Source organism: Meriones unguiculatus, chromosome 14 (genome assembly GCF_030254825.1).
Source record: "Meriones unguiculatus strain TT.TT164.6M chromosome 14, Bangor_MerUng_6.1, whole genome shotgun sequence".
Taxonomy (NCBI): Eukaryota; Metazoa; Chordata; class Mammalia; order Rodentia; family Muridae; genus Meriones; species Meriones unguiculatus.
In genome coordinates, this window is record NC_083361.1 from 62,174,746 (window position 1) to 62,318,924 (window position 144,179).

The 144,179-nt window shown below is 45.5% G+C and overlaps 1 protein-coding gene, 3 long non-coding RNA genes and 1 pseudogene across 4 annotated transcripts in view; 4 read left to right on the forward strand and 1 right to left on the reverse strand.

Moving 5' to 3' along the window:
* The window catches only part of LOC132647044 (uncharacterized), a 16,410-nt gene extending 9,033 nt beyond the window's left edge, over positions 1 to 7,377 (reverse strand). Inside the window, exons 1-3 of the long non-coding RNA XR_009585331.1 lie at positions 5,404 to 7,377; positions 4,547 to 4,653; positions 3,912 to 4,068 (exon numbers count right to left, since the gene is read on the reverse strand). This is a non-coding gene — a long non-coding RNA (uncharacterized LOC132647044). The remainder of the gene's footprint in view (positions 1 to 3,911; positions 4,069 to 4,546; positions 4,654 to 5,403) is intronic.
* An 18,369-nt stretch (positions 7,378 to 25,746) lies between these two features.
* On the forward strand, positions 25,747 to 25,847 carry LOC132647811 (U6 spliceosomal RNA; annotated as a pseudogene).
* A 5,073-nt stretch (positions 25,848 to 30,920) lies between these two features.
* On the forward strand, positions 30,921 to 71,349 carry Fam174b (family with sequence similarity 174 member B). Its single transcript, XM_021654571.2, has 3 exons — positions 30,921 to 31,744; positions 61,574 to 61,705; positions 69,401 to 71,349. Exons 1-3 carry the CDS (start codon positions 31,428 to 31,430, stop codon positions 69,402 to 69,404), a joined length of 453 nt encoding a protein of 150 aa, XP_021510246.1. The 5' UTR covers positions 30,921 to 31,427; the 3' UTR covers positions 69,405 to 71,349.
* LOC132647234 (uncharacterized) lies at positions 56,515 to 58,401 on the forward strand. The gene is made up of 3 exons (XR_009585582.1): positions 56,515 to 56,627; positions 57,451 to 57,567; positions 58,133 to 58,401. It is a non-coding gene; the product is annotated as an uncharacterized LOC132647234 (long non-coding RNA).
* Positions 71,350 to 79,954: 8,605 nt separating the features above from the next.
* On the forward strand, positions 79,955 to 98,206 carry LOC132647235 (uncharacterized). Its single transcript, XR_009585583.1, has 4 exons — positions 79,955 to 83,075; positions 94,943 to 95,048; positions 96,500 to 96,724; positions 98,104 to 98,206. It is a non-coding gene; the product is annotated as an uncharacterized LOC132647235 (long non-coding RNA).
* The last annotated feature ends 45,973 nt before the right edge of the window (positions 98,207 to 144,179 follow it).

A 144,179-nucleotide genomic window follows, 5' to 3' on the forward strand; every position in this document is an offset into this window, starting at 1 on the left:
CAGAGCTGGAAGGCACAGAGGGAGCAGGGCAGGGTGCTGGTAAAATGACTTAGACCAGATACTATGGCCACTGACTAACAAATCAGCCTCTGTCACTAGTGGCAAGATGGTCCTGGTACTCAAACATGTGTTCCACACTCTAAATCCGTGTTTCTAACCTCTGCAAGAGCAGGGTGGGGCCTAGACACTGCATGTCCCTAGCAGCACCCCTTAGTGCTCAGTTAGCATAATCAAGTGTGTCCAACCTTCAGCCTGTGGCCTGAGGCAGGAAAGTACAGTGATATCTTAGCAACCCTGGACCCCACTTGATTTGAACTACACACATGCTATTTTTCCCCACAAAGCCATTTGTTAACTAGAAATGTCCGCCTGGATTGAACTTATACTCTGTCTGCAAAGAAAACAACAGCTCCCAGGAACACCTAGAGACTTTTTAGTAACTGCCATTTTGTGAGCAGGCACATTCTGGAACAAATGCTGGCACTAGAGACATGTGCTGATGGGCACATGCAGCCTGGGCTGGGTTTAGGTGCATGAGAAGGCAACCTAAATATTGCTGGGTCACCTCTCAGCCATCTTACAACTGTGCATGAGGAGGCATGGATACGATTAAAATCAGATGCAAGGGGCTGGAGAGATGGCTCGGTGGTTAAGAGCACTGGCTGCTCTTCCAGGGGACTGGGGCTTGATTCCAAGCACTAACATAGCAGCTCACAACCACCTGTAACCCCACTTTCAGGGAATCATTTCTGGCCTCTATGGGAACCGGGAATATATGTCTGGTGCACAGACATACCAATAGGCAAACCATTCACACACATAAATAAAAACTAAAAAATTAAAAAAAAAATCAGGTGTGTCATGAGAGAGGACACGCACAGTGAGCAAAGGCTTCTATAACCTAAGCCTATCAATCAAAACAACCACCCCTAGCAACCAACCTCCTGGACCCACTGAAGGAAGCCAGGGTGCTCCTGAGCACATCTTTTCGGGGCCAGATGCTCCCTTGCAGTGTTTCCATGTTATACTCCCTCTGTGCTTCTGAATAAAATCCTTTGCTAGTTAACAATGGCGTTTCACCTTTGTAAATCCTTTGGCTAAGACACCAAGAACCTGGAAACACCAGTCTAGACAGAGACCACCAGGAACAGGTCCCATGTGGTCAACACTAGGTAAGATGTGGCCCCAAAACTGTAAACTGAAAACATCGTGAAGTGGGTGTGTATGAAACAGAACCATGCGGTCTTCAAGTGTGAACTCTGAAGATAATGTGGTGTTACAGTGTCATAGGGCTGGACAGACCTGCCAGATCGTCCAGAACTGAGAGCAGTAAGGAGAATTATTTTTATTATCTCATAATTAGGAACATGATAAAATTAGATATAAACTGTTTATGCTTATGGCTCTTTTGCGCCTATAAAAATCCAAAGCAAATTTCAGTGGGAAGCAAGGGGGAAGCACACGGGCACAGCATCTTAATAAACATTACTTTGATGGGATTTATGATGAGGCTGTGCTGACAGTTATCACTGCCACTGCCTTAATCATGAAAAGATGCAGCCTCGGGTCCAGCTCTATGTCTATGTCTGTATTTTGTATTAGAAAATACCCATGGGGATACTACTGATGACGGTGACTTCTACTTGGCGACTGGATGCATTGTAGGCTTGCTTGGGAAGGGAGTCTCAGTGAGGAATTGTGTGGGTTGGGTTGGCCTATGGGCATGGCTCTGAGGAATTTTCTTAATTGGGTTAACTGAGATGGGAAGATCCCTTCCCAATACAAGTGGGTACCATTTCATGGGCTGGACCCTGAACTCAATGAAAAGTCGAGAGTGGGGCTGAGCATGCATGAACTCATTGCTCTCTGCCCTTGACTGTGGATGTGATGTGACCAGCTGCCTCAAGTTCCCGCCATTTTGAGTCCCCTGCAACAATGGATGGCAACCTGAAACTATGAGGCAAGGAAGCCTTTTCTTATTAAGTTGCTTCTGTTAGGGGTATTTTATCATAGCGACAAGAAAAGAAGCCAGGGCATCACTTGTTCTCCGAAGAATGAAGCACAAACATTATTGATAACACCAAGGCTGTAGTTGTTAATGACCCAAGTTTGGACATTGAGCAATTCCTAATTATTGATTTTAATGAGGTGTCACTTGGTGAATCAGTAGAGTGCTCACATTCCCTTAAATATATTGCTCACATTATAGCCTTATTAAAAATCTACTTGAAATGGAGTCACTCTGCTTTCTGGAACGGGGAAAGGAAAATTCCCTAAATGTGTACTTACTACTCATCCTTAATGAGCTGCTAAAAATAGTTCTGTGTAGATTGGATGCACACAGCATCTGCAGCTAATTTGACACTAACCACCACTCACTGGTCATTTCAAGCGTGTTTTGCTTTCCTTCCCTTGTGCCTTGGTGGGGAGAGGCTTCCTTCCCTCTTGGTCCTATTTGTACCACTTCAGAATCTGTACACACACCCACCCACCATCTCACTTTTCCAGAAACAGATATGAGCAATCAGATCTTACAGGGGCTGAAGGATAGCCAGATAGTGTATGGCATCCACTGTCAGGTCCAATGGAAATGCCAGTTTCCCAAATCCCAAAGGCTATCCGAATATCCAGAAATAAACACAACCTGGATTATAAGAGGATTTCTGGTCATTAGAGAAAAGCCAGCATTCCTCAGTAATCTGTGAAATTGGTTCCCATCTCCCCAAAGGAGTCATTTCTCTTACTTCTGACAGAAGGGACATACGGCTACCTGTGGTGTCTATTAACATATCAAAGCTCTTACTGGCCTCCAGGCTTCCTCAGTATCACAAATATCTGTTGTATATTCCAAAGTGTACATTAGCATACTAGCCCTTCTCATTTCCTTCTCTGCCTAAACTCCCTCCAGCTCACCAGCGTCCCTCCCCCTACCTGCTAATTCTCCTTATAACCCTGCTATTCTTGCTGTTTCCCTTTGGCTCTCTCTCTCTTTGCTCCTGCTTCTCTCACCATGTTTTCTCCATCTTTTATTTTTCCCTGCTCTTTCCCCCTTTTCTCATAGATAGCTGGGTCCAGTCTCCTGGCTGTGTTTAGTCTACTTCTTTTTCTATTTGCTCTGAAGTCTTCCAGGTGCCTCTGGGTGTTCTCTCTCTCATATCCACAACAAAACACTTTCCCCTTGTCAGACAATGATGGTGCACTCCATTAATTCCAGCACTCGGGAGGCAGAGGCACACATATCTCTGAGTTCAAGGCCAGCCTGGTCTACAGAATTCCAGGAACACACATTATGTATGCAGTACACATGTGTTATGTACACAGGTGGTTATAAGCCCATGTGTGCACCTGCGTAGGCTAGTAGGACACTGGGTGTCTTCTTCTATAGTTCTCTATCTTTAATCCCTTGAGAAGCTCTCATTGAACTGGAGGCTTGACAGTTTTGCTAGGCTGCTTGGCCAGTCAGCTTATAGGACCTACCTGGCCCTGCCTTGCAGTGCTCCTGGGATTACAGGCACATGTAGCCATGCTCAGCTTTTGACATAGATACTGTGGATTCAAACTCAGGTCCGTGTGCTTGCACAGCTTAGTTCCTGAGGCTTAGTACATCGGCCATCTCCACAATTAGCGCCCTCCCCTCCATGGGGCATGGAACTCACTTCGTAGCCCAGGCTGGCCTTAATCCTTCTGCCTCAGCCTCATGAGTGCTGGGATTTATAGGCATGAGCCACCATACCTGGGCTTAAATATTAAAAAAATAGCTTATTAGCAAAGTGAACATGCAAATAAATTCTCGTGTGGAACTAAGGATCCCTGAGAACAGCAGGCGCTCATGCACCCTAAAGTGAGAAGGACTGACTAGAACACAGAATCATCTATTTCAGTAGAGATGATACACTGAAGTGACCTCTTACATTTCTCTACATTTAAACCTTGAAGCTCCCAAAGGGCCTGGATCAGTGAACTTGGGGTTAGGGCTGCTGGAGCTGCAGGTTTGGAGCAGGAATGGTTAAAGTGGAGAGGCACTCTTGCTCTCTCTCTCAGGTGCACTGAGAGTTCTCCAGTTCTTGCCTGGAAGATAAACAGAGGGAGATGAAGAGACTTAAACACTTTTAATGTTGACAACAGCTAGATTTGGGATAACTACTTGGAAAGACCACAATTAAGAGGTAAAGAGCAACAAACCCAGTGCCCAGAGGCAGACGTTCTCAACCTGGCTGCCCATTAGAGTCAGCAGGGGAGCTATTTAAGTGTGTTGATGCACAGCTCCATCAAGCAGGAGTTGAATTAATTGGTCTAGGGTTGGGCACCGGGGTTTGTAAAAGCCCCCCAGGGGATTCTAATATGTAACCTAGTCGGTCCACTCCTGCTCAAGAGACGCCTTTTTTCTGGTATAATGACATTTAAGAGACCTAAATTAATTTATTTATGGAAGAGAGAGGAGGGAAGGGACCCAACCTTTACTGAATGTTCTGTGCTAACTGTATAATGGATAGAAGCAACAGCTAAATTTTACTGAAAGCTTGTTAGATGCGAAGCATTATCTTACCTGCTGTACCTGTGTTTGATCCCCACCGTGGCTCTTCTCTACTGATTTACTTCCATTTTATAAAGGAGGAAACAGAGGCTTACCGACATCCGGAAGGTTGCCTTGAACTATTTTGGTGATAAATAAATAAACAAATGCATAAATGAAGATTGCCCAGGATCACAGAGCTGGGGGGAGGGGTGGTGAGCCGTGACCCCAGCCCTTCTGTAGCCTCACAGTCAGCAAATCCCTACTGAGTAAGCACTACATAGATGTGCTAACGCACAGCATCAGAGCTGCGAGGATGCCCGCGGCAGAGTTCTTGCTTGCCAGTCTTATCAGGAAGATGCTAATTCTCAAGAAACATGATGATAATATTAGACTATCCCATTTGCCTGAAATCAGGCATTTTAAAGATTTTTTTTCATTGTTTGAGAATTTCATTGGCGTAAATAATGTGTTTTGATCAAGCTCATTCCCCTGTTGCCTCTCCTCCAATTTCTCTCCTACCCTGACTACTTCCATGTTTTTTAAAAGTAATCATATATGTACATATATATGCATATATATATATATATAAAATTTAGCTTATGATCATTAATGTTTTGTCTGCATGTTTGTCTGTGTGAGGGCGTGAGAAACCCTGAAACTGGAGTTTCAAAGAGGTGGTGAGCTGCCATGGTGGGTGTTGGAAATTGAACCTGGGTCCTCTGGAAATGTAGCCAGTGCTCTTAACCACTGAGCTCTCCCTCGAGTTTTTTTTTCCTTAAACCCACTGAGTCCGCTTACTGCTGTCAGTATGTATGTTAGTATAGGATGATCTACTGCAGCATGGACAGCCTCCCGGGGGGCAACAACCTTGAAGAAAGCTGACTCACCTGCTTCTAGCAGCCGTTAATCGCCAATAGCTCTTCAGCGCCATGTGGGGCGTCCTTGTCTGCCTTCATCTTCCACGCTGGGATTTTGTCTGACTTGATCACGCACAAGTCTCTTGTGTGCTTCCACAACCACTGTGACTCGCCATGGCAAATGCCCTGTTGTGCTCAGAAAATACTGTAGCGCTGTAATCGTCTATTTCTGCTTCTCATGTTCTGACTCCTCTTCTGTGGTGACTTCTGAGCCTTGGGAGGACTATGTCTGACACAGATGTCCACTTCAGGGCTGGCATTCCACTGCTTCTTATTTGCTACATGTTGTGACCCAGTTGTGGGTCTCCGTGTTAATCACCATCTACTACAAAAAGTAGCTTCTCTGATGAGGACTGGAAGATGTGCTAATCTATGATCTCATTAGGAGCTGGTTTAATGCTACGTCCATTTAGGACATAAGAGTAGTAGATTCTTCCCTAGGGTCCATGATCTACCTAATCATGGCTTTTCATCCTTATTAACAGTGCAAGGCATGGCTTCCATTTTGTGGGAGAGCCAATCAGAAAGTGAGTGGTTAATCCTATAGCATTTAAGTGTGCTGATGCATGACTCCATCAAGGCAGATTTGGGTTAACTGGTCTGGGTTGGGCATCAGGGTTTGATATACTCATTATTGTACCAGTGGGTGTATCTTACAAAGCTGGTTGTTACTGTAGCCGATAGGGCTGCCAGCTGGATAAGGCTGATAATTACTTTGCTTCCCCAGTAGTGAGCATAGCACCTTTCAGCACTATGAAATTAGTCATAGTAAAAAAAAAAAAAATGACCCCTAATGACATACAGCTATACCCCTATAGCAGAGCATCACTCAACTCTCATCAGAGAAGCTTCTGCTTACACTAGTTGATAACTAACACAGAGATCTATAATCAGACAAGGTACAGAGAGTGACAGCCTCTGAAGCATTTAGCCCTAAGTGGGATGTCTTTATCAAGATCCTGCCCTCAAGGCTCAAGAATCTATGCAGAATAGGGGACAGAAAGATTGTATGAGCCAGAGGTGATGGGTGATTCCAAGGAAACTGTCTTCCAGACACAAAAGGACTGAAATACATGTTGTGGTGGTTTGAATAGGAATGGCACCCGTAGGCTCATAGAGTTGAAGGTTTGGTCACCAGGGAGTGGCACTATTCGGAGGTGTGGCCTTGTTGGAAGAAGTGTGTGGGTGTTGAGGTTTTAACTGCTCAAGCCAGGCCCAGTGTCTCTTTCTCTTCCTGCTGCCTGCCAATCCAGATGTAGAACTCTCAGCTACCTGTCCAGCAACATGATTCCTGACATGATAACAATGGACTAAACCTCTGAATATGAGCAAGCCCCAATTAAAAACACTTTCTTTTATGAGGGTTGCCACGGTCATGGCATCTCTTCACAGCAATGGAGACTGTGATAGTATGCACAAAACCTAAACAGGTTCAAATAGGACAAAATCCCAGCACTAAGAAGAGCAAGTGAACACAAAGTCCCACCCTTAACCAAGAAGCTATTTGTAATTGATTCCTTCTGTGAAGGGAAAGTCACTCTTCTCCATTGGGTATGACTGGGTATATCAACCACACAGTGGGTAGATCACATGCCCAAGAGTGGTTGGGCAACCTCCATGGGTGGTTTTGTGTATGTGTGTTTGTTTGTTTTGTTTTGGTATTTGTCTAACTGATTTTATTCTTTTGCTTTTAGTTTGTCTGTTTTAATTTTAATTTTTCTTTATTTTTTGAGAGAGAGAATATGAATTTAGGTGGGTAGGGAGATGGGGAGTTTCTGGGAGGGTGTGGGGTGAGAAAAGAATACGATCAAAATATATTGTATGAAATTTTTGAAGAATTAATAAGAATATTGTTAATTAAAAATGATTAATGAAAACCAACCAAACCAAACCAACAACAAAACAACAAAAACTCCAACAACAACCACAAAATGTCAACAACAGCAAAACTTCAACTGGGCAGAAGTGGTGAAGCATCCAGGTTGGTTCCTCAATGTTCTATGACTCCACATATGCAGCGCTTCAGAATAGAGGCTTATCATTAATGTTAGGGTTTGGGGTGCACGGGTAGAGGGGACAGAAAGCTGGGATCATACTAAGAAATTTGGAAGCTGTAGGCAAGGACTTCTGAATTCATAGGCTTTTCAGCAAGGGGGTACTATGTTTGATTTTGCATTTTAAAATATCACTCTGGCTATGATAGAGATTGTTTTAGTACTTTTTGTGCTGCTATAACAGAATATTGTAAACTGGCTACAATCCCCACTTCCCCCTCACAGTTCTTGCAGCTACCAAGTTCACAATCAAGTGCTGGTATATGGTGAGACCAGCTCTACCTTGTTTGAATGCTGGGTCCTCTCATGGCAGAAGAAGGGAGATTATGAGCCTGCTCCTAACACCAGATCCATTCATAAGGACACTTCCTTGTAACCTAACACTTCTGAAAGATGATACCTCCCAACTCTGTGGCATTAGGGATTGATTTTTCAGCACATGGCTTCTATGTAGTCACATTGTAGAGGTGATGTCACAATGCTGAATTATGATATTACAATGTTCCATTATTTCACCAGTTGAATTATGATATCACAATGCTTCCTTGTTTCATTATAATGCTTCATTGTGACATTTGAATGCTCCACGGTACCCTCAAAATGTTAAAGTATGCAATCACAGTGTTCAATTGTGACAACACAGTGATGAATTGATACCACATGGTTCCCAGGTGTCATAAACTACATTGTGACATCACAATGCTGAGCTGTGACAACACAATGTTCCCTCAAGACTTCATAATATACCATTATGTAATCACAGTGCTGCATTATGATGTCACAGTGTTTCATCGTGACATCATAATGCTAAATTGTGACATCACAATGTTCCCTTGTGCCATCATAATGAGGTATTTAGTACAATATTACATCACTATGTTGGCACTGTGAAGTCATAATGCTCCATTGTGTCTTCTCAGTTCTGAATTGTGACATCAAAATGCTGTAATATACCATCACAATACCTTATTGTGCTGTCAAAAATGCTCTATGTCCTACCACAATGCTCATTATGACATTACAAAATTTAGTTGTGTCATCACCATTGTGCCATTACTATGACCTCTGACACAAAATTCTGAATAGTACTTCTGTTTGTCATCATAATGCTGAAGTATGACGTCAGAGTGTAGTATTGTGACATCTCAGTGTTGTATTATGAGATCACTATGTTGCATTGTGAAATAATAATTGTGACATATCAATGCTCCACTGTACCATCACAATATTGAATGGTAACACCACAACGTTGCATTATGCTGTTTCAGTTCTTCATTGTTCCACCAGAATGTTGAATTGTTACGTGATGATACCACACTGTACCAGCACAGTACCCTCTTGTGTTACAACAATACCTTTTGTATCATCACACTACTCTACTGTGCTAGATGTAGGGAGCAGGGCAGAGTAAGAGAGTCTAGGCAGGAACTCCTGGGGACTGAGATAAAGCGCCAGAGGAAGCTATTCCAGAGCCCAGACACAGAGGTCATAGGAGAAGGTGGAAAGTCCAGAGACAGGTGTTCTAGCTATCGGGGGTGGGGGGGTGGGGGTGGGGTCGGAGGGTGGGAGGGTGGGTAATAGGGCAGGAGGGCTCCTGGCAACAAGCCACAGTATCTTCAGATGCTACCTAGAGGTTCAGAGAAGGAGTTGACAGAACTGTTGACAGCAAGGTAGAAGACATACAAAGTTGGGATGGGGATTTTTTTTTTTTTCTTAAAACAATCAAATTCATCTGACAGTGGAGAGAAAGGTGAGGTCCTCTATGGAATAAAGCGGAGAAGGAGAGGAGGTGGACAGACGTAGAGTGAAGGTGTAAATGGGTACTGGTCTTTAGCAGGGTGCATGCTCCCAAGGACAGAAGGGAGTAAGAAAAAAACTGCAGGAATGCGAAGCAGTGCTTTTTGGGTAGTGAGTGGCAAAACCACCTGCGGGACAGAAGGCACCAGCAGTGGGCTCCAGCCATGAGAGCCATACAGTGGGCAACGGGGGAAAGCTACTTACCTGCTATCTCATAGTCTTATGTTTTACACGTTCCCTCCATCCTTTCCAGGCCCAAAGCAAGAATCTGAGCAGTTGTGTAGTGTCTGTGCAGTCCTGTAGTGTAGTCTGGGTCTTGGCTGCAAGGCCGACGATGCTGTGTGGGAGCCACAGCTGAAACAGGGATGGAGATGTTTCTGTACCTGGGGTGACTCCCACGTGGAACCCGGGGCACAGGCAACAGCTGGTGCATTTACTTGGGCGGGTTGGGGTCCCGGTGGCTGTCAATGTTAATTAAACACCAAGCCATCTGGAGGATGAACTGACCTGCTCCTCACCCTCAGCCTTTCTGGGAGAAAGCAGGCTGCAGCCTAATTCTGCCCAGCTGGTCCTCGCCTCTCACTTGGAAACAACTTTGATGTGTATGAGAGAACTGCAGAGCTGTGAAAGGAGCCACGGACAGATGGTGTGCCCCCTGCTCAGAGGTCAGGCTCACCCTGTGCTGTGAACTTAAGGACTTTGTGCCCTGCTGAAGTCCCCTAAAGAGCGGCCCTGTGGGTGGCAGCCATTGCTGTGGCTCCATTGGCCAAGAGGACTCTTGTCAGCCAACTTATGTCATCACCAGCTGTCTGCAGCTCTCCTAGGAGACACTTGAGAAACGGAAAGAAATATTTTTCTTTGGCCACAGCTGGCTGTTTCCATAGTTTGACAATACTAACCAGATGTAACGTGGGCCAGTAGGACACAGGCAGGAGACTGGGGGCAGAGGGCTCCACAGCAAACTCCTGCCCAACCCTACCTGGTTGGGCCCTTGTATGCTAGTCCTTACAAATGGAACAAAAATGTGACTTGATGATGGCCTTCTAGGGTTGTAAGGCTGAATGACAAAGGGCTGTGCACAAATTTTGGTTCCCTTTTGTTTGGCTTTGTTTTGTTTTGAAACAGGGTTTTGCAGCCTGAGCAGGCTTAACTGCATGATCCTCCTGCCTCAGTCTCCCACATGCTGTGATTACAGGCATGTGCCATCATTCAGCTCAGGTTTTTTTTTTTTTTTTTAATTTTTACTATAATCCTTTGGAATCATTTTAGGAATAAATTAAATAATAAAGCAATTTAAAATGCAACAATACTGATTTTGTATGGGTCTAACAAGCCGTTTGACGGCTCTGAGAGATCTGTTGGTTTAAATAGTCCTGAGGACGGAGAGATGGCTGCTCGTTCACAGGTCCTGGGTTTGATTCCCAGCACCCATATGGTGGCTCACAATTGTCTATGACTCCAGTGTCAGGAGAGCCATGCCCTCTTCTGGCTTCTGCAGGCAGGAGCTTCTGAATGTACACGGTGGACAAATAATAATGCAAAATCGTCATGTATTTGCTGATAGGATTGAGCAGTATAACCTGGTGTTTCTTTTTCAAGGTGGTGTGGATAGAAGCCAGGCTATTAGGTACATTAGACAAGTACTCTCTCACTGAGCTATCACTCGGTTCTTTAGTTGTTTTGAGATACGGTCATGCTTGCTTGTATGCCCAGACTGGCCGAGGCTAGCTTCAAACAGAAGCTTCCTGCTTCCGCCCTCTTTCCCCAGTGATGATATTACAGACGGTGCTAACATACCTGGGCCAAACCCAATTTTCTGAAATGTTTCCATCATATAGAACAGTGATGTTACCATTCTCTTTCCTACCCTTGTCCCAGGAGCCCTCGTTCCCTCTGCTTTGTAGGGTGACAAGACGGTCCTGGTTTGCCTGAGGCTTTCTGATTTTCTATGGAAAGCTCCTTGTCCTGGGAAAAATCACCAATATAGATCTTGATATATTTTGACAAACACATTTCGGTACTTTACAAATCATCATGGGGAATCCTATGAAGATGTTTCCTATTTAAAAGCCAGTGCCTGTTACTGGCTGGGAAAAGAAAACCCATGAATATCATGGTAACTTCCGGTCCCCCGAGTTGTTCTTCCTGTGCCGGAGTACGATCTGGGAAAGGCTTGGGAAACAGACTCAAGGGAGCATCAACAACCCGTGGCCTCATTTCCCTTGGCTGTGGTGGACCAGAGACGCTGTTATCTTTTATTTATAATTTATTTGCATGGAGTTAAAAAAAAAAGCCATTTCTTTTTTGGGCTTAGCTTCCATAAATATGCCTAACTGCCATCACCTTCACGACCTCCATGTGCAAAGGTAACCGGTTTGGGAAAGCCCCGTTTTTGGAGAGAACGAAAGACAGCCTTATCAGGTGGTAAGGGGAGAAGGAGATTCGAAGCCTCTTCCAAGGTAAAAATAGCCCTGGAACCAGGCACATTTTCAATACAGGACTTTCACAGACTGCAAACGGGCACGTTATTATTTTATGAATAAGGCGCTGACATTTCTCTTAAACATTCTAGCTTTAGGCTATTTTACTTTAGTGAAGAAAAAGATGAATTATTTATAAAAACCGACATGAATATCATATGATAATCCTCTCGTTGCTAGCAGGGAGTAAAATGAGCTGCAGCTGGTACCCTGTCGGCTCCTCAGACCAGGAGATCATAGGCAAGGGCGGGCCCCACCCTCCCATCTGTGTCCTGTGCTTCAGCTGTGGTGAGTTCTGAGATGTGACTCATTCTTCTCTGGAAATGGAGGGCAGTCTGTTCTCCCCCACCTCATCACTAATTAAAAATTTATTTGTTTGTCTATGGAGTATGTGTGTGCGCACATGCACATGCGCCATCGCATTTGTATAGCGGTCACAGGACAACTGTGGAATTATAAAGGTGAAGCCTCCTTCCACCTTTATGCGGCTTCTGGGAATAGAACTTAGGTGTAGTAAGCACTTTTCTCTGCTGAACTCCCTTGCCTGCTGGATCTCATCACTATTTTTTTTTTCTCTCATCAAACTCCTTTTAATTTTCTCCTCTTCCTTCTTCTTCTTCTTTTTTTTTTTTTCCCCTTTTTGAGACAGGGACTCTTTTTAAAATTATTCTTTTTGTACATATTACACCCCCGATCACAGTTTCCCCTCCCTCTTCTCCTTCTAGTCCTCCACCCTCAGATCCTCTCCTCAATTGTTTCCGCTCAGAAAAGGGCGGGGCCTCCCAGGGATATCAACCAAACACGGCATGTCAGGTTGCAGCAAGATTAGGCACATCCCCTCATATTAATGCTGGGCAAGGCAACCCAGGAAAAGGGTCCCAAAGCAGACAACAGAGTTAGAGACAGCCCCTCCTCTCTCTGTTAGGAGTCCCACAAGAACACCAACATAGACAACCATAACATATACGCAGAAGACCTAGGTTAGACCCCTGCTGGCTCCCTGATTGTTGGTTCAGTCTCTCTGAGCCCCTATGAGCTGTGGAGAGTTGATTCTGTGGTTTTTCTTGTGGGAGAAAGGGACTCTTGATCCTCTTGCCCCCACCTGCTGTGGTGGTTTTAGTGAGAATGGCCCCTATAAGCTCATAGGCTTTGTCATCAGTTGGTGAACTGTTTGGAAGGATTAAGAGGTGTGTCCTTGTTGGAGGAGGTATGTTGCTGTGTTTGGGTTTTGATGTTTTCTACTTCAGGCTCAGGCTCTCTCTCCCTCCTTTTCTCTCTCTCTCTCCCTACTGCTTGAGGATCAGGATGTAAAATAAAACTCTCAGCTGCCTCTCTGGCACCATGCCTGCCTGCCTGCCTGCTGCCATGCCCCTTGCCATGATGATGATAATAATGGACTAAGCCTCTGAAACTGTAAGCAAGACTCCAATTGAATGCTTTGTCTTAAAGGGTAGCCTTGGCCATGGTGTTTCTTCAGAGCAATGGCAAAGAGTGGGTGATAGTCACTGGCTGTTCCTGTTCTGATTTAAAGTTGGTCTAGACCTCATCACCTAAGGAGTCCAATTCTGCACCTCATTTACTGCCTCCTGGAAGCGTGCCAGGCAGGATGCCAGCAGCTCCCTCCCTTGGATACCCAGCAAGCCTTGGAGGGTAGAGAAACAACTTACGATCAAATGCTATCTGCTGTTTCAATGATCTTTTTTCATTGCTCTGATAGCTTGTCAATAGTTAGCACTTGGAATGCAATTACCATTTCTTAAATAATGTGTTAAACATGCTGAAATATTAACTCAGTTAGCTCTTGAAATATTCTTATGACATAGGTCCTCTCAGTGTCCCTATTTTGTAGAAAACCGAGGCTTAAAGAGGTTCAATCCAGTGGCACATTGGAATTAAATCACTTCTATTGTGTTTATTGTGCTTACAGAAATACCTATATATCTCTTTATTTCTGTCCATTTATCTGGTCTGAATTAAATAGTTGCTAAAGAATTCAGTGCTGAAGTAGCTATTTCTTATTTTTAGTTAACACACACAGATACTTTTGAGCACCTGTTCAGTTGTGTGAGCCTTGGTGAACGAAGACCCTACCTCCCAATGGAAAGACAAAGGATTTGGATCTACCACTTTCCCCTCTTCTGGTAGGGAGCACGATGATGGGTCAGCCCATTGGATGTTGCAACCAAGGCCCCTGTATTTAAGCAAGTGATGCAGTTCTTGGGTGGTTCAGAAGTTATGTTCCCAGTGGAAGTGATGGTAATGGCAGCTACTATCTAATTACAGAACAGACAGTGTGGATACTGGACAGTGTCATCTCCCAACCAGAGTCTTCTGTGGGGTTGACTCAACAGTCAAACTTCTTGTTACAGCTCTTAGGGTAAAGGTGTCCTGGCAATTGGGATCCAAGGAATACCACAGAGTCACACTGTAAAACAAACCTTACACAAGAGATTTGTTGGGAAAAAAACAAACAAACATGCTGGTTCTGCTCAGGAGAGAAGCAGCAAAGAACTGGGGGAGAGGCAGTTCTTATATAAGTTTTTTTTTTTGGGGGGGGGAAGTGGAGTTTTTTATGGTGGAGATTAGTGGGATTTCAAGTCCTGAGTTTGGAGTGAGGGGATTAGTGTGTTTTTGAGCTCAGGGATGGGTGGGATTTCAAGCCACAGAACTGAGCTTGGGCTTTTTACCCTATAAGACTCAGTTCAGTATCTTGCCAGTTGGACTGAGGACTGTAGTCCATATAGTACCCAAGTCTCTTCTTGCCTCCTTTCCAGAAAAACCTTCTCTTCCCCCATTTTAGTTATCCTTCTGTTGCTGAAAAGAGATACCATGACCAAGGTAACTATTATAAGGAAGTCATTTAATTGGGAACTTCCTTATAGTTTCAGAGGGTTTCCATTATCATTATGGTAGGAGCATGGTGGCAGCAGGCAGGTAAGTGTGGTGCTAGAGAAGTAGCTGAGAGCTTAACATCCTAATCAGCAGGCAGAGAAAGGGAGGGAAGGAGGAAAGGAAGAAGGAGGGAGAGAGAGACAGAGACAGACAGAGAAAGACACAGAGAGAGATTGAGAGAAAGGGACATAGAGAAAGAGAGAGAGAGAGAGAGTGTGCATGCAACACAGAGAGAGAGACAGAGAGTGCCAGCCTGAGTTGGGCTTTTGAAACCTCAAGCTCAGTCCCAGCTATAAACTTCCTGCAAGAAGACCATACCTATAATCCTTCCCAAACAATTCATCAGTAGGGTACTAAGCATTTGAGCCAATGGCACTGGTGGGGTGGGGGGTGGGATTCTCATTCAAACCATCACTGATTTTTCTGAGGGTCCACCTACACCCTGCTCCCAGGAAGCTCTGTTTTAGTCAGCATGTTTTCCCTCACCAGGGTGTAGTTCAAGAGGCCAATCAGACTGGGATGTCTTCCATTCCAGCTGGAAAAAGAAGACTCTTCTCTTTCATCTACTGCTACGTATCTATTTCCTCTGAATAGAAACATTCCTTCCAAATCTCATCCCTAACTATTACCTGAAAAATTTCCTGGGAAGATATAACACACCCACACATCTACTCACCCCAGATACAGAATCCACAACAGATCAAACTATAGAATCCACCAAAGTCCAAGCTGGTGCACCATGAGTTTTATTGAGGTCACTTACAGGAATATGGGAGAGGGATTACTTACAGAAGCATAAATGACTCAAAGACCACTGCATAATCAAAGACCACCTCAGTATGGGTGCATAGCCTGCAGGCAGTTCAACAGGTTGGACAGTTTACTTTCCAAGTGACTCTGGTCTAAATCTTTCCCACACAATCAGATGGCTTCTGTTTCTTCCAGAAAGACAGTCAGGCCAGAGTCTTCTTTGCAGCTTTTTTTTTTTTCTCTGAGAATCTTTTTTCTTTTTTGGCAGCTTGGCTTATATGAGAGTCTTTGCAGTTTGGCTCTGCTTACTCTGGCAGAGAGGGGCCTAGTGAATCTGGTGTGTTTCAGGGACTTCCTGAACTATTTTGAGTTGTTCAGTTTTCTGCTTAAGGAGTTTCCCTGCAGTAAAATGTTTCAATCTCAGAGGAAACTGTTACACAATAACAGCTCTGTACCAGACCACCTGCTGTGGACCCCATTCCTTTGTGCCCTCTTCTCCAAAGAGTTACAAAGATCTTCTCCTCCAAGCTTTTTCCTCACTCATCCTTTTATCTCAGTCCCCAAGTCCAGCAGGTATTCCCTGGGAAACCATCAGCCAAGCTTGCCAGAAAAGGAGGCATGCCAGAGAAGCAAGAAGGAGAGCTTTAGGTTTTCACACTCCCTCCTCTCCTCCAAATCCAATCCCTAGCCTCATTCCCAGTTTTTTATCAGACTACCTGTTGTGGCCCCTCCTCACTCTCTGCCCCCATTCCCAGGGGACTAAGCCTATTCTGATAGAATACCCTGAGTTCTTCCCTCTTGTGGACCCCTTCTGCCCATTCAATCCATTTCTAAGTATCAGCTTCCAACACCTAAAAACACACTGTAGCAGGGACCACCCACATCTGGGGCCACATCTGGCAGGATCCCAGAAGCACTCCCTACCAAGCAACACACAGCCACAGCACCCTCCTAAGAACCAGAGAGGGCAACAGAAACCAAGACACAAAACACCTACCCAACAAAGACAAGACTAGATATCAGCACCTAGAATTACAATTTTCCCAAACCCAGGTGCCTAGATGCCAGTGGAAAAACACAAGAATAGCCAGAACAGTATGTCTCTGCCAGGGGAACAAAGGCCCTTGGGCTCATAGACAGCAGTAGGAAAACCAGGAATGTTAAACATGTAGGGTTGTTTCTTCAAAGGAAGAGATGTATATAACCTATTTTCCACCCAGGAGGCTAGGAGTGCAGGTGGTTAATAGCATACGTGACTTCTATGCCAGCTGTATGATCAGACCGTACCAGATCCTACCCAAAGATAACACATGTAGCCTATATTTAGAATCCATCTTCATGGGAGAAGTGATGTGTACTTTGAGAAGAGTTTTGATGTAATTATGCTTCACTGTGAACATGATTGTGTTATACCAGGAAAGTTCTTTTCCAAATTGTACTGTATTTAAATATGCCTAAAATAAACTGTCCAGTGTCAGAATCCAGAAGTTTGAATCAAGACTGGCTACTGAGCTGTGCTAAACTGAATTTCCTTCTTGACTCACAGGGGTTGTTACTCTGCTGGCTGTGGCATTTGCCAGGACCCCCAAATGTTTCCACTAGAGTCCAACGACCTTGCCACAGTAGACCCTGAGTATTGCAACCTAGGTGAAGCACAAGACAAGGACCTTAAAATAGCCTTTATGAATATGTAGAGGTACTTAAAGAGGAAATTAATAAATCCATTAAAGCAATCTGTGAAAACAGAAACAATGGAAGAACGTGAATAAAACAGATCAAGACATGAAAGCAGAAATAGTATTAATAAAGACAATCCAAACTGAGAAAAATCTGGAAATGAAAAACTTAGGAACCTGAACAGAAGGAACCTCAGAGGTCAGCTTCACCAACAGAATAGAAGAGACGGAAAAAAAGAATCTCAGGTATTGAAGATATGATAGAAGACATGGATACATTTGTCACAGAAAATGTTAAATCTAAAAAAAAAACCCCAAAAAAACCTGGCACAAAACCTCTAGAAAATCTGGGACATTATAAGAAGACCATGTCTAAAAATAATAGGAATAGAGAATAATAGGAATAGAGAAAGGAGAAAAAACAGAGGTCAAAGCCACAGAAATTATTTTCAACAAAATCATAGAAGAAAATTTTGTTTTTGTTTTTTCGAGACAGGGTGTCTCTGTGTAGCGTTGGCTGTCCTAGACTCTTCGTAGATCAGGTTATCCTAGAATTCATAGAGATCCACCTGCTTCTGCCTCTGAAGTGCTGGGATTAATGGAGTGCCACCATGCCTGGCTTAGAAGAAAATATTGTAATGGCTCAGCAGTTCAGACCACTGGCCACTCTTCCAGAGGACTTGGGTTCAATTCCTAGAAGAAAAATTTGTAACCTGAAGAAGGAGATGCCTATGAAGGTACAAGAAGCATAGAGAACACCAAGTAGACGCCAAGAAAAGAAGGTTCCCTGGGCACATGATAAAAACACTAAACACGCAGAACAAAGGAAAGCTGCATGGGAACAACACCAAGTAACATATAAAGCCAGACCTATTAGAATAAGAAATGACCCGAATGGAGACTTTCAAAGGCAGAAGGGCCTGGATAGATGCCCTAAAAACTCGAAGAGATCACAGATGCCAGGCCAGGCTACTATGCCTAGAAAAATTGTCAGTCATAATAGATAGAGAAAGAAAGACATTCCATGATAAAAACAAATTTAAGCAGTATTTATCTACAAATGCAATCCTTCAGAAGGCACTAGAATAGAAACTTAAACCTGAAGAAGATAACTACACTCAAGAAAACACAAGGAATAAATAATCCCAGACAAACAAATCAAAAGAGGGGGAAACACACACATACACACTCCATAACAACAAAATAACAGGAATCAACAAACACTTCTCATTGATAACTCTTAGTATCAATGGTCTCAATTCCCCATTAAAAAGACACAGACTAACAGTATGGATGTGAAAGCAGAATCCATCCTTCTGCTGCGTCCAAGTAACATCTAGAATAGACATCACCTCAGGGTAAAAGGATGGAAAAATATATTCCATGGAAATGGACCCAAGCAGCAAGCTGGCGTAGCTGTTTTAATATACGACAAAAAAAAAAAAAAAAAAAAAAAAAAAAAAAAAAGACTTCAAAGACTTCAACCCAAAGGTAACCAGAAGAGATAGGGAAGGATGATACATACTTATCAAAGGAAATACCCATCAAAAGGACATTGCAAGTCTAAACATCTATGCTCCAAACACACGGGCATGCAAGTTCCTACAGGAAACACTACTACAGCTTAAATTAAACATTGACCTTTACACAGTGACAGTGGATGACTATCCCACTTTCACCAAGAGACAGGTCATCCGGACAAAGACCAAACAGAGAAATCCTGGGGCTAACTGGCAACATAAACCAAATTAACCTAACAGATATTTACAGAACATTTCACCCAAACTAATGAATATACTTTCTTCTTAAGTAGCTCATGAAATGGTCTCCAAAATTGACCAGATATTCAGATGCGAAGCAAGTCTCAACAGATAAAAGAAAACTGAAATAACATCCTGCATCCTATCTGACCACCACAGGTTAAAGCTGGATATCAGCAACAGTAGAAACAACAGAATGTTTGCAAACTCACAGAAACTGAACAACTCACCACCGAGTGATAAACAAGTCAAGAGAGAGATTAGGAAAGAAATAAGAAACTTTCTAGAACTGAATGAAAATGGAAATATACATGTTTCAAACTGATGGGACACAGTGAAGGTAGTTGAAGAACAAGTTCACAGCACCAATTGTCTACATTGGATGTAGACAGCACACCCCAAAGCTCTTTAAGAGTGGTTCTCAACCTTTCTAATGCTGCAATCTTAATACAGTTTTTCATGTTGTGGTGACTCGAACCATAAAATTATTTTTGATGCTACTTCGATGTGGAGCTTTGCTGGATAAGGCTGAAGTCTTGCGTATCCAGATAGTTGAACTGTGCTTGGTCTATTCCGATGGACTCCCTTTTCTCAGAAGCATTCTCTACCTCCTGATCTGGGTACCCCAGGTCTTATAAGGATTATCACATAGCCCTCAGAGAAAGATCCTTGGTTCAGCAAGCACCTGGGAATTCCTGGAGAAACCTACCCTATGCTGATAAGGTGCACTGGGGACTTGACTTTCCAAATGTCCTTTGACTTTACCTGAAGATTTTCCCCCACCCAAAACATAACTAAGTACTATATTCTCCTTCTTGCAATGGGACAGTGCTACTACATGTAAATGAGGTACTGTCCCACTACATGTAAATCAAGTTTCCCTGACAGCATCAGACCAAACACATTCACCCCTGAGATCCCTCCCAAGGTTTATACATCCCTGATTTCAAAAGAACGTGCTGTATGCTGTGGGTGTGCTGCATGTTGTGTGATAGCATCACCTTTCAATCATAACCGCCCAAGATTTGTCATCTGTTCTGGAAAGGGGTGGGGGTGGGGCTTGAGGGCACAGCAGCTTACCAAGCAGGTGCAACACTTTGGTGTCGCCATAGGCTTTGGATCGCCCACGTTTCCATTGCTACTGGCAATCTCATTCTAAAAGAGCTGAACTGTGACACTCCATGGAAAGTGTTTCCACATCCTGGCCTGGCACAGCCCCTTGCCCTAACGTGCTCCAGCTACTTCTGAGAGAAACCGAACCCGGTCTCTCTGTTCTCTGCCAGGAAGCTGAGTTCCAGGTCCCCACTGAAATCCAGGCCCCAATAGAGAATGATACTTCATAACTGTAATTTTGCTACTGTTATGAATTACAATGTAAATACCTGTGTTTTCTGATGGTTTTAGGTGACCCCTGTGAAAGGCTCATTTGACCTCCAAAGGGGCAGTGACCCACAGGTTGAGAACCACTGTTCTAGAACCAATGTTCTAGAAGAAATCACACCCAAAAGGATTAGATGACAGGAAATCATCAAACTTAGGGCTGAAATCAACAAGATAGAAACAAGCAAGCAAACAAACAAAACAATAGAAAGAATCAATGAAACTCAGAGTTAATTCATTGAGAAACTCAATAACACTGACAAACCCTTAGCCAAATTAACTAAAAGGTGGAGGAGGCAGAATATCCAAATTAACAAAATTACACTGAAAGGGGGATGTAATAAAGACACTAAGGAAATCCAGAGAACTGTAAGATCATACTTTAAAAAAGTCTGTACTCCCCCAGATTGGAAAATCTAAAAGAGATGGATGATTTTCTTGATACATACGACCTACAAAAATTAAATCAAGATTGGATAAACAATTTAAACAGACCTATAACCCCTAATGAAATATAAGAGTTATTAAGGGTCTATCAACCAAAAAAACAAGAAAAAAAACAAAAAACCAAAAAAACAAAAACGTAGGGCCAGATGGTTTTAGTGCAGAATTCTACAAGACTTTCAAAGGAGACTTAATGCCAGTACTCCTCAAATTACCCCACAAAATAGAAACAAAAGGAACACTGGCCAATTCATTTATTAAGGCCACTGTTACCATGACACCCAGACCACATAAAGATCAAGCAAAGAAAGAGAATTACAAACCAATTTCCCTTATAAACACAGATGCAAAATTTTTCAATAAAATAACTGCAAACTGAATCTAAGACACACATCAAAAAGATCATCCCCTGTGATCAAGTAGGCTTCATCTCAGAGATGGATGGTTCAACATATATAAATCAATAAATGGAACCCACTATATAAACAAACTGAAAGAAAAAAAACTCACATGATTATACCATTTGATTTAAAAGACCTTTGACAAAATGTCATCCATTTCATGATAAAAGCCCTGGAGAAATCAGGGATATAAGGGGTATACTTCAACATGAAAAAGATAGTTTACAGCAAACCCATAGACAACATCTACTTAAATTTAGACAAACTCAAAGCAATTCCACTAAAATCAGGAACAAGACAAGATTTTCCAGTCTGTTCATGCTTATTCGATATAACACTGAAAGTCTTAGAGTAATAACATCACAGATCTCATCAGATCTAAACAGAATTCTCAAAAGAGGCAAATAAGTCCCACCTTAGCCTTTAAGACTCTTATGTTTCTTGGCTTTCATGATCCATAACTTTTGGAACCCATGCCTCCAGCCTTTGAGACCTGTCTCCCCAGAGGTTTATAGGAATTGTTAACAGTTAATATCCCGATACTTGCTAGCAGGCCCTCAGCTAGCATCCTGTTACCACAAAGAGCTCAAATTTCTGTTGCATTCATCACTCCCATGTGTGGTGACCTGTTCTCTCATTTAAACAGTTATTCCAGAATTTAATAAGGTTCTCCTTGTTATTTGTTCTTTATGGTCTGTCTCTTTCATCCTGGGAGACAAGAACTCTTTTTGGAGACAGCAAATCCACTGTCTCATCAATGACCGAGAAGTGAGGTCACTGTGGTGACTGAACATGACTACGTGGTTCTTGAGCCTTTGGAACTGGCTTCAGGGAGGATTTTGGAAGAGCCTGGAGTTGTGACTCTGGTGGAAGTTCAGAAGACCGGAATAGAAAGGCAGGCAGTAGAGGCTGTGCCTGTGAGGTTTCAACTGGAAATGTGGACTCTAGAGGGAACTGGACTACATGGTATTTATATCACACTCCGACAAGGCTCCTCTCTCATTTTGCTCAGTCCTGAGAATCCAGGCGAGACTGAATTCAGAAGCAATAGAGTAATTAAATTGCAGTAGTGCATCAGTTGTAGACCCATTAAATTGGTGGAGGGAATTTCAAGATGGCAGCATTCTGGGCCCAGTAGGGTTGGTTTTGGCTTCTTTGAATAAGGCATAGACTGAGAAGCAGGAAAAAGCTGTGCAGAAGTATTCAAAACCATGCAGTTCTCATGGACATAATGGAGTCAACTGAAACTTGTTGATGGAACAGTGAGGACATGAAAGAGGTTAGTGCCATTAAAGAAACACCACCACCATGCTAAGCGGTGGTGGCCTGCGCCTCTAATCTCAGCACTCTGGAGGCAGAGGTAGGTGGATCTCTCAGTTTGAGGCCAGCTGGGTCTACAGAGCTAGTTCCAGGACAGCCAGGGTTACACAAAGAAACCCTGTCTCAAATAACAACACCACCACAAACAAACAAACAGACCCCCCCCCCCCCAGCACTTCAAGCTCCAATTTCCATGATCTCAGAGCCAGCATCCACAGCATTCTTTCTATAGTGGCCTGCAGCCTCTAAACCAGAAACCAAGATAAATCTTCCTTCCCTTAAATTGTCAGATAACTGGTCACAGTGATGAGAAAAGTAACCAATATACTAGCGCAGGCTGGCCTTGAACTATCTATGTAGACCAGGCTGTCCTGCCTCTGTCTTCCAAGTGCTAGTTTACAAGTATGTGCCAGTTACTTGGCCTTTTATTGGTTTGCCTGAGTTACACAACAAGACTCTAAAAAACAAACCCAAAACCCAATAAGAATACTGATGCCCTCTAAGAGTTTTTTTTTTAAATGTGGGTTTATATATTAATATTGACTCTATTCTAGCTTATATCTATTGTAGAATGAACAATTCTTTCTATATTAACTAATGCAGGAAATTATTACAGCAGCAGTTCTCTTTAACTAGCTTGTTCCCCAGTGATTGACATAGAGAGACTATCATTTATTTTTAAGCTCTAGGCACTATACTGGGCAGTTTCTGACTATTCTAACCCTAGTACTCCTAAAACCCACATAAAAGCCAACCACTTGCCAATGTGATGATTCCATCAGCCTGTCCTCGTGGCACATCCATGTGCTCATTGTCCATCTTGCCTCATGACAACTCCTTTCTCCCCAGCTTCCTCAACTCCTGCCTTTTCTCTTCTCCTAGTTCTCCTGGTCTCTCCACCTACCTCTATTCTGCCCAGTCATAGGCATCTTTATTAGCCAATGTGGGATAAGCAGGAACATTCCTTATCATCACATGGTTATAGGAGATAGTTCAACATTCACAATAATGCCCATGGTAGGGTGCTGACCAGATCTCAAGGCGCTGAAATCAGCATCTGAAAATGCAGTACATGAGACCGTCCTCCAACAATCTATCATCTTACCATCTGGCAGACTGAGGCAAGAGAATTGCAATGAGTCTGAGTACAGCCCAGGCTACACAGACCCTCTCTCAACAACAACAGAATGATATCAAAGCAAAGAGGGAAAACAGGAAAAGAAATTAAAGCACAGAAGTCCTTAAAATGTTTATCAGCTCATTAAAACAGGTCCCTGTACTAATAGTTTGAATCTGAGAATGACCCCCATAGGTTCATATGCGGTCTCCAGTTGGTGGAACTGTTTGGGAAGGATTAGGAGGTGTGGCCTTGCTAGAGGAGATGTGTCGCTGAGAGGCTTCAAAAGCCCACACAATTCCAGCTCTCTCTGGCTCAGGCTTGTGCATCAGGTGTAAGTAAGTTCTCAGCTACTGCTCAGCGCCATGTCTGCTTACTTGTTCTCTGCTCCCATGATGCTAATCGATTCACACTCTGGAACTGTAAGCAAGACCCCAGTTAAATGCGCCCTTTTCTAAATTATCCTGGACATGTTGTCTCCTCCTGGTAGTAGAAAGGCAACTAACAGAAGTATTAACATCAATAACAAATTCTTCCAAAAAATAACTACTTTTCCAAACAAAAAAAACTACAGACAAGCATGGCTTTGTCTTGACATGCTGTTCTGCAAACATCGTCTTTGTTGTTTGGCTTCACAGAAAATGTCTGGATTCTTATGTTTGCTTTTAATTTAATTTGCATTTAGTCTGTTACTATTTGTTGTTCTGAAACATGACTAAAAAGAAATACAGACTTGTTGAGCTATATGGTCAGAAGAGGGACAAACATTTTTTATAGTCTTTTCAGATAGTTGTGGACATTCTTCTTTGATATTGTACAAAAGTGCATAAGTTTCTTAGCAGTTAGTTACAATGGAAAAAACCAACAAAGCACAGCATTTAAGTGTTTTATATTTTGACTTATTACAATCATCTGTCTTAGGCTGGGCATGGTAGTACATGGCTTTAATTTCAGCACTTGGGAGGCAGAAGCAGATGGATCTCTTAAGGCCAGCCTGGTCTGCATAGTGAGTTCCAGGGCTGGAGAGCCACATGGTGAGAACATTAAAAACAACAACAAAACAAACAAAAAATAAAAAACCAAAACCAAAAATCAAATACCACCACCACCAGACAAAAAACTAAAAGAAGAATAAAAATCAGTTGTATGGAATAGAAGACTTAGAAATAAACCCTCATGGTTATACTACAGCCACCCAGGTTTTGACAAATGGGTCAAAATCTTAACCTGGACAATAAGACAGGCTCTTAAGTACATGGTGCTGGGAAAACTGGGTATCCATCCGCAAAACAATGAGATGAAGTCTGCATACAAACCACCTCAAGGGCCAGAGAGATGGCTCAATTATTCAGAGTACTTATTGTTCTTGCAGAGGACCCAATTTGATTTCCAGTGCCTACACAGTGGCTCAAAGCCACCCACTGCCCCAGTGCCATGGGAATCCAATAGGCACATACATGGTGCACATACATGCAAGCAGGAAAGACATTCCTAAACAAAAAGTAAAATAAATCTAAATTTTTATTTTTTGAGGGTGTCTGGAAAGATGGCTCAGTAGTGATAAGCACCTACCCTTGTAGAGGACCTGGGCTCCATTTCCAGCACCCACACAATGTGGTTCACAGCCATCCATGTTGCAGGGGACCAGACGCCCTCTTCCGACCTTTGTGGATACCAAACATATGCATGATAGATGTAAACACACACACACAAAATGCTCACATATAAATAAAACAAATAGATCTAATAAAAGATGTAAAAAATCAACTCAAGACAGATCAAGGGCTTTATCACAAAGGCTGAAACACTGAAAGTGCTAGGAGAAATCATGCAGAAAACACTTCAAGATACAGACACAGGAAAAAGCTTTCCACTAATAAGTCTAATAGCGTAGTACATAAATCCAAAAATTGACAAATGAAATTGCATGAAATTAAAAGGCTTTTGCACAGCAAAGGAAACAATTGGCAGAGTGAAGAAAACCTGCTGGACGGGAGAAAATATTTGCTAGCTATGCTTCAGACAAGGGGCTAATGGCTAGAATATATAAAGCAAAACCAAAAACATCCCCAAATCTTTTTTATCGGTAAGTGCGATAATAAAGTGAACTGATATTTCTCAAAAAAGAAGAAACAGAAAGATCAATAAATGCTTAAAATGGTGTTTAACATCATTCTCTATCAAGGCAATGCAAATTTAAACTACCGTGAGACCCCATCTCACCCCTGAGAGAATGGTGGCATCAAGGAAGCAAGTGAATTGGAAAATTGGAAAACACAGGGAAGATTAGCATGGCCTCTGTGCAAAGACGACATGCAAATTCGTTCAGTTTCCCACATTTTTAGGCTCCTGAGAGTCCATGGTGGGGGGGTTATCTCTAGCTGAAACTTCTAGCAGTAGGGGTTATGGAATTTCACCTCCTGTAGCTGGGAGGGACCTCCAGTAGAGGGGGGGGATAACAACCCACCCAGAAAACCTCCCACCCAAAATTTATCCTGCCTATAAGATATGCAGGGATAAAGATGGAGCAGAGATTGAGGGAAGGCCAAACAATGACTGGCCCAACTTGAGACCCACCCAATGGCAGAGAGCCAGCGCATGTCACTATTAATGGCACTCTGCTATGCTTGCAGACATGAGCCTAGCATAATTGGCTTCATCTAGCAACTAATGGACACAGATACAGAGACCCACAGGTAGAGTTTGGAGAGTCTTGAGGAAGAGAGGGAGGAAGGATTGAAGGAGCTGGAGGGGTCAAGGACTCCACTAGAAGACTTGCAGAGTCAACTGACCTGGGCCCATGGGGGCTCACGGAGACTGAACCACCAATCAAACAGCATGCATGGACTGGACCTAGATCCCTTACACATAGGTAGCAGATGTACAGTTTAGTCATCACGTGGGTCCCCTAACAATGGGAACAGGAGCTGTCTCTGACTCTGTTGCCTACCTTTGGATCCCTTTCCCATAGCTGGGCTACCCTTCTGGCCTCAGTGGGAGATGATGCACTTAGTCCTGCTGTGACTTGATGTGCCAGGGTGGGTTGGTACCCTGTGGAGAAGGGGAAGGGAGAATGGGGGGGAGGGGCTTGTGAGGGTGGGACTAAGAGGAGAGGAGGGAGGGGGCTGAGGTCAGGCTGTAAGGTGACTAAATAAACAAATGAAAATGAAAAGCAAGCAAGTGACAAGAAACAGTGTTGAGGATATAGAGGAAGAGGAACCCTTGCTCATAGCTGGTGGGAGTGTAATCTTGTGCAATCAGCATGGAGGTTTCTCAAACAACACCAAATCAAACCCCAAATCAAAACCAACAACAATCACATCCAAACCTAAAAATAAAACTGTCATATGACCCAGCTATACCACTAGTGGGCACAGACCCAAAGGACTCTAGTTTTATTGCCCTCTAACACCCACGTTCACTGCTATGCTATTAATAAAAGTAGGAACTGGGACCAGCTTGAACATCAACTGATGAAGGGATAAAGAAAATATGGTACATATATGCAATGAAATTTGTTACAAGGATTTAAAAAATTATTAGTCTCTCTCATATTTCTGTGTGTGTGTGCATGCTACAACATGCATGCAAAGGGCAGAGAACAACTTTTGGGAGTTGATTCCCTCCTTCCACTGTAGGATTTGAGGATTGATTTTCGGTAATTTGGATGAGGCTGGCACCCATAGACTCATATATGTAATGTTTGGTTGGAAGACTGTCTAGGAAGGGTTAGGAGGTATGGTGTTCTTGGAGTAGGTGTGGCCTTGTTAGAGGTACGTCCCTGGGGCTTTGAGGTTTCAAAGGCCCATGCCAGGCCGGTCGCTCGCCATCTCTGGGTCAGAAGTAAGCTCTCAGCTACTGTTCCAGCGCCGTGCCTGCCTGCCACACCTCCTACGATGATTACAAACTAACGCCATGAAACTGTAACCAGGCTCACAGTTATATGCTTTCTTCTATAAGTTGCTTTGGGCACGCTTCCTCTTCACAGCAACGGAACAGTAACTGAGACACCGTTGGTCTGGGCTGGGAGTGATCAGTTGCAGAGCACTTTCTGAGCATGCTTATAAAAGCCTGGTTCCTTTCTAAGCGCATTTGTACTGGTCTGTTTTTCACTCCCAATGGAGTGAGGCATCGTCTGCCTCTCAGAAAAAGATTAGTTCGCTTAAATTAGATTTAAGCAGATCTTCCAAATTTTGATGTATTTCATTATAAAAAAGTCCATGATTTCACAACCTCCAAAGCATAAACTTTGGATGCCACAGTCTTGTAATTTGGTTCCTGCACAACAGAATTATACACTATAAACTATCCCAAAGGAACTAGAGTGACCGCTCAGCAGTTAAGAGCACTTGTTGCTCTTGCAGCGGATCTGAGTTCATTTTCCAGGATCCACATGGTGGTTTACTCCACTTCCAGGTTATACAGCACCGACTTCTGCCCTCCTGGGGTACCAAGCAAGTACATGGTGCGTGTACATACATGCAACTCAAACACTCAAAGACAAAGAAATTACAATCTAAAAACTGAAACATATGTAAAACGTAAGAGAATTCAGGCTCAGTGGTACACAACTGCAGTCCTAACCCTTAGGAGATATGGGTGGGAAAGTTGGAAGTTTGAAGCCAGTCTGTGCTACATAGAGATTTGTCCAGTGGGGTGGGGGGAGGGGGAGGAGGGAGAAGGGAAGGAGGCAGGGCTGGAGTAAGGGGAGATTTACACTTCTAGAATCTTTCTCACTCCTCAGAAAAGTTTTGAGGCACTGTGCGACTGTTAAACTCATGACATAAAGCAGCCTAGTGGACAGATTTTAAAAAATTTCTAGTGTTCCACTTGAAGTCTTGGGTCTATCAGCTGACGTCCTTGAAGCGATAGGCTCATTTTGTTCATTGTTGAGAGAGTGCCTGCCAAAGACCCACTCTGAGGCTTGTCAGTCACTTTTCGATGACAAATGCTGTTCCAAAGGAGGGGGGGGGTGGCCATTTGGTTTGCAGCTCCAAGAATTGCACACTTGCTTTTCCTCAAGTCCACTGCCAGGTCTCAGCGTGAGACAGAAGTGATCTATCAATTCTTCCTGTCTTATCGCATACAATGACAACACGCCCTGCTCTCCAGAGTCAAGGGGATTCTGCAGTGAGGTTGGCTCTGCATCAGAGTCTGCACAGAGTACGGCTTGGGGATGACACCCGGCATAAGCGGGACTTGCCTCGAGTCTTGCTGTCACCTTTGGTGACACCAGCACAACTGTCAATTCGGAGAAAAGGAAAGTCCCATCTCAGCATCATCCTAGGTTTATTTCTCAATCTGAAGGTTCCCTGAAAGGGTGCCAGGGAGCCCAGTGGTCCACAGACCATGCTTCTAGTGGATTGAATCCTGGAGGCAGCCTAACCTGTGTCCATTAACCCTTGTTCTGACCTCAACTAGAGTTGACCACTGTTGCTTGTTACCAATTTCCCATGTTAAAAAGCCCATTGTTCACAGCTATTTGAATCAAAATTCTTTAGGGGCTCTAATACGGGGGCCTTAATTAGGAAGAATGAAAGATTCTAAAGTTTTGCTTTACTAAAATAGTTTAACATTTATGCTTTCTATATTCTTGGTGTTAGTTAAGTCAGTATGAAATTATCACGTCTACAGCTCATAAATTGTGGCCGAAGGAGACCATGCTAATATTTATTTTCACTGTGTGTGTGTGTGTGTGTGTGTGCCTGCCTCTCTGTATGTGTACCACTTGTATGCAGTGCCTGGGGAAGCCACAAGAGGGCACTGGAGCACCTGGAACTAGGGTTAGTTGTGAGCCACCGGATGTGGGTGTGAGCAACTGGACCAAGGTCCACTGCCACTCCATTTGGATGTCCTCAGTGACCTGATCATGCTTGGGACTGTTACCCTTAGTTTAGATATTAAAAACCTGCTAGCAACCTGTTAAAATCCTTACTGGCCAAGGCCACCCAGTGGTCAACTTCCATCCTGCTTGAGAGGTTTTAACTTGGGAACACTTTTGTTCTACCACACAGGGACTTTCCTCTAACTAACAAATTACAAGGCAGCAGCCTCTGAAGCTTGTTTAAGAGAGGGCTGGGGAATTAGGGACCTTACCGCCAGATCTTAGGGAATTTCTGTGTATATTCTGACATGAAAAAAAAAAAAAGATTCCCCATCATTGGTAGTTTAGAGCTGGAAGACCTTAACCAGATGACTTTTTCCCCCCTCTTTCTTCTTTTGGGTGTGGGTCTCACTGTGTACCTCTGGCTGTCTGCTCAGTATATACAGCAGGATGGCCTCGAACCATCTGCGTTCTCAGTGCTGGGATTAAAGGTGTGTGCCATCACACACACACACACACACACACACACACACACACACACGATCTTTATCTCTCATCCCTGTAGCACACTTGCCCACACCCATTACACATAGTGCTTGGTGGGCAATGAGTTCTGGGAATCTCAATGTTCCTCCCCCCCCCCCCCATAAAAATTCATCACACTGTGTATGGCAGACAGCTGTTAGGCGGCCCCGATGCTCCTGGCTTCCTGTTACACCACTGTGCAGCCTCCTCCAGTGTGAATGAGAGCAGTGGTATGCTTCTAGCCAAGAGGTTCAGGAAAAAGTGTAGGATGCCACATCTGCAATTACGTTTTATAGAGCTACCTTTTGCCTTGCTGGCTGACTTTATTGCTAAGTAGGCTTGAGCGCTTTGAAGATGCAAAAAGCTCTGTTAGAAAGTCTCCACTGAGGGAACTCAGGACAGCTTCTGACAGACAGATGGCTGGGAATGGAGTCTCTGGTCTCAGAGGCAGTGAGGAGCTGAATCAGCCAGGAGAAGTCAACTGAGCCCCGAGACAGGTCCTCCCCCAGGAGAACCTTTGGAGATCTGGAGGGGAGAGGTGTTAGTTCGAACGTAAATTTAACAAGCCAGCTTGAAACCGGAAAACCCAGAGAGGCTGGGTCAGAGATAACATATGTGGTTGTTGGGATTTGTCGCGTTTTGGGGGTAATTTATTATGGAGGTTTGGCTATGCAGCTATAGACAATGAATGCATCGTTGTGTTTGTCTCCCTAGCAGGACCAGAAATGAGCTGTTCAAAGTCTCTTGGTCCTTGTTTAGATATCTACTTATTCTCTATGTTTAGGTATCACTCGGGAGCGCCTTCCAGATCATCCTGGGGTCTGTAACTGTTGCCCCAGGAACTCAGCACTGCGTCAGTTCCTGGGCTCCCAGCAGAAGGTCCATAGCTAACTTTTTTTTTTTCCTTTTTTTTCTTTCTTCTTTTCCACAGCAGCATCATTTAGTTTATATACCAGAAATAGCAGGACGATCACTCCTTGGAGGCTGTAACTGTAGGCTGGTCTGGAGAACGTGTTAATATTTCCCAAGGGTGGAAACGCAGAAAACTAGTTCACCAGCGGAACTGCAAAGCGCTTGCAAACTCTAGGTGCGAAATCTGGGTTGCTGCGAGCTGGGTGCGCGCTAAATCAACAAACAAGGGCAAGAGAATACCTGTTTCCAGAGGGGGCTGCTGGACTGACTGAACGAGATAAACCGCGTGAGTCTTCCAGCCTACCTCCCGCCAGAGTGAGTCGAGCAGTTAGGGTTCCTCCGTGGGGGTCTCAGGTCCTGATCGGCCTGGGGCCACCCAGGGGCGGAGCGCAGCGGGGACCCGGCGGAGGTCTGCCCCGCCCACGCGGGGCCGAAGCCCGTCGAATGACTCGGTGCAACGTGTTGGTGGCTGCGGCTGCGGCTGCGGCGGCGGCGGCGGCGGCGGCGGCGGCGGCGCGGGTTCTTCCGGGCTCTGCAGTTTCCTGCCGAGCGCCGCGCAGCCGCCTCGGCCGCGGGAAGCCCGGGCGCAGGCCTCCGGGGTGCAAGCCTCCGGGGCTCAGGCCTCCGGGACGCAGGCGTCCGCACCGTGCGCGCCGCGCACCATGAGCACGCCGCCGCCCCCGCCGCCCCTGCTCCTGCTGCTAGTCCTCCTGGCCGCGCCCGCCGTGCTCGCTCGCAGAGCTGAGTCCGCCCCGGCCTCACAGCCCGAAGCGGACCCCCACCCTCCCCCCAGCCCGGGGAATGCCACCCGGCTGGAATCGGCAGTGGCGGCCGGGGGAGGATCCAACAGTAGCGGCGACGCGGTGGTGACCCGCATCTCCAGCCTGCTTCGCGACCTGCCCACCCTGAAGGCGACGGTGATCGTGGCGTGCGCCTTCAGCGCTCTGCTCGTCGCCTGCCTGCTGCTGCGCGTCTTCAGGTGGGTCGCGGCGCCCTTCTCTCTGCCCGGGTGGCTCCGCGGGCGGCGGCGCCGTGCCGCTGCCCCCGCGCGCCAACCCCACCTGCGCGCACAGGTGCTTGGTCTCTGCGCGCTCCCGTCCGACGCGCACCTTTCTGCTTTCCCTGGCAGGGTGGGATCCGGAGGGCGGGCGTGTGCCTCGGGCTCCTCCAGGTGCATATTTCAGGAGCCCCTTCCCCCCTTTAAGGCTCTTTGGTGTGTTCTGTCCTAGATTCCGTGGCCTTACTCCACTCGCTGTTAACACGAACGTTAGCAGCTTGTGTTCCGACCACCTTCCGCGGAATTTATTTTTAGGCCCACTCCACAGACGAGGAAACGTTCAAAGGGAGGTGGCGCACACAGATGCTCGGCGTTGGCGGGACAGTTTGGACTAGGGTTCTCCTAACACGAGCCTTGCTCCTGTTCTCCCTCGACCACCTGCAGCTCTCTTCCGTCCCACCCACTCTTCCCTTCTCAGGTGTGTGTGTGTGTGTGTGTGTGTGTGTGTGTTGGGGGGGAGATGGCAGCGTAACCCGGGGACACTTGCTTTGCACCTGACATTAGTTATAGGCTTCAGATTTAGTGACCCTTGACAGCTTCAGTGGCGTTCCATTGCTGAGCTTCTAGACTGAGCTGTGCCAGTGCACATTTACAGGGGCCCGGAGAGGGATCTCAGGAAGGTTTTGTAGGTTATGTCCAAGGAGAAAGCGTCTAGGGAATTTAGACGATCCCTGGATTAGTGAGGTGGACAGGCACACAAGGAGGCCAGTTGGACGTATCTCTGGAACGCTAGGGAAATACTGGTTTGTAGGAAAAAGTTAAATATGTCATTATTTAATATGTTATTCTCATCAGCCAGCCAAAAGTTGTGTGTGTGTGTGTGTGTGTGTATGTGTGTGTGGTTGTTGACTCTGTTGTGTGTGTGTTTTTCCTGTTTTTCGAGACAGAACTTTCTCTGTGTAGCCTTGGCTGTCCTGGACTTGGTTTGAAGACTGGGCTGGCCTCAAACTCACAACTGCCTGCCTCTGCCTCCCTGAGTGCTGGGATTAAAGGCGTGTGCCACAGTGCGGGCTTCACAGTGTGTTTTGATAGCTACTAAAGATAGGACAAGGGACCTGTGCCCCTGGAGAGCATTTGCGGGGCAAGAGCAGAAATTAGACCCGGGAAATCTAGGGTTGGGAGCTATATGTAAAGGGGTGTTCTCAGTTTTGCATGATGCTAAGTCTAGTTATTATCTTTGGGACCCACAGGATGAAATGCCAGTTGTCTGAGAACACAGAAGGGGGATTGTGGTCCTGTGATCACCCACCACTTTCTGTTTTGGCTCATCCCAGCCTTCCCACTTCCCTCACTCCTCTGCAGATGAACTTCAGCGGCTCTGTGTAGCCAAGCCTAGGGGAGGATTTACCTATCTGTGGTGTTTGGGGCCCTTATACACTGGCTCCAGTTCCCCTTGCCTTCCTCAGCCAGCCCCTCTGAGCCTTGTCTTTTATCTCTTGCTTTTTCCTTTACACCCATGGCTCTGGCTTATGCTTTTCTATCTCAAGTTGGATTTGTACTCTCCATCTTCCAAGACTGCATGACCCTGAGTGGCTTTCTTGAACAACTGAATGGGGTCCTTGCTTTCTTTTTGGCCCCTTTAGCCCTACCCTGTGTATCCTTTAGCATACCCTGTATCCCACCAAGCAGTGTTACCAAGGTCCTGTGCTCAGCAAAGAGCCCTAGAGGGTTCAGATGCCCAGTTCACCTTAGCATTTTTGTGCAGAATGAGGCCCTGGTATTCAGCAAGAGGCAGCATTGTCATTTACTGACTTCCTCATTGTTCACTTGGAGTCAGCAAACGCCTAGAGCAGCTCTGAGCCTGGAGGGTTGAAGCATTTAGCTCAAAATAGTCCCAGCCCACACAGCTGTGTACTTTTAAAAGAAGGCATCTGAACTATTTTGCCAGTCTGCTCTTTATTACCCAAGAGTGGGGGAGAAGACGGGGCATCATGCAGCCAGATGTGAGTGGACAGGGTTGTGTGTGTAAGCAGGGGACATGGCCCTCGGGCCTGGAAGGGAGAGAGTCCTTGGCTTAGGTGTTAAAGGAAGGAGATCACTTCATAAGGTAAACTGCCTCTGGGCTTGATCTGTGTCCTCCTCCTGGGGAGGCAGGCTTGTTAGTTGAGTCTCTAGGCAGACAGGTACCAACCCGGATTCCGATTTAGATAGGATTCGGAGCGTTTTACAGCAAGGAATTTGATGGTACCTGTTCCGCTAGTGTTCCCTTTCGGAATGTTGCTCCTCAGAGTGTGGAGAGGTCTGTGTGGCTAAAGGCTGGGGCTGCACCTGGACTCTGTTTCTTGGTGCTCTGTTCTGTAACTGTTGCCCCTAGTCATGTTCCCCTGTGGACTTCTAGGCTTCCAGAACATCTGGGCTGCTGGGCAGGGGTCCTTTGTACCGCTTGTTTTCCATCTTCTTAGCTGGTAGGGCCTGAGACCTTCTCATCTGATCACCTAGAGCGCCCAAGACCACTTCACTCTTGCTCATACTTCCCCTGGTGACGTGACCCTATCTCCCACCACTTTTGATGGGTTGCACCATCCTCCCCTCTCCTGGGTCACAGTGATGGTCTGTAGACTGGGGCTCTTGGCTGACCCTTGCCCCTCTGCTCTCCATCGTCCCTCTCCATCCTCTCATCAAGTTCTTAGACCTGGGGGCAAGGCCGCCTCGCCTCTTCATGATTGGCACTCTGCCCTGTTCTTGTTCTGCCCAGTGCTCCTCTGCCCTTCGCTGTGCTGTCCTCCAGGGGCTCCCTGGCAGCATTGTGTGGTCCTTTATGCATTTGTTTAGCTTTTGGTTTTCCAGTCCCGTAAGGCCTCAGTTTCTCCCGTGCTGTCCAGTCTGGTAGCCATTAGCCACCATAGCCATTGGCTATGGAGACCTGGAAGTCTAGCTTTCTGAACTGGAAGGCGCTTTAACCGTGAGATACACATGGAATTTATTAAGGGATATTTGACTCTTTTTTTTTTTTTTTTTTTGCTAAGTCTTTGAAGTAACATTATTTTTTTTCCAAATTATACAATTTTGATGTATTGGGTTAAATATATTAAAATTAGGGCTGCAGATGCCACTCAACAAATCCAATCTGAGACTAATAATGATTCAATTCCATTTTGACATGTCTGTGACAGATTTCCAATTCAAATCACTGGAAAGGAATAAATAACTATGATCTCTCTCTCTCTCTCTCTCTTTCTCTGAGCCTTTCTTTGAGTTGCTCTCTAGCTCTCTCACACACACAGGCACACACACACAGTACAAGTGTATATATACGCAAGTGCCTATGTATATATACAACAGAGACCTTGTCTTCAGGTCTCTGTTTCTTTTGTTGAGCCTAGCAGACTGCTCTCAAGATCAAGCAATCCTCCTGTCTCAGACTTCCAAGTGCTGAGATTACAGGCATGAGCCACCATGTCTGGCTCTAGATCTTCATATCTTTATGAGGCTCTTGGTGTTATGTGAAACATACCACAAACTCAGGAAGTTAGAGGGAAAGACACTGTGTTGGTTTTTCATGCCGCTGTGACAAAACCCCTGATAAAGACAGGAACTGAGCATGAAAGGTTTCAGAGGCTTCTGGGATCCAGTACTGTGGTCCTGTGGTGAGGCAGGAGACCATGGCCAGGAGGTCAGGATGGAACAAAGCTCTTCATGTACCAGTCACTGGCAAGGAGAGAGTGCCCAAACATGCTGTCCCACTCTGTCCCTCGCTTGGATTCTCCTGGGACACCAAGTCTACACGAGAAGCTCATTGCTGACCTTTTTGTGTTTATACCTGGAAAAACCCCTTGTTCAACACCCCCTCCCTCCCCACCCTCGAGCTCCGATAGCACACTCGAGTCTTGAATTTTCTGTTCCTCTGCATTACCATTCTGAGGGCTGCAAAGGGCAGGACTTCTGTGTCTCTTTAACACCTACTGTCATTCCAGGAATAGGCTGGCATTTAATAAAGATATTTTTAGCAAAAGAATGCTGAGCTCCCGAGTATTTTACATTGTTGATGTCTCTCCAGTTGCCCCCTGTGACGAGATGCGTGGTCGCCATGGGATGCCTATGGGGTGGGAACTTGGGTGGTACCTGCTCATTGTTTTAGCAATGGAAAAAAAAAAAACTGGGGGGAGCCTGTGTTATCATTGCTTATGAATTAACACTCCTGCCGTTTGTTTCTCCTGAAAGAGCCACTTTGCTAGACAACAGAAAAACAAAAAAACAAAAAACAAAAACAACAACAACAACAAAAAAAAAAAACCAAAAAAACAAAAACATGGATCCAAGGAAAAAGTTTAAAAAAGGAAAGATTTGTGTAGTGAAAGCCAGGAACTTTTAATTAGGCAACCACATTGCTAAGGTGTGCATGGTTTTCCCTTTGGCATTCTTATTCCAATGTTAATGGCTAGAAGAGGAAGACGAAATGTGTGCATGTTGGGATATTCAGAGCAGTTCTGTTTCATAGAGGAAAAATTTAAATAACTAACACAGAGCTGAGTGTGCTGGTGCACACCTGTAATCTCAATATCGATGAGGCTGAGGCAGGAAGATCATGAGCCGGGACACAGCGGGACCCTGTTAAAACAAAACACAAAACCCCAAAACATAGCCAGCAATTGACACTGTTTAATGAATGATGGCAATCTGTAATGGGCTAATACTTACTGCCAGCTTGACAGGATCTAGAATCATCTTGAGGATGAACCTCTAGGCGTGTCTGTGACCAGGTTTCTAGACTGGGTTTCTTGAGGTGAGTGGATACACCTTAAACGTTCTCAGCACCATGGCATAGACTGGGGTCTCAGACAGTGAAAAGGGGAGAGTGAGCTGAACACTGTCCTGTCTGTTCCATGTGACCAACGCCTCATGCTGCTGCCACCACGACAGCCTCGCCATGCTGGATTGTACTTTCCAAATGGGAGCTGAGATAAACCCTTCCTTCCTTAAGTTGCTGTTCCGGGTATTTTGTGACAGCGACAAGACTAGCACAGAACGTGTAATCCTTAAGAGCTGTCAAGAGTAATGACATGGAAAAGTGGTGGTGTGAATTAAGTAAGACTCAGACTGTGGGGAGAAAATAATGACAGGGACAATATCAGTCACGTATTGTTGAATGTAGTAGATTATAAAATGGCACGGCAGTATGGGTTCATTTCACTCAGTTATAAATACATGATATATGAATGCAGAGAGAAATATATTGGCATGTGCATGTATTTGTATGTGTAGGCGATTCTTCCTTTATGTGTTTATATGCACGGTATGAGTCTGTATCATCTGGACTCCTTTATAGTTCTGAGTCATGCGTGTGCTCTGCATCCTTGGATATGTCTGAAGACCGTGGGAAAACATCTGGGGTGAGATTCCTATAGCCTTCATACTTGGTTTCCCCCGTTGGGTACCAGTGTATGCTCTGTGTAGCCGTGCTTGTGGGGTCCCCTGCTTGTACCTGACACTTAGGACAACCAGGCTTTCTGATGCTTTCCCATATGTTGAATATACCTCATTGCTTTATTCTCCATTTCTTAACTAACTAACTAACTAACTAACTAACTAACTAACTAACTTTACATCCTGATTGCAGTTTCCCGCCTCTCATCCCAGTCCTTCCCCCTCTGTTCTCCCCATCCACTCTTCCTCCCTTTCTCTTCAGAAAAGGAGAGGCCTTCCATGGATATCAACCCAGCTTGATACATCAAGTTGCGGTGAGTCTAGGAGAATCTTCTGTTGAGGCTAGACAAGGCAGCCCAGTTAGGGAAAAGGGTTCCAAAGGCAGGCAACAGAGTAAGAGACAGCTCTTGATCCTGTTGTTAGGAGTCCCACATGAAGACCAACCTACATAACTGTTACTGTTACTGTTACGTATGTGCTGAGGGCCTAGGTCAGTTCCATGCATGCTTTCTGGTTGGTGGTTCAGTCTCTGTGAGCCCCCCTGGTCCCAGGTTAGTTGATCCTGTGGGTGTTCTTGTGGTGTCTTTGAGCCCTCTGGCTCCTACAATCCTTCCTTCACCTCTTCCACAGGATTCCCTAAGCTCCACTTAATGTTTGGCTGTGTGTCTCTGCATTTGTTTCTATCACTTGCTGGGTGAAGCCTCTCTGATGACAGTTATGCTAGGCTCCTGTCTGTAAAAGTATAGCAGAATATCATTAATAGTGTCAGGGATGGACTCTCTCTCATGGCATGGGTCTCAAGCTGGACAAGTCATGGTTGGCCATTCCCTCAATTTCTGTTCCATCTTTACCCCTGCACATTGTGTTGGCAGGATAGATTGTGGGTAGAGGTTGTGTGGACCTTCATTTGAGGTCTTGCCTGGTTAAAGGAGGTGGCCAGTTCAGGCTCCATATTCTCTATTTCTAGGAGTCTTGGCTAGGGATACAAAGTAAATAAACTGTAATTAATATAAAAAAATAAAAGTTTATAAAAAAAGTTAAATTGGGTTTTGATTTTATAGGGTTAAAGTCCAGGATGCTCCTAATGTATTAATATATTTTTTAATTTTATTTACTTTTACTTTTTATTTATTTATTTATTTATTTATTTATTTATTTAGTGTGTGTGTGTGTGTGTGTGTGTGTGTGTGTAGGTTAGAGAACAACTTGTTGGAGTCAGTTCTCTCCTTCTTCCATATAGGACCCAGGAATTGAACTCAAGTCCTTGGGATGGGTGGGCAGGAGACATATTTTGCCATTAAGGAAAACTTAGGAGATCAAATCTGGAATGAAAGGTGATTCTAGGGCACCCTCTGGTGAGCATGATCACATTGTGTTTGTGAGAGTCCTGGGGGCCAGGGGTGGGGATGGGGGAAGGGCAGCACTCTCGGGTATGCTTCAGGGATGCCTTTGTGAAAGAGCAGGGGGGAGGTTTAAAAAAAAATAGGAGCTATGAGTATGAGTAGAAAATGTGTTTTTCCTATTATTTTGACCTTGGGAGATCTTGGTGTTCTTGTGTGGATTCAGGGATGACACTCGGGGGTGGGGTGGAGGGCAGAGTCTGCTCTTATCAGAACTGTTTACCCCAGCTCTCTCTTTGAGCTATGGGAATTGGACTTTCCTCTCTCCTGATGTGGCTGAAAGCCAGGGCAACTATATACCTTGAAACCACAGCTTCCCCCATCTGGCTTTGCTGGTCTCCCAGTTTTACCATTCAGGCACTGTTTCATGCCCCTGACTGTTGGCTGCATGATCAACCCCTTCTTATTTCAAAATCTCTGTGAAATCCTCTTATCTGAAAGGATTTGTTTCCGTGCTTCCCCAGGGGTTGGAAAGACAAAATGTAGGTGATTTAACATTGCCTGATGTGTGGTAAGGGAGGAGCCACCATGTTCTAGAGACTGCGATACCTCATGTACCCAGTCTGCTCACTAGATCTTTGAAAATGGGCTAAAGTTTCCTACTTACCTTGTGTTTCCCAAATGTTCTGTTATTGTTAGTTATAATAAGGAGAACAGTTAAATATAAGCAGTAACTCCACAGCTGGGGAGCAGTGTATCAGGGATCCCTCAAGCTCACCGGCCAACCAGCCTAGTTGAATTGATGAACTCCAGCCTCAGGGTGAGAACCTGTCTCAAAAACCAAGGTGGAGAGTAACTGAGGAAGACAACCAGCGTCAACACACACATGCACACACACTTAGATATGAACATGTAACATATAGAATCATTATCACTATCATGTAACCACATCCTCAAGGGTACTGGGGCCAAACAGCTCTCAGACCTCTTTCCGGTCTGCTGGTTGGCAATATGAGCAGGTTTCTGAACCGTGCGAAGTATCCATTCCCCATTATTAATCATAATACGTGCTTCTAAGGGCCGGCAAGATATTTAGAATAACATCGTGTCAAACATGTCTTGGTTTCTCCTTCAAGCGGCCAAGTGTCCTGTGGTATTGAAGAAATATGTTTCCGAAGACGGAGCTAGTTTCTCCTCGACCTTTTGGTCTCATTTGTGCTTGTGAGCGGGGCAGCCATATGGTCAAAATAATCAGGCATGGGCATGTTTCAAAGGAAACTGGTAATTGTCTCAGCTGAGTCATTTTGACTACTCACCTCCCAGCAAAGGAGTTATCTTGTGGCTACCCTTATGAATAGGCCTTTTAGGCATAGGCACCTGCCATGGGTTTTTTTTTTTCAGCAAATTGAAAAGGGAAGAACAGATCCCTCTTTAATTTAACCCGGAGCCCCTGGCTTACATGGTGTTACCATCGACTCCCAGGCACACATAACTCTTGCTCACTCTTGCTCAAGCATGTGTGAGGCTAAGAGGAAGTGGGGATTGCTGGAGCGGGTGGGCTGGGGTGGACCTTGGGGTGGGTGTGTCCCACCAGAAAGGAAACCCTCCAGGATTTGAGCAGAAGCTCCTTGAGTTGTGTGTTTACTTTCTGATGCATGCCTGGGTTTAAACATTTACAAGGGGATGTTCTGGGAGCAGGCATTTAAAATCAGGATCTTAGGGTTTCACCTAAAAAGCAACAATAATGTCTTCTAATCTGAGGGTGATCTCCCAGGAATCCAGACTTCATGTTTATTTTCTGGGGCTGCAGAAAGGAGGAAGCTCATTCTGGGTAGGTGTGGCTTAGAGAAGGGTTTTGACAAAGAGGACTCTGGTAGGGTTCTACCAGATCTTGGAGGCCTTGGGCCCTGTAATCTCTCAGGTGTGAGCTTTCTTCACATTTGGGGCTCTGTTGACCTTCCTCTGCCTTCTCCATTGTACAGTTGAGATTGAGGCCCATAGCTGGGAGAAATGTAACCCCAGGTGCTGTATACTCAGCTGGGCCCTTTCTGGGCCTCTAGAATGTGTCGGGCTGCACTTTGGAATGCCAAGTGGGTCTGCCTGAAACTCAGCCCAGCAGCCAGGAGAAAGGTTGGCTGAAGAGACAGCGAATTCTTTCTAGTATGTTTCAGGAGTGCCTCTGTGAACATGGAGTGTTGTGCTGAGTGTTGAGCACCTCAGAGACCCGGGAAGATCAATGTGGAAGGGAGGATAACACCCTTCCATGCAGTTCAACAGGGGGACCACAAGTCACAAGTGGCTTTGGCTAGAGATATAGTGGCTCAGGAAGGCACTGTAGGGGAGGAGGAGGATCATGACTTAGCAGGGCAGAGGAGAAGGCCTTCTTCCAGGGTTTAACAGACAAAGCAAGTATCATAGTTAGTTCTAATTGTCAGCACAATTTTGAATCACCTGGCTAGAGAGTCACGACGAGTCTTTGTCTCGGTGAGACCAGCTCATTGACAGGTCTGTAAGGGACTGTCTTGATTACGTTAGCTGATGTGGAAATGTCTAGCCTGCTGTGGGTCCTGGACTGTGTGAGAATTGAAATCGTGAGCTGGGCAGTAGGCATGAATACATACATGCATTCATTCTCTCTTTGCTCTTGACTGTTGGATGCGAATAGCTGCTTCAGATTCCTGCCTTGACTTTGCCGAGTCAGTGGTGGACTGTAACCTGGAACTATGAACTAAAAAAGCCTTTCTCCTCCAAATACCTCATTTAGTACACAGTTCTGTGCTGAGTGGTTTATGTTACTTGCTCCAGAGAGGGGTTTCCCATTTGACAGATGAGCAATCAAGTCACTGAACGTGGATGTATCTTGCTCAAAAACCTATAGTTGAATGAGGAAGAGGAAGAGTCCAACTCATGATTCTTTTGTTGAAATATATTTGGAAGACACCCAGTTCTTCCCAGGGGATTTGATGTGCTGAAAGAAACTGAGAGAAAATTGAATATAGGGTTAAAAATTAAAGAGCTGTTTTCAAAAGGCTGGTCCAAGTGAGGTCTTCTTAGGTGCTGACTGAGTGGATGAATGATTGGTTACCTGGAAGATGCATGGTGGCTAGGGAGACTCAGAAAAGGTGTTGGAAGAACAAGTTGGCAGGGCTGGAGGGCTAAGTGATGATGATGACAATGACGATGATGATGTTGATGAAAGGAAAGTCTCTGAGGTGGGGAGAGTGATGAGGTAGGTAGGAGGGAGGTCAGGCAGGCAGAAGGCCTCATGAGGATAAAGATGAAACATAGGGGAGAGTGAGTAAGCAGTAGGCCCCTGCCCCTTCCTGTGCCATGGACCACAGATGCTATACTACCAGCCATCTCTGTCTATCAGGTGTCTCCATCTGTTGAGAGTTAAGAGGACCCTCCCCTCCCATATTCACATGACGACTCCTAACGTTTCACTGTCCTCAACTCCCTTACTTTAAAAAAATCAGTCTACAGGCCAAAACTAAACAGAAAGGGATGTCTGTGGTCAAAATTTCCAACTCCTGGGCCTGTGGTTGGCTGACCGTGACTTGGGATGAAACACAAGTGAAGTTTGTGAATGGGAATGCAAGTAAGCAGCTGGGTGCCTGGCCTGGAACTTGGCATTTCTCCTGCTGAGGAGACTCGGATTCTTGGAATGCTGGGTAGTGAAGAATGACATTGCTGCACCTCTCCTCACCCTAGCTAGGATGTGTGGACACTGCAGGGCCAATTGCTATGTAACCTAAAGCATGGTGACTCCAGGCTTTCAGGCTCCCTTGGGATCCCTCTTAGTCACTTGTCACCATTTTCAAAACAGTGAAGTTTAGAGGTTACTTTCTTTCTGTTTGTCTCCCCTGCCCCCAGCCTCTTATACAAACAAAATAGAGCCAGCCCTTTGCAAACACACCTGGCATCTGGAAGAACAGGACCAGGGTCATTGGCTGTGGATATGTTTCACACAGTTCCCTGCAACAGGTCAAACCCAGGGTGTGCTGTATTTGTCTTGGAGAACAAGAGAGGTCATTCTTCAGAGTATGAGGTGACAGGTTAAGGGGCAGTTGGAGCTATAGCTCCTCCATCTGTAGTTGAACTCTTATGGATTGTCTGGCTTATGTTATCTAACCCCCTATGGCCTCTGTCCTGGATGCCAGTGTTGGGATAGATCGATAGTTGGTACCATCTGGCCAACACCAAGGGAGTGGAGACAGGAAGCAGATTGGTTTGTTGATCATGGCAGAATTGCCAGGGAAGAGGGAAGAGGAGGGGATCCTGGTTGAAGTGTGCATCATTACATCTGTCAGGGTCACAGGCTGTAGTAGAATTACTGAGTATCACTCATGCTTGGCACTCATGGCTGTTTAAATCTCAGCTAAGAAACTGAGACAAATTTTGCCAGCACAAGGCCTGGGAGTTGGAAATTTAGAGCACAGACAGGCATGCTATTCTGTTCTGTTTTGATCTGGAACTGGTTTTGAAAACTAGGGGAGTTGAGAACACTTGATATAAGGATTTGGGCCCCTCTTCTCTTGCCAGATGAGGGTACAGTGCCCGTGGGCCTCAGCCCAGGAAGGGGCGGGAGCTGGCTGCTGCTGCTGCCCCCTTTAGACTGAACATGGCACTGCTCTTTTTATTATTATTGTTTACATTCATTATTTATTGTGTGGGTGCACACACTTGTGTGCTCTTTTTACGTTTATTTGTTGTGTGTTTGTTTGTATATGTATGCAAACATGTGCGGTAGTATGTGTGTAGGAGATCTGTGGGCGTTTACATTTACCTTCCGTCATGTGGGTCCCAGAGATCAGACTCAGGCGATCAGGCATTTCGGCAAGCACCTTACAACACTGAGCTATTTCCGCACTTCCAGGCGCCGCACTCTTCATGTCTCTGATGTGAAGGCATCACCATTCGTCATCGTGTTTGTTCATATTTAGGTCACACCATTTCCACTCTAAGGGTTCCCTGTATCTACAAGGCACTGTGGCACTTGAGCTGCTGACCTGCTGCTTTGAGGCACTGGGTGGGTCAGTGCTGGTACACTGGGGCGAGGCCCATGGTGGCTGGGTGAGGAGTGGGTGTCTGTGAAGAACCCCAGCACAGCATTCTGGAGGCCCAGGCAGAGCAGCTGAGGCAGAGCCCGGCGGCTGGAGATCCCAAAGTTTTTGCTGCACTAAAGGGACGCGCCCATGTTTTATCTGACTGTTTAATTGAAGTTGTCCATCTGTAGTAGAGCAAGATGAGATTTAACTTATAGTGGCTTACTGAGGCTGCCTTATTTGAAGGGCACTTGAAGATGGAGCTCAGTCGGTTGTGCTTAGAACACGTTGCTGGGGAAGGGGGCGTTGGTAACAGGGGATGGTGGCTTTTCTGTCACCGCAGCTAAAGTGGGACTCAGGTACCTCTTCTCCTGTATAGGGCATGGCAGAGGCCAGAGCTGGAAAGGATGGTATGGGGTCATGCTCTACCATTCTTCAAGTTTATTTGCTTCTCTGGGGAGGTTCAGGTATTTCTCATCTTCTGAGGAGAAGGTACAGAATAGAGCTTGTAGGTCAAAAGTTAGACATGTCCTGAGAACCCTGGGTGCAATCCCCAGGCGTCAAGGCTCACCTGTAGGGTGCACTCCCCTCTGTCTGCGTTCGCTCCAAGGCCCATATTCTGTTTTCATTTGCTTTGCTGAGTTTTCCTCGTGTCAGAGGTGACACCATACTTATCCTCAAGCTGCAGTGGGGCTTTAAGGGCTTAACACAGCTTAAGACAGCTGAGGTGGAGAGACGTTGAGTCGTTGAGTGTGAGTCCTAACGTCATTAGGTCAGGGGAACACAGGCAGCCTGGACCATTCCAGATGTAGTGATCTACTTGGAATTTTTGAAATTTATTTACTTCTTTAAAATACAGGGCTTGGTATGGGGATGTATGTAGCTCAATAGGTAGAATGTTTGCTTAGCATGCGTCAATGCCCAGGTTGATAAAACTGGGCGGGGTGGCCTGTGCCTGTTATCTCAACGCTCAGGAAACAGGATGCAGAAGTTCAGGGTCATCCTTTGCAACATAACAAGCTGGAGGCCCGTCTGAGCCCCTATCTCAAAACAACAGCACCTTCCAAAACAGTTTCCTCGTGTACACAATGAACAGGAGCATACAGTAAACAAAATGCACATGTGTCCCGCTTATTTTCTTTACCAGATGCTGGCAATTTTTTGTGAATATTTCCAGAGAGATTACAAGTATAGAGACAAGTTAATATAATCATCACACACACATACCTTCACTGGGATTTGCTTCACATGCTACACAGTTCGCCGCTGTAGAGCATCCAACACCATGCTTTTTTTTTTTTTTTTTTTTTAGGTTATTCATAGAGTTATACATCCATCACAAAGACCAGTTTTAGAACACGTTCATCATGTTCATGCGGAGACCCTGTATCCACTGTGGCTCTTTCTCCATACGCCCTCCCTCCCAGTGCTAGGCCACCACTAATTTACTCCGCATCTGTGGGCTTCTCTATTTTGGACTCACATATGACTGGAATCACGTAACATGTGGTCTGTTTTACGTAGCATTGTTTTCTCGGGGTTTATCTGTGTTATACCATGAACCACTGCCTTATTCCTACCCCTCCCCCAAACAGTAGCGTCCTATTTAGTTAAGGTATCACTTTATTTTTTACCAAAATCGATCTTCATTTAAAAATTATGGGTCTGTTTGGGTGTCTGTGTAGGGATATTTGCATAGGAGTGCAGGAGTCAGAGGTGTTGGGTTCCCCCTACAGCTGGAGTTACAGGTGGTGTTAAGCCTCCCAGTGTGAGTGTTGGGAACCAAACTCGGGTCCTCTGCAAGAGCCATGGATGTACTTAACTGCTGAGCCGTCTCTCCAGCTCTGTGTATCACCTTTCATTTATCCATGTGTAGTGGTTTGAATGAGAATGTCCCCCACCCCCCAAGCTCATATATTCGAATGCTTTGTCCCTAGTTGGTGGAACTGTTTGGGAAGGATTAGGAAATATGGCCTTGTTGGAGGAGGTGTGTTGTGTGGGTGGGCCTTGAGGATTCGAAAGTCCATACCATTCCCAGTTAGCTCTCTGTCTGCCTCATGCTTGTGCATCAAGGTGGAAGCTCTCAGCTACTGCTCCAGCACTGTGGCTGCCTGCCTTCTGCCATGCTTCCTGCCAGGACGGCTGTGGACTCAACCTCCTGAGCCGTAAGCCCCCAATAACCTTTTTCTTCTTTAAGTTGCTTTGGATATGGTGTCTCACCACAGCCCTAGAAAAGTAACTAAGACACTATATTCTATAAACATTCGGATTGTTTCTGCTTTTTGGCCTTTATGAGCAGTGCTGCATTGAACATTTGCGTGTAAGTGTTTGTTTGTATGAACACAGGTTTTAATTGCTCTTGGGTATGGAGCTAGGAGTGGACCTGCTTTGTCATTTGGTAAGTTCTGTTCTTAACTGTTAAAAAAGCTAACAACTGTTTAGCAAGCCATCATACTAGTCTGCGTCTCACTAGAGGCATGTGAGAGACATAGTTTCCTCGAAGCTTTGCCAACGTTGGCCCTAGGGGCTGGGGGAGATGTCTTGGTGAAGAAGAACCTTTGCTGCTGAAGTACTGGGACCTGAATGCGAACGACCAGCACCTGTGTAAAAAAGCCACGAGTGGTCACTTGAACATGTGCTGTGCACTCCGTGTGAGTGTCGAGGGCAGAAGACAGGAGGATCCTTGGGCTTGCTGGCTGAAAGCCTAGTTCTAGGTTCAGCGCGAGACCTTGTCTTGAGGAAATTAGGTAGCGGATGACAGAGCAGGACACCCAGTATCCTCTTCTGGACGCTGCCCATATGCATGGGTTGCATACGCTGGCACAAGCACGAGTATATGTCACGCACCCACTCAGACACACTGTGCTGATAGTTTATGTCAAGTTGAGGGGCCCTCAGTTGAGGAACTGCCTCTGCTAGATTTTCTGGATTAATGATTGATGTAGGAGGATTCAGTCCCTTCTGGTGGTGCTGGACCTCGGAATGTGGTCTTGGGTTGTATAAATAAGTAAGCTGAGTTAGCCGTAGAGAGAAAGCCAGTCAACAGCATTCCACTGTGATTCCCTCCTCTTCTGCTTGAGTACCTGCCCTGAATTCCATCAGCAATGGACTGTGATCAGGATGCAAAAACCAAGTAAATGTTTTCCTCCCCAAGTTGCTTCTGGTCAGTGTTTTATCACAACAGTAGAGACTTAAGTAGAAAACACGCACAATAAAAAACTAAAGACCTTTTTCCTATTTTTGAAATGAGATCACCATTTCGTTATTGAAATACAAGATTATTTTCATATTGTAAATGCAATTTTATCCCGTTCTCTGGCTGTTTTTTTTTTTTTTTTTTTTTTTTTTTAAATCCCCGGCTGTCTTTTTACTTTCTGAAATGGTAGCACAGTATTTTTTAAAAATTTATTTTTTCACTTTACATCCTGATTGCAGTTCCCACCAGCTCCCCTTGCACACTCCTCCCACCCCTGACCCATCTCCCCTCTCCTCTCAAAGACGGGAGAAGTCCTCTGTGTGTACCAACCCGCCCTGGAACATTAAGTTGTTGCGGAACTAGGCACATCTTTTCCCGATGAGGCCAGACAAGACATCCTGGTCAGGGGAACAGGATACAGTGGGAGGCATCAGAGTCAGAGGGGATCCCCCTCTCCAGTTGTTGGGGGACCCACATGAAGGCCAGGCTGCACATTTGCTGCACATGGAAGCACATCATTTTTTTATTTTAATGACGTCCAATTTGTCTATTTTCTTTTCTGCTGTAGCTGCTGATGTCCTGCTTAAAGGTCATTGCCTAATTCAAGGTCACAAAGGCTTACCCTGTGCTTTCTTCTGAGAATTTTACGGCTTTAGCTCTGGGCTATGTCTTATGTATATACATACTTCTCCAGAAATACTCTATGAGGTAATTTTTGTGTACAATGGCTTAATGTTTTACATTTCTTACGAAGTGGCTTCTAAATTTAGATTTCTGCATGTGGTATCTTCTTTCTCTTTCACACACATATCTTGTGTCTCATATTAAATATTAATATGTCTCTATATAATTATTATGTCTTTACATAAATATTCGTCTTGCATGTATGGGAGATGTTCTTTGTCCATGTAGAGACAGCAGCTCTGTGTCAACGATGTGGAGGAGTCATCCTGTGATCGGTTTCCTACACGTGGGCACTTGTATGCCATATTATATAAGTTGCAGAATGTGACTAAGACAAAATCCCAAAAAGGAAATTCTTGATGAGGTTTGTACCATTGTAACTGACAGACATTGCAGAACCACTTCCTGTGTGTGTATGTGTGTGTGTGTGTGTGTGTGTGTGTGTGTGTAATAGTGTATGTATCCAGTATGATAGTGAGAGAACCCATTTCCCATGTCCCCATCCACAGTGTATCTTTAGTCATTTTGATGTTAAATTTACAAGTGGATAACAGGATCCCCTTAAAGGCTGGGTTTGCGTTTATCTTACTGTAAGGTTTCAAGATGCAAAGCCATTTATTTGCTTTTTCTCTATTTGAGACCTCCCTGCTTTTATATCCTTTGACCAGTTTTTCAATTAGATGATTGGTCTTTCTGTTGATTTGTAGATACTCCTTACATTCATTAATGTTACACCTGTACTGCAAATTGAATATATTTTTTCTAGCTTATCATTATCTTGACATAAATCATTATTATTATTATTTTCCCCCATGGTCCGCACCGACTTAAATTATTTTTCTATGTTTGAATTCGCCATTCTTCTCTTTTTATGGCTTTTGGATCTCTTTCGTGTTTTCTACTGATAGTTTTATTTCCTACGTTTAAGTCTATCTATTTATTGTGATACAAAGCGGGTGGTTATAAATAAAACAATGGGTAGGAGAGCCTTTTCCTGAGTCACTTAAATGCCACTTTATTCTATGTTGGATTTTGGGATGCTGTGGGGTCTGTCTCTGGGTTTCTGTTCCACTGCAGTGCCTCTTGGTTGGTGTGTGAGGATAGCTCAGCATTGTGATTGTGACTTTACTGTGTGGAGAGACCAGCTCTCTTTATCACTCTTTTGCAGAAGGGTGCTGGCTCGATGCCCATGTCTCTGTGTTGTTTTGTGCTCTTTTTTTTTTCTAGCCTTCACAACTGTAATTTAGCTACTGTTATGAATCTTTATGTAAATACCTGATATGCAGGATATCTGATATGTGACTCCCAAAAGGGTCATGACTCACAGGTTGAGAACCGGTAGTGTAGAGGATCAGGCATGCTTAAAAGTCACAAGTGGACTGTGTTATTGACAGGAGTCAGAACAAGGATTGGGCATCCTTAATGACCTCAGAAAAATGGGGAAAACATAAGGTTGTTTGAAGTAGGTTGCTGGGAGGTTCACCATCAGAACCCTAGAACTTCCTAGAAAGCAGCAGATGTGAACGAAGACGTTTGCATTTGGGGTGAGCAGCTTACTCACAGGCACAAGGATAAGGGCCAGCATTCACACCTCCATCTCTGGACTCCTTGGTCGGTCTCTGACTGCAGTACTCCAGACTGGGCCCACCCACTGGGCCTCAGCCTTGGTTTGCTGTGTCTAGTTGGGGAGGGCAAGTCTGAAAGGTTTCTTTCCGAGTTGCTGTGCCTATCTTAGAGCTTGCTCTCCCAGCCTCCTTGTTTGCCTAAGTGGAGCCTGAAGGCTCACTGGAAACTTGATTCTGGCCAGCTGTTGAAAAGCCCTCAGCGTAAATAAATCCTTAACCTGGGGATGACGTTCCAGAGTGGAAGAATTTTAAAAAATGTATTCTATTTTGTAATACCTTCCTCTTGCACTTTCATTAAATTTTTTCTTTATTCTTGAGGATTTTGGACATGTATACAGTGTGTCCCTATTTCTCCTCCCAACTCTCCTCATATTTCCAACATGTACTCCTCCCATCTTCAAGTCATATGTATATGTGTGTACACATATGCATCCACACACAGTCCAGCTAGTGCTGCCCCGTATGTGCATGGGTGTGGAGCCGTCCACTGGTGCATGGGAATCCTGGCAGGGTCTACATTCTCAGGAAGAACGCTTTTCTTCCAGCAACCTCCTGCTGCCAGTAGCTTCTCAGGAAGGGGTAGAAATCATCTACCACATCTATACTGGACTTTTGGCTCTCTCAGTCTTGTATTAGGTGTTGTGCAGGTAGCCACAGCTGCTTTGAGTTCATGAATGTGATGGTCACCCATGTCCAGAGCACAGAATTTTACAGCACTTCTCCACATCCTCTAGCTCTTAGGTTCGGTTTGCTTCCTATCCCGTGGTATTCTCTGAGCCTTTGGCTGGAATAGGATAGGGTTTATATAGATGCCCCATCCAGGACTGAGTACTCAGTCTCTTATTCTTAGTGTTTTGACCAGTTATGTACCTCCCTGTTGATTGCTGACCACTGTGAAAAGAAGCTTCTCCAACCAAGGCTGGGAACAGCCCAGGTCTGTGGATATAAACTTAATGTATTTAGGAGACACTTTGAAAACCCTGAGCATTTAGCAAAATAACAATAGCAGGCTTTACCTTAGGCTTTATGATTTCCGTAGTCATGGGCTTTTGTATCAGGCGTGGCATCCCTCTTGTGGAGCAGGCCTCATAACCAATCAGAAGGTGGTTGGTTTACCCCCACAGCGGTCATCCCACCTTTACATATCTTGGGCACATCTTGCCTGGAAGGCTGTAATCGGAACAAGCAGGGTCCAACTCTGGATAAGACAATTGATATCTTTTCTCCCCCAGCAGCTTGAGTAGCACCTTCCTGCGCTAGGACTGCTAGCCAGGGGGGAGAACGTTTACTGTTGGTTCAAGACTGGTTTCTCTATGTCCTGCAGTCAAAGGATGTGGTGTCTTCAGCGATAGAGTCTTACCATGAAGTTATGGTGGGTAATCAAAGGCAATGCCAATAGTCTGTATTGTTTTGGAATCTATGGGGCCTCCCTGACCAATGAATAACTTAGCTCAAAAGGAGAGATGCAGATGACTGGAAAACACTTTTTTTTAAAAATACTTTTAAAAGTGTTCTGCATCCTCAGCCATCAGGAAAAGGCAGATTAAAACTGCTTTGAGATTCTGTCTGTCTTAGGATCACTACTGATGTCATAGAACAGCATGACTAGAAGCAGGTTGGGGAGAAAAGGATTTATTTTGCTTAAGCTTCTCTGTCATAGTTCATTATGGAAGGCAGTCAGGCCAGGGCAGAAACCCGGGGGCCAGAACTGAAGCAAAGCCCATGAAAGAGTGCTGCTTACTGGCTTGCTCATCGTGGCTTGCTCACCTTGCTTTCTTTCAGCTCAGGGATGACACCATCTACCGTGGGTTGGGCCTTCCATATCAACCACTAACGGAGAAAATGCTGCAGGCTTGCCTACAGCTCAATATTTCTTTTTCTCAGTTGAGGTTCCCTCCTCTCAGATGGCGCTAGCTTGTGTCAAGTTGACATAAAAATTATCTGGTACACCATCTCACCCCAGTCAGAATGGACATCATCAGTGGTAGAAATGCCAACAAATACCAAAGTGGCTGTAGCAAAAGGGGAGCTTTTACGTACTGTTGGTGAGAATGAAAACCAGTTCAAAACTATTGTGGAAATCAGTCTGGAAGTTTCTCAAGAAACCAGAGACACAACTGCCAAATGACCCAGTAATACCACTTCTGGGCATATGCCCAGTGGATTTAATGTCCTACTACAGAGACACTTACACATACATGCTCATTGCTGTGGTAGTCACGATAGCTGTGAGATGGAATCAACCTAGATATCCATCAATAGATGAATTAAAAAAAATAAGGAGTTTATACACAATGGAATCATATTACTCACTATGACAAAGAAGAAAATCAGGATGATTTCAGGTAAATGGATATAACTGGAAAAAAAACCCATACTGAATGACGTAAATCAGGCCAAGAATGACCAACACCTTGCCTTCTCTATTATATGCAGCTCCTGCCTTCTAATCTTGTGATGTGTGTTTAATTTGGAGCACAAATGGAAGGCAGGAAATCAGAAAGGTGTTTTTTTTGGGCTTGAGCACATTAAGGGAAGGGGATAATAGGCAAAACAGAATCAGAGAGGAGGAATCCTGGGGGTGGAAAGGGAGGGGCCCAGGTACATGGGAGAAGCCAGGGTGTAAAGGAGTACATGAAAACTTACATGGCATCCTATTATCTCCTATGTAAAAAATAATTGGAGGGATAGTAGAATACATGGGAAAAGAGGAGGAGGAGGGCTATCAGGAGTTAAAGGATTAAGCACGAATGGGGGAGGGAACCATAAGGGGGAAGAAAAGGTAGTGGTAGGCTAAATCAAAGCTAAGGATGTATAAGAAAGCCCGTGGAAACCCACCAGGTAGTAAGCCAGTTTCAAAATACAGCTTAAAAAAAAAGTTAGGAAGGAATTACCTTGCATGGTGGACAGCGCTACTCCCAGTACACACGGGTTATTAAATGAAAGTCTCAGTGCAAGGGGAAGTGGCAGAGTTTTGAAAGATTCCTTTGTCTTGTTGGAAATAAACATTAAAGGGCTCTGGAGATGGGTTTATGTGGAACATGCTTGCTGTGCAGACATGAAGACCTGAAGGTGTTCGGATCTTCAGAACCTGAATAAAAAGTTTGGTGAGGTGGGCTGTACCCATAAGTCTTAGTTCTGGGATGAGGGAGGGGTGAGTGGAGGCAGAGAGATTCCCAGACCTCACTAACCAGTCAGTTTAGCTAATGGGTGAGCTCTGGGCTCAGTGAGAGGTCTCATCTAAAGAACGAAGTGGAGAATAATTGAAGATACACACGATGCTGACCTCTGGCCTCCATAGATGCACATACGTGCACCCCACAGCAGATGCATACAAACACACATAAAACAGGCAATGGGTTTTGGCTTGAAGGGAAGAGTGACATGTCTTGTCTGGTCCTCGCATTTTCACAGGGGTTATGCTCTTTGCTTTTCTCTCAGGCCACTGAGCTTGCTAACAGTCATGTGAGGGGCTGCTGTGTGCTTACCTTCTGGAAAACCTGTGCTTGGATATACCCGAGCAGAAATTGTCAAGCTGTTGTCGCTGAGTGCTTCTTTAGGGCTTAAAAAGGGTTATAGCAAATGGGAAAATTACACTGATCGTGGAAACCTTACTATTAAAATGTTAAAAACATCCCAAGGTGGCATTTATTATAATGTTGGTTTCAGTTCATGCTATGCCTTCCTTTCGAGGCCCCCTGGCATCAGGACTCTAGGTCATGTGGGACAGAAAACCCAGGCTGAACCAGCTGTGTTGGGAGAGCAGCGCTGTAGTGTACATGGAGAGCCGGCTTCAAAGCAGATTTAAGACTCGATCGATCTCATTCCCTCTGGCCGCCTCCTCCTCTCTCTCCTCAGCTTCTCTTCTGTCAGGTGGTAAGATAGCGTATACCATCTGGGTCTCAGGGCACCTACTGGTTGGCTCTGATTGGTCATGCCTTCTTTCTCTCTGCCCTGCTATTGGTTGGCCAGAGGATTGTTGTGTATTGACCCGCTCATGCCTAATCCTGCGTGTCCACTCTTTGACCTGGAGGTGTGGCCGTATGTGGAGGACTGAGAGGCCAAAGGGAGGTCAGGGGTGGATGCTGGCCTGCCTCAAAGCAGCACGTGTCCTATCGGGGTCTCGCTTCAGAAAGAGTTTGTTGGCGTTTGTCTGGATTCCTGTGAAGTAGGAATGTGTGAGTTGTGTTCAGTGATACCTTCCAGAAAGTGAAAGAGGAACAAAGAGGTTTGAAGTAAAGCGGAGATAAAGCCCCCTCCCCTCGTTTGTAGTTGGGGCTCCTTGGTGGGAGCGGAAGGCACTGGTGTGTGCAGTGGTGGTTCAAGGTGGCTTTCAGGGGTTGGTTGGCGGCAAGGTAGCCTTTTCCCCTTTGCAGCAGGTAGGTGCTCACTGTGCTCTGAGACCTCTCCGAGCTGATCCATAGTGTGTGTTCTTGAGTCTCCCCACCTCCCCTTCTTGTTGCATGTTTCAAACTCTGGGTATTATGCTGGGAGGAGGCAACAGTGCAAAAACAGTGAGGTCTTTGGTCATTTGACCTTCAGACCCAACTCTACTTCTGTTTAGCTACATGGCTGTGGGCAGAGCGACCCCCCTGGACCTCCGTCTCTGGAAGACAGAGTTGTCAGCGACATTGCTTTGTAGACTAATTAGATGCTGTGCCCATGGGAGCTAAGAAGATGGCTTGGTCAGTAAAACGCCTGCCATGAAAGCACAAGAACCCGAGTTTGGGTTCCCAGCAACCATATGCAAAGCCGGATGTGGGGCTGGAAAGATGGCTGGAGAGTTAAGAACACTGGAGGCTCTTAGAGGACTGGTGTTCGGTTCCCAGCACCCACATGGCAGCTCAAAGCTGTACGTAACTCTACTTCCAGGGGATCCAGCACCCTCTTCTGACCTCCACCGGCACCAGGCACGCACACGGTACCAGACATACATGCAGGCAAATTACCCATACACGTGAAATAATAATGTAATAATAGTGATAATTCGAAAGCTGGTTGAGCAGTCTAGAGACAGCTGGATCCTTGGCCAACTGATCTACCCAATCGGTGAACTCTGGCTGTATGAGAAACCCTGTTTCAAAACATAAGGTGGACGGAGAGAGGGCAAGATACAAACAGTGCACATACCACCTGCTTAGCCACACACACACACACACACACACACACACACACACAAACACACTCCGTACACACAAATGCAAGAAAAGGAAGTTGCATGTGTGGACACACTTGTGCATTGCTTAGCACCATCTCACATAAATGCAGCTTCTGGGAATACTATTTCCAAGTTTTTCATGTTTCTTCTTGCTCATGCACTATGCCCTGGTTCTCTGCACCCAGGGCAGTTAGACTCTAGAATCTGAAGGTTTGTGAGAAACACTGATCTGATCTCTTTTCTAAAATTTCCTGCTTCTGCCTGGTGCATAGCTGGTAAAGGAATGTGAGACTCCCACTCTCTGCCCACGCTGTCCACACACTGCACAGTGCCCCTCCTATCAGTGTCCCTCCTATCAGTGGATGTCCTTTTTGGTGCATTATGTGACATAAGCTCTGCCAGAATAGACCCAACTTTTCTCGGGTCTCAGCTCTGTCTGATTAACACGCCTGACAATGGAACAGCGGGGCTTGAGCCTCCCTGGCAGAGGGCACTCTGTGTCAGAGGGCTGATGGTTTGAAATGCAGCTTCTCTAGCTTGTAATGTCAGGGCTGGGGTTTGAAGTATACATGAGGACCCTTACCGACAGCCTTTTGTTTTTGTGAGGGTTCTCCACACAAACAGCAGACCTCTCTCTCTCTCTCCTCTCTCTCTCTCTCTCTCTCTCTCTCTCTCTCTCTCTCTCTCTGTGTGTGTGTGTGTGTGTATGTGTGTGTCTGAGAGAGGGAGGGTGAGAGATGTGGGCCACTTGCTTATAGGAAGTTGCCCGTGAAGATCTGATGGTATAGGTTCTGGTCTCTTTTTTTTTTAAACTTTTTATTGCTTCTTTGTGAATTTCACATCACATACCCCAAACCACTCATCTTTCAGTCCCTCCATATCTGCCTTACAGCCTTGTGACTTCCCCCTCCCCAAACAAAACAAAACAAAACAAAACAAAACAAAACAAAACAAAACAAAAACATCTTGCCGTGGAAGCTGCAGTGAGTCACACAGCACATCCTTTTGCCCAAACAGCTTTACTTGCAAATGTTCATTGCAATGAGTCATTGGTCTGGTTTGAGGCCTTTGGCTTTTGCTACGCCATCAATACTGGATCCTCACCAAGACTCCTTTTGGATATCCTGTTGTTGTCCTGAGTCATGGTGATCCTGCAGCTTTGGTTCTGCAGGATCGGCCCCTTCCTTTGCTCTAGCAACTCATAGATGGGGTAGATGTTGGGGTGGGCAAACTTAAAGCTTTGGGTCTGGGCCTGGGAGGTAGCCTAATTGGTCAGCTCACCAGCTCTCCTATGCCCAATCCCACTCTCCCATACTGCCCAGGCAAGGTGCAGGGCCAGCTCTCCTGCATGCTTCAGCTGGTGAGGGGTAGGGCCACCTTAGCTTAGCTGTCAGGCATCAACATGGCCCCCAGATAGCCCATACCACTGGACATCTGGACGGCCTTCGGTGGTAATATGGGCCACAGCCATTGACACAGACTCCTGCAGCATGGGCCCAGGCATCACTATGGCCTCTGGTGGCCAGAAAGGCTACTCACATTAGGCTGTTCCTTACCACCATTGCATCTCCAGTTCCACCTCTTGATAGTGCACAAACAGCTCCACTTCTCTTTTCCTTTCATCTCTCTGCCACATACTTGCTCATAGTAGTGGCACCCACCTCGCTACCCTGTATGGTGGCAGGCCTCTTGTCTCAAGTGTATTGGTGTTTTGCCTGTATTTATATCTATGTGAGGGTATCAGATCCCCTGGAAGTAGGAACTAGAGTTACAGACAGTTGTGAGCTGCCTTGTGGGTGGATGCTGGGAATTGAACCCAGGTCCTCTGGAGGAGCAGCCAGTGCTCTTAACCACTGAGCCATCTCTCTAGCTCCTAGGTTCTGGACTGAATGCAGACATATTTAAGGTTGAGAAACAGCCACTGTTTCAGAATGAGTCCAGAGAGAGTGTAGCTGTCTGCGTGGAGCAGTACACATCCCTCAAGCGGAGGTGGCAAGGTGTGAGTCTTGAGGCAGGTCTGGGACACACATCCAAGGCATCTTCAAAAACCCCAGATAACAAATGAGTAAACATCCCACCACCCTCAAAGTGATGTCCGTAGAAAGACGGTCTCTTTATTCCTCAAGGGAAAATGAGCCCTTTGTTCCACTCAGGTGAGGGTGGATGAGGCCCATCCATGCCTGGGAGGACATTTGGCTTTCAGATGTTAAGTCTGTTCAGAAACACCCAGGTTAATTTGTGGACATGTGTCTTTTTGTGTCCATAGCCCATCATTTTACACATAATGTTCCCTGTTATATCCTTGGTATCATTTTGGAGTTCCTGATTCTTTTCTGAGTTTGTGTAGTTGAGAAGACTGGTGTTAAAGCATCACAGGCCACGGAGGTCTTGAGGTTGGTGTTGTTTTCCTGAATCTCCCTTGGGTAAATAAATGAGGCCTTAATTTTAGCCTAGCAGGCTAATTTTTTTCAACATAAAGCATTCGAAAGAAGGAAATCAAGTTAATAGGTGTTGGGAGATGAGCCATCAGAATACAGAGGTGAGGCCAGAGCCTCCAGATTCTCCTCCCAGGGTCACTGCTTCATTTTGCTTTAGGGTCGATAACAAGTGGCTGTGCCACATTCCATATGCACACAGAAGGTTGTAGATCAGATTTTGCACTTTGCAGAGTTCATGATACCCGAAAAAGGCAGACCAGTGATTCCTCAGCCTGAAGCTACCTGGTTATGGCCAGTTTTGAGGGTATACGGTGGCTTTCCCAGGTCCTCAGGATCAGGGGCATTTCCTTTTCTAAACATTTCAGATGCTTCTTCAGCCCAGGCCCATGTCACAGTGAACAGAGCAGGGAGCCCCACTGATGATCAAAGCCAAGTGAACCCCCAGACAGCAGTGAATCAGCTAGTGGGAAATGCTGGGTTGGCTTCCTGAGAAAGGTGTGTGGATCTGTGTGGACCGACCTAGACCCTCCTCCCGAGGGCTTGCGGGAGGGGTGGCCTCCCTTGGGAGTTGGTCTTGGATGGCTTGTGGCATTTGGAGCCATTGCTGAACTTGAACTTCCCCATCGGGTACTGGAGCAGGAGCTGGCACAGACGAGGAAACCTTTAGAACAGAATGGAAAGGTTATCTCCCTTTTGGGTAGGGAAGGTGACAGAGTTTTGTTGGGAAGGAGGTGGGGCCAACAGTGTCGATATGGTTAGCACTTCTGTTTCTGAACAGAGTCCAGTCCGCTTCCAGTCGCTGGTGAGACCAGTCCGCTTCCAGTTGCTGGTGAGACTGAAGCGGATGGGAGAACACAGCACATCCCTAAGGGGAGTTGGCTAGGAGTAAGTAGTGGTAAGTACTGTTAAGACTGTTAGTGTCATTATGTAAGCACCCGTTAGTGTTTCCTTTTTCTTCCCATAAACTAAACGGCTGAAGGTCAGCCCTATTGTATTTTAGAGCAGTGGTTCTCAACCTGTGGCTCGCAACTCCTTTGGTGGGGCTGTCTCAGACATCCTGTATACTGTCTGAGATTTATATTATGATTCATAACCTTCAATTAGCAAAATTACAGTAATGAAGTAGCAGTGAAAATTTTATGGTCACCACAGCGTGAGGGACTGTGTTAAAGGATTGCAGCATTAGGAGGTTTTAGAACCACTGCCTTAGATGGGTATCTTTCCGAATCTTCCCTTGGGCCTGGGTGCCTTGATCGAGGAAGCTGACGATGGAGTAGGCTCCTCCTACCTCTACCCGCTGTGAGTTAGGGTCTTAGGTAGTCAGGCTAGCCTTCAACTTGTGTAGCCAAGGCTAGCCTTGAAATCCTGCTCCACCTGCCTTCTGCCTCCCGAGTGTAGGGATTACAAGTTTTACACCACTGTGCCTGGCTGGAGCAGCCTTTCTCATGGCATTCCCGCAGCTTTGAGTACCTTGAGGAAATTGCGATCCAACTGTAAGGAAGGCTGCTGCTGAGCCACCCAGCTCTGGTTCAGGAAGTCTCCCTCCAGCCAAGACCATTCTGGGCAACGTGCATCGTGTTTGGAAGACTCCACCCCAGGCAAGACAGTACCGGATGGACTCTGGCTGCTGCTGCCCACCTTGCAGCTGCTCTCACTCAGGCTCGGTGCCCTCCCAGCCATTCAGCCAGAAGTCTACAATTCCTGTGATGTGAAGCCTGTGATTAGAGTCTGAGGTCCGTGATCAGTAATATGGAAGGACCGATCGGTGGGGTTATAATCTGTGCACAAGCACGCCGCGCTTTTCTTCTGGCTGTATAAGCAGGCCGTTTTCCACTGCTTTGGGGGCAGCCCTCATCACCTAACAACCACAGGCCCAGTAAAGGCTTTTCTCAAGTGGTCTTTTATTGCCTATCTGCAATGTATGTCATGGCTAGAGTGGACTGGGTTAGTTCACCTACCTACTCAGAGGCAGCAAGAAGGCAGTTGTGGGGTGCCAGGGGGTGGCCTGGGGCAGACAGTGTAGAAAGCCTTGGCTTTCTGCAGGTGAGATGATAATGAAGATTGAAAACCCCGCTTTCCCTGAGAGCTGTCTAGAGTTAAAAGCTGATACTCAGGAGTGGTAACATCAGCTGCTCGACACTAGGCTGCTGCCAATCAAAGCTCAGAGCACCTGTGTCTCTAAGTCTGGGCTTTGAATGCCTGGACCCATAAACCTCTAGTTCTGGGGAGCTAGATCTATAAGCCAGTGGGTTTGCAAGCCCCGCCTATAAACCTCTGGTACTTAGGATGTCATTTGTGACAGGGTGGCTAGTTGAGTCCCTTTGGTTAAATATCTTGCCACCAGGCTTCACAGCTGCATCAGTCCTCATCTTAAATTCGTAATCCAGGCAGACTCACACCTGAGCCTGTGAATGTACCTGTAAGGACAGCTGGGAGGAGAAATTACTCTGTGATGAGGCTTCAGGTTTTGCTACTGGGTTCTTACATGCGGTGGTCTTTCCTCTGTCTGTGGTGTTGCATGACTTCTTGGGAGGAGGGGGCATGGGCAGCTGCTCACCTGCCCAACCCAAATAGGACCCCAGCAATAGACCAAAGGTATGATTTGGGGGACCAGTGAGTTTATTAGTGTTACTTATGGAGACTTGGGTGACTTCGAGGCAGATCGTCTTAGTTAGGGTGTGCCATTACTGTGAAGAGACACCGTGATCACAGCAAGTCTTATAAAGGAAAGCATTTAATTGGGGCTGGCTTACAGTTTCAGAGGTTTCGTCCATTATCATACTGGCGGGAAGCATGGCGGCGTGCAGGCAGATACTGTGCTGGAGGAGCCCAGAGTCCTACATCTTGATCCGCAGGCAGCAGGAGCAGACTGTGTGGCCCACTGGGTAAAGCTTGAGAATAGGAGACTCAAAGCCCTCCCTGACAGTGACACACTTCCTCTAACAAGACCACAGCTACTCCCAACAAGGCCACACCTCCTAACAGTGCCGCTCCCTGTGGGCCAAGCATTCAAGCGCATGTGTCTGTGAGAGCTCTACCTGTTCAAACCACCACAGGGCTGCGCCATGGAAGAGCCCATTCCACCATGCGCGTCTGGTGTTCCCCCGCGGCTTCTGGGCGTCAACACCACAGAAGTGTCTCTCTCCTACCTCCAGCAATTGTTCACTGCTTGTGTAAATTTGGGAAGGAGCCCCGGGATCTTTTTAACTCTCCTGTGGCTGTGACTGCCCTGAGTCTTCCTCCTCAAGAAATGCTTCAATCTAGAGAAAAGAGGCTTCATATCCAAAAGGCCTGGAAGAGCAGGCATTAGGTTGATTTGTGCCAGGGCCATGGTGCTTAAATTTGCTGTGTAAGTGACACGACAGTTTGGTGACTCCTATTTTTGGTAGTTCGTAGTCAGGAAGCCAAGAGCATGTTGCTATTCCTAAGACATTTTTAGAGGACCTAAAAGTGAGGTTCTATTTTGATGCTTCTTGAGAACTTGGAAGATTCCCTTGGTAAGAGGCAGAAAGACCTGCAGGTGTCTCTGACAGGCAGTCTCAGGGGAACAGCTTGCCATCTGCAGGAGAACTCTTCACTGCCCCACTTAGAGGCTTTTGGATTGGTTGCTTTTTCATAGAGAGCATCCACTTTTCTTGAGAGGAGGCTGGCAGAGAACACAAAGCAATTGGGAACAGATCACAGAGGGACGGACTCTCAGGATGCTCACAGAGAGTGCTGGCGGTCACTCGAAGAGGCCTTTCCTTGGGCGGCATGTGTTTTCCGGACACCCCCTGGAAGTGTTGCAGTCTCTATGCAGGGAGTCATAGCCCAGGGGCTTGTGTTAGCTCTTTTCCTGTGGTCCACAGTGTCCCTCTACCGTGTCATAGGTAGCAGTGCGTACTGTAACCCTCACCATGGAAACAATACTGACTCGTTTTCACGGGTCCTAATCTTAGGAGAGAGGTTGGAGAACGTGCGATTTCTGTATTTGTTACTATCCACTCAGAACAACTTCTGCCAACAACCTCCTGGAAGCAGGCTTGTCCTGTAAGGGCAGCACTTATACAGCCATCATCCCTCACCTTCAAGGAAGATGGCTCCTGTCCCCTTGTGTTTATGAGGAAACCTCACTTAAGTAGACCTTGGCTGGACTTTAACCCAGATCCTATAGGGTGGTACTTGCACCTATAGCCAGGCTATAGTTCTCAGAGGTCTAGTTCTCAGAGGATGCTCTGATCTTTTGTTCCTGGCCATTGTTGTGCATGCATTTTAGAACTGCTGCGTGTGAATATCATCGCTGTCAGTTATTGAGTTGTTGGTGCTCAGGTGGCTTTGCCTTGGGGAAGATGGAATTAGGAGGTTGGTAATTCAGTCCTGTGGCTGCTTGCCCCCTCCAATATATATGTATGTATCTGAGTGGTGTGTGTGTGTGTGTACGCGTGTGTTTGCATGAGTGTCTGCTGTGTGTTCTTCCTTGATTGCCCTCTAGTTTATGAGGCAGGGTTTCTGGCTGAACTGGGAGCTTACCTATCTGGCTAGTCTAGCTAGCCATCTTGCTCCAGGAATCCCCCATCTCTGTTGCCCGAGTGTCAAAATCACAGAAGGACCATTATATATCTCTGTCTAGCATTTGATTTTTTCCTTGGGGCTGAGGGTGAGTGCTGGGGATTCAAACTCCAGTCTTCCTGCTCGCATGACAAGTTCTTTGCCCTGAATTATCTCTCTAGCCCTCAGCTTCTTGGGACCAAGTGTTCTGGGTACAGCTGCAGCATCCTGGCTGGAGGCAATAGCAGACGTTGTCTGAAGAGGTCAGGAAGTGAACATAATTTGGCACAAACTGCTCCGTCTATGTGGAGGCTTGGCCTCATCATTCTCTCCCCCAGGCATGGCCTCTCATGAGTATGCTTCTCCTCCTGTAGGTTGGGAAAGAGGTTGAAGAAGACCCGCAAGTATGACATCATCACCACTCCCGCTGAGCGTGTGGAAATGGCCCCCCTGAATGAAGAGGATGACGAGGATGAGGATGCCACAGTATTTGACATCAAATACAGGTATGGGTGGGGACAGAGGCATCCTCCTGGGCTGAGTGGTAGTATGGTTCAGCCACGGGGTCTTTGTGCTCTTGGTTGCTTATTCTTATCATGGTAGCACCTGTTTCCATTATTACCTTGTTAGCAATACTCAGGAATCTGCAAGAGCAGGACTGGTAGGGAAATGCTTATTTGGGGGGAGGGGAGAAAAAGAAAATGTCTGCATTATTTTGGTTGCTTTCTGTCATATTAGCTTTAGAAACAGTTTGTTAATGAATAGCATTTAAATTTTACTTACTTTTTTTGGGGTGCGTGTGTGTGTGTGTGTGTGTGTGTGTGTGTGTGTGTCTATGAAAAGTTTCTAGATGTAGCCCTGGCTGTCCTGAACTTGCTTTGTAGACCAGGATGGTCTCGGACACAGAGATGGTCCCGGACACAGAGATGGTCCTGCCTCTGCCTCCTGAGTGATGGGAGTAAAGGCGTGTGCCGACACACCTGCACATTTAAGTACGAAGAGCAAGAACTACACACTGACACTGGTTGATTCTAGGTGACCTGTATCTTGTCAGGTAAAGAATGAGATTAACGAGCAGTATTCAGTTATACCACAAAATACATCCATAGTTATTAGTGATTGTATTGGTTTTATTAAGCCATTGTTCACCGCACATTCGGTGCATAGGAACAAAATATAGGGTGAAGAAAATCATGTCATTTTGCAAGGTATTCCCATTTCAAAACGTGTATAGATGTATGTGTGTGTGTGTGTGTGTGTGTGTGTGTATGCATACACGTGTCAAGAGTACATATGTGTGGAGGACAATTTTGTACAGTTTGTTCTTTCCTCACTAACTTACATGAATTTTATGGGTCAAACTCAGGTCATCGGGCTTGCCTAACAAGCCTCTCCGCCTCTCCCTACAGAATCTCTTGCCAGTCCTTGCTTTAATTAGTTAGTTAGCTATTTGTGGGAGACAGGCTCTCATAACCTGGCCTGGCCTGGAACCTCGTGCGTAGAACTTACAGCAGTTCTCCTGCCTCAGTCTCCTGAGTGTTGAAATTACACACATGCACCACCACACTGTGTCTCCATGGTTTCCATATTATCCACAATAATAAGAGTCTTTGTTCTCCTGCAGGCCTGTGCCATGTTGTGCAACATGGAGCCTTAATGGAGTAGATCAGTGGTACTCTTACTGTGTGTATGCATGTATGTATACATACATGTGTGTGTGTGTGGGTGTGTGTATGTATGTGTGCCTGCACACAGGCACATGCCACTGTGTGTATCTGGAGGCAGAGCACAACTTTCTGGGGTTGATTCCTTCTTTCTACCATGTGGATTCTGGGAATCAATCTCAATTTGTCAGGCCTGGTAGCAAGTGCCTGTACCCACTGAGCCACCTTGCCGGCAGCCCCTGTACCATTACGATCCAGAGCGGCTACTAGACTTTTGTTCATACTGGATGTGGCTGTTCCTGTTGATCGTTAGCTTGGCGGGGCGTAGAACCGCCCAGGAGAGAAACCTCTTGGCCAGTCTGTGAGGGAGTTTCTAGGTCTTAGAAGAGAAGACCCACCTTAAATTGTGGCCAGCACCATCCCGTGGGCCAGGGTGCTGGACTGGATAGAGAGGAGAAAGTGAGCAGGGCAGCGGCGTTCATCTGTGCTTTCCGACTGTGGGCCCCGCGGCTCCGAGGCTGTGCCGTCTCTGCCGCAAGGAACTGCTGCACTCCCGCACCTTCAGATGGAATCAAAGCGACCATCTCCTCCTTAAGGTGCCATCTCAGTGAGGGCTTCTATTGCTGTGATAAAACACTGACCAAAAACAACCCTGAGGAGGAAAGGGTTCGTTCCATTTCACAGCACATAGAAGTAGTTAGGGAAGTCAGGGCAGGCACTAAAGCAGACACCATGGAGAGCTGTTGCCTCATGACTTGCTCCTTATGGTTTGCCTAGCCTGCTTTCTTGGAGTACATGGGTCCACCAAGCCTGGCCAGAGGTGGCATTTCCTGTAGTGACCTGGGTCTTCCCACATCAATCATTACTCAAGAGGCTGTACCACAGGCTTGCCCGAAGGCCCCAGTCTGGTGTGGGCATTTCCTCAGTTGAGTGTCTCTCGTCCCAGATGACTCGAGCTTTTCGTCAAGGTGACATAAAACTAGTCAGCAGACTTACTTTTGCTAAGAGGTTTCTCATTATTACGACAAAGAGAGAGTAGCTAATAAACTGGGTGACTGACCTGCTTGTGCGAGAGTCACAATAGAATGCTGTGTTTTTATTCTGTTTTCACATGCTAGTAAATAAGAAAAGCCCCTGACCTGGATGTGGAAGTCCATGCCTGTAGCTTCCTTTTTGGGCTGATTATCAGTCCTGGATTGGCCCAGCGGCTAGCTCTGAAACTCAGCAAGCACTGAAAGCAAATGATGAAAGGGAACACATTGTAAAATAAGTTTTTTTTTTTTTTTTTTGAAAGTTCCCCTCTGTGGCCTGATGCAAGAGTGAGAATAAAGGATGAGAGAATCCAGGTACCCATGTACTGGCGTTTCAGAGGCATTCCCCATCTGGCATAGGGGTGACATGGGGCCCCCTTGTATCTGGTGGCGTCTGATATAGGGTCTGGGTTTGTTCCCTCCCGTCCCTTGGTGTCCTTCATTTCTCCTCTTCAATAGGCAGAAACTCAGGATCCAGCAAATCTACTTGGTATCAATCCTGTACTCTATGTTATCGGCCATAGTGAGCCTGAGTCCTATGGGCTCGGTCTCCATGCTGAGTATCAGCTTTTGGACAGCCTGATTCTCTTTGTAGTCACTTTGGGGACAGCCTTAAACGAGGTTTCTGTATGAACTGTGGTCAATTCATTTGTGACATTATCTCTGCTAGCCTTATTTTATTTAAAAGTTACTCGTGTGTGTGCATTCACATGCGTGCCTATGCATGCTGTAGCATGTATGTGGAGATGGTATGGCAACTTGCAGGAGTCAGTTCTCTCATTCTGCTATGTGGCTCTGTTTGGTCTGAGTGGGAATGGCTCTTCATAGGCTCCTATGTGTGAATACCTGGTCCCCAATTGGTGAAACTGTTGGGGAAGGATGAGGAGGTGTGGCCATGCTGGAGGAGGTGTGTCCCTGGGGGTCAGCCGTGAGGCTTCAGAAGTCCACACCAGGCTCCGTCAGCTCTCCTCCTGCCTCTGTCTGTGGATCAGAAGCAACGGAAGCAGCCTTGCTGTCTTACTTCTGGCCGTAAAGGATACACATTGTGGCTGGAGTATGCTGTTCAGTTTTGCTGCCTGGAGTTTTCCTAGAGCCCTGGATGGTACCTTTGAATTTGATTTCTTTCCCTAGCTCTGTTGAGCAGGTCGTACCTTCTCCTTTAACCTATTAAGGTGGTAAGTCTGTATTTATTAAATTTCTAATACACAATCATTTCAGGATTCTGGTGGTAAGAGAGCCTGGTCACGCGTTACCTTTTCACATGCACTGTATCGTACAGGCTTTCTCTGGAGTGGTGACTGCTCTGTTGTTTTTCTGTTTAGTCATTAGTCTGTCAGGCTCTGGTAAGCGTTAACGCTGGCCTCATGAAATGACTAGGGCATGTTTCCTTGTTTTCCTTCTCTGGACTAGTTTGAATCAGATTGGAATTACTTGTTTTCTAAGTGTTTAGTAGAGCATACCAGAAACTGGCTGGATTCGAGGCAGTCTGCATGCAGTTTTTAGGATCAGTGACATTCATTTCCTTGAGCAGTTCCAAGAATATTCAGGTTTTATTTCTTCCTGGGTCAGTTCTGATCAGAAGTGGTTTTGGAGCATTTTTGTCCATTTCCTTAATAGTTTCCAAACCTGTTGTTCTATAGTTGTTCCCAACGTTCTTTAACCTTGTAAATGTTTGCAATATGAATAACTATGGCCTCTCTTTCTTGAAAGACAGAGTCTTTGTGTAGCTCTGGCTTACCTGTAATTTGCTATGTAGACCAGGCTGACCTTGAGCTCACAGAGATCCACCTGCCTCTGCCTCTCAAATACTGGGATTAAATGTGTGCGCTTTTTTTGTATTCTTATTTAATATTTTTTTCCTTTCCCCCTCCCTTGCCCAGTCTTGCAGGAAGTTTCATTTTATCACTCTGCATGCAGCATCATCCTTGGGCTTCTTTTGACACCCTCTGTGGTGATCTGTTCTCAATTGGTGTCTCTGTCCCAATCCTCAGCTTTCTTTGAGCGTATTCTCTTTCTGCCGCTTCTTCCACTAAATATATAGCCTCTTCAGGCATTGTCAGCCCTCCCAGCTGGAATCAGCATTTGTTCTGTGGCAGCTTGTGTCAGAGCTTCCCGCAGACACTCGGGACTGTTGCCAGGTCCTGCCCTGCCTCCCCTCGTGTCCTGAAGAACTGAACTTCAGGGAGCTCCCCACGGAAGCTCCTGCTGTTTGGTTGAAGTGAAATGCGGATGTGAATGAACTTGTAGGGGAGTCGGCCAGATACAAGGCCGCTCTAGTCTGGAGAAGACTGACCGCTGGGAGGCTTTACCTAATGTACAAGTGTATAGGAACTGCAGATGAGAGGCGGGGGTGGGGTGTGGGGGGATTGGGGGGAATGAAATTGCTGTCATCTCACTACTTAGCAGAAGTCACTAGAGAGTGTGTGAGAGTACAGGTTTGTAGGGTTTACTTTCCCCTTTGAAACAGGCCCATGTTACAAAGGCTGATTTAGGGCACTTTCCCCTTTGGATGGCATATTGTGAACAGCTTTTATGTCAGTAAGTATGAAAGAATGAGGGTGTTTAAGGTCACCTTTCTGCTCCATGTAGTGTTTTTGAGGAGTTGTCTGCACACTGATAACCTATTCAGAGAGACTTGTTTTTCTTGCCCACCAAATGTTTCTGGTTCTCCCCGGGAAGCACACACATTGAAATCGGATGTGGATGACTCATGGCTGTGGGCTACTTTACGATGGAGTGGAAAGAGAGGAACCTGTGCTTGGCACCAGGGTACTGAGGTGGGGTTGATGCCTCTTACTGTACGTGTAACTTTCTGATCCTATCTCGTGAGCTGGAGCCTGCGTGGATCGGCCACGCTTGCTTCCCCCACATTTCCAGTCAGGTAGAGGTCACAGGCCAGGGAGGCTTTGGTGGACACTGACCCCAGTCCCAATGCTGGCTATCAAACCTAGGACCTCATGCATGCTAGGCACATACTCTACCGCTGAGCTATATCTCCAGCTCAGCAGTCTTGTGTGTTTCATATAGCTGGGATGCTTCGTTTTGGGAAAAATAAATGGAGCACAGAGAGCCTTGCAGTTTTGGAATGGTTCCACATTTCAGGAGGCATTTGGATTTTGCTTGTGTTTTGAGTTTGGTCGGCCTGGTGCAAAACAGTTGCAGTCATTGTTTTGGGTCTCTGCAAATCCCTAGTTTCTCACAGGAGGCTCCTGTTACACCTACTAGGCCTTCCCGGAGGACAGGTAGGCACACATGAACTCTTCCGCTCACGTGGCAGGCAGCCTGACAGCTGTGTTGAGTTTGGCCCAAGGTACCCAGCTGCTGGGAAAAGCAACCAAGTTTACCGGGGCTTCCACTGTCCCTTCCAGCCCCACCTCCTGCTGACATGGGCTCCCTGTGTGTGGAAACAGTGTGGCTCCTCGAGCAGGCTTGCTTGGCCCGCTTCTGTGGCTAGAGATTCCTGTAGGAATATTAGATGCCAGTGACATCACCATGGCATAGGAGACTGTGCCTCCCGTAATCCTCAGAGCAGCCAGACACTGGAGAGTGGGTCTAAAGCAGCAGCAGAGCTGAGCCCCTCATCCATAAGTGCATCTTAATGGAAGGTGTTAAATACCTTTCCAGAGGCAACATCTTATGGCCGCTTTTTCTTCCTAAGGAGCTTGGGAAGGGTGGGTTGAACATCTCTGTCCACCTCATGTCCTCAGGATTTAGTTCTGCTGTGAAAGGACCCGACGGTGAGGAGCCCCTCATGAGAGCTGCCCCCCCCAACTCTGCAGTTCTCCTTGTATATGCATGTGGTTTATCCCTATAGGTATGGGGGTTGGGTGTAAACAGCTCATGGGATGAGGGTACAGGATCTGCCTTCAGATGATTCTGTGACACTTGTGAGAAGAGGGGTCACCTGGGCAACTGAACTTGAGCTCCCAGGCAGGCAACCGTACCCCGTGTTTGCAGAGTGTATCCCTGTGCCATGCTGTTCCCACCCACCAGCTCTTCCTGGGGTCAGCAGGCCACTGTCTTTGGCTGTCATTCATAGACATTTGTTTTGGAGTAGCTGTGGAGATCGGCCTCGATTCTTAGTTTGGTCTCCAAAACTATCACCAGTCTTTAAACATCATGTGTTTGTTTTTCGTGTATGATTCTGTAAGGCCCACAGAATCCAGTACTAAGGGAGGAAGCAGCTTTTATGGGTCTATTTCCTCTATTTCCTAAGCACCTTCAATGTAGCTTGTAGACTCCACTCGTGGTAAAAATATTTCTTGTGCCCCTGGTGCTGTCTGTACCGTGTCAGCGCTGGAGTTTGAGGATGAGCAGGTTCTTGCATGGATCCCGCCTGTTCCAACACCCAGTCTTAGCAGGAAACAGACCACGGTCCTATGCTTACATAGGCCCAATGCCAGAGGGCCACATTCTCTTTTCTCTCATCAGGTCTACATCACCATAACAAAGCACCTGAGATACCAACTTAAAGGTTTATTTTATCTCACAGATGCAGAGGTTTCTGTCCGTGGTTGTTTTGTCCCGAGGTGAGGCAGCCCTTCTCCCCAGGTGTGGTAGAGCCAAGCCTCTTACCACATCAAGAGCCACGGAACATAAAGGAAGGAGAGACGGCTCATGCTGTGTCCCCAGTGACCCAGAGGCCTTCCATTGGGCCTCACTTCTCAGAGGTTCTGTCACCCCACAGCAGAGTTGACCCTAGCAGAGTTCAGTGGGCTGAGGGGAGACATTATGGACCACAGACTGTGACAATAGCTCACAAACCAAGTATGAATTCTACCTTTGTGTGTGTGTGTGTGTGTGTGTGTGTGTGTGTGTGTGTACGTACCCTGGTCTCAACTGTGCAGCCCAGGCTTTTCTCAGACTCCAATCTTCTTGCCTCCATCACCCAACTGCTGGGATTATAGGTCTGCACCAACATGTCCAGCTCTGATTGCTACATTTTAATGTTTGAAAAAGAATGAAAAGGAGAGGAACATTTCAAGACACCTCAAAGCTGATTGCAATCCGGATTTCAGTGCCCATAAATAAAGTTTTATCGGAACACAGCCATCCCCAGGCATTCTGTACTGTCTCTGGATGCTTTTTTTTTTTTTGTCCTGAGAACAGGGTTCATAGTTGACAAAGAGACTGCAGGATCTATAAAGTTTAAAATAGTTATGCTTGGATGCTTTGGCCTGAAAACTTGCAGGAAAGAGGGATTTGAGGAGAAAAGAGCTTGTGTTTTAAAGGTTGTGGGTTCTGTGTAGAGGGAGGGACCTGGGGATCCTATGTGTGAGCCGGAGGACAGAGTTCCATGGGAGAATTCAAAAGCCCCACCGGTTGAAGGGCTGTAGAAAGCAGCGATGACAAGAGCAATGATGAAGAAGACTGCTCACACAGCAGGGATAGGAGAGGGACAGAGAGTGTGACAGCATGGCCCAAGGGGAGGAAACTGCCAGCGAGGAGTCAGGTGGCTTCAGTGCTCTGCCAGAAGTGACGACTCTCCTCCTTCCTTTTCTTTCAGGTAAAACTTTTCCAGCACGTCAACATCCTGTGGGAAGCTGGTCGTCTGCAGCCTGGTGTCTTCTTGGCGTTGCAACCCAAACCAACGTTACAAAACTATGGCTCCACTCTTAAGTGTCCAGCATCTTAAGTGCTTGCAGTGTCACCATCAAACTTGTTCTCAGTCGCCAGATGGAAGTCACCCTGGCCACCCTTGGATGCCTCTTTGAAATGTGCTTTCTGCTCCTTTCTTGAGGGGTTTCTCTACCTTTCTAAGAGACTGGAAACACCGATTTCAAAGATTTTTTTCTAAAACAACTGTAGATAATAGTAAAGCTACAATTAGAAGGAGGATCAAGGGTTTTAAAATGCAGGACTGGGGAGATAGCTTAGCTCGTAATCCAATTACCTTACAAGCAGGGAACATGAGTTTGGTCCCTAGCGTGTGCATTCAAATAAAATACAACTAGAATGGCAGCCCACACCTCTAAGCCCAGCACCGAGAGACAGGTGGATCCCTGGGGTCCTCTGCTCAGTCAGCCCAGCCTAATGAGACAGCAATTCTAATGAGGAAGAGTTGGTTGGCTCCAGAGGAGCAATGTTCAAGGTTCATTTCTGGCCTCCATACACAAGTATGTTTACACACACACACACACCCATCAAAATCCAAAAGGACCTTCAGATATACCTGAGAGAATCCTCATATTTTTGTCCTCTCAAATCTTTCTAGCTTCATCAGGTCCGGCTTTATTTGGGGGAGAGCTGTATGATATTTCAGAGTGGACATAAAAGTTTCCTACCCTAACGTAACCCCTGTCAAAGGTTCAGCACAAAAACGCATGGCCACTCCACAAGGCAATTTCAAATTATCAGGGATTAGATCACGTGGGTGAGTGTGCGGATGGGTGTGTACACTTGTAATTTCTCTTGGGGGGAATGGAAAGTGCCAGGCAAATGGTCTTTGCATGTGCTGTAAAAGCGTTTCTCTGCCCTGCCTCAGTGCTGTGGTGTCTGTCTTAGGAATATCATGCTAAGAAATCACTGTGCTAATTTAAATGAATGGTAGTTTGGATGAAAAAGAATAAGAAGAAAAAGAAAAAAAAAAAGACCCCATTAGGGACTCTGTTGGAAGTCAGTCCAGGTTAGGTTGGACTGGACTGGACTGGAAATTCACCTGGGCCCACTGCTGTCCATGAGGGGCACCGAGCCTGGGAGCTGGATACCCAGGGATGCCCCGAGGAAACAGGCCCTGGACTAACTGCTCAGGTTAATGGAGGCCTCTCAAGTGGCCTTTTCCCATATTGCTGTAGCCAGATGCTTCTGTGCAAATCTAATAGCAGTGCCTTTGGGACCCCGGGGGTGTTTTGTGCCTGGAAAGTTGGCTCTTGTTATCACCTCTTTTCCTTTCTGTCTTTGTTTTTGGGTTTTGGGTATTTGTTTAATGCCCTGCTCCATTGCGTTTGTGGAAAACTCCACCTTGGCCAGCTCCACCCCATCCTCAGGCTCTCCAGTTCCTGACTGGGGTTGTGGTAGTGCAGCCCTAACTCATCATGAGGTGTGCTGCTCTCCTGGGCTCCCCTTATTTCCCCTTCTTAGTTGACTTCTCTTGTCCCTCAGCCCTGTTAGCTAGAGCAACGGGCTGGAAGTAGAGCGGGTGGCTCTCTCCCCCTCGCCGTGTACTCACAGCACGATGCTGACTCTAGGAAGCTGGCTGCTTGGCAGCTGTGCACCCTCTCAGCCTTGGAGCTAGGACTGCTGCCTCCCCATTCAAAGGGTCCCAGGACTGCAGCTGAACCATCTGGAAAAGATGGATTCTCCTGCCTCACGTATGAAGACCCTGGATCTGGCTACCAGCCACTCATCACTGACTGGCAAGAATGGTGGGACAATGACCTTCCAAATCTTTGATGAAATTTTGACACCACAGGCACTTAAATAAAGATTAAAAAAAAAAAACAAAAAAACAAAAAACCAACAACCTTTATATTGAGTCATCAATGTGTTGGGTTTGGATATTTTCTAATGAAGGAGGTGAGATGACTATGGTTAGGAATGTCAACACAGGTTGTGGATTGGGGTGAGCTGGGGTTTCTGGGGGTGAATGGCTGTGTCCTAGTGATTTAGAAAGAGGCATATGAATGAAATGGGGCTGGGGAAACATGCCCCCCCCAACACATTATATTTGTTCTTGTTCTAGACACTGTTTCAGGTTGGGTAGTTTCAGGTTGAGCCCTCATTTGTTTAGAGACTCTTGAGGCATCCAGAGGCTGTAGACCCCACCATTTCAAATCTGTTCTCTTATCCTTGCCTCATACCTGGTTTGGCATAAGATTTCTATGACAGCCAGGTGTGATGGCACATACCTGTCATCCCAGCACTGGAGAGGCCAGCCTGGAATACAAAGCAAGACTTTGTATTCTCAGCAAATTGAAGAAAGCCACCCCAAAATTTCTATAAATGTGACTTAAATATGCTCAGGACGTATTATTCCCTTAGTGGATAAAAGCCAGAGACAATGGCTCACTTACATCCCCTTGAATACCAAGAGCTTGATGGTTGTGGTCTACTTGGCTCTCTCAGTGGTTCATTAGCCATCTCTGTGGCCAAGCACTTTCCAGCCAGTCTCGTTCTTCCAGATATCCAGGGACGAGCCAGCCCTGAGAAGAAAAGCGATGCTACCTCCCCAGCAGTGCCCCCTTTGGCGAAGGACTGGTTCTTTAGCTTCAGGGGTTCATTTGTGGGGATTCCATCTAAATCCTAGCCCCTTCTTTACAAAGAAAGTCTTCCCCTCCCCCCCCCCGTGCCCTGTAAGAGCTACCAGAGTCCAATAAGGAAGAGATGGTCCAAAACCCCCAAGTCTCTCTGCCTTGTGTGCCTTTCCTACCAAATGTGCTACACTGGGTTGGCAAGAGGGATTGGTTGGGGAAATCACTCAAAATGGTACTTTCTAAGGTTGTGAGACCCACTACGGAAGTCTTAAGTCTATTCTGTGTGCCTTACCTGCCTTTTTCAGCAAGATGCTGGCTTTCTGGACATTTTGAATGGGATTGGTAGATAACCAGAAGAGAAATTTCCAGGGGAGGGTATACAGGTGCCCCACATTCACCGATGAGACTTTGACTACCAAAGTTATTTCAAGAGAGCGACTGGCTCCTTGGTATTGTCGGCTCCAGAAGAGCGGGTGGGGCTACTCTACCAGCATCAGCAAAGAAGACTGTGGCTCAGCCTAGGGGAAGACTGTGGCAGGAATCAGTCTCCATCCACCTTGCAGAAGCACAGGGTCTTCCGCACAAAGCCTACAAGTTGCTCCTCATCACAGGTGGGAGCCCGTTCTTGCCTCTAGCTCAGCTGTGGTAGAATTCTTGTGACCTTTATATGAGAGTTCAGGAAGACTTTGTGTGGACTCAGTGTGTCAAACGACCTGTGAGATCACTGTTTTCTCTATCTTTGTAGGGAGCAAAATAACATAAGCATTTCAGTTAGGTGTTGCGAACCCCTACCTGCACTGTGGCCTGAGCATTTGGTCGACAGAGTATCTTTCAACTTGGTAATTGCTTCAGAAGTTCTCACTGTCCTTAGGCTCACTCAGTGGGCCAGACTCTATGTCAGCACACTCCACCTTCCTTGAGATGGGCTGTTTTTGATGATACAGAGGGGCCATCATGAATTTAGAAATACCTGTTAGCAAAGCCAATATCCCACAAGGGTTTGAGTGGTCCACCTGACACACCTGTGCTTAGGTAAGACCATTGTGAAAACAGTTTGCAGGACTCCAGCTGGGTGGTGCTGGGTGTGGTGGGAGGAAGCAAAAGATGGAGTACCGGTGTGATTCCTGCTTTGCTGCTGATGGCGATGGGGGTGGGGGGTGGGGCAGGCTTCCTCCACCAGTCATTGTGGTCATTTAAAGGTTAAATGTCATTTGTATCTCTCTGACAGACACCAAACCACACAACTTCCCTGTGAAGATCTTGTTGCTAACCATCTGAAAGTCATTTTCAGCTACTGAAGTCACAGCCAGTTGTGCCCAGGCTCCTCCGTCAGCTTGTGGAAGCTTTAGGTGTCAGGCAGAGTGTCTACATGTAGCAGCTTCCACAGTCCCAGGTACCTTACCAGACTCAAAGTCATCAAGAAGATCAACAAGGCTCCATGCGTGGGGTGATGCTGCCAAACTGCAGCATAGGCTCATGATTGGGAATGAGAAGAGCGAATGACAAGAGGCAAGAACAGGGCATCAGGCCTGGGAATAAGGTCCTAGAGGGGACTGGGGAGGCATGGCATTTGGGAGAGGGCCATATGCCTGGACCTAGCCCAGGCAGGGATGGAAAAACATGAAAGAGAGAGAGAAAAAAAAGGTAGAGTTGGAGTATGGGCTACAGGCATCTAGGTAAGGTCGCCGATATCAATAACTTTTATTAGAGTCCTTCCATTTGCTGGAAGCCTTGGCCTAAAATGTCTTATTCAGTTTCTCAGCTGGCCTTTTAAGTGAGTTCCTATCCCTGGGATAGGCTCTGGGGTTCTGTGATCATTTCCACAGACCAGGATCTGTTTCCTCTCAACTATGGCCACCCGCCCCTCAGAGTGCTCCATCAGAAAATCAACTTCCTGCTTGTCTGGCATTTTAACATCCTCTGAGCCCCAGAGCTATGTGATAGAGTTGGCAATTGCCTGTGCTTTGTCTGCATGGGAACTGGCCTAGGAAAGTCAGCACACAGGCTCACAGGTTTGTTCGGAAGGGGTATGCCTTGGACCTTGAGCCTCTCACCTTCTCCAAACATGTTTGCTTGGAGGGGGAGATGGGAGACACATTTTTAAGACCATAAAAGCTCACGTTTGGGGTGGCAGAGGTTGCTTGAGCTCGGGGCTAGTGGGAAATAAGGTCACATATCCCAAGAGGCACCCTACTTAGGTGGTAGCCCACCCTCTCCCATGGGGAAAAGGGTCTGTTTTCAGGACAAAGAGGCTGTATGCCCAGGAGCTCTTGGCCTTTATTTTAAATTCTACTAGAGCACCTAGGGCTTTGGAGTCCCCTGCCCAGATGCACCAAGCTGGGTTTGAAGCTATGCTGGGATTATCCTCCCTAGGAACCTGCAGGTCTACCCCGTTGGGGAGCTCTGTCCTTTGAACACAGCATGGCCGTTACTAGGTAAATCAGAACTGCGCTGACTACCCTCAGGAGATCTGCTTGAGCCCGGGGCTGTTGATAGTCCCCTGTTGAAGGAAGTGTTGGTAAAGTCATTAGACCCTCATCTTAGATGCTAGTCACTTTCTCCTGCCTCCACCTCCCCAAGCTGTACGCAGCGGTGTCGCTTCTATGTAATTTCGCCTCAGCTGCACGTGGTCTATCTAGAGTATATAGGAGGTAGAAGGCTAGCTGGATGCTCTGCTCCATCTGTGGTGTGATACTGGGCCAGGCCTCGCACACAGCAGATATTAGGAGTAGCTGGGTGGACCATGACCTGACTTGGACTGTGCTCTGGGGAAACAGTTCTCTTTTATTTCTGATCTCATCATGGTGTTAATGACTAAGCAAGACAAGCATCTTCAAGGGCAGATTCATGGTTAACACCTTCAGAACATCATTTATTTCTAACCATGGGCTGACAACTCCATCTACTAACAGAAACCCCAACAATATGCATGTGTTGTTGTTGTTTTTTTTCCAGAGCTCTCCAAGAGACTCCAAAAACATTGCTCTTGCCCTTGTTTGTCCCCCAAAGGTAAAAAGCAAGCCCCTATTGCTGAAGATACTGTGAACTTCAGACACAGGACTCCGAAGACCTAGACTAGGGGTCTGACATGAAAGTACCAAGCATTCAATTTTCCAAGGGAGGGAAGCAGTTAATAGATCTACCTAGCTATTACGCCTATAAACCACAACAATGACCGGTGTGTCAGGATAGCCTTAAAGATGCAACAGTGGCATGCATACCTTGGTGGTAACCAAAAGTTCACTAGTTGGACTTTAAGGGTTACTCAGCAAGAGGGAAAATGTGCCTGGTATGGGAAACCTAGCCAAGTATTTGGGGCTAGAAAACGTCATGGATCTTGGAGAAGACTGTACAACCAGCACTTAACCATCATAAGCCTTAGCTACCCTTCTAAATATTTATACTTATGCCCACAGATAAAATGTAGTTCTCACTCATCAAGGAAATGTCTCTTTGTAATAGACCATTACAGAAAATCACAACTGATCAAAATGCAGAGAAGAGCCTGCGTGGAGCCTAGCTCTATCCGATAGATCTCTGACAACCCCTGCACCTCAGGTTCAGGGGTACTCCCAGAATAGGAGATAGAAATACTGTAAGAGCCAGAGGGCCAGGGAGATACTGTGAGACTGTGTCTCTTGGAAATGTCAGAGAAGCTATGCTCATGAAATTTCATCAGCCTGGCTGCCTACACAAGACCTGAACAAGGACGACAACAAGAGACATGCTGACATCTTATGGGTCCCCACCCCTAGACAAAGAATTACAGGTAACTGTAATAAGGAATGCTGTGACTGGAAAGAACTCCCCCAAACTGTTCATCTAATTCAGCCCTGAAATCATATACATACAAATAACATTACATGAACTGAGCAGATTGTATTTTTATACACACACATACATGAGCACAATTTAAAAAAGGGCCATGAATTCTGAAGAGGGGGAATAGATGGGAGGGGCCGGAGGAAAGAAAGGGAAGTGAAAAGTGATATAATTTCAAAAGGTACAACAGTTGGAACTCTTGTGGGAATCCACCAGAGAATACTGCTTGGACACAGGTTTAAACCAATAGAAAGTCTTTATTAGCTGGCCAGCGGCTACCCTGAGTGTTTAGGATCCCAGTGCAGCCCTCAGCCTTTTTCAGGGTATAGTTTTAAAGTGCAAAACCATATCCTGGGTTGACACCCCTCAGCAAGAACAGTTAGCCAGAAGTGGAACTACAGGAGCCAAAAACCAAGGTTTATACATAAAGACTTTCCCAGAACTGTGGGTTTCTTTGATAAATTGATTTTGTTGTTGTTGTTGTTGGTGGTGGTGTTTTGGCAGATGTTGCTGCCTATGTGCTGGGTTCCATGGCTTTAACAGTATTTCCATCATGTCATCAGTTGTATTAAGGTCTGGCACCTACTCAAAAACAACGACAAAACTTTATGGTGCAAACTGAGTATGCCCAGAGAAATCCCTGTCTAACATTTAATTTTTTTTTTTAATATATGTTCTCTATGCTCTCCATGACTTTGAGCTAAGCCTGCCTCTAAATGTTTGTCTACTCCTTTTATTCAAAAAATTTGATTTTAAACTGAGCTCACTCAAGAATGGTCTGACCCCTGTATGAATATATATATTGCCTTTCCGCAACAAAATCCTATATGCTTCCTCTGTCCAGGGAAGGTGTGACTTTTGAAATTGTTCCTGTGCTCCCCTTACTCACCACAGGTCACAATTCATTTTCCCCTAGCTTTCGTGTCTTGAATGCGCTTATTTTGGCTTTGCACTCCCCAAGATGCAAACTCATGGTGCTGGGTTAAAGTAATAAGCTCACTTGGTGCTTATGATGTGGCCACAGGCCTCTTGCCCAATCAGAAGATTCTGGCTTGTAGGTCTTCTATATCCTTTTCCCCTGCCTAGGCTGTGCAGGTGAGCGTTGGGATTGCTGGTGCTTCAGAATTGCATGTTTTCCTTCATAATGATCATTTCTCCACGTTATAAGAGCTTGGGAATGTTATTGATTCTGCCTGCCTTGGCACTCATGCCATTATCTAATGTTCTTGTTCTCCGTCCTCATCCCTGCAAGGCCTTGCTTGGTAAGCGCCTGTGTCCTCTTTTCGCCTTACTTTAGTTGGAATCACTATGCATGGCAAACAATTATTGGAAATGTTGTGGAAATGAAAGTGAAGAGCAGCCGGCCTGTATAAGCACTGCATAAAGCAGCTAATGAAACGGAATAATCTCCTTTTCATTTGGAAGCTGAGCCAGGGACATGGAAGATTTCTGAGAATTAAGTCTCTCTCTGGACTGTTCACCCAACACTCTACTGAGATACTGAAGTTCTCAGCTCTCTCACAAGGCGGGGAAGAGTGGCCGGCTCATATAATGGGGGGCAAGGGAGGCAGGATGATTAACAAATGAGATGGGCTTTTTTTTTTTTTAATGCATCCTACGAGTGTCCATGGGGCTACAGGCACAGTGTGGAGGCCTCCTGGGCTATCTACGTGGATAGTGTGTTTATATCTGAATGTAAGGCTGTTGGAGTTGGAGAATGAGCTCCACCCAAGAGCCCTGTCATGACTGGTGTCTGCTTCACTCAGGCACCTGCATCCTGGCTTACACCAGCCTTTATTTATTGAGCTTCTACTGTGTTTTATTCAGGCAATGGAGGAAGAACTTGACGTGGATTATAGAGAGACTCATTTGCACAGTAAGCTGAGCTCGCGACTGTGAAGCCAGACTCCCTGGGCAAGACTTACAGGCTCTAAGGCTTGCCACTTTGTGTGACCTTAGATGCAGTTCTGTGAGCAGTCCCCAACTCCCACGCCTTGTCTGTATCAGAGTCAAGAGTTTATCTTGCCTGGGCAGTGTGAACTGGATGTGTTATTAAGTTTTAATGTCCTCCATGACACTGCCAGGCACTTGATGCATCACTGGATATGGCATCCAGTACAAAGTAACATCTGTTATTTCCGCTTTCAAGTGAGAAAGCCTAGGCTTTGGTAATGAGTTTGCCCAGATCTGCTGATAACAGAGTTAGACGCCTGCCTTTGAAGGCCTAGATGCTATGCATAGGTTTGGGTCCCTACCCAGGACTAGCTTCTGTCCAAGGCCAGGATCCAAAGTTGCAGAGGGGTGGCTGATGATCTCAATTGGGTCCATGAAGCGACTCCAGAGGTGCAGAGAGTGCTGGGTAAGTAGGGGGGTGGTTCTTCTGAGACAGGTCTCTTTCTGTGGAGCAAGAAGGTTGAAGTCGGTGATAAGTGTTGCTTGGGAGAATGGTGGCCCTGGATGAAGAGAAAGCAGGAGGCTGGAGGCAGAGAGGGTGCTGTTCTCTATATCCTGCTTCTAGAAGGAGCAGAGTGGGCACAGCCCTGGAGGAGCAAAGCTGGGTTGGAAGGAACATTGCACAGGCCAAGTGTCTTTCTCTTGCACATGTCACCTGTTTTCCTTCTTGTAGACACTCTCAGAATACTGCCTTTGCAAGGAAACGGCCCATGCCACCAGCTCTGCTATCTTCTTCCCACAGATGGAGGGAATTGGATGTGGGAATCCTGCTTGGATTTGGGAGGCGCTAGCATTTCAAATAGTCAGCCTCATTTTTTCTTTTTTTAATGAGCATTTAAAGACTTATCAGACAACATTGTGCTGGAAGCTGTGTAGTGACCACTATTGCAGGCACCATTGAGTCATAGTGTTCTCTGGATTAGCAACATAGGAGTCAGCTTGAAGTTAGGAGAAAACATTTGAGGCTAATTGACATAGCAGATCTTTTTTTTTGATAAAAGTAATCTTTATGTTTTTGTTTTTGACCAGATTTTGGACAATGAGTGTAAAGAAGGAAAAAAGCTATCCAGACAATAACAATCCCAGTGGTGTTTGGGTGTTTCCCCTCTGACGTGCCCTCATCTTTCTCCCACTCAAATAAATGTTTACTTGTGCCAAGTGGTGCCAATCCAGTGGGCAGTCTCAAGGGACTGATTTGACCCAGGAACTGGTGAAGAAAACACACCAAATATTTCTCTGCCAGAGACAACAGAGAATAAGGACGAGGATAGAAACATGATGGCTTCAGGGCCTGGCCAGAGAGAAATCAGCTCGCCCTGGACAAGTGATCTTTGGGTTTTTTAAATTTTTGCCTTGGCACCTTTTTCTCTTGATAATCGGATCATATGACCTGTTTTTTCCCTCCCCACTTCATATAGAGTGCATTCTTCTGTGTCCATAAATATTTAAAGGGGAGCCTTTCAACTTGGACTTTGCAGGCCAGGTCTAAGCCGTGTCACCAAAAGCTAAGGATGAGCGAGGCCTCTTGTAGAAGTAAGAAGGGTGAGGACCTGGGGTATGGCTACCAAGAAGAGTTCATGCTGAGTAACCTGCTTTCCTCTCCCCCTCCTTTTGCCATTTCCAGTCTGAAAAATGAAGGAAGTAAGATGATTGCAGCGTTGTGATCCGTCTTTACGTTCACACAACTGGGGGATGTGGGCTCCACCCCTCCCAGCCAAGCCCAGCCATCAGGATGGGGCAGTACACCAGCTCTGAACCTGTCCTCACCCTTCCCCTGCCAGAGAACAGCTCAGTGACTGTACCCTGGCCTTGGGAAAGGCCCACCGGAGGCAGCGGCTGCCCACGAGGGACCTGTCGGATGAGGACTCCAAGAGGAGAGGGAGCTGGGGCTTCTTGCTCATGACAAGCCTATCAAGCCCACCGCCTGTCTTTCTCTGATCCATCACATGACCCCTGGTAACCCTGATGCTCCTTATCCTGTCTCTGAAACAGCTGACGTGAGTTTTGGATCAAATTGGGTTTGTGCCCAGGTGTCTGTGTATCCAACATTCGTAGCCACAGACTACATTTTATCCGGGTTCTATGTTTAAGGCTGCTGCATCTTTTCTCTAACATGTTAATAGTTATCCTTGGGATGAGGTCTTAGAACGCAGAAAGGTCCACCTTGCAGTGTCTGCCCGAGGACCGCACCCCGCTGGGCACAATGACATCCTGGGAATTTGTAGTGTAGGTGTTTGAGATGTAGGCGTTACGGAGACTGCAGAGTTCTGTGTAGTCATTCTGCCCCAGTGGACACTGGGGGCTTGGAGAGTTTATATGAATTCCAACTGTTTCTACCCCAGGAAAGACAACTCTCTCTCTGCCTGGGCTGCCTGGACTCTGAGTGTGAGCAAGCCTCATGTGGAGTCCTGTGTTCCCCTTCACTCTCTCTGGGGCATCCCCACTCTGGCACACAGGAAGATATGAGGTGGGTCGGCAGCCACTCATCTGTGTACTGACTGAAAGAGTGTGTAATGAACTTCATGCATCAGGAAGGAAAATGGGTTTGGGTTCACAGGCATAAAAGAATACTGAGAATAACTTTAAATCTATCTTTAGCCCAATGACCAAGAGTCCCAGGAGTCTGAAAGCCTTGAACTTCACCCATAAGGAGCTGGGGAGCCCTGTTTGTGGTGGGGTAGTTGACTCCAACTAGATGGTCAGGCCAGCTGCAGCTTCGGCTGGAGTTAAGGGTGAGAGGTTTCTGTGACATGCTTCTCAGTCTGGGAGGCCTGGGAAGGCACCTGAGCTGGGAGAAGAGGCCACCATGTCATATGTCCAATGGGCAGGTAGGAGAGGCCATTGGGAGAGGAGTTAGGTCCACGGACAACAACATTCAGCCTAGTGGGGTTTCTAGGGCTCCCTCTCCCCTACCTCTACCAAGAGGCAAGGCCACCCAGCATGGGAAGATTCCTCAGCGCCAACCACAGGAGCCTTCCCTGTCATGCGGTATGCTGTTTCAGCGTGCGTGCAGTCCCAAAGACAGAATTCTATCAAACTCCCAGGAGGCCCTGGTGGGTTGTAATCCAAGGGCCCCATGTCGGGAGAGGGGGGCATTTTTAGGTTGCCTTTTCTCCAACACCGTGTTTCAACACCACTTCTCGCCTTTCTGTGCTTTATATTTGTAAGCATGGGCTACAACCCTGCTATCACCAATGTCCCCCTCCCCCTATCCCCCCGTCCCCAGACTGAGTCCCTGGCACTTTAAGATACCATGACACTTCCTGAAATCAAAATCATGGGGACCAGACAAAGATGTCATGGCTGGAGAGTCACACATGTGACTCCAAATACCATCCCAGAGACCCGAGGCCAGAAGGCCTTACTGGTGTGGGTCATCCACATTGGAGAGCAGTAGGCACTTGAGTGGAGAACAGATCCCACTCCTGTCTCAGGAGACCCAGTCTGTCTTGAGGAACTAGATTTTCAGAATATAGTCCTGACTCTGAGGAAGGGTTAACTAAACTGGTAGGATGACAGTTAACCCCTCCCCTGCCACGCAGATGTTTGGCTGGGCTTTCCTGTGGAGTAGAAAGATTTCAAAAAGTACTACAGATTTTCCTTTCCTTCACCCAAGCCTACAGGCAGGGAAAGCCAATTAAGAAAGAAGGGGGGGATTCTAGGCCTTGGAGAAGGTCATGTACCCCTGCAGGATGCACTTGCCTTGGCCCGTGGTTGTTGTGAGAAGGAGCCTTGCCTTAGAGTCCTTCCCACTAAGTGTGACTGACCTAGGCCTGGAGCAAGTCACAAGGCAAACAGCTCACTGATGGGTTCCCCATGAGTCGAGTTGGTTTACTGTTGAAGACCAGGCTTGTCAGGGCAGGTGGAAACATTAAGTCGGTAAAGGCATGTTTGAAAGCTCCAGGGCCGGTGCTCCGAGAGGAGAGTTCAGCTGGGGTTAGAGAAAGTGGGACCCAGTGTCACTCACTGTCTAGAGAAAACGAATACAGCAAAGCATTTGGAAACTAGCTAAGCAGTGACACGGAAGTGGTCCCAGGAAGAAATAGATGCAGAGGAGAGAAAGAGAAGCATTCAACCGCAACACCAAAAAGTAACAAGCTCAAACTTACAAGCTGAGGTGAAGAATTGTGAAGCTAGTCCAAGAGGGTCGTGACAGGCTGACGTGTGTGTTGGAGAAATTCAAGTGTGCCTGGAACCTCAAGTCTTTTGCTCACCGGATAGTAATTAAACTTCCCAAGGGCTGCTCTTGTAGTTGAGAGACTAACTGGGACAAAGGGAAATAGGAAGCTGGTAGAATCTGAACAGAATCAGGACAGCAGGAGGGCAAACCAGGAAGAGCAAATGTCAGGCAGCTAGTGGGTGTGGCTAGGCAGAGACTCCCTCATGGTTGGGGGATAGGGGACTAAAATCAGGGCTCCTGAGTGTTTACTGGACAGAAGTGCCACACTTCTGTGTCCAAACCAGACAAGATTCTTCCGTTAGCCCAAGCCTAGAAGAAGCATTGCGAAGGTCAAGAAAGCCACCTCTGATGTCTGATGCTGGGTGCGGCCCTGAGTGTGCCACTTGGACGGCCACCAAGCCCGCTGCCCTGCCCCTGCTCAGAGGCTGTGTTGCTGCCTTCCATTCAGGTGGCTGGCCGCATACTGAGGCAAGGGCAGACTAGACATACTCCAACATCCAGCTGACACAGCTCTGAAGCAGTTACAGCAGCCACCACAGACTTGAGAGAGCTGGGGCTTTTAGAAAATAGTTCACAACCCTGACTGTGCTGATGTTGTTCTTTTGGAGCTGCGAAAACACCTGCCCAAATACTACCGAGCCTGGCTCCCTTGACCGCACCAAGCAATGTGTACCTAAAATTGAAAGATGTGACTATCACGTTCAATAAAGCCCCGTATAATGGACAGGGTGGGAGAGTCAGGACCCCTTTTGTCTCATCAGAGAAAACTCACCAGCAGGTCAGCAGGTGCCTGCCCATGGAGAGGACCGGGTTCCTGGTGCTGCTCAGCACAAGAACTTATCGTGCTCATACTGACTCCTCAAACACAAGACCAGCACTATGGAAGAAGCTTAGCAAAAGAAACTCTGAAGGACAGCGCCTCCAAGTTTTTCCATGATGGATCCGGCTTAAGAAAAGATGCAGTTGCCTCCGGGATTCCAAAGATTGAGAAGATTCTCCAGTGGTTTGCAAACCAGAAGCACCCTAACTTTGAGGTAAATTCATTAGTGTTTGCTCATGAAAGTCCACCTCGGCAGACTACTAAAAAGTCAAGGGGTATACCAGGGTGGTGGTGGTGGTGGTGGCCCACGCCTTTCAGCACAGTACTCAGGAGGCAGAGGCAGGCAGATCTCTGAGTTCGAGGCCAGCCTAGTCTACAGAGCGAGTTCTAGGACAGCCAGGGCTACACAGAGAAACCCTGTCTCAAAAAAAAAAAAAAAAAAAAAAAAAAAAAAAGTCAGGTGATAGTACTTCTGGCAGTAAAGTTTCTCTCTATGGACACCTGTCTGAAGTGGAGGACCTGGAGTCCAATAACAACTTTCACCCGTTTAGCTCTCCAGCAAGTATGTTGGGCAGTCAGCAGGCAAAAAAAGCTTATCCAACGTGTATGGGTAACAACAAAAAGTTGTATTTAAATAAGCACCACAGTCAGACTTCATTGAAAGCTGAAACTTTGAAGCACTACAACGGGTGGGAAAACATGCTCTGGGGACATTTAAGTGGAAATGTACTTTCCCTCTGGAGGAGAAAAAAAAAAGAAAAAACAAAAACAAAACAACGTTGTACCATCGTCCTGCCAGTGGCCAGAAGATCGCAATAGTAGAAGTGCGGGTGATAGTCATGGCTCAGTGTTCCCTAGCCACACAGTAGGTGAGGGATACAGTTAGGGCCCAAAGCATTTAACTGTAGTTTTTAGACTAATCCTGCTGTGGTCTGGCCGATCATGGTGGAGAGCTGCAGGCATGAGCCTGCACTTATGATGATAGTAAAACACTTGTATCGTGAGTCAGGCAATGTTTTGTCTTTATACTTTTGGTAGAAGGTCACTTCTTTTATAGTCTTATTCAGGGAAACAGATCTGGTCAGTAGAAAACTCTAAATAAAGCCGCACACCTTTCCAGCAGGGAAGGTGTGGGGGCAAGAAATAGAACAGCTGCAATGCTTTTGCAAAGTGCAAACCATTACTCAGTTATTTACAGTTCATTTAGCTTTCTGTGGTCAGTTGCCATGGAATCTTTGTCCACGGAACCTTGCCAGTGGGAAGTATCTGAACTGTTACACTGTCAGACCACTGTAAGATCTGGAAGGCAGAGGTCGACCTCACTGCCACCATGTACGAATTCTCGAAGACCGGGGAAAATTCTACCCCAAAACGAAGCTGCACAGGTTCTCTCGAGAGTTGAGACCAGTGTGTGAAAAGGTACTTTACGATACCCATGCTCCATGAACAAATTTCCTCTGGTTTCTTCTCCATACACTCACATTGTGTTTCTTGGGCGGGCGGAGTGAGGCGGATGGCCCACAGCAGCAACACAAACCTGGAGATTAAGGGCATGGATTTTTCTCCCTAAATTCAGGAGAAACGAGATTTCTCTCTCAAAAAAATTCAGCTATGGAAAAGTCTTCATTTGCTATGCTGCGAAAACTGTCATAAATGGATAGTTTTTATTCTCAAACAGATACTTCAGAAAGGCCTAAAATTATTTTTTTTTTTACGTTTTTGAGAGCCCTTTTCATTTAAAACTCCATTTACGTATGCGTGTCCCCTTTGCCCTCAAACCTTAGCATGAACATGTTTCTCAGAATTTGGTTAAGCTCTGTACCAGCTGGGGGTTTGGTAGAGACCAGAATCCTGCTTTGGTTTCACTCTCATGACATCTGGCAGAGAAATAAATAATTTAATTTCACCTAAAACAGGGCAGTACCACTTGTCCTCGAAAAACAGATGTCATTTTTTTTTTTTGTTACAGCTATCATCTTTTTCAAGAGTAGTTATTTGTCATCAAAGCATGTTAAAAATTGAAATTAAACTTGCAAATGCCTCTTGCTGTCATTGTTCTCACTCTGACTCACTGTTGTGTGTAAATGAACCAGCTTGTCGTATTTCTGCAAAATATTTTTGACGTGAACTTATTTAAACACCCCCCCCTTATAAGCACAAAATAAAATAAATCCAAGTGCCATTTTCTGTAATGTGGAGGGAATTTTAGTAGCCCAGGCCTCCTAAATGGGTACTTTGGGAAAGCCCGAGTCCAAACTTCGACGTGAAGGAAAAGGGTCGGCAAACCCAAGTGACCTCTTGCTTGGGAGGTTGTAGGCATTCTCCAAAAGGACTTTGCTTTCCCTGCCTGAGTGAGTAGTGGCTACAGATGGGTTTGTTCCTTCCGCTTTGTGGGAACAAATTTCAAGCTTTTAAAGAAAAGTTTCAGTTTCGCCTTTTCTTCTTACAATATTGACTTCGGTCGTTCCCTGGACGCAGTTCACTAACTCTTAAGTTCGTCTGTGGACGATGCTGCACCGTAAGAGGCCCTTGAGGGGGTATCAGCCTCAGCGTGGTGATTCAGGAAACTCAGACATTCGTAGATTCTTGGCACTTTTGGCTCAGTGAAACCTGCCCCGGATTCCCTTCAAGCCCAGTTTGTATGTAAAACCAGCATCCCGTCTGTCAGGCAGACCAGGTTTTGTTCTAACAAAATACGAGGTAATTCTCATCTCGACTTTTTAGGAAGGGATTAACACTGAGTTCTTTTTGTTCGCATCTTTCATGCTGTCACCTATTTTTCATTACATCACCCACTTTTCATTGTGTTCAGCATTGTTTACATAGTCAGCAGGTGGCCCTCTGCCCATCTGTCCTGTCTTTTAAGGTGATGCTGAGATTTGCCAGTTTGGGCATTGGGAGTCCATCACTAGCCAGGCATATGTGAGCACGTAGGCTTTACGAAATTAACACAGGAGGAGATGCTTTGGACTGAAAGGAACACCAGCCCCTCTCCAACATTGTTTTAGTGTATTTCTTATGGAATGCATTCATGGAAAAAGAGTTTTTAAAAAATTGTGGATGTGAATACATTTCTGAAACAAAAATTTAAATTGTAAAAGTTTTATAATACTTAAGAAAAAAACCCACTGCTCCTTATATTAGCTCATCTGAGATTTGCTTCTTTTGGGGATCTCTGGGTTCCTGGTGCTCCCAAACTGTCAGAGTCGTCTTCAGGTCAGCCCCTGCCTTGTCTTTCAAGGGCCACCTACCTCCTCCCTGACTCTTGTCACTTTTCCAGCCATTGTCTCAGTGTCCCTCTTCCTTCTCACCCAACCCGTTCCTGTCCAAGTCCTCAGAGCACAGGCTGCTCCTGCAGATTCCTGTGAGTGGGCTCACAGGTCTGGAGTCCCTCAGACATCATCTTAGGGGACATATTCCCAGAGATGTTGTGAACAGGTAGTCCTTTGGGTGAGAAATTTCCAGTGACTCCCTTCTAATAGCAGATTAACAGTCTAAACTATTTACTGTTGCTCAAGAGACTCTAAGCCTGCTTCTGGCTCTGTCTGCCTCATCTACAGCCTTTTTGTTTCTGTGCAACTAATTTTACTGCTTCCTGAACATGCCACATGCCCTCTGCATGGATTTCTCCAAGGCCAACATTCAGGGCAAGTGCCACTCTGAAGTAATGATGTTTTCTACTTCGGGTTAAATTTCCTTGGGATTTTTGGTTTGGGGACCTCAGATGCAATTTTACTTTGCTAGATTTCCTTGTAGGCCAGAGGACTTGGACTCACAGGGTCCTTTGAGCCTGCCAGGATCTGCCTTTGGCATATCAGCCCTGTTTACTGCATTGTTCTGGGATTAAGACACAGGGTTTGGGGACTAGTAATTTGATTTTGTGGAAGAGTTTGGTAGGGTGTTCTGGTACGGGGTGAATCAGCCTGTGCATGGTAGACATGCACGTGTTCGAAAGGATAAATGAGGCCTTCTGTTATTCCAAACAGTCTTCCTGTCTACTTGCCACAGAATGGCCCCTTTATTCTAGGTCAGTTTTCACTCTGCTCTTTTTGCTTGCCTTTATTTTGCTTACTTCAATTACTTCTAGAGCCCCCCCAAAACAAAACAAAACAAAACAAAAATTTCGCCCTCCTCTTCACTGTGTGCAGTTAATTCCTCTTCTTCTCACAGCCTCAGTATGGGAACCCTAACTAAACCCTGGTCCAATCCCTGGTGCCTGCCCTAAGCAAATAGCATTGTGTCTCTGAGAAGGGACGGGGGATTCAGAGAGTTCTCACATGCTTGGCTACATGCTTGCAGTGACCACTCACTCAATCCAGGTTTGGGATGGGCTAGGTAATTTTTTTTTTCTTTTCTTTCTTTTCTTTTCTGCCTGTATTCTGCCCTTGAGCAGGAAGCCAAGGTTCACTTTTGATGGTGACAGTGACAGTTGCAGTGAGAGGTGGGCCTCGGTGGGACTGTGGGGATATTTTTAGAGAGGTGGATCAAGTCTAGTTATTTATTGCTTTGCTGTACGAGGGGAAGTCTCGTACAAAAGGAGAAGACAGGCAGAAACCAACTAACTGCTATCTCACTGGTTTAAAAGTCATTTTCCTATGTAGAGCTGCTGGCACACTCCTCAATCATGGCCACCTGCAATCCATTTCTTCTAGACAGCTTTGAAGACTTGAGAGGTGGTCCTGGAAGCAAATGGAATAAACTGATACCAGCCCTGGTTAATGGCCATGTAACGAACACAGTGCTCAGGGGACTGGCAGCGAGGGAGGGAGTTTATTACTAAGCTAAGAGGGCGTTATTAGACATCATGACCTACATCACTGCAGCGAGTATGCTCCCACCAGGTCTTGAACCCAGACCAGGGGCTTTGAAGACAGATTGACAGGTTATGGAGTTGATACGCAGCAGCCTTGGTTTGTCTGGCATTACTAGCACGGTGGAGATTTGTGGTGATGGGCTGGGCGCTCCGTGGCTGCGTGCATTCCCAGTCCAACCAGCCAATGGCACCTTGACATTTCATCCAGTAAACTGGGAAACATGGATGCGTTACCTTGCTGCGCATCCGATGCAAAATCGAAACTCGGCAGTACCGGCTGCAGATGCCCCCAGTCGACCTTTTTGAATGGCGAACTACCCCCATGGGCTTTAGCACCCTACATAACACCTGATTTAACCACTGGTCAACCCACAGGATTGAGAGGAGCTGCAGCGCAAGATAATGCTGTCATTGCTCATTCCTTGTTTTGGTGTCCTACACTTAGGCCGCATCTGCTGCCCGAGATTACATTACCAACACCTCATTGTACTGGCTGTCTCAATTATTACAAATGAAGGGACCGTGACTAATGCAAAGGTGGGGAAGATTTTGACCACGGCCACACGTGAAACAATGGTAGACACCTTTGACATCACACGGGACCAAATTCTGAGAGGCTGGGACTACCTGACTGTTCACTGGCAGCATGCCCATCCAACAGGAGCAGACTTTGAGCAGATGTTTAATAGGATCAGAGAAGCTGTTACACCGTTCTCATCGAGACTGGGGCTGCTGTGTCAACCAACAAGCGTTCAAGATGCTGACTGGCATTGTAACAACATTGCGCACCATTCGAGCCTTTTGTGATTTTCCTTGGCTAGTCCTGTGTGACCTTATCTCTGCTCAAACTGGCATCGATGAGTATGCAAGCGTGTTAGCATTTGGCCAATACATAGCTGAAGGTCAGGCTCCCGGAGACTCCACTGGGTGGGGTGGGAGTTCGCTCTCTGTGAGCAACCCCAGCAAGTGTTCAGAATCTCGGAGTTTGTGAACCTCTTTATGCTCCCCTCCAATTGACTGTGAAAGTGGGTGGGAATTTACCCGTGCAACAGTACCAGGGTTTTAGAGTCCCACACAGTCCAGCTCAAGTCTATAATTGACGCATGGGTTCAGGAGTGTGATACCCAGCATACTGTACCTGCACAACTTCATCTGTCTCGACAACCAGCTGCAGGCCTTGAGCTGGCTCTGCTGCCATATAGGACCTCATACTCTAGGTGAAGTGCCTTAAGCCTCGTGAGATTGACAACCTAATCTACCTCATAGAACCAAGGAAAATTGTTCGGAAAAAAAAGGAGGAGACAAAAGAAGAGGCAAATGAAGCAAGGAGATGGGCGGGCCCCGGCAACAGGGAGCCAAACGCTGCAGGAAAAGCAGGGGAGGGGATGTGATCGCATCCATTCCCTGGAAGTTGGCTCCGAGTCCTACTCCATGCCAGGCACTGTTCTAGAAAAGGAAAACACTTGGGAGCACAAAACAAGTCTTGGTTTCTGCTTTTGTAGGAATTTTGCTAAGCCAAACAAAGGCAGTAGCCCGCTACAAAGAAATAAAACCGTCACAATCTGTTGTGCTGAGAGTTCCAGGAAAGATGATGGGGTGGTCACCTCCTGTCCTGTGTAGAACACAAGCTCAAGAGGTGGTCAGCCTTGAAGCTAACGAGAGGAGACAGAAAAGACAACTGCTTGACCAGGGGGGGGAACCAGAGCATGGCTCAGAAAAATGACTAAGAAATAGGATGTGGTCTGAATACGTCACACGGGAGACCGTCTGAAGGAGGAGCCTGGAGGAGTTTTCTAGTGTCCACCTCCCTCCTGGGGAAAGGGCTCCCCAGAGGCCAAGGGAGCATTATAGTTCCTTACAATGAAAAGTGTGTGTGCGGGGGGGGGGGGGGGGGAGGGGAGAGAGGAGGGGATTGAATGTGTCCAACTAGAATATTTCTTGTTTACTTCATTTAGCAAGAAGTCTTCATCTGGATCCAGGTTCATCCCAGAAAAGTGGAGAGTGAGGACCAGTCAGAGTTTGGAAAGCTTTACCTTATAGTCCAGACAGCATCAACATCCCTGTGGGACAACTTTTGTGAAATTTTTTTTTTTCTAAAGCATTTTGTAAGTGAGGGAAATGTACTAAAAGTTCCTGGCGAGGAAGGGCTGCAGGGTGGTTAACTCTCTGTAGGAACCTTTCAAGGCGTTGGATGATGCTGTCTTCTCTCAGGCAAGGTATTTCTGTGTTCTGACAAATAGCTGTAGGGTGGGTCCCCACAGTACAACTTCACCACCTGAGCGTTTGGGAGGCAGCGTGAAGGTGGGTTACAAGCCCATCAAGGGTTGGTTTAATTAATTCTGGTTCACCCTGATTTATTCTGAGAGAATGACCCTTCAGGGTGGCTGGGTCCTGGGCTGTGACACTTGGCTTTGAGCCAATCAGAGTTTGGCTCCGGTTCTAAGTTGATCCGCCTGTATCGACCAGTACCCTTGAATCAAAAAGCAGCATTGAACCTCCATTTATTCTTCTGATTTCTCTTCTCTGTGACTGCCTCTGCTCAGAACTACCTTGTTATCTCTTTGATATGTTTAAGGTTACCGTTTTTCTTTTTAATATCGAACCCTCTTTTCCTCATTGGCTCTAATGAACGGTTTCACCTGCCTTGTGGGCCATTTCTAGAAGTGGCAGTAAGGCACCTTCTCCTGGTCTAGCCTAGCTTGGGGGGTTTCTCACCAGCTTCCAAATACCATAGGCTGGGAAAGTGCAGCAGAAGCTCAGGTAAAGGGCAGATAGCAGGGGCTCTGAGCCCTGAGCTGATGATAGGATGATAGGCTGGTTATCATCCAAAAGAGCCTCTGGAGCCTGCCTTTTTAATCATCTTGCAGTCAGACTCAGCTCAGGAGAGAAGAGTTGCTTGTGCTGAAGAGGCCTGGAGATTCTAGCAGACCCAAGAAGATCCAAGAAGGTAGATCTTGCTGACTTATGGCCCCTGGCATTAAGGTCTTTCTTTTTGTGTGTGTGTATGTCTAGTGATTTCCTTGGCTTTGGCCTTTCATTAGTTTTTTGATGTGGAGAAAAATCTAGGCTTCTGCCATTGGGAATGTTGGGCAGAGGCCTCACGTCTTTTTTGGTCCTCTCCCCACTGCCCAGGAAAAGCTCCTTTCCCTTTGGAAAGGAGCCAGCTGGCTTTTTGAGGGAACTGACCTGGGTAGCTCTGCTAGCATGGGTGTGCCTCATCTCCATAGTTCCACAGGTCAACTTTCAGCTTTTAAGAAGCGTATCTGTCTACTCATTTATTCATTCACTCATTTTACAAATATTGAGCGCCTACTGTGTTCCAGGTCTGATGGTAGACACCAGGGACATACTAACCCCCTCTCCCAAACAGACAAATGTAAAAATAAGAGCCCTGCTCATGTGAATTTTACATCCCCAGGCTTCTTTTTACTTGTGTAAGGATGACTTTGGGAGTCTTTCATTCTCTGTGTCCTCAGGTAGACTTCTCTTCTTTTTGTGTTACAGACCACCTTTCCCCCCAAACACTTTACTTGTTCTTAGGCAAGGATAATTCTCTTTGGTATTCGCCAACAGACCAACGTGTCTGGAGTTTCTTCAACTTTTATCACGAGCCTTTGAAGCTACGGGTCGCTCCTTCTACCTAGTTTATACCTGCAGGATAGAGCAGGTTGCATGGGAGTCAGCACCATCTTTCATCAAGGATGCTGCATGCAAAGTTGAGGAGGTAGGCTGCCAGACAGACAGACAGACAGACAGACAGACAGACAGAGGCAGCCTGGCTTATTGCCTGGAAAGTCTAGCTGCAGCAGCAGGTCATTTACTTAGACTCTTAGAAGCTTTTGGACCATTAAACACCACACGGCTCAGATGTCTGATTTCACCAGAGTACAGACATTGAGAGAGACTTCGCCCAGCGGCAGTGTCTTTTGGACATTCATTTGCATCCTATTTCCAGCACATGGCTGCAGAAGTGCTATATGAATGTACTTGCATTATTGCAACTCAACACCTCTCCAAATATCTGTTTCTAAGCCCACACACATCACCAGTGAGGCTGCTCCCAGGATTCTGGTGGTCCCTTGCACCAGTCCCTCCTGCCACCTCTGGCACTTGCTTTCTGAAGCTGGTGAGCCACCACATTACTTTGTACCAGGTTCCAGATTTTCAAATGTCAAAGCACACCTTTGGATTCTGGCCCTTTAAAGAAAGGGGTTTTTGCTGTCCCCCTGGCCTTAGCCTTCTGCTTGAATTCCCAAAACATGTAATTAGAAATGATAAATGCAGCCCCACATCTTCTCCCCAGATACCCTAATCACATAAAATATGGGGTTCTATGCTTGACTCTTTTTCTGTCTCAACTGTGTGTGTGTGTGTGTGTGTGTGTGTGTGTAGGCCCATGTGACAGAAATGTCATCTTTGCTCCTCTCTCTTCCCTCTGTCTCCCTAGGATACTTTCCTTTGTTAGGAAGAACAATACAGGCCTCTGTCTTAAGCTTGCCCACCTGAACCACTACTGATGACCAGCAAAGTTGGGGCACTTAAATTCACCAAATACACCCACCTGAGAAAATAAAAGTTATGATTAGAACATGGGGGGAGGGCAGAAAGGGAGAAAGCTGACAGGGTGACTTTTTCATACCCCTAGATCTTGAATATCTTTTCAATGATGTCTCATAGCCATGCCTAGTTACGTGCTAAGCCTGGCTATGGGGTCCAAAAGTGCCCCTTCAGTTGGAGACACCCTCATGAGGATGAGGCTAGACCACCATCCTATTGCCACTGAAGACAATTTCCAGGAAAAGGGGAGAGCCTCCTCGGGTCTGGTTGAAGCTCCTGTGTCACAGAGTCGGGAATAGTTTGGAGGGGGGTGGGGGCAGGAACAGTCTCTTGCTTTTATTAGGCAAGATGTCCTGTGTTAGGAGGACATATCATGTGCCCTAAGGGTCATGCTTCTCCGCTGGCCACCACAAGTTAGCAAAAATTACTGGAAACAGGGAATCTCAAGAGAAATTTTTATTAGGAACTGGGGAGAGGCCACACACCAGGTACCACACGTACCATTGTACATGAGTGTTGCAGTGGACTCAAAGAAGGTATCCTTGATGAGTCATGAGAATCTCTTTGTGGTTGGCTGAGGGTCGGTCCTCCCCAGTCTAGGTTCTTCCCAGCATTTTACCCGCGGAGGAGGCTTCTGTCATTTCCCCCTAGCCATGTCAGCTAACACCAAACAATGTGTTAGTATAGTTGGCCTATCTGGGAGGCACTCAAGAGGTTCTTGAAGGGACTTTGAACTCTAGAGACAGACTTTAAGGGTAGAAGAGAGCAGCGGGGTTCCTTCTCGAAGCTCCTGGTTTTGCTCTCTCACACATCCCAATAGTATTACATCACCATTTTCTAAGCAGCTTGGTGGGCAAGAACCTGTTTAGTCACTGAATTCAATTGCCATGCCCTGCCCCTTTGGTAAAAAGCGTAACACAGAGTACTGTTGTTTCTAGAAGGCTGCTTGAAGCACACACTGGGCTCTGTGCTGAGTACAGCATCAAGGATCGCTCAAGGCCAAGCACCCGGAAGCCCCGTCCCAAGGCCAGGGTTTCTGATAACTTCAGTCAGGGGTACTAGAGAGCTCAGACACAACTGACATGCTTGGGACAAAAGGGCATTTCTCTATAGTACACACTTTGCTAGCTCTCTACTTGCATGTTCTATGTTCCAGGACAAGGACAGGGTTCACACCTTTTATTTTGAATCCAGTTTCATTTTTAGTAGTTAGTCTATCTGGGAGAATCTCAGAAGGTCCTTGAAGGGCCAACTTCAGTTAGATCCTTCTGTAGAGTGCATTTCCACATCAGCCTTTAATGTCAAATGGAGGGCCAGTTCAGGAGGGGATGACACATCTAAACATTTATGAATGTGTAATCCTTCATTTAAATGTTCACCTTGTTCTCAAGTGTCTTGGGTTAGAACTGTAAGCAGTTAGGTAGTTAGCTGTGCAGTCAAATGTTTAAGGAAGACTCACGTCTTTCAGATCATGTTAGGACAGGCCAAAGTGATGTAGCGAGTAGACATGAAAGACAGTCATTCAGGCACAATATATGCTTATTTCTTTCTTAAAGCACAGTCCGGGAAGCTGTTCTAATTCGTTAGGAAGAAGGCACAGGAAAAAGGCTGCCCCATGTTGGCAGTCAGGAACTGGGCTGATACGGCTCTGCCACATTCAACAACCGGCTTCCAAGGTTGCTAAGATTACTGTCTCTGTCATCCCACTCATAGGACATACAGGGAAGCACATGGTTTTGGCCATCTAGAAACGGCATGCACCTCTTCTATTCACCTCATTAAGAAGGCAAGTGCATTCTACCACTAAATGAAAATGGTTAGTAGGTGGTCGAACACATACTTAGAAACCTTGGAAGTAGAGGATAGACTTGGGTCAGAAGAGGGAGACCTGCAGGCCCTGGGCTTGGGAGAGAGCTTGGTGTCTCCTCAGGTCCAAACCAGTGTAGGTGCCGAGTTTCCTGCTCCACGCCCCCTTGGTATCGCCACTGTTTCTTTGATTTGGGAAAGGAATAAACATCAGGCTCTTCTCTTCTAAACATATTCTATACTGCATGACAAAGTCCAAAGACACAGGTAGAAGGAAGCACAGGGGCAGGTGCTGGCTGTCTAGTCTCTGACTGCAGGAGGCAGAAATGTTGCCACCTTCAGGCCTTTGTTGTTCTCAGCCTTACAAAGCCATGCCGCGTCACCAACACTGTCACAGGGTCTCTCAAATTCACCGCCACCAATCAAATGGTGATCACCGCTTGTAATGTTCATATTTCTAGAAGAATAGTGTGTGTGTGTGTGTGTGTGTGTGTGTGTGTGTGTGTGTGCGATTTTGGAGAAACACCAATATTAATCCATGGATGTTTTAGAAGGCCTCCATGAATCGTAATTGCTTATTTCATGAACTGTCTGTCCCCTGAGTTTGGCTGAACCAACTTTTTTTACATTTCCCCTTTCTATTTCTTGTTCAAGCCCTTCTGTCCTGACTTTCTGGTATCTTAGGTTGTCTTCAACTTGCATACTCCTACCACTGCCATTGACCTATCATTCCATCTGCTCCACCCCATCTTGCCCTCTTGAAGACACTCATACATTGCTTGGATTATTGTATGTACGTTCCCCAGTGGCCGTCACGTCTCCCCAGTGACACACTGGGGGCTTGTGCACACGATGGAAAATGCCCAGTGCCTTTTTAGCATGTTCGGTTTTCTTTGTTTCCCTAGCCTGAACACATTTGCAGATGATGGTGGCCCTATGAGGGCTCAGGAGACTGTGGTGTCTTGAGCCTGAGATGTGGATGAGTGTATCACCTGACTGGTAAAATCCCAGGTAGGTTGGCACAGAAGGGGAGATTGGGCAAGAGGAGAGAATAAGAAAGGAAAGGGTTCCTAACCTCTCTGTGATTTAGTAGCTACAAGGAGCCAGTGCCTGGACCAATCAGTCCGGCAATGCCAGGGTGTTAGGAGCTGAGGTGATATCCCTGGAGACACCCAGCTCGGTTGATAGAACAACAGCGTTCTCAAGACAATAAGGTGAAGCAAAGGCAAATGAAGGGTTTCAGGCCACTTCCCCTAACTCAAACAGCTTCATGCCTTCAGAAATTTCCAGATAAGACTTCTTGTCTTGGGAAAAGTAGAAAGTAGGCCAGGTAGTGGAGTCCTAGAGTTATTGAATGTCAGAGGGACTTGGCTTTACTCTCTACAAGCTGGGACTGAAAGCGCTCCCAGATGCCCCTCAACTCCAGAAGTGCCCAATGAGCCCTCTGTTTGAAATGTCATAACCTATGTGATCCAGGACTCCTTGAGTGAATGTCCTATGGGGTTAAAATATGTTTCTTCGGCAAGAAGAGAAAGGGGTGCATGGGAGAGGTTTAACGAGTACAGTCCCTACTGGGCCATTTGGCTTTGGACCCAGGGATGAGAAAAGTGTCTGCTTTTCCCACAACAATTTACCCTGGAAACTCCCCCTCTCAATATCTTTCCCACGGGCATCTCTGTGCACGCTTCTCACCCAGAGACCTTAACATTTGGCCTCTCCACCTAAAAAGTGACAGAAAGTATGCAGGGGTGAGTGGTAGGAGACATGGGTGAGATTCTGAAGTGACACCTGGAGGTGGGCCCTTCTGAGGCTTCCCAGCCAGAGCCTGTCCTACAGTCTACATGCCAGCAGAAGGCTGCCCAGGGTTTGGCTCGTTTTCTATGGGGTTTCTGCCAGAGTTCTGGGTGTTTGCGATAATCCACCTCCGAGAACAAGCTGGAGGGGAGTCCTTCACGGGGACATGCCACCTCGGGTGACTTCTAACCCTTAATAAGAAGCTGCCAGGGTGTCGGGTCACCCTAGGGCCACCACTCACGTCCTTCCACAGGTGAGCTTTTTAAACTGCAACCAGCAGTCGTCAAATAATTCAGTGGGTCTTGGACAATGCTAGGATGATAGTGCCCAGAGGACGCCAAGCAATGTCTTGTGAAACATTTTAACATCTCTAGTCATGCTGAGGGTACAGGAGGTACTCACACAAGATGCTTCTATCTATTTATGTAAATAATGTTTCTCAGTGTAAAAAAAAGTTGAGTGATTCTACCAGAGCATTTAGCAGATCCCACGTAGTCCTGGGTTATGTTGCCTGAGGTGGGAGTAAGGGTCCCGAAGAAAGGCTTGAACCTTTTTGTCCTCACCTCTACTGGATGAAGATGGCCTTTTCAACCCTTTGAAGGCTGAGCTTCTTTGACCCAGATTTTAGGTTCCAGAGCTGACCTTTGTGCTCTGACCTACTTTTGCAGTAGACCTCTATCAAAGGTACCTGAGAAGGCTGCCCTTTGGGCAGTTATTTATAAAAGTGTGAATAACGTGCCCAAGACTGCCTTCACCCTCAAGACCTCAGGATTCATGACATGCACAGGAGAGGAAGCCATGTCTGCCGTGTTTATGCAGAAAGGAGGTGAATAAGAACCTGTGTCGTTCATCCTGTTTCCAGCTCTTTGCCTTCCCAGCAGGACAGGGTGAAGGTAAGAAAGTGCCCCATATCTCAGATGCTCTTCTGGGCAGGCTAGCTCCTTATTGGCCAGAAGACTTAGACTTCCTGAAGGGGATCCCCCTACCCCCACAACTGTGGTGGGTCTTTCTTGAAGGAGTGGAGGTGTTCCTCTGGAGCAGCAGCTTAGGTCACATGGCTTCATGTGTCCAAGAGTGGCAGATGTGATTTGCTTTAAGATATAGAAGTGAAAAATAATGGCAGGATACAAAGGAGATGGGCTTTTCTGGAATCCCTAAGAGTCCAACAGCAACTCAGAGTCCTGGCAGCATGGAGGGTGCCTAGCATCCAAGTCCCAGGGCATCGTTATTTTTCCAGTGGCAACATCTTTGGAAAGTCATAATTTCCCAAAGCCGTAAGGTAAACGTGCCTGGGTAATGTCCAAAAGTACCTCCTTCCAACTTTTCAAGGGCAGGGAAGGAGATTTCTTCTTTTCTTTTTCTTTTCTTCTTCTTCTTTTAGATGTGTTCATCCTTGAGTTGACAGAGGTCCCTCTAGTTCACAGCAAGGAGAAATGGTGGAGAGGGACAGGCCCCTCTCCCACTTGAGGTGTACTTGACCACACATACTCCCCTGAAAGGGTCACGTCTGTATAGACTCTATCACAGTCATCACCCCTCCCCCGCACACATCCCACGCACGCTCAAGAGATTTCTTATGGTTCCTGTGTACCAGAATGTAGCGGCTACCTGACCAATGCGGGATATCCGGTATACATCACCTTCCTGGAGCAAGTAATCTCTGCACACCCCAAGCAAACGGGGCGTTCTCCAAACATTTCCCTTTAAAATGGGAAAATAGATGGCCGCTCAAAAGAAAAGAGCCACCAACCCATAAAAGGAGAGTGGTGCTGTTGGCTGTGGTTGTGTTTGCTGGAATTGTTGGCCAGTGGCAACACTCTGGCAGATGTGCGTGTGGAAAGGCCAGTGTTACAGGGCCATTAAAATCTGAAGTTCTAGCTGTCAAGGGGTTGTAAGGATTTCTCTGGGTGAACACTGAACTCAGGAATAAGAGAGGCTGTAGAGAAGGGAGTCACCGTCAGCTTCACTGTTTCTTACAGACTGTTTTTCTGTGCCTTTTCTTATAGCCCTTCTTCCTGGTGGCTCCTCAGCTGATGCCCTGTGCATACCCACTTTCTGCTGATGGACATGGCCCCTTCTCTCACCTAACCACACTTCTTCCCTCTAACTCAGTTGGGGACAGCTTTGTCCTCTTCTAGCTCACTAAGGTCATTTCTTTCTATACTGGGCTTTTTCTGCTGCCTCTTGTGACAACAGCTAATGGCTAAGATTTTAACCTTTTTTTTCTTTTTCAACATCCCAGGAGGAAATAATGTATATTTTTCTTTTGCAGAGACTATGAAAAATAAAGAGAAAATGAACCCATTATTCTATTGAAGAGACCCAGCCCTTCTATATACCTTGATGGAACGTCTGTTCATCTTCTTGTTCTATGTGTGTATCTATTGTATTTGATAGTTTACAAAAATTGGTACCATGCTGTTGGTGTATTTTTGTCTTTCATTATCTATTAAGATTGTAATTCATGTGTATCCCTAGCTGAGGCTCTTCCCAGACCACATAAATGTTTTGCTGAATGATGGAATATCATAATTCAATTATTTATAGCTTCCCCAATGGTTTACTTCTTTATATCCCCACTGGCAGCCTTTAAGTATGGCTGTATCTCACTGTCACAGGAGATGGATGTAGGGGACTTGCTAGAGAGATCCAGATGAGAGCGCAGAGGGAAGGGTGGGGTGGGGAAACTCTCCACAGCTGTGTGATTCTAAGTGTTGAACATGGTATGGTGAGCTTCAAGAGTAACACTTTCATAGTGGAGTGAGAGTGGGCTGCTTTAGGGCTGAATGATGCTGAAGCTTGGCCTGAGCTGTTGGACAATTCTGCTTTTCTGGGTCAGTTTCTCTAGAAAAAGAACCTTCTGGAAGGAATATGTTCCTTCTCCCCAGTGGCCATCCCACTTTATCTGGTCAACAGTGAATATATAATTATTAGCTATAAAATAGTCTCATTTCTACAACTCTGAATCTGTTAAGAGGAAAAGGCAGAGAAACACTTCACTATTGTGACAGTGTGGGTTTTCAGTTTGACAGGATCGAGAATCATCTAGGTGGGATGGTTTAGATTAGGTTAGCCTCTGGGCAGGCCTGAGAGAAATTATTTTGATTAAATAAGTGGTAAAACCTACCCTAATGAGGGCTCGGGTTCTAGACTGCATAATAGGATGCTAGCTGAGCACCAGCATATTTTGAGCTCTGCATCCTGACTGCTGGTGCCACTCAATGAGCCAGCTCAAACTCTGGCCACCAGGAGTTCCTACTGTGATGGGCTTTACCCTCAAACTGTGAGTCAAAACAAACCCTCCCTCCCCAACCCCCGTCCCTGTTTCTTTTGTTAGGGTATTTTATCACAGCAACAGAAACAAACAAAACTAGTGCCTTGTCTCAACTGATAAATCTACAACAAAACTAACTCCTGCATCCAAAGTTATAGGAGCCCATGTAAGAGGGGCCAGAAAGACTAAGAGCCAGAAGATTATGGAGTTTGCTGTGAGACTGTGTCCCGTGGAAATGTTAGAGAAGCTACACTCACTGACATAGCTGCCTAAACAAGACCTACATAAGGATAATATCAACAGATAGAGAGGCCCCAAACATAGACAAAGAGCGACAGACAACTAACAATTGATGAGATTGAGAGAAATAGTATTCCCCGAGGGAAGGAACCCCAGTTGGTATCTAACCAATACCAAGTGGCCAAGCCTGAAATCATATTCATACAATAACATTATGCAGACCGAGCAGGTTGAATTTATATAGATAGGAATGCATATGTATATTTAAAATACTGATTTTGATAGCTTTGTTTTGTATCTGACCATATTCTTAATTTTCTCTCCCCCTTCGCTTCTTCTCACTCATCACACTTTCTTTATTTTTTTCTTCCTTTATTTTTCCTTCCTTTCTTCTTTCTGAAGACAGAGTCTTTCTCTCTAGCGGCCTCCTGCCTCTGCCATCTGAGTGCTGTGATTGCAGATGTGAGCCTCCATGCTCAGTTTGGAATCCTGCTTGTCAGCCAGTTTGGAGTATCTCAGAGCATAGTCTACAAATATAAAATACTTTTATTTTTTTTCCTCATAGGCTTTCAAAACAAGTTATGTGGCCTCATCTCCTCAACCATTTTTGAGCTGTTGGGTTGAACTTGGAAATTCCACACAACTTCTGAGGACTTCGTGCTTTAAAAATAAAAAAAAAATGTTAAATTAAGAATGGCAGTACATTGCCATTTTGGAGCATCAGATGATAAATAGAGTGACCTGCATTTCAGGAGCATTTCCCTACTTCTCTGAGCTCAAGTGAGGACATGGTAGCCAAGTACAATCATTCCATCGTGTCCTTATTGCACAGCGCTTGAGCAATTGGAATAGCAGGAAGAATGGCGGTTGCAAGAGCTGGGGGCCGAGAAAAAGATACATAAGCAGGTAGGGCTGGTACTTCTGGAACCTTGATAGGAAACAAACACTTGTGCAAAATTTCAAAGTCCCTGCCACAGTGCCTTTCATCTAGGAGACATTTCCTAGCTGCTGCAGGCATCAACTCTCAAGACATTTGAAGGGATGAAAAAAAAAAAAAAAAAAAAGAGGGATCTGTTCAAACATCTCAAGCATTTAAAAGCAATTACCTTTAAAGCAAAGCATGGGGATCCTGTGCATTGGGCTTGGACAGTCCAGGGATGCTCTGAGCATCTTCAGCACCAACCTCTCAGTGGCTCAGTATCAGATGCCACAGTTCCCACTCATTCTTTCGTTCTTAAGTTGTTTTTGTTCTATAACAGACTTCATAGCTGAAAATAGGGAAGCCAAGGCAGTGCCTAGGCTGGAGACCACTGATGCACCAACAGAGACAGAAAAACAGGAACATAAGTGACCTTTCTCCCCTTGAGATCCTCATTCGAAAGCTTCCAAGTACGTTTTAAGAAACCTAGAGGTCTCCGGTGCCTCGAGATTCAGTGTTCAGAGGGCAAATGAACAAGTATTTCAGCAAAGTCAGGATTGAAAACTTTGAGTAACATGTTGTAAGTAGGCTTATGGATCAATCCTCAATTACCTAGAAATATGACACAAAATTATGAGAATATGCTCTTTGGGGGTGCTTGAATTTTTGCAATTAAAAAAGACTCTAAATGCAGTATTTTTTCTTTTTTTCTTTTTTCTTTTTTTTTTTTTTTTGAGACAGGATCTTGCTGTGTAGCTTCAGCTGGTCTAGAACTTCCCTGAGGACTGACCAGCTGGCTGTGGACACTCCATCTTAGGCCTTTGCTCCCTTACCTAGCCTGATCTAATTTTGAAGTGGATGTAGTTCAGTTTTCCATCAAGAATATACATACACGAGAGTGGCACCTCATGCCTCACAAATGCATATAATCCATATTTAAAGTGTTTATCCAAACCCTCCAGACCTAGCACAACAGCTCAAAAAGACCACACTTGCTGACTCTGCTTTCTCGACTAGCCTGAGTCATCTGAAAGCAGTCAGAGCCAGATGTTCCCCTAGCTTCTATTTATAAAAATCACTCTGAAAAGTAGTTTCCTGTGTCCTTCAAGAAATCCATATTTTCAAAATGTCACCCCAGTAAATAACCACGGACACGGTAGATGGGTTTAGTGGTTGAGTTATGAAACAACTTACTAGAAAGCAGGGTTGTTTGCCCATTCAAGAGTTTCTAACTTGCAGTGGTGACGTCATGGCACTCCAGTTCCCCTTATTTATTATATATTTTATTTCCTATGTGCTCCCATTCATTGAGATCAACTGGCAATCCCAAAGAATAAAATGAGGGAATTCACATACAAGTTTATTATGTGATGTTCTGAGTAGTGCCATGAAATCTTGTGCTTTTGTCCTCCATGCTGTCCAGGCTGTCAATCACCACTTTGTCCCTCCTACTAGTAGTCACCTACTACTGTGTCTTGTTCTTCAGCTCCAGAGTCATTATAATAAGCTATTATGATAGCTGATAACTTGAGTTTAGGTAACTCATGTTAACAAGGTCTGGCAGTGTGAGGCTAATGATACTGACATTGTCATCATCATCATTAATTTCTTACTGTGCCTGATTTCAAGCCAGAATTTTCCCTGGAATTGTATGTGTATGGAAATGCACAGTAAACTTAAGATTTGCTACTGTATCCATTTTCAGGCATCACGGAGAATCTTGGAACAGGTTCATGCAGATATGGGGAGCCTACCACACTGGCACAGAAGGGACTCAAGTCTCTGTGGATCTGCTTTGTCTTTTTAAAGTTGTAAGCAGATGTGAATGGCTATCAAACTCACCTTTATCCACACCTTTAGCTGATAAAAAACAAACAAACAGTGCACGTGTGCCTTTATTTTATGGTAATGTGGAGATTTCCCACTACCTTGGTAGAGGACTCTAAACCGATTACGTTTAGCATATTTCAAAGCATGCTTGAACACTCAGCATAAGCAACCCAACCTGATGGTATTCCCAAAAGATTCTCCTTGGGCCATGATACCAAGTCCTGGTTTCTAGTGTATGGTATCAGCCAAGATGGCTCTGTGTAAGTTTAACCAAGAAATGGCATGTATCAAAACTTTAAAAATTCAGAATTACAAAAGCGTGGAAATAATTGTTTATGTCAATGTGTCTATGTATTAAGCCACGAAAGCTTCAACTGGCCAGCACCTCATCCTTTGCTTTCTTCCCAATTACTCTCTACTTAGGTCTAATACAATAAACTTTAGTTCTTCAGCAAAGATTGTTTTTATGACCACGAGAAATTTATAAATAATAATCTGATAAGAAGTGGCCTTTAACTGAGATTTTGTTTTCTCTTTTGGCTGAAGTCTGATACTCAACAGTTTCTCCAGAAAGCCAGCCATAAGACGTGCCATTAGAAGGACCAATGACAGCTGGACAAGAAGTCTGGAGACTGTGGTTGAAGGTCTGCCACAAAGACACATGTGCCAGCACGTATCCAGGCTTCTACCCATCCCAATTACTTACTACAAACATTTAAGAAAGTGGTGAACAGAGGCAAATTTGAAATGATCTGTATGACCCTGGTCCCAGGGTGGCAATGATGTGTTTTCCAGACCCATAGGCTACGTTCGACATCCAATGTTACAAGTGCCGCTCATCAGTTAGAGGGTTGAGGGTTGATGGGTTTTCTGTTAAGATTCTGTTTCTAGAAGGGCAGTCCAGGGGAAAGTATTCTTCCCAACTCCATACATGGAGGACCCAAGGCATATAAAGACTCACAGAAGTTTGGTTAGATCTGGGTTTGGTACCCCTTAATGAAATATCCAGGCTAGACTGAAGATCATCAGAGGGTGACCATGTTCCCCAAGCAAGCGTCATGACCCAAACACATACAGAAGGAATTAAACACATTTGGCTCCAACTTTTAAATATTGTGAGAAGCTAATCTCGTCCTTTAAACAGTCCATCACTCTTAGTTATGCACCAGCAGAGTGTAGGCACTCTTTTAAAACATGGAATGTCTCAGAACCTAGTGTGACCTGCCTCAAGTCACCCGAAAGCCAAACCAATTACATAGGAATGCTGGGAGTGAGCCTGCTGGCACAGGAGAGTTAAAGCTTCCTTGGGAAAGAATCAGACTAGACTGTAGCTGCCAGTCAGTCAGCTTTGGCTTCTTGGGATGGCTAAGGGTGGACACCAAATTAAGTCACAGAGCAACACATGAAGGTGTGCTCCATCTTCAGGAGGGAGTGAGCTGGAGTGTAAGGATTCGTGAGACTACCAAATCGGCTGTGGAGCAGGTAGAAGCAGTTCCTGGCCCGGCCACACTCGTGTGCATTTTGGGTATGTGCCGCAGCTGTGTGGGCAGTGCTCCTTGGTTTTGTCCCTCAGGGAGCACCAGCCTATCTTTTTATGAAAGAAGACCAGTAAGAGCCTGCGGAGGACCAGGGTCTGACCAGTGCTCAACAGTGCCATCATGTGGCAAATCAAGGCCCAACAGCGAGCGAGAGCCTGTCCGTGTCCAACCCCCCTGGACATGTGAACCTCAGTCCTCCCAAAGAGGAGCCCAACTAAGGTGAGGCTTGTTTGAATCAAACTCCTGGCAATCAAACTTTGTGGTCAAATGAGGGACTTCTTAAGGGGGAGGTGTGTTCAGCACAAAGCCAGAGCTGTAGCCAGAGAAACATCGTTGTGACCCCTCAGAGGTGGGTGCTTGCTTTGCATGGCCAGATTTGGCTGACTGTAACCTGGGGTCAATGCTCATTTTAGAGATACTTAACCTGCACTTGAGCTTGAACATTTTTAGCTGAAATCATAAAGAAGGGATAAGGGATTTTCAGGTTGCTGATCGGACACAACATGTCACGTAACTCTTTGGAAGGATTTAACTCCACACCCAGTGGAAAGAGACTCCGAAAACTTAAGACAGAAGTAAAATGTGTGTAGCACTTCCATTTCTGGAAACTTCTACCCACCCTTGACCAGCACACCTGGTTTTAAGCTGTTTTCATGTCTCCTTTGTCATGGTTGATTGGTTCAGGTGGATGGAAGGAAGGAAGAGAGGGTTGCCTGAGCCTTTGACTGAGTTGAGTCAGAGAACAGTTGCCATGGCTTATATAGGCCACCCAAAGATATGGGCCTTGTATTTATCTGGAATGGGAGTTGGATAACATGAGAAGGGCAAAGAGAAAAGTTTGGGAGATTGATACCCTCCAGGAGACCCTAGGTGAGGGCCAGCACCAACAAATGGACACATCTGACCCCACCTCTGTAGTCTCAGTCCTCACAGTGGTGGGAATGTCTTGCAGTTTATGTCAGGGAAGGACGCTCAGATGAGGTTGGAGCCGACGGCCAACATCCATCATAAAACAGCATGTGCTGTCAACTCCCTGAATATAGTTCTCGATCCCCTTAATCCAAAAGTAACCAGAGGAATCTATAGAACAACCAGTGCAAGACAGAAGGGTGTGGTGTGTTAGGGTTTGGATCTAAAGTGTCCCTCGAAAGCCATGTGCAGGCTTGGTGACCGACTGATGGGCTTTGGGTTCTGAGTCAGCCGATTACTCCCCTGAGAGGTTCATAAGATGGCAGGCTGTTGAGAGGTGAAGGGAATTTGGATGGCGGGATGGGACTGAAAATGGATAGGTACTTTTTTTTTTTTTTTACAGAGTGCATACCCTGGGAAAGTGCATGTGTTGGCCCCAGCTCCTCCTCTTTCTTTGCTCCCTGGGTGCTTTGCTCTACCACACACGTTGTGTGCTGTAACATTCTGCCTCAACACAAGCCTACAGTGCTGGGGCCAAATGACCAAAACCTTGGAAACCATGAGTCAATTAAACCTCTTTTTCTTTAAGCTGTTTTCCTCAGGCATTTTGTCACGGCAATGGAATGCTAACGTCGAACAAGATGGAGTAGAGACAGGCCATTATTTTTCTCTCCTCACTGAATTTGAGGGCAGATTCAAGTGGCCATCAGCTTATGCTGATGAGGGGAAAAGGGCCTGGGCCTGGGCATGGTCCCACACCAGGAGGGAATACCGAATACTCCAAGCTGTTGCTTTTGCGCCTGTCTCTCCAGCTGCATCGTGTCTGGCAGTAGGACCCACAGTTGTTCATTTTGCCATTCCCAATATCCATTAGATGCACCGAGCCAATGCTTACAAGAGAGGAAGGACTAAGTGTGTACTTTCATTCCTACTCAGGATGTTGCACCCTTGGCGTTTAAGACCTAGGAAAAAAGGTGTAAGAAGTAAAATGTTGACAGGGCTCCAGATGCTGGCTCACCAGAGCTGGAAATCATCTGCAGCTCTCCCTGTCCCAAGATCACATTTTAGATCGTAGGCAACCGAAGCCTGCAGGGATGTCTGCATTTCAGCCCCCGTGCCTCTGCCTTTCTGAGATCAGGTCCAGGGAATGTCTATACGTAGTGTTGACCACTGTGCAGAGTTTGTCTTCGCTTACAGGGTTTCCAGACACCTGGAGCAAAAGTGAATTTCAACAGAGAAGTCCCGTGCAGAAGGGAGTTGGGTCATAGTGTCACCAACAGGGAAGTGAATCTTTATGGTTTGAGGACAGTATCAAGACCACACAAAACCCAAGACATAGAGGGGCTTACTTGGGACTGCTCTCTGCTATCCTGGCTGTTGGGGACACCTAGAGGCAAAGCTGGATTTCCCTAGGATTGTCCTAGAGCCACTCCGTGTGCTCCCAGACCTGCTAGGGACCACAAAGCCTATTTCCCCACAGAGGTGGCACTAGGGGCCAGCGTGCTGGATAGGAATTCTCCCAGCTTGGCTTGGGTGCCACTCCAGAAGTGGAAGTCCCTGAGGTGCTCTGGCAATGTCAAAGAGGAGAGGTGGGAAAGAACCTCTCTCTGTGAACAACAAAAACAACAACAACAAATTGCTCCCCAGGAGCAATGGCTGGACTCAGGTACCCAGAGAAACTTCTAGATTCTCTGGAAAAGGTAGACTTGCTTTGAAGGTGAAGAGGACTAAGAGTAGGTAGATGACTGGGCCATAGGAAAATACAGCTTTTTTTTTTTTTTTTTTTTTTGGTAACAGCACCCTGTTGCTGTCACCAGTATGCTGACCAAAAAGAAGTTCAAGCCAAACCCAGAGAAGTAAAGCTAGGAGGCCTTCTGCCTTGTGTGTGTGTGTGTGTGTGTGTGTGTGTGTGTGTGTGTTAGAGAGTGAGTGAGAATGAGAGAGCAAGAGGGGGGAAAGAGAGAATTCCCCAAGGACAAAGTCAGTTCATGGCTCAGCAGGGCTAAAGCTGCCAGCTGCCCCCTGCCAGGCTACAGTATGGACCCCACATCTACTTTAGGTGGCCTGGGAGAAATAGTGCTGCAGGAAAGGGAAGAATGACACTCAGGCTCAGGAAGGAGATTGTCCGATGCCTAAAATGAGAAGAAAGAGGGAGCGGAGTGTGGGTGATAAGAGATGGTAGATATGCTAATCCATCTTTGGCTAAGATTTCAGCTTTGTGGTACGAAGAAGAGTCACACAAACAACTTCTTTGGGTTGTACTTTCAAATACTGGCCTCTCCCTCATTGCAATGTGGTATTCGGTTCTCCCAACCTGGAAAACCTGGATGTCACCTGTTATTTAACATAACTGCTATTTAACAAATCATAGTAAACCTTTCTCTTCAGCCCTGTGCTTCCACAGTTACTTCCGACTCCCCTCAGCCTCCAGGCTCAACCCTTCCAGTCCTTTCCATGGACCTGAGAGTCCGTTCTCCCTGGTACCACTTAGCACCTACCAATCCCCTCCTTATAAAGTCTCCAAACAGCTTCTCAGATTAAAGTCCAAACTCTGCAACTTGGTGTGAAGGGGCACGTCTTTTCCCTCGTGCTTTGGGTCTCTCATCTCCTTCTGCAGCTACTTTCCGTTCTGTGGAAGTGTCCGCAGCTGGTTCTGAGCTCTTCCTGTGCATTCTCCCCTCCTATCATCTACTTTGGTAGGTTGTCTTCATGGCTGGAACTGCATTTTGCTCGGATTCCAGCCTGAATGCAACCACAGGCCAGCGACTCCCTTCCTAATCTCACAAACACGGTCTGTTTCCTCCCTTGCAAGATTGCCTGCCTCTGTACACCCTTCTCTCCAAAGACACTGTAAATTCCTTGTGGGCATGGATTGTCTCACGGTCTTTGGAAGCTTTAGCTTTGAACAAAGGGCCTGGAGCCTGTGCTTGCCACTAGTTCAGAAGTTTTAGACTCTCCTACGACCGTCAGGCACAGACCCGAGGAGAATTGTAACAGTCAGGGCACACTCTGCACAATGGTCACCTGAGGACTAGAGAAAGACCTCGCTGAGAGGATGCGAGCACAGACATTTAAAGAGAGGGAAGACGACAGTGAAGGGGGGGATGTTCTTGTTCTGGGTGGAGCATGGGAACTTCTCTACCCAAAGATCAAGGAATATCAGATTAACTAGTCCAGCCTCTGAGTGGCCTGAGTCACTGTTACTGGATCAACTCCAGTTTTAAGCATCTCCTGAGTGGACAGAGCGCCCAGTTGCAGGTCAGCAGGGAAGAAGGTTAGGGATACACACGGCAAGTGCCATACGTTTAAGTGGAGTCATTGTCACAGCTAATATAGGAACTTCCATTCTCCAGGGCAGAACAGAGGAGAGATGGGTATGCATGAGCCCCTGGACAGCTTTGGAAAGTGGAGGCAGAGGCCTCTCATCCTCTCCTGTTCTGCTCACTCAGGTGGCAGCAGGGCATTAGGGCAGACCAGAACAAGTACAGATTTCTCTGTATAAGTGGTTCCCATCGACAGTAGTCAACTTCAGTCATTTGGGATGGCAGCCTACCTCTCACTGGATTCTCAGGTCCCTCTTGCTCAAAGAGGTTTTCTGGGTGGAAAAAAAGTGGCCTGTGACCTGAAAGTTGGGTCCTCTGCCTGACAGTGATAAGGTGCAATACCCAGATCTGCCTGGGCTTTGGTGCCAGTCAGCCCTCTTCCTGAGGTCAGAGAAAAGTGCTAGCTCCAGACAGGAACAGAGCAACTTAGCCTTCTCCATGCGCTGGCTTTTCCCTGCCTACCTTCTCTCTTTCCACCAGAACTGCTGTGGGCACCCTGTGCTCAGACCTCAGTCACCTTATAATGTTCATCAGTGGGAAGAGCTGGACGGGGGAGAATCAGGATCGAGGAGGAGAGAAGACAGCCGTGGCGAGAGAGGATGTGTCCTGTGCCCGCTGTGAGACCATGCCAGGGCCAAGAATCCTCTGCATGACAGAGCACCCCTCCCCAAGAAGGCCCTGAAGTAGAGAGAAGGCCTCTTGGATCATTTCAGGTTTGGAACTTCCCCCATTTCCTGTGGGGAATAAAGAGGCTGCCTGGAGTGCAGGGCCCAATAAAGCATGTCACCTATTTCTTACAGCAGTGTTGTTTATACTGTAGGGCGTGAACCATTAGTGGGTTGTGAAATCAATTTAGTGGTTTACAGCCAGCACTGGGAAACAAAGACAAAGACTTTGGTATTACGAAGGGCAGTAGAATGCCTCTCCTACCCACAACAAGCCAATCACCTATCTGTGTTTGCATTGACATACATGCCTGTATTGTACCAAACACCTGAATGGGTGGTGATGTTGTTTATGTTTTAGCTTTAAACAAACAAACAAACAAAAAACAACAAAACTTGGGGTCACTCCTCCTCCAGAAAAGTCCATGCCTGTGCTTTGGGCATGTCTTTCTTCTTGAGCACCACCCTTTCTCTTGTGCTTAGAATATATACTAAAACCCCTTTTCATAAACTCTGCTTTAAAGAAACAAAACAAAAAGCCAGAGACTGTTCCAACCAGAGTAAGTTGCTGTTCTCTGAGCCCAGCGGGTTTGGGAGGAGTGAGTGAGCGAGAACAAACACTGCAGGTGAAGTCAGAAGTGAGTTACAGGGCTTGCTTTAGTCTCATGGACCCAAATACACTGTGGGTCCTTTCTAGAATCAGGTGACCATCCTCAACGGGTCTATGGACAAGACTGATTCAGGAAGCTGTCTCGGAGGACTTTAGCTGTCTATATTCTGTGGCTCTTCATTGCTCTGGGGTGAGGAGGGTATTGTGTATTTTATGTTAGTTTTGGAGAAGTACAGGCTGGAAAAAAGCATCCCAGGGGAGCCAGAGAATGGTGAAACAGGATGGGAATACAGACAACTTTTTATCAGGTGTCTGTGGCCTTCTGGGACATACTGATGCTGATCTTGGGGTTGGGCTAGAGAGACAGCAGGTAGGCTGGAGAGGTAATAGCTCCTTTGAAAGCCTGAAATCCAACAGCACCTGGAAGAGTCAGAGGTGCCAAGGTTTGGCATCCTCCCAGAAGAATAAAGTCAACATGCCCAAGGAAAATGCCATTACAAGCAACTCAAGTGGCTGGGAAAGGGGGTGGCCTAGGATTCTGTGATCAGAGAAGTAGCCTCCGCTAGCTATGAGCTGTTTCTGAGAAAGAGAAAACAGGACAAGACCATGCCATTTATTGTAGGGATCTGCTACAAATCCCAAGGTTAGTGTGAAACAGCTGAGTGAGAAGGAATACAGTTGTGCTGTGTATACAGGTGACGCTGAGTGGTGATAGCATTTGCCTGGGGTGGCTCACAGGCATTTCTGAGTCAAGTAGGTAGAGATGTGACACAAAGAGGTGACACACTTCACTAAAGTTACTGAGTATCTTAAGCATATTGCCATATGTTTACTTTAGCCAGAAGACTGACTTTAACAAGAATACAGAATTCTGTTTGTGAGTTATGGTGGACACCAGAGGGCTATTTAAAGATGCCTCTGGGTTTAGGCAGCATTCACAACTGATTAGGGACTCATTAGTAGAAGCTCAGACTTCTGAAATTCACATCAGAGTTCCCTGTTCTTTGCTTCTTTTAAAACTCCCTTTCTTCAGTTCCTTCTCCTTTTGTCCCCTCATGACCTTCTACTTCCTGCTTTCAGGACTCCAGTCTCCCTGGCATTCAATACACAGAGAGTTCAGAAAAATGAACCAGATAAAGAGAAGGTACACATATTTGGATTTTTTTGTCCCTATGGCTAAGTTGACAGTCTTGGCTACTTCCCAGACTTGGCCTTTTAGTCCACTGCCATTTGGGAAATAAATGATCCCAAGCAAGGGATTCATTACTGAGCTCATGCACTAGCAGGTACTTACTGCCTGGCATTGCTCGTTTTCCACAAGCCTCTGTGCAACACCTGTCTCCACTGGTCAGCATTGTACCCAAGTTGGGAATGTGAGACTACTGGAGACCCTCTGAGCTTTTGGCCTCCAGTAGGTTCTGTGTTGTCAGAAAAGAGATACACAGAATGGAATAGGGAATGATGATGGCTAGGATGAGATCACAGAGAAGCACCTGCGATAGGATTTTGATTCTGTCGTTGCTTTAAATTGTGGAGAACTTTGCAGCTTAAACTTCTGGGTGTATGGGAGAAAAGCGGAGGCCTTTGGAGAAAGTCTCAAACAGATGCTTTTATTGTTTATGGTTACTGCAGCCTTTATTTGACTAAGCTTCTCTATAGAGACTTTTTTTTTTTTTCCTGGAGAAGGCAAGGATTATTGAGCTGGAGAAATAAAGCAACTGACTCAGAATCCATGTTATCAAAACAGTTGCATTTTATAAAAACACATCTTAATTTACAAAGGTTTAAGACAGCGTATCTTGCGGTAGCTCTAACAGAAGGTCCTGAAAGGCACTCTGCACCCCACGAATTCCAACTGTGTTGAGGTGTCCCAAACTCACAGGAGGGCCACAGAGTCATAACATTTTAAAATGGATCCCAATGATATCTGTTAGCTCCTACGTTATCCAGTCACGTAGACCTATTGAGGGGACTGCCAGCTATCTTTTTCAGCCCGGAGGCATGAAAAGCCTTCTGGGACACTGTAGGTTGAACTAGGACTGTTCCACAAACTTCTGTATCTAGTATACCATCAGCATGTACACAGTGGGATGGGGTTGTGGCCATGTATGTCCCTTCCCATTCTTTCTTGGTTTTGCCCAGCTTCTTTGAATCGCCCTTGCTAATTTTTTTCTGATTAAAAAAAAAAAAAGTTGCAGGTTTGCCATGAACTTCATCTTGATTTACAGTATTCACTTATAATTCAGCTCCAGCGGTCGCTATTTCCCCTGTCTGCTGGGTTATAAAAGAGCTGTTTTGCTTAATGGAAGACAAACCAGATTTGCCTCTGAGTCCATGAGATAACAAGAGGGCTCACCTCTTTCTGTTTTCTGACCCCTTCTTCGTTGCAGGCACCTGGGGCCTGATGAATACCTGTCTATCTCTTCCCTCCATCACTTTCCCTCTAATGCACACCTGTACTTTGCTTAGGACTGTAGCTTTTGCTGTCTCAGAGCTTTGCTATAGGACAGTTGTTTTCAACTGCCATTGGAATGTTCCCAAAATTCTCAGCAGTTGGTACCCTGGTTCTATAGCCAGGTAGAATCTCAGATTCCCAAGGGCTGTGGTTCAGATCATAGTGGGGCCCCAGCAGCTGAGTCGCAGCTGGGTCACTGCAAATGGTCGATCCACAATGACAATTCTCATTACAGGTTTCTGGGTGGTCTCAGCTCTATGTGAGACCCTGTGGTCACTGCCTTATCAAAAGTCTAGCAAAAAACAACCAAAAAAAGTTGATATGGAATCCTGGTGTGCCAGGAGGTGGAGGTCTGTGGCTTTGGGACTTTGGCCTTGGCACAGCCCTTCCCTTGCCCCTGTTCTTGCTCACTCTTTGCCATGGCTCATGTAACCCCAGGCAGACAGCCAAATGCCTGCTGCCTTCAGAGAAGGAGCAGGGCTCTATGGGGATTTCAGTGCTGGCTTTAATATATGTGTCCTGTTTTGCCCAGAAATGAGGTAAAGAGACTAATGTCCCAGAGGCTAAGGTGCCCACATCGCCTACCTCTGTGGGGATCTGGCCACAGGCAGATTTTAGCTCTGCCTTGCAGGGCTGCTGGATTCTTCATGCTTCACTCCTGTGTGCTGGGGTGGCGAGCACCATAGTGGGGAGGGCTGGGGAAGACACTGCCATGGCCTTTGACACCCCTAGGAGCCTCTGCAGTGCCATCTATATCAAGACCTGCAGAGGGCATCTTAGAGACAGAGGCCCTTCTTTTTAAAAAGCACACATTAAAATACAGTGGCTTCGTAAGGCCTCATTTGGAGATTGAATTTTTGAAATTTGGCTCAAGGCATTCTGGGAATGAGGTTCAGGACACAGGGCTCACCTCTGCACTCCCTCACCTGTCAGGTCTGGGCACTTTTGGAGGGGGTCTCCTGCCAGAGGCCCACCTCCCTCCTCTCTTGGTAGATCAAGGCCTTGCAGACTATTTTGTGACTTTGGGGACTACGTCTCTTTGCTGCCTTAGGCTTAACTGCATACAAAAGGACACCCAGGAGCAGCTGCCTCCTAAGAGAGGGACTATCATCTTCTGCTCAGTTATAACACGAGCAAAGACATTTCTACAAAAGCTTTCCACTCAGGCCTGCAATGTGTTCAGACCTCCAAAAGAGCTTCACCAGTGAGCTAGCTTTGAACAGGCTTTCCTATTTTGGTGATAATGGCCACTGGTTCATGGCACAAAGTACCTATATCAGCCAAGCCTCATTCTTGGAGTGCAGACTACAGTGACTGTCTGCTCAGAACGGCTGTCTCCCCAGCCCCCAGCCCAGAGAGTTGATTTGGAAGATAAGCCCAGGTGAAGTTGGTCACATCAGTATAAGGTGATCACTCTACCCTGACTGTGACAGAATGACAGAAGGCCATCTATGCAGGGCCTGTGTTCATCCCAAGCCAGATCCTGGAGAAGAAAGGACATAGCCAGGCCAGGGGCTGTGGGAAAGAGGACTCACTGACTTGGCTGGGGAGCCTGGCTTGGGCTTAGGCACAGAGATGTGAGTTTGCAGAGGTGGAAGAATCTGGGAAACAAGGGAGGAGGGGGTGTTTGCAGAGGAAACTAGGATGGGGAGGGAATGGGGTTGCTTCACCCTGGATTTTATCCCGTAGACTCTGGTGAGCAGCTGGACAGATGAAAGGGTTTAGGTGGGCATATTGGATGCAATTCATTGGCCTTGGCCTACAGGGGACAGATCTAAGTGAGCTCAGGATTGGGGAAAAAGGAAAAGAAAGGCTTTGATAGTAGAGTAAGCAAGAAAAGAAGCCTCAAGGAGAGGTTGCGTATGCATGTGGAGGAAGGTGAGAAAAGGTGCTAGCTACAAAATTAAGAACTGAGTTGGCAGGTGGGAAACCAGAATTGTTACCAGTCTCTTGTGACCTCAAGAAGATGGGCATGGAGACATTGTTCTCTTCAGGCCAGGCTGGATATCGGTGGACCTCTGTCTCCAGGGGCTTCCCTAACAAGAGGACAAGGGCAAGGACAGATTTCTGGGGACATGTGTATGGGGGCCACAGTTAAGGTGTAAGATCAGAAGCAGAGGGAAGGGGAAGGTGGGTAGCTTGGTGGGGAATCCAGCTGAGCATGGTCCTGTATAAGAGAACTAACCCTCCCTGTGCCTCGGAAGGGCTGGTACCCACTCTCTCCTGCCAATGTGTGAACGAGTTCCTTGTCTCCCAAGATTCCTAACAGTACGTCTCTCACACACAGCGGTTGCTAAATTAATGTCTGAACACAGTTGTAACAGAGCGAGTGGTAAGAGGGAGGCCTGAGAACCCAGGTGGATTTGGCAGTGGGGGGACAGGATTCTGGGCCACCTGTCAGACCAGTTTTGGGAAGAGAACAGGTAACTGGAGGAGGCAGGACTTGGGGCAGAACTGAGTGTGATGGGGACAGAGGGAAGACAGTCTTTTCTGCTTCTTGTAGACGTTTCCCCAAGACTGGGAGGAGAGAGCATCCAGAGAGCTAAAGTCTTGAGGTTGGAGCGCATTTAAAGAATGAAAATGGATGTTTATTGACTGCCCCAAACATTGCATGTTCCTTGTAGAAAAGGTAAAGGAGTGCTTATGAGGGATGGCCTGAATAATTGCAGCCATAGTGTTGTGCTACACCCATAGCCAGGTACTCATGTGGCTCTTGGGTGCCATGTTGGACACAGCTGATACTGTTTAGCCTTAATTTCTTTCCAGGTCTTTTTTTCCTTTGCTCAAAATTTTTTGTTTGGGGGTTGGGGTGGGTAAGAACAGCTTCACTGGGTACCTTATTTCACAACGTTCTCTTTCTCACTGGACAGTTGCTTGAAAACGTTTCTGTGTTCTACTTCATTCCTTAAACCTTACCCATCTCCTTCACACCTAAGACTCAAGTGGTTGAAAATGCAATCGTTTCCATAGGACATTTGGGGAAGGGCACCCTCCCAGCTCCTGCTTCTGAGTCACTAGGCTTCCTTTTCAGGCTGTAACTTTTTAGAAGGGACGGCCCTAGTATGCAGGTAATCCAGGAATGACTAAAAAACGACCCGCCATGTTACATATTTAGACATTAGGACTTATTTTCTACTGTCTATGAGACTACCACAATTATCCTTCCAGTCAAATCTTGGTGCACACACCTTATTCTCTCAAAAGACGTTTCTAGAAGCAGCATTTCTAGGGTAGAAGGATAAAATCACGTTCCTAGAAGCAGCGTTTCTGGAGAAGAAAACTTCCAAGGTCATATTTTCCTTCTGAGGAAGTTTATAAATGGCACATTCAGAGCTGATGTGCAAGCCTGCGCATGCCCCATCCTGCCCTCCATTCTGTTATCAAAAGTCACTTCCTCTAATGGGACACAACTTAGTTGAGGAGGCGGGGAGGGGAGATGCCAGAAAGCACCTCTAATCTTCACCATGAGCTGTCTTTTAGATGATGTAAGTGGCATCTTTTGGGGTGGGGAAATGGGAGATTGTAAATGCTAACTCAAGAATGCGCTGCTTCCCTGGGAGAGCATAGGTGAGGTGACAGCACTGTGGCTAGAGGTGGCTGCGCCAGCAGGAAGCACAAAACTGGGGGACAAGTTTTTTTTTTTTTTCTTTTTCAGAAGTTCATGGGGTCCAAAGGGAGAGACTGTTGCTGCTGGCTTGCAGATTGAGTTATTGTTTGTGGGCTTTTCCCTCTTGAAGAGACAATGTGAGAGTTCTTTCTCCGGCGGCTGCCCATGGTGCTGTTGCAAGTTCTTTCAGTGGAGTGCAGGGGTGGGTGTGAGGGTTTGCTCTAGGTAGGTGACTCCAACTGTTACAGACTTTGTCCCTTATTCAGTTTCTGGGGTGGGAGCTTGTACCCTGCTGTCCTCTAGCGTAGGACTGCTTGAGTCCTGATGGCAGAAGAGAGGCCAAGGGCTGCTGCTTCTTGCCCCCAACCCCCAGAGGGCAAAGTGGTAGCCATAGGAAGATGCCACTCTTATTTCCAGGTGAGCTTGAGCATTGCCAGGTTTAGATTACTTTTTCCCTCTTTATTCACCTTCCCTTTGGGATACTCTTAAAACTTCCTGCATCTAGCTGGCTGGTTGGTGGGAAGAGCTTCCTTTTGGCTTTTCTGCTCTATGGGCTAACTCTGAGGGGGAGTCTCTTCCCTGAAGAATGTGTGACAGTAAAAGAGAAACAGTCAAGACATCTTGGCTTGTAACAGAAATTTCTTTTCCAGGGATCTCTGTAATGCTTGCAGACCCAAGTCTAGGAGGCTAAGTTCTTCCATGGCCCCATGAGCACCCTCAAGGTCTTAGCTCGATTCAGAGTAAAATGAGAACATGTGAATTATAGTTGAAGTTGTGAGTTGTAGCTTACTGGAACAGCTGGGTTCATCTCCATAATTCATCTCACAATTTTCAAACATTGCTCTTTTTGGGACTTTTAGATTTGTCTCAGGTATCATTTCCAGGCTGGGTTTGATTCTTCATTTGTTTCTGTGTTAGTGTCCTAGATTTGCTGTCAACAGGTTTCTACAAAATGAGCAGCTCCAGAGAGCGTAATTCTTCTCTCCTGATTCTGGAGACCAGAAGTCCAAAATCAAGGTACTGGAAGGGCTGGTGCCATCTGGGATCTTTGGAGAAAACTCTACTAAGTCTCCTTCCTAGTTTTGGTGGCTACTGACAGTCTCTTGAGTCCTCTTTTGTGGGTGCATTTCTCTAATCTGCCCCCAAGGCACACTGTGCTCTCCTCTGTATTCGTATTTGTATTTGTTAATCTATCTCACAAGGATATCAGTGATTGGATTTAGAGCCCAACCTAATCCAACGCCTTCTCCATCTAGCTAATTATAACTGTAATGTCCCAGCTTCCAAATAAAAACCCATTCTGGGGTTCTGGGGAACATGGATTTTTTTTTTTTTGAGGGGCTGCTGTTAGACTTTTGTAGTCTTTCTACCTTCAGACTTTTCCATCTGGCCACTTATCCCACAGATTCTGCTGTTGTTTTTCTCAGACCTTGCTTATCAGGAAGCCTCTCATAGCTTCCCACTGCTGAAAGAATAAAATTTTATCTCTCTAGCTCAATTTTAGGAGACCCACCGTAATCTGGTCCCAACAATGCTTTTGACCACGTGTCTTTCTGCTCCTCATAGACCCTTCGGGTACACGGGAGAGGTCTCCTGCATTGTGGAATTGTCTTGGACTTCCTACTCACACTGTCTGCTGCTTATATGCTTTTCATGAATGCCTGTGTCGTGTCTTTCTCAGGAGAACATTTGTGAGCTGCTCTGAATGTAGACTGTTGTCACACTTTGCCGCATTCCTCCTTTGGAAAGATGTTCCAAATGAGGCCTACATTTCACCCACAGTCTGTTATACTTTTGTAGGTCCTTGGATTTGGCCACAGTCTTGAATCATGTGAGACTGGAAGCCCAGAGACACTGGGTGGAGCAGGGAAATATCTGTGTGCGGGAACCACTGCCCATCCCCAGATGACCCTTAGCAACATTGGTAGACAGAGCAAGGAGGTGAAAGAGAGGAGTCATAATAAACTGAAGGCCTTTCAATATCATCTCTGAAAACTGGAATGTAACAGAGGTGTTTTTCCTTGAGGTGTTGGGATCAAGCCCAGGGCATAGGCACATGATGAGGAAAAGGAGAACTGCTAAACTACACGCTCAGCCCAACAAGACAGTTTTTTTTTTTTTAAACTTTCATGATTGTTTCACAATGATTCTGAAATCTTTGGCAAGGTTCTGAAATCTTTGGCGAGGCCAGAGCCCTTTCTTGCCAGATCTTGGTAATGGTTTTATGAATTGAATGTAGAAATCCCGGCTAAGGCAAGTACCCAGGTAAAACTCCTTCATCCCCAAACAGTTTATGGTAGCTTATATGATTGTTTTGAACTTGTCAACTAGATAGAACTTTACATGCCTTCTTTCACCTTGCTAGCTTATGGTAGAAACAGGCAACCCTGAACTCCATTAAAAATTACATTTTCTTGGACATTGCATCTAAAACCCACAACATTTGCCCATGGATCTCTTGCCATCTGCACATTTCAGCAGTCAGTGTTCTACACAAGAGGAGAGGGATGTAGGTGAATTTTTCTTGTCAGTAAGTCTTACCTGCTACATATTTGTCTCCAAGTCCCAGTGGCAATCTTGTCCAAGTTAAATAATCAAAACAAAGGGAACAACTTGAGTCCAAGTTTGTCCTAGCCATCTACATAAAGAATATACAAGAATTTGAAGTGTTTTGAGACTCGGGAAGGAGAGCGGAAGCTTGAGGTCAAGGCCACCTTGTTGGTGATTCTGCCCTTAAGCACTTATATCCTGCCCCCCTTTGCCTCCTATTACTAGAACTTTTAACAGAAGTACAAAGAACATGTAACACAGTGTAGAACATGAAAAGATCTTTCAATGGTTACGTGTTCTAGCTGTGACTCAGAAATACTCATTAGGGTAGAGCCCCTTACACCAGGTGAGCTAACAGCTGGCCTGATGTCATTGCTCTGAAGGTACAAGGTTGAAGCTGGTGTCATTAACACAGGCAGGCTGGGTTACTCTAACTCCAGCCTTACTTCTGAAACAAAGACTCCGGTATTGCTGTATTTCCTTTTCCAACTAGACAGTGAATTCCTTGAGGGAAAGGATGAGGTCCATTTGGCTTTGTATCTCTGGGTAGCCACTCAGTGACTGGGATGTGAGAACACTGGAAACACAGTTTTGTCTAGAATGGCAGGACTTTCCAAACAGCCAGGTCCCTGTAAACAGAGGACGGACATCAGGCATCCTTTTTTCTTGAGTGTATGCAAGTATTTGATATGAGGATTCTGACTCCATAGTGGGGAGTGGTAGCAAAGGCTCCATGTCTCAGTCAGAGGAGACAGGGTGATGGGCAAGAAGCATTGATGCTGACGGGAGGTTGTAGAATGGATGGAGGGATGATGTATGATTTTTCCCTAGGCAGTCGTGAGCACACATCTCTTTGCCACTGATGAAGCATCAATACTAAAACAATCTTACTCAAGTCTAGCTTGGTGAACCAATGAGTTTATTGAGGTTACTTTGAGAAGCACTTGAAGGCAGCTGCCTCGCCCCAAATCCCACCCCAGCATGGATACTGAGGTACGAAAGCCACCTGGCTGACTTGCAGGTACCTCTGATGGAGAAAGTCTTCATTCCGAAGGACCTATACTGCTTTTATAACCTTGGGAAGGGTGCTGAGCATTTCATAACTTGTGAGCTTCCCAAACCTTCTGAATTTTATGAATTTCCTGAACCTTCTTTACCTTCCTGGTCTTATGAGCCTGGAAGGAAATTCTTTGAAGGAGGTGAAACAGTTCCCCAAGGAAGATGGTATAATCTTTTATGTCCACCAGAACAAATTACCATGAACTGAAACAGTAGGAAATGACTTATCTTCCAGTTTCAGAGGTCAGAGGCATGAGACGCATCTTTCTGGGACAACATGCAAGTGTGAGCTATGCTGTGTACCTTCAGGAGGATCCAAGGGAGACGTGCGCTGTCTTGTTTTTTAGAGATGACCTGCAGCATTTGCTCCTAGACCTTTCATTCCTCTTAAAACAAGCACTTCAGATTTGGCCTTGATTTCTGACATAGCTTTACCAGCCTCCTTTCCTTTCTGAGGGCTCTTGTAATCACAATGGCTTAGCCTGGTCCATCCAGATAATCTCCTGAGCTCAATTCCCCCTCACAACATACTCACAGGTGCCAGGGGACTGGACATGTACAGCTTTTGGTGGGATGCATTCTCTTACCATGGGGTGGGGGTGGGGGAAAGCTCCCAATGGTCATTATAGTGTCAGCATCTTCATTCTGTATCGATAGTGAGGAAACTTGACCTCAGACAGTTTATGTGAATTCCAACTGATGGCACCGCAGGAGAGGAAATTCTCCTGAGCCCTTGGCCATTTGTCACTGGAGCAGCAAGCACAATTCTGTTGGAAGCATTGGGCTGTCATCCCTCCAGTTGGCTTTGCTGTACCTGGGCCTCACTGCTGCCCAGTCTTAAGGGATGGTGCGACTCCGTGGGTTCAGAATGGACTTCGTTCACGTATAAGAAGTTTATTGTTTGAGTGAGCGAATGAACTTTTAGAATTGTACCTTCTAAGTGCCCAGTTCAGGACACTGAGCTTTAGTGATCAAGGAAGGGCCCCAAAAGTCTGAGATCCTGGAAGGCCCCTTAGGAATTCTGTGAAGAGACCCTAAAGAGTGATCACCCACAGCCACCGTTTCTGCCTTAGCAGCTGCTGTAGACTTCACTATCTGGTTACCATGTTGGGTAAGGCTGGTACCTATAAGAAAAGACAGCTTTAGCCACTGGGTGTTTGAAGTTGATGAATCTGGAGATTCTGGCAGAGAGTCCAACTCCTAAGACAGAAGCCTGTGGACAATGTGAGGAATCTTCAGGCAAAGTCAGCACGAGCAGGGAAGACACAGGAAGAGTTACTGCATGATTTTTTCACTTGGAAAGAGCAAACCATGATCTGAGGGGAGAGATTCCCAGAGGTGGTGTCTGGATCACATTTAGAAAATTATCCTTTACAAAGGCAGCTTGTTCTGTCAGTTGCCCAGCAGTTCATCATACCCTCTGTACCTAAAGATGGAAGCTGGCCAAGGACAGGACCCAAGACATTTTTTTTTGCTAGGAAAGTAAACTCTTCAGAACTGTGAGATGAATTCAGTCTCTGAAGAACGACAAGAGATCTTGGGGGTGACTGAGGAAAAGGTAGCCCTCATCTTGGATGAGCATCATAAAGACCACAGAACGTTGTTGAGTCATGGAAAAGTCACTTCAGCACAGTACTACAGAGTTTCCTTTCATCTCCAGCAATTGACAGGTGAAGAAGGGCATCTTGAATCCCTCCCCTCCAAAGATGAACCAAAGTGAAGCAAGGCACCTGCTTCCAGGTGAGAAGCAACATTCGATGGCTGAGGTCAGGGGAAACTGGGGGGTGATCAGACTTGAGCTCTCTTTGTATCAAATATGGAGAGTCTTTCTGAGATAGGTGGGGCTTGCATTGCAGAGGGCAGAGGGATCGCTGCAGGAAGATGTGAGTGGATGGGCTTTGGGAGAAGATGCTGAAGTGAGAATTTGCTGAGAGCTCTAGGCTCTAGGCTAAAAAGACCTGATATGTCTTTTCACCCCTGAACCCACAGTTGTACTAGGAGGCAGGTCCTGCCAGGAAGAGTCAGTTTCAAAGCATAGCAGTAGATGCCCAAAACTCCCTGCTCCTCCCTCCCATAGCTGTCTCCAGGGAGGCTCAAGTGAGTCAGCCCACAGGTCACGCAAAGTGAAGTCAGGAAGAGAGGGAAGGCTGCAGACTGTCATGTACTGGGGCAGGACGTGACCCTGCAAACCACCTGGGTCCCAATGCCCTCTGCATCATCCTCAGCTACTTTCCTGGGTGCTAGGTTCTTCTGCCCCGAGGTCCTGGCCTGAGAAGGCTGTGTGTGATTTTCTTTTAGGACTCTGACTAAGCTAGAAAGGGCAAAATGACCCCTGATGGCTCTTTCTTGTTCCCTTGTGGCCTCTGATAGCTTCTGAGATTTACAGACTTGGTGATTAAGAAAACCTGGCAAAAATGGAGACAGAACCAAGAGGTAAGAGAAAGGTGGGTTTTGTGTGTTTGATTTTTGAGGGGTGGGGCTTATCTAAACTCCTTATCTTGGTGGATGACAATGAAAGCATCTTGGAGATAACCACCCAGGAAGCTCAGATGTCTGAGGAACTGGGCATGGAGAAGTTCCCTCAGGACAGATGCCCATCTCCGCCAGACCCAGTTTGTGTGTTGCAGAGAGAACTTAGTGACCCACGTGTCTTGGTCACAGGAGGATGAAACGTGTTTCTTTAAGTCTAATGGCAGATGTCTTTCTTAGTTGCTCTCCACCGTGAGACAGGGTTTCTCATTGAACCTGGGGTGGAGTGGCCAGACTGCCTGGCCAGTAAACTTCTGGGCTCTCTTGTGTAGCCACCTCCCCCCCGGGGGGGTTGGGATTATAGGCACAGGACACCACATCTGGCTTTTTAAATCTAATGAAACCTGGGTGCCGCAGATGTGAACTCAGGGCCTCATGCTTGCACAGCAAGGCCTTCACCTACTGAACTGTCTCCCTGGCCCAGTGATCTGAAAGTCCTGCAGACTGTAGCAGGCAGAGACCAAAAATTTATATAGCTAGAGCTTCCCCCACTTCTGCAGTGGGGGAGTCTTAGTTGCAAACCACCAATGCTCAGCACTGCCCATTATCAAGTTACTTTGAGTTACTGGAGACCAAGGACTTAGGGAAAATTGAATCCATCTGTCTTAGGCAGCTCAAGCTGCTGTTCTGAATACTGCAGACTGAGCTACTTATAAACAATGTGACATTTGTTACAGTTCTCAGGGTGAGGGGGAGGGGAGGGAGTCTGAGATCAGGTACCAGCAGGATCTCTTACAGGGACAGTGATCCCACTCACAAGGGCTCCGCCCACATGACCTAATTACTTCTCAAAGGCCCCACCTCCAAAAGCCATCACACTGGGGATTCAGATACAAGACTTGGATTTTGGGGCGAAGCATGTAGTCCTTATCACCATTTACCATTTCTAGAATTGGTTTGACACCACTAGTTAGGCGTCTTTTTTTTTTTTAAGTTTTATTTTTATGTGTGTGAGTGCTTTGCCTTCGTGTACGTATGTAGTACACATATGTACGTACATCACATGTGTGGTGTTGTCAGAGGTCAGAAGAGAGAGCTGGATACCCTGAAATTGGAGTTACAGATGGTTGTGAACCACCATGTGGACTTTGGGAATTGAACCTGGGTCTTCTGAAAGAACAGCAAGTGCTTTTAGCTGCTGAGCCATCTCTCCAGCTCCAGGTTTCTGTTTCTTGTTTTATGATTTATTTTTCATGTGTATGAACATGTGCCTCTTTGTGTGTATTAGTACTAACGTGTGTTAGTACCAATGGATGCCAGAAGAGGGAGTTGGATCCATCCCTTGGAGCTAGAGTTACAGGCAGTAACTATCTGATGAAGCTACCTGATGTGGGTGCTGGGAGTCGAACCTGGGTCCTTTTGAAAGTAGTCTTTTTCACTAATGCCTGAGGTGTCTCTGGAGTCCCAGATTTCTGTGGGGTTTTGTTGTTTGTGTTTTACCTTGTTTTTTTAAAGTTGAGATTTTAATCATAACATTTTTTTTTCTTTCCTCCCTTCAAACCCTCCCATGCACCCATCCCTACTCCACTTCAAATTCATGGCCTCTTTTCATTGTTATTGCATGTGTATGCTTATGTACATACACGTATATTCCTAAATGGAACCTGCTCAGTCTGTATAATGTTACTTGTTTGTGCATTTTCAGGTTTCATTTTTAAACAGTGTACACGTTTGATAACAGCCAAGTAACTATTTGAAAATGTGATATGACAAGATGATTTAAAAATGACCTAATATGTCTACTTGACTATGCTCCTAGATCAGAGGTTCTCAACCTGTGGGTCGTGAGCCCTTTCACCTTTCCAAGGGCTGCCTAAGACCATTGGAAAACCCACTTCCGTTGGTCTTGGGAACTGAGACACCGCTTCTGTCTCCAGGTGGGTCTACCCACACTCAGATACAGCCACATATATGTACCCAGCCTGATGACGTTATGGCACCAATCCCATCACACATACCTGGGACAAATACAGGTGCATGTGATAGGGCTGGTGGTGCCATAATGTACTTAGATGGATCAGTCACCCATGTGCCGAAGGAAAAACCGATACTGGATAAATGTAAAATCATCAACTACTGCAAAAAAAAAAAAAATCTGTATCATGGGAACTTAATCTGGATGCTGATCCGTCATTTTATATTCAGCTGTGGTTGATGTGAATACTGCCTCTTTGAGATAGTAACAGGTATGTAAAAACACACGCGCACATAGACTGGTAATCATAGTAAACTTTAATAAACTGGATTGACTGTGTATCAACTCATGTGAACAATGCATGTACATATGAGCCATGTGTCATTTTTTGTGCTATTAAAGCTATTGTCATATGTTACTTTATTAGAAAACCATCCCACGACAATATATGGTGTAGGGAAGCACGTTAAGAAAATAAAATATAGTGAGGATTTTTTAAAATATGGTTTTACCTCAATAACTACAGCAGGAATTAAGGAACAGCGATGTGTTATTTGTTGTGAATTTTTATCAGCCAGATCTATAAAGCCCCAAAAAACTGAAACACCATTTTGATAGCAAGCATGTGAGATTTACCGGCAAGGATACTGTTTTAGAAGCAAAGCTGATGGGCTCAAAAAAGCCAGACTTGATACTGGTTGCAATTACCACAAACAAAACGTAGCAGCCATTCAGGCTTCATATTTGGTGGAACTCAATCGCCAGCTAGGATACCTTTTACCACTGTTGAGGATATACTATTGCCAGTGGCCAAAGATAGTGTTTATGATCAGAGACAATTTTGTTGTGCAGTTGAGTACAATTTCCTTTTCTAATGACGCCGTCCACAGAAAAATAGATGCCATATCTGTTGCTATTCTTGATCAGGTAATCCAGGAAATTAAATCTGCTCCACTCCACTTCCAATAGCTAGTATCCAGCTTGATGAATCTACTAAACGTTGCACACTCTTCTGTCACCGGGGCACGAGATGGCAACCTTAAAGAGGAGTTTCTCTTCTGCAAACTGCAACTACTGCACCTGCCGTCTTTGACACAGTTGGTTCATTCCTGAAGAGTATGAGCTCTCTCGGGGAATGGTTTGTGGTGTTTCTGCAGATGGTGCTGTAGCCACGCAGGGGTGCTGATTTATCTACATTTCAACGTTTGGTACTGAAGGAGTCACCAAAAGTCATTGGATCTCTGTATGATTCATTGGCAAATATTAGGAATAAAGACAGTGCCACAAGAATTACAAGGAGTAATAAAAAGTGTCCTGAGCTCTGTCGATTTTATAAAGGTGAGCACTTTAAGCATTCGGCTGTTTTCTCAACTGCGCTCTGAGCTGGATGCACCAAGCATGTCATCGTGCACTGACATGAAATGGTTGCTGAGAGGCAAAGTTTTACAACATGTGTTTGAGCTTCGTGAGGAACTGAAGACATTTTTTAATCAGGGAGGAAGTTTGGAACCCTTCTCAGTGAATTGGGCGCTGCTCAATTTCAGTGAATTATCAAAAGGGAATAGCAGAAAATAGCTTACCTGGTTGATACCTTTGCCATCCTGAATGAGTTAAAGTTATCAGGGCAAGGACCAAATGCAACATGCCTCCATTTGTCTGAAACAAGCAAATCATTCCAAATGAAACTTCAGAACAGCTTTGGAAAAAAATTGGATGAAAACAAAATTTACATGTTGCCTACCTTATCTGCTTTCTTTGAGGAGCATGACATTGAACCAGACAAAAGGATTATAATTTCTGTGAAAGAACACTGGCACATGCTTGCAGACAAAATTTCATCGAAATTTCCAAATCTACCATTTACACATGCCAGGAGCCCATTCACAAAGCTGATGATATTCCTGAGAAGCACAAGAGTTCATCGAACTTATTAACAGTGACGCAGCGAGATCTGCTGTCTCTACAATGTCCATTTCACAATTCGGGTAGTGTTTGCCGTCATACCCTGTTCTGTATGGGACTGTGTTGTACCTTTTCCCTTCATTTGCAATAAAATATCTTTGTGAAACAAGATTTTCTACCTTCTTGGTGATCAAGTCCACACACAGAAGTACACCAGTGGTGGAAAATGATCTTTGTTGTGCTCTTGCAAAGACTGCCTGGAGAATTCATGATCTGGTGAGAAAGAAGCAATCTCCACCCTCACACTGACGTTGGCTTTTTATTTATATTGTTGCAAAATGGAGCAATGTAGTTTGCTGTTACATTAAGACTGTTGCCCATGCTATACCATGCTTCAAGACAAAATTCCATTTATTTGTAGTTAGAAATAAATATTTTCACAATATATAATTACATATTGTTTTTGGAATTAATCACTGTGCTTTAATTATGTTTAGTTTGTAACAATAAAAATACATTCTGCATCTTAGATATTTATTTACATTATGATTCATAACAGTTGCAAAATTACAATTATGAAGTAGCAAGGAAAATGATTTTATGGTTGGGGGGGTTACTACAACTTGAGGAACTGTATTAAAGGGTCACACAGCATTGGGAAGGTTGAGAGCCACTGCCCTAGATGAGCTTCAACATGACTTATGAAGATCAGTCATATAGTCATCAGTATCAACCAGTATTGCCTTAAAGCTATGAATTTACTTTAAAAAGTGGGTTTGAGCTGGGCGCAGTGGTGCACACCTGTAATCCCAGCACTCAGGGAAACAGAGGCAGGAAGATCTGTGGGTTTGAGGCCAGCCTGGTCTACAGAGTATGTCCAGGACAGCCAAGGCTACACAGAGAAACCAGTCTCAAAAAAACCAACATCTTGGAGCCTAATTTTTTGGGTTGGTGTGTCAAAAGGGCAGTGTTCTACACAGTGTGCAGGCCCACTGCTGAGGTTTGAGAATTTTATGTAACTGTGAGCTTAGGCAGGTTCTTTGGCCCAAGTTTCCTCATTTGTAAGCATTTGAATTGAATTCTAATTTGTAAATAAAGCTATGAAAAAGAGCATCATAATGAAGACTGAGTTAATAGATAAGAAATGTAGAACAGCACTTGGGAGGCACTGAGTACTCACCTACTGGCCACAATTCTGTCTTTGGTTCTTTAAATCATGGTGTCTTCAGCAGAGGGTCTTACCATCAGGTTCTGGTGGGACTGGTGGACTTGTGACCAAGAGCAATGGAAGCAGTCTGTATTGTTTTCTAGTTGGTGTTTCTATGGGACAACTCTGGTCAACAATTGAAAATGATGTACCCCGTATCTGGTACTGGGCTTTTTATTGGACAGCCTATGGTTTCTGGAAGAGGTATTGGCCCCATCCTCTTATATGATAGTTTTGTTTCAACTATTTTTATATAAGTGAATGCGTATATATATTTTAGGAAGCTTCTACAGTAGGTGGTTTCCATATGCAAAGGTCTTCAGTGTTAATTATCCTTCCCCATGCTCAGTCTGTTCTGCTTTCCCATTTTTCACCACCAACTTAATCCTCCTCCATCCTCCCTTGAAACTGCCTGCTTTGTATGTCCTTCTCCCTAGAAGACCCCTCTTCCATGCCTCCTGCTTTTATTCAAACTGTAGTTAATCAATACAGACTTAAGACATTTTTTTTTTAATTCATTTTGTGTTTTGTCCTGACAGCATGCCCAGGAAACGAGATGGTCCATACAAAGGATGAATGATTACGGGAGGATGTTAGAAGACAGCACAACAGGATGGATCCATCCACAGTCAATGACCTGTACCTTGCACTGATCTCTGGCCTCTTCCTTTCCAGTGGGATGGACTCAGCAAATGCCTGATATGTCAGTACATTTGCCAAATTATTTGCGGTTATTTTTAGATTGAGAGCCTGTGAAACATGATTGGAAAAGACCCACAGTAGAGTCCACAGTCTCTTTCCCACTGCTACTCTGGTTTTCTCCTGAGCTGGGAAAGCGACATTAAAAAAACAGTAAGAAATGAGAACAAAGTATATTGATACATATGTGTGAAAATGCCATGATGAAACCCATAAGCTCCAATAAAAATATAGTAATGAAATGAAATAACTCAAGCTGAAATGAATTGCTTTCTGTTTTCAAAGTCCTCCCTTTCCCATAAGCGCTGCAGAGTGGTGGGGGCAGAGTGAAGGCATCCATTTCAGCCTGTGGGGTTGGCCTTCTTAGCCAGCCGTGGGGTTAATTTCAGCCCAAACACCTAATGCCTGCTAAAGCGGGAGTAGGTGAGACACTGAAGCTGTCTCAGTGGTTATTTTCTCCAATCAGTGAGATAACATGTGTAAAAATGTTATGAAAGGCAAGCGTGAAAAGTGGCAATTGGCCTCCATGATAAATAGAACTATAAATGTCAAAGATTCTAAACGGTACAATTTCCATGAATAAGATATTTTTTAGGACAAAGCTTGCTTGCATTTACACATCTTAAGTTTTACCAGGCCGATATTGCAATTCTTCAGGGTTTGCTATAAAAAATTTTCTTTATAATAAAGAATTTTTTTTTTCTCAGACAAGGTCTTGCCATTTACCTCAGGCTTGCTTTGAACTCACTGCTTATCCCAAGATGGCCTCAAATTCTTTATTCATTTGCTGTGGCTTATCAAGTGGTAGGATTATAGGCCTGCCCCACCACTCCTAGCTAGTGCTTTCAATGTTTCTGGAGGTAGCAACGCTCTGTATCTCATCCTATGATAGGGAAATATAGGGACATGAGTGTTCCTCTAGTCCCACCTCATAACAGGTCTCAGGCTGTTAAGAACCCCGTTCTCCACTCTCCCACAATTATTCTCTAGTCTCACCTTCCAGGTCTTCAGCCTACAATGAACCACATTCTCTGTTCCCCTACATCTCTAGGCTGATCTTTTGGGTTGGAAGGATCCTTTGGAGCCTTTGATGGCTAAAGGACAGGAAGATCCTAAGATCCTGGTCAGACCCTTTCTAAGAGTCCAGTTTATCTCAGGGTCTCTCCCCAAGGCCATGGCATGGTAAGAAGTGCTGGCAAGCTCTCACATGGAGATGGGTAGGCAACTGGAATGGCAGAGTGTTCTAGCAACTCCTACCCCCCCCCCAGACCCTTGATTGCCAATGACAGGAGGTCAAAGGAAGGAGAAGGATACAGGTGTACTGGCTGGTTCTGTGTGTCCACTTGACACAAGCTAGAGTCATCAGAGTGAAAGGAGCCTCAGCTGAGGAAATGCCATGAGATCCAGCTGTAAGGCATTTCCCAGTTAGTGATAAATAGGGGAAGACCCATCCCATTGCTGATGGTGCCATCCAGGGCTGGTGGTTCTGGCGTCTATAAGAAAGCAGGCTGTGCAAGCTGGTAAACGGCACCCCTCCATGGCCTCTGTATTAGCGGCTGTTTCTAGGTTCCAGCCCTGTTTGAATTCTTGTCCTGACTGTGATCTGGACACGTAAGTAAACCCTTTCCTCCCCAACTTGCTTTTTGGTCATGGTGTTTTGTTACAGCGATAGGAACCCCAAGACCCTGGGGTTGTGCTTTGCACAACTTGTCCTCCCTTAAACCAAGGGCAGACTGTGCAAGGATGTAGACAGAAGGATGTAGAAGAAAGCCTAGTTTATTTTGAAGACTGAGTGGGACTAGAGATAGCCATACCTACATGAAGAGCAGCTGATAGGACACTGAGACCTTATAACAATGGCTAGTTTTGTCCTGAGTGCTTATGTGGGGGCTCGCTAGGTCTCCTAATTGGTTATGGATTTCTCAAGTCTTCTGGTTGGTTGGTTGGTTGTTACTATGAAATGGTGCTGATTTTTGTTGTATTTTTTTTAATCAATTGATAAGATTCATGTATTAGTGTGTGCAAGATGCTTTATAAAAAGTTTCAACCCTGAGTCCCTCACCCAATATTGTACATTCAATAAATTCAAAACATTTCAGGCCAGTCCAGGTTTTGTCTGCATGCCTGAAACTTGGCACATTTTTCATTGGTATCATGTCTCCCATTTTCCAAGGATTTGCATGTAAGATCTATGGGGTCTCAACAGACATCAAGATGTATAATATATATCTTCAAGGAAGTTATGTCCCTTGGGCTGACAATGTTCCCCATAAGGACCACAGAGTGACAGAAGCCCCAGTACTGGGCATGAGAACCCTCCTTTCTCATGGTTGATCTGGGGAGTCCAAGTGACTCCTAAAATGACATAGACCATTGATGTAGCTCTTGGCTGCCTCTCAGACGCTGAAGGCAAGCCTCTGTTGCCGAAAACACTACACAGAATGCAAATTTTGAATGCTTTGAGCACGATCTGACTTGACAACCTCTTTTCTGCAATCTTCCTTCCATGGTCTGAAAAAAACATATGACACAAGCTGCCAAGGGGAGGAAACAGTTAGCAGCACCACCCAGCTGTGACACCTATGAACCACAATAGGGAACAGCATGGTAATGTACCCATGAAGATGCAATAGTGGCACTCACATGCTGGTAACCAATAACTGTCTAATTGGACTAAAGGCCCATCGACACTTGGGAAATCATGCCTGACCCTAGAAATCCAACTAGTTCCCTGGAGTTAGTGAGGTCATGGACATTAGAAAAGAATCTACTGCCACCGCTTTGCTAGACCAGCATAATTCCTTACTACATTCTAAATCTTATCCACAGATAATGTAGCTATCACCCCTCTTCAAAGAGGCCTCTCTAGAAAAAGGGGAATGTCACAGAGACTACGACTGTACACAATGTAGAGATCAACAAATCATGGGGAGCCCAGCCCCGAAAGATATATATTACAACTCTGCGTCTCTGGCTCAGAGAACATTTTGAGGGAGGGACAGAAAGATGGTAAGAGCCAGAATATCAGGAGGTCTGCTGTGAAACACTCTCTTCTAGAAAATCTCTGCAAAAATAAACCGGGATAATGGCAATATCTAGAGACATGCTAATGTGGAAGACAGAAACTTTCGCAGGGCCCCACTCCTAGACCAAGAACTACAGGCAATTAATGGCTTCTGGGAGAGAGAAAATTAGCCTCCTCCCCAGGGATGTAGTCCCCTTATTGGTTGTCCAATGCAAAGTGGTCAGTCCTGAAACCAAATACAACAGAAACAGACTCAGCAGGTTGTACTTCTAAATTTGGGCACATGCATAGACACACATGTATGTAACAATAATAAAAAAGAGGATATTAATTTGGGTATGGGGGCATGGGAGAGGTTTGAGAGAGAGGAGAGAAGAAAGAGAAGGAGAAAAGTGCTGTAACTAAGTTAAAATGTGTAAAAAGATTCATAAATGAGGATGTTGGAGTCTTTGGTTTTTTATGTATGGAAACATGCATAATATGTATGTGCATATATGTATATCATGGAGTATACACCAGGGCGTGTGTGTTCATGACTTCAACAGATATAGTTTTATTTCTTCTGTCTAATTTTTTCTCTTGCTGAATTGGCTTGCTTAGAACCTGTAATATAATGTGAACAGGGGCCTTGTCTTAGCCTTCTGGGGCCAGAGTCAGTTTTCCACTATTGAGCCGTGTGCATTTCACAAATACCTGCTGACATATTCTTAATTTTCTTTATTTCTATTTTTTTTTGGGAGGGGTCTCTTTTCTGTGTCAATTGAGATGAGTATTTGCTTTGTCTTTTATTCTATTGGTATGGAGTGTTATATTGATTTTTTTTTTTTTTAGAAGTATCATTGCATTGTTGGGATAAATTCCAGTTGCTCAGTTTTAGATAATCATCTTAATATGCTGATTAATTTAATTTGCAATTAGATGGGAATTTTTGCATCTGTATTTACAAGGGCCTGTGGTGTTCCTTTGGTGTTTTTGTGATGCTTTAGTCTCAGAGTGAGCCAGGGAGTGGTTAGTTACTCTTCTCATTGTTGAGACAAAACACCTGGCAAAAACAGCTTAAGGAGAAAGGATTATTTCAGCTCACAGACTGAGGTTGTAATCCATCACAGGAGCATGAAAGCCGATGCTCACATTTTGTCCACAGTCAGGAAGCAGAGAGAGCAACACTCAATGTTTCAGTTACTTCCTCTTCCCATGTTAACCCCCCCCCCCCGCCCCGCCCCGGAAAAACAGCTTGAGGGAGAAAGGCTTCAGGTCCACTTGGATTGTAAGGATACAGAGGATCATGACAGGAAATGCTGGGGGTGGGAACGCTTGAGGCTGTTGATGACATTGCTTCTGCTTCATGCTCAGTTAGCTTCCTCTTTTTTGAAGAACCCCAGGGCCTAAGTGCGTAAAACAGTGCCAGCCTTTAGAGTTAGGCTTCTCACCTAAGGAAACCTAGATAAGCTCTCATAGGACGGCCAGAGGTTGCTCTCCTAGGTGTTTGAGAATCCTGTCCGGTTTACAGTGGTGTAAACTTAGCTTCCTTTTTCCGTTTCACAGCATCCCGGACCCCAGCCCAGGGAGTGGTCCCACCCACCCTTAGGGTGTGCCGGCTCACCTCAGTTACCTTTATCTAGATATTCCCTCACGGATGTACACAGAGACTCATCCTCTTGGTGATTTTAGATCCTGTCAAGTCGGAAAATTTAACCACCAGGGGAAGTAGTCCTATCTCTTAAAAAAAAATTTTTTTTTTTTTTTAATGATTTATTTTTATGTGCTTTGCTGTTTTGCCTGCATGTATGTCTGTGTGAGGGTGTCAGATGCCCTGGAGCTGGAGTTATAGTTGTGAGCTGCCATGTGGATGCTGAGAATTGAACCTGGGTCCTCTGGAAGAGCAACTAGTACTCTCCTCCCCCTCCCAACCCCCCAAAACATAATATTTTTATTGATTATTTGGGAATTTCACATAAGTTACCCCAATCTCATTCATTTCCCAGCCCCCCCATCCCCACCCTTGTAAGTTCTCCCAAAACCTTCACAAGTACAGTTTGTGCTGCCCATATACTCGTTGGAGCATGGTCAAACTCCAGTGGCCAGCCCCTTAAAGAAAACTGAGTTTGCCCCGCCTGCATCCCTGCCAGAGGCCACCAATTGTGGAGAGATACACTTCATCATCCTTATCACAATATTATTTATTTGTATTTTTATATGTAAATTTATTTATCTATATTCTTATTTCTTTTATTTACATTTATATTTATATATATTTATATTTATTTGCTTTATATCTGAATTGTAGCCCACCTCCTTCGTCTCCTCCCTTATCACAGTTTTTAAGTGTTCTCTTCGATGCAGCTGGTACTCTTCACCACTGAATCATCTCTTCAGCTCCTCCTTTAGGTTATAATTCCTCCACCTCTCCTTTCCCTTTCTTTCCTCCAAACCCATCCGTGTATCCTGCCTTGCTCTCATTCATATTCACAGCCTCTCTTTTCATTAATTGTTGTTTCATGGGTATATGTGTATGTATTTGTATACTATATATTTCTAAACATAACCTCCGCAGTCTGTAATACTCGTTGTAGCCAGACTGTTTGTACCCAAGATAAGCAGATCAGGATGAGCTCTTTATGAATTTTAAGGTTTTATTGAGCCATACAGAGCCAGGCAGGAGCACATGCTCCTGTGACTCTAAGTCTAAAGAGGTGGTCCCAAGTCCATAAAGCAGGTTGCTTTATAAAGACAAACCTCACAGGCTCGGAACTTCCTGTTGATGAAGGTGAGGTTGGCAAGCATGGCAGGATATGGATTTTTTACAAAAATGGGGCATAGCTGTGTTACCATGGCATCACTGTTTGATAAGGGAGAGGATTCTATAACCTCATGGTTATAGACTCAGAACAATGGCAGCTGAGCTATGGTTCTCACAAATACTATGCATGCCTGAAGGTCAGGCAGACCTCAGTCTTAGCCACATCTGAGCTGGGGATCTAGGTCCTCTTAATGCATGGTCTTTGGTTGATGCTTCAGTCTCTGCAGACCCCCTGGGCCCAGCTTGTTTTGGCTTTGTTGGTCTCCTTGTGTGGTTTCTGTCTTTTCCAGGTCCTTCTATATCCCCTTTCTTCCATAAGGCTCCCTGTGCTCTGCCTAAAGTTTTGGCTGTGAGTCTCTGCATCTGCTTCCATCCCTTGCTAGGTGGAGTCTTAGAGGACATCTGTGATAGGCTCCCATTTTGTTCCCTCTCTTCTGCCACCTCTGGTGCCTATCCTGTTTTCTGTTCTGAATGAGAATTAAGCATCTTCCCTAGGGTGGTCCTTGTGGTTTAGCTTCTTTAGGTCTGTAGATGTCTGTATGTTTATCCTATATCATATGTCTAATATCCACTTATAAGTGAGTATACACCATGTGTCTTTATGCTTCCGGGCTATTTCACTCAGGATGATCTTTTCTATGAACAATACATTTTTTTTAAAGCCTAAAGCCAAAGCAAAATTTTACTATATCTGAGCCATATGAATGCAGAAATAATTTAAACAATGAAAAGAATAAACCTTTCATCTTTAATAAGCAGGTAGATTTTGTTGAGAGATACTTAATAGAAAAATCACTTCATTTCAATATTTTGTGCCAAGGATCCATTAAAACGAGAATCTAGCTACATAAGGAATGGGTGATATTGAGATTCTTTTTTGTTTGTTTCTGTTTTTTTTTAATTAATTTTTTATTTTTTAATTTTAATTTTATTAATTACAATTTGTTCACTTTGTATCCCAGCTGTAGCCCTGTCCCTCATTCCCTCCCAATCCCACCCTCCATCCCTCATCTCCTCCCGTGCCCCTTTCCAAGTCCACTGATAGAGGAGGTCCTCCTCCCTTTCCATCTGACCCTAGCTTATCAGGTCTCATCAGAACTGGCTGCATTGTCTCCTCTGTGGCCTTCCTGCTCATGGGGAGGTGATCAAAGGGCCAGCCACACATGAACAATACATTTTTAATGACTACTCACAGAAAAAATCAGGGAAGAAATTAAGATTTCCTAGAGTCAAATGAAAGTGAGCACAACTCTCCAGGGCCCTTGGGATATAGCTTAAGCAGTTCTAATGTTTTCAGCTGTAAGTGGTATGACAAAATTTTTAGAATTACAAGATATCATAACCAGATGATTATGACATCATAATTAACAAGATATCATACCCTAATTGGAAGGGTATGACATCATCAACAGAGTGATATGATATCATAATTGGAAGCCTAGGACCTCAAAAATTGACAGAATATGAAACTACAATTGGAAGGATTATGGCATCATTAATGTAACTAAATGAGATCAGAAGTCTATGCTTCATCAATGGGATTACAAAATGTCATAATCAGATGACTATGACATCACAATTGGAAGGATATGACATCATAATTGGAAGGATCTGATGTCATCAATGTAAATATCTCAGGTCATACTTGTAAGGGTATGATAACATAAATGGAATAACATGACATCATAATTGGATGACTATTATATCACAATTGGCAGGATATGATATCATAATTGGAAGTGTGTAATATCATCAATGTAAGTATGTGAGACCATGATTGGAAAGTTATGACACATCAATAGAATGACATGACTACATAGGTCCTAGTAAAACAAGAGCAACCCAAGCTCAAAAGATGATGATCAGGAGGGAAATGAATGAAACAGAGACTAAAAGAACAATACATATTATTGATCAAATAAAAGTTGGATAAAAATATATGATTGACAAACTCAAAGTAACCAAATGAAAGAACAAAATCAATGAAAAGAGAGATGAAGAGGGGGAAGTCACTGCAGAGTCTAATAAAGCACAGGAAATCGTTAGGGGATGCTATGGAAACTTACAGCCTCCCAAACCCAGAAAATCTAGATATTTTCAGGAAAATGGCTGCAACTGGACATTGCACTGTGTTAAGAAATATAAGCCAGACTTCAGATGACAGATATCACATGGTGTTTGTTTATCCTCAGAAACTGGATTCAAAATTACAATAGGTATGTGTGGTTCACAAGACTAGAAAGGGTTCATGAGAGAAAGAGAGAGACACATAAGTATAGAAAGGGTAATGGAATACGTGTAGTAAAAACGCAGAAGTTGGGACTACCTGGGGAAAGAAAGGGAACCAGATAGAGAAAGGGAGGGGCACAGAGGGGTTATTAGGAAAGAAGAATACATGAAACAGAGCATCACAACACAGACCTATAAAGATGCTATGATGAAACCCATTACTCTTTACCTACCCTCATCAAAATCCATAGATTTAAATGTGGAAAAAAAAAAAAACCCAAAAAAAACCTGCCTGCTATCACAGAAATATTCATGATACTATATGAAGAATACGCAGGCACCGCGGAGGTGTAAGTGATGGCCTGCCTAAGATCAGATGTTTGCTTACTGGGTCCCCAGTTGTTTAAGTTTAGGAGGTGTGGCCTTGCTGGAGGAGATATGTCACTAGGGGAAGGCTTTGGCAGTTCAAAGTCTAGCGCTCTTCCTATGTGTACTCTCTTGTTTCCTGCTTGTGGTTTGAGAGATGAGTCCTCAGCTGCTCCGGCCACCATGCCTGCCTGCTGCCATGCTTCCCTGCCATGATGGGAATAGCGTGGTAGCCTTTTATCCCTCTGGAACCCTAAGCCACTCAGAACCCTTCAACAGGTCGCCTTGGTCATGGTGTTATGCGCAGCAGTAGAAAAGTAATGAATACAGGCACCGTGGCCAATCATCATTTAAAATTAACCAGATTCACTCCGTGTCAAGTTGGAAACCCTATGCACCCCATTAGGTCACTGTCTCCAAATAAACACAATAATAACAGTCACACTTCTGCCTCACTGTCCTGATCACACCTCTCCTTCCGTTCAGAAAGAGAATGTGAACTTCTTTGTTGGTGCTTCCTCTTTAGCATCCTTTCTGTAACTTAACTGCTATGGTGCAATGTCTGAGATTTTCTAATACATGACAAGGGGCTGAGTGAAGAAAACACACGTCTTTATAAACCACACACGTGACATATCAATAACAATAGGAAATGTTCACGACACGTACGGTCTTCATTCTGTAATGAAGCACATGCTATCTTTAACTAGCTTTCTTCTGTATATTCCACATTCCTTCAAGCTGATTGTCATTATTCCCCAGTGGAGTGACACAAACCTTCATTTCTTGGGGAACTCAAGCATTAAAAATTATGTATAGGTCGGGATAATTGACCTAAATCAGAAGGCATGGTAATGACAAAGCCATTACAGACATATTTGACCTTACCTCTGTAAGGAACAGAAGTCAAACTTTTCCTTGATAGTCAGGATCAGTCATCTACAAAAAAACACTCATTCTCTTCATTGTGTGTTGATTGAATGGCATGAATGTTTTCAGAAGCTTGAGCTATCCCAGCCCCTTCCTTGTGGCTGAGATTATGGTCCCATAAGGAAACAAATTTCTATTCCTGTGGAATCCACACAACTAGATGCCCCGGAACACCTAGACTGGTGTTCTCATGACAAAAAGAGACACTTTCTATCAGACACAAGTCAAGCTGGCTCTGGCACTCTGGGTTTTCTGGCTCTCCACATGACAACAGTTCTAAGCCATCAGCGTTCCTGGTGGCCACTACCATGGTCCTCAGTAGCAGCGTCCCACACTGCACCAAAACTGGGATTAACAGAACTGTAGGTCGAGCTTTGATCTGTGCTCGTGGGAGCACAGCCCGATGTTATGGAGGCCTTTTCTCAGCTGAGGCTCCCGCCTCTCAGATGACTACAGTTATTGTCGAGCTGACATAAATCTAGCAGCACAGCATGTTTTACCTGAATGTATATGTGAGCACTATGTATGTGCCTCATGCCTGTGGAGGTCAGATGAGGGCACCAGATCCCTTGGATATGGAGTTAGGGATTATTAGGAACCGCCATGTGGGAGCTGGGGACTGAACTTGGTCCTCTGTAAGAGCAACTGCTCTTAACTGCTGGGCCACCTCTCCAGCCACCAAAATTCATCTTTTAATATTGTGTACTCTAAATAAACCTCTGTTACTATTTTCACATTTGAGGACTTTCAATCTTGGAATCACGCTGACTTTCATATTTATCTATGTAGAAATATTTTTATTAATGTTTACATCTTTGGCTTTGAGCAACCATCTAGTGTTGAAGGACTCTCTACTAGTGGTGAACTCTTTCAGATTCCGTTTATCTGTAAATAATTTCTGTTTCACAATTTCATGGTTTCGAAGTAAGACGTTCCCCCATAGACCTGTGTGTTTGAATGCTCTTTCCCCAGCTGGTGGCTCTGTTTCTGGAGACTGCAGGAACAGTCTCCAGGAGGTGGAGTCTCACTGAAAGAAGTGGGTTGCTGGAGGGAGGCCCTCTGGGGTTAGCCTGGCCCCCACTTCCCACCTGAACGCTCTCTTTGCTTTCTGGTCCATCCAGCTACGAGGCACCCCAGTCCCAGGCTCTCACTACCATGAATTTTACTATGCCTTTTCCGCATAATAGACTGCATCCTCTCAAAGCATGAGACCACACAAATCCTTATTCTTGAGGTTGCTTCTGTTAAGTACTGTGTCAGATGAGAGATGCAGCTAACAGAGTTATCAAGGCTAATGCTTCTGGGTGTTCTCCTGTGACAGTATTTTCTCTTTCTTTCAGCGGTTTAAATATGACACCTCCTATTTTCTGATGAGTGACATAGGCTGTTAATCTTACCAAAGGTCCCTTCTATGTCACAAGTCTCTTTGATAACGGATGGTGGGATCAGTTAGCGTGGACATAGTAGTTCTCATTTCCAAGCCATATTTTATAGATGGTACAGGCAATGCTCCTCTCTTGGCACTTCAGCTCCAAGCAAATGGAAACTAACGCTGACCTGCGTGGCAATCACTTTCTCACTTAACAAAGGGGCTGCAGGCTTTCGCTGATGTTCTGGGCTGGGTCAGTGTGGTTATAGGCCCCAAAGGATCTTCTCCACACCTCTTTGTTCCTTTATATTCACTGTGCGTGTAGCTTATGCTCCTTTATTCTTTCCTGTCTCTTTCCCTCCCAATAGTTTCTTTATTCTTCCTCGGTAGTTCCCATGTTATTTGCATGTCATATATGTGTATGTATTTATATGTAAACATGAGTAAAATCTAGGTTCTACCCATGAGAGAAAAAAAGTGATTTTTTTTTTTTTTTTTACTTTCTGAGTTGGGCTTATTTTGCTTAATAGGATGATTCCCAAATCCATCTGTTTCCTGGAGAGGACAGAATATTGTTCTTATTTAGGGCAGAACAAGACTGCAGTGTGCGTGTGTGTGTGGGTGTGTGGGCACACACGTGTGCTTGCACGTGATACTTTCTTTCTCCATGTATTTGTGGATGGATACTTAGGAGGGTGATTCCACAGCTCGGTTAGTATGAATGGTACCATGGTAAAGGTGGATTAACATATGGCCCTCTACCATGCTGACTTAGTATTCACTAGCTATATTCAAGTAGTGGTATAGCTAAATCATATATTAATTTTACTTTGAGATTTTTGAGCAATTTTCACACTGATTTCCACAGTGACTGCATTATTCCCAGCATTAGTATATAAAGATTTCTCTTTTCCATATGGTCCCTGGCATTGGCTTTTGTTTGTTCATTTGCCACCATTCTGATCGGTGACAGAGAATCTCATTAAAGCCCCAACCCATTATTTATAAATTAATTTTCAAGTCAGCATATGGAATTAATAGATGTTATGGTATTTTCATACATATCTGTTGTCATATTTTGTCTTTGTTAATTCCCATTTTCCACCGTCTTCCCCCTTATTCCCTTTCTTTGCTGATCCCCTTCTTCCCACAGTTCCTCATTTCTGCTTTCAAGCATACATATTCCATTACCATCTTTTAGTCCTTTCTTTCTTCCCCCTTTGTAGGTCTTCCTCATAGTCCCCTTCCAGTTTTCATGCCAAACACACACACACACACACACACACACACACACACACACACAGAGAGAGAGAGAGAGAGAGAGAGAGAGAGAGATTCCTCATATGAGATATTTGTTGTCTGAGTCTGGCTTATTTCATGTAATGCAGTGACCTCTAGTTCCATTCTTTTCCAGCAAATATAACACTTTCATTCTTCTTTATGGTTGATTTGCATTTTCCTGGTGACTAAAGACACCAAACATTTTTTTTTTTCACATATCTACTGGCTACATATACTCTATTTCCTGAGAAGTATTTGTTTATTTTATTCACTGAATTCATTTAATTGGATTACCTGCTCTTTTGGAAGTGTTTGATTCTTGAGTTCTTTCTACATATGGCCAAACGCAGAGCCAACCAAGGCAGCCTGTCATTCCATTTAAGGCATTGCCTGTACCTGTGGGCTCCAGAAGGAGCTCATGCAGGACAACAGGTTTTGTGGAGGAGCCTAGCCCTACAAATTTTTGCAAAGTAACCTAGGCAACCACTGTCATAACCCACACCTCTAAGATTCTATCTCCAAAAAGCTAGTAGGAAGGTAATAACACATCACTAAGGTAATAACACATCACTCAGTCTTACAGGCTTCAGAAGGAGTGATTTTTGGTTTAAAAAGGAGCAAATGCTATGATTTTTCTCTGAGAGATTATCTAACATTCGAGTTGACTCTGGGAATTTGTCAAGCACTTTATGGATGATGCTTTTTCCTCACTAACAATCCCATTTGTCTGTCTATTATTTATGTGGCCCTTGCAAGTCCCAGCAGTTTTAGCTTAGTATGCTCAGCAACCTAACTCCTATTCCACCAAAAGTTCAGCCTTGAACCTCTGGTACCTCAAGACAAAGCTTCTGAAAATGTACTTCTAGTGGACAAAGGGTTCAGGCCCTAGGGCTTGTTCACCTTTTGTCCCCGTGTGGTAGGCCTACCTGATGTATCTTTTCTCTTGCTCTACACTAGCCCTTTTACAGTTGACTTATAATGTGCTTTGGTATGCATCTCTGCCTTTTCACTCTTTGGAGTCTGTTGAGCTTTCTGGTTGTGTAGATTTGTATCTTTCATTACTTTTGAGGCTTTTCCAGCCATTGTTTCTTTAAACATTCTCTCATCATTCTTCTGTTTTTCTGTCTCCGGGACTCCAGAAGAGTGTGGTGCTTACTCCCCAGGACTTGATGCTCTAGTCAATTGATTAATCATCTCCTCCTTTTCCTCCTCCAAGGGGACAGGCTGAATTGACCTATCTCCTAGTTTGCTGACTTTTTTCCTCCTGCCTGCTTAAGTATGCTCTTGAATCACTTGGGAGAACTTTCATGTAAGCTATTGCAATTTTATTTTATTTATTTTTTTATTGAGACACAGTATTTGTACGTATTTGTGGGGCACAATTAGGATAATTCTGTACACTTTACTGATAGGTCATAATCAATTCAGAATAATAAAATATCCATATTTTCAAATATTAATAATTTCTATGTTGGTAAATTTTGTACCCTCGGTTTTTTTTTTAATATTTTGAAATACACCATTTGTTGCCCCAGACACTAATTTCCTTACTGTGATATTAAAAACCGATAGTAATTTTTCTACTGCAGCGGCTTTGTAGCTCAAGCTCTTCCTGTCTACCTGTAATGTACATTATTAATAAATTGTCATGTGATGCTTAAGCTTGTTGAATGCTCTCTTGCTTTTCTGTCTCGGTAATAAAACACCCAGACAGAAGCAACTTAAGGGAGAAAGAGTTTATTTTGGCTTCTAGCGTCGGGGCTGGGGTTGGGCTGGGCTGGGAGGCTACAGTCCATCATGATGGAGAAGCATGGCGGCAGAAGCATGAGGTTGGCTGGTCACCCTGCATCAGCAACATTGGAACCAGAGCACAGGAAGTGGGGCCAGGCTGTAAAACCTGAGATCCCTCTTCCAGGGTTGTACTTCTTCCAGCCTGGACTCCCTTTCCTGACGGCACCACCACTCGAGGAGTGGATGTTAAGATACATAAATATGGGGGACATTTCACATTCAAACCGCAGCAGCAGTGGATTCTGGGAGTAAGGAGGGCTCTTCTGTCCTCGACCCAACATGTTTACTTTAAATGTCCTTCAAGACCCTTTGCCTGAGGGTGGATGGTCTGGCTTTCCTGGCTCCGTAAGAGGGATGGGGAACAACAGCAAGAAACATTGTGTCCTTGCAAACAACTAAAAGGCGAGCTATTTCCAAGGGAGGTTACTGCTGTTTATCCCATAAGATAAAACATGTATGGTGGAATGAGAAAGCTCAAGCTCAGCGGTGGAGAGGGCATCCTGCATTCTCAGTTCGCACCTCCGGGGTTAACTTGCAGTAGCGCTTTCCCCACTGCTGCTTCCGGGGGGTGGGAAGCACTTAGTTTGATAACCATGTAGTTCTGCTGCTGTTTGTTCTCTTACTTGAAAGCCCCACCCGAGAGGACCCTGTACTCTACCTGGGACTCTTGAGAGGGAACTCCAAATGGCTGTCCCAGCAGTGCTTCTCCAGTTGATTTCCACTGGTTTGATAATGTTACCTTTTATTTGCTCTCTCGCTGGAGCTGCTTTCAGTCATCCCTGCTGGATGTTGTGTGTGTCCAGTTTGTTGGTGTTTTTCTATATATCTGCTCCTCAATATTCGTTTTCACCTTTGCTTGTTTTATGCTTAATAAACTTACTCATCTGAAACCAAAAGCTCAGTTAGGATATATCATTCTCTAGACCATATAGAATATGACCTTGGCCCTTCTCAAACTCTGCAGAGCACGGTTTCTCTCTGATGCTAATGTTTTAGCTTCAATAAATGAGCAAGAACAAGTGCTATTTGCCTTTCTCCATGGATCTTATTTCACTTAACATAATGACTTTCAGTTCTACTCATGTTGAGGCTCATGACAGGATCATATGTTTGTTTGTTTGTTTGTTATTTCCATGCTGGGTAGCAGTTCATTGTTTGTATGTATCACATTTTCTTTATCTGCACATCCATTTTCTGGCCTGGGATCTGAAATATTTCCTAAAGCTTCATCTATTGAACACAGTGGTCTTCAATATGCTGACATTCTGAGGTAGGGCTCTGGAGAAGCAATTCTATCATTAGACCTTTGACTCATCAGTCGGATAATTCATGATGAAGGGTTCATCATTTGACAGGCTGTTGAGGGTTGATGGATATTTAAGAGGTGAGGTTTAATTGGAGTGAATGCGCCCTTGGGGATATGACTTTGGGGACTGTATCTTGCTCTGGCTCTCTTCTCTTCCTTTGCTTTCTGGCCACTATAATGTACTATGCTCTCTGGTCTCTGCTGTCACATCTGTCTTCACATCAGGCACAAACACTGGACCCAAAGCACGATGGGTTGACATTTCTGAAATCCTGAGCCACAGTCAATTTTTCTTCTTCCGAAAGAAGTTGTTCATTTCAGGTGTTTGTTGCAGTGATAGAAAGCTGACACATCTTGACGCAAGCTTTGGTTGGTTCCATCTCTTGGCTGCTGTGAGCAGTGCCATAGTACTGATTTTCTTTGGATATATTCTAGGGATTGTCAGATCATCTGGTAGGTCTATTTCTAGTTCCTTTCAAAGAATCTCCATATTCCAAACAGGATAAACAGGCTGAACTAATTTGCATTTCCACCACAGTGTGTTAGAATCTTTCTTCATATTCTCACCAACATTTTTTTTTTCCTCCTTGAGATAGAGCCTTACTATGGAGCCCAGGCTGGCCTCAAATCTCCCATCTCAGCTTCCAAAGTGCTGATCGCAGGCATGTGGTGCCATGCCGAGCCTATTAAATGTTCTTGGTACGTGATTTCCTCAGGCCGTTTTTTTTTTTTTTTTATCATATTAGATATTACTGTCTTTGTCTAGCAAATCTGTTATTTGGCCTTTCTTGGAGATACCGTCTCTAATTTTTCTTTTGTGTTTGTATAGTCGCAATTTGCTCTTATCTGTTTACACATTGTTTTTTTTGTTTGGTTGCTAAAAATATTTGTGTGTGTCCTAAGTGTTTCAATGTGGTAAATATGAAAATAAGCTTGAGTAACATCTCTGGGATCTGGGTTTGTTACTTGTTGAGGGATATTGCTGTTTGTTGAGTGATTTCTTTTTATTTTATTTTATTTTATTATTTTTTTTTTCAATGCAGTTTATTCAGGAACCTTGAACAATCTTCTGACCCTGGGGAAAGCCAGCCCACAGCTTAAATAGCCTGTGGGTAGCCAACCCCAGTGTGCCACGTGGGCAATGCAGATAGGTCCACATACACAGAAGCAAGCCAGATCCTCAGCCTTAGCCAAATATGGAGTTGTTTGTGACAGAGAGCACTCACCATCGGGAAGGTGGAAGGCGGAAACCAGCTCCATCTTTAAGGCATGGCATTACGCAGCTCTGTTGAGTGATTTCTTAATATTATGTTTGTATGTATGTGCAATCACTTACCCTCTTCTTTGCATATATCTGTCTTAATCTCTTCTCACAAGAGCACCAGTCATACAGATTAGGACCCAACCTCATGCCTTCATTTCACCTTAACTTCCTCACTGGAGAGTCTCTTTTCAAATACAATCACATTCTGAGGTACAAGTTGTTGGGGCTTCAGTGTGTGGACATTTTAGGAACACAACTCCTTTCATAATAGCTATGCTAGTGGGGAGGAGGACATCAAGGTCTCCATGTCCTTCCTCAACAATGCAGGGGCTTTGCAACAATTTTGGAGCAGATGAAACTCCTGGCTCCTAGTCTGCCTTCTCTAACAACACCTTGGTTTCAGATGGTGATTAGCATGGCTCTGTACAGCTTCCAACGATGGGCGTCACTGCCTCTCGGGTGCCCCCTGATGGCACGAATTGGATAGGACATCATTTTTTTCCTATGGGGTTTGGCTGGAGTCCTTGAGTTCCTACGCAGTGTTTTCCATCCTGCTTCCCTTTTCTTGGTGTTTGGATGAGAGAAGTGGGCTCTGCTTAGGTATGTCAGAGGCAGGAGACGATGAGGCTTAGGATGGCTTTCATCTGTCAAGTGAGGCTATTCAGCTGGGGCAGCCCCCTCCGTCAGCCCATATTCATCCTGCCCCCATATTTATCCTGCTCACGCTTGTCACATCTGTGGTTTTAATTCCTCACC

Bases quoted from the DNA above. Each gene is read 5' to 3' on its own strand.
- Fam174b (XM_021654571.2), top strand. From the start codon at position 31,428: ATGAGCACGCCGCCGCCCCCGCCGCCCCTGCTCCTGCTGCTAGTCCTC. The intron at 31,745-61,573 runs GTGGGTCGCGGC...CTCCTCCTGTAG, and splicing joins CTGCTGCTGCGCGTCTTCAG to GTTGGGAAAGAGGTTGAAGA.